General features: G+C 36.4%; 9 protein-coding genes, 1 non-coding gene and 1 pseudogene across 15 annotated transcripts in view; 2 read left to right on the top strand and 9 right to left on the bottom strand.

The window, feature by feature from the left end:
• The first annotated feature begins 10,035 nt into the window (after positions 1–10,035).
• LOC122282728 (calcium-dependent protein kinase 1-like) lies at positions 10,036–14,656 on the top strand. 2 transcript variants are annotated; one of them, XM_043094725.1, is made up of 8 exons: positions 10,038–10,848; positions 10,943–11,086; positions 11,273–11,425; positions 11,639–11,754; positions 12,127–12,294; positions 13,194–13,321; positions 13,412–13,511; positions 14,051–14,656. In XM_043094725.1, exons 1-8 carry the CDS (start codon positions 10,188–10,190, stop codon positions 14,132–14,134), a joined length of 1,554 nt encoding a protein of 517 aa, XP_042950659.1. In that variant the 5' UTR covers positions 10,038–10,187; the 3' UTR covers positions 14,135–14,656. The 2 variants fall into 2 exon arrangements, 1 of the variants encoding a protein (XP_042950659.1); XR_006230452.1 differs by lacking the exons at positions 13,412–13,511; positions 14,051–14,656 and adding an exon at positions 12,392–12,492 and having other exon boundaries at positions 10,036–10,848; positions 13,194–13,324.
• Positions 14,657–54,453: 39,797 nt separating this feature from the next.
• LOC122282435 lies at positions 54,454–61,606 on the bottom strand. Its single transcript, XM_043094388.1, has 6 exons — positions 61,175–61,606; positions 61,048–61,113; positions 57,071–60,860; positions 54,939–55,017; positions 54,625–54,698; positions 54,454–54,530 (listed from the first exon to the last, which is right to left on the bottom strand). Exons 1-6 carry the CDS (start codon positions 61,604–61,606, stop codon positions 54,454–54,456), a joined length of 4,518 nt encoding a protein of 1,505 aa, XP_042950322.1.
• Positions 61,607–63,847: 2,241 nt separating this feature from the next.
• On the bottom strand, positions 63,848–63,919 carry TRNAG-UCC. Its single transcript has one exon. It is a non-coding gene; the product is annotated as a tRNA-Gly (tRNA).
• Positions 63,920–67,643: 3,724 nt separating this feature from the next.
• Positions 67,644–71,834, top strand: LOC122280732 (aluminum-activated malate transporter 9-like). Of its 2 annotated transcripts, none has more exons than XM_043091738.1 (6): positions 67,644–68,270; positions 68,476–68,616; positions 68,733–69,002; positions 69,129–69,268; positions 69,439–69,585; positions 70,915–71,834. In XM_043091738.1, exons 1-6 carry the CDS (start codon positions 67,976–67,978, stop codon positions 71,545–71,547), a joined length of 1,626 nt encoding a protein of 541 aa, XP_042947672.1. In that variant the 5' UTR covers positions 67,644–67,975; the 3' UTR covers positions 71,548–71,834. The 2 variants fall into 2 exon arrangements, with proteins under 2 accessions (XP_042947672.1, XP_042947673.1); XM_043091739.1 differs by having other exon boundaries at positions 67,645–68,131.
• A 2,489-nt stretch (positions 71,835–74,323) lies between these two features.
• Positions 74,324–79,692, bottom strand: LOC122281199. The gene is made up of 3 exons (XM_043092532.1): positions 79,541–79,692; positions 77,778–77,849; positions 74,324–77,100 (listed from the first exon to the last, which is right to left on the bottom strand). The coding sequence occupies exon 3, from the start codon at positions 76,827–76,829 to the stop codon at positions 74,793–74,795; it is 2,037 nt and encodes a 678-aa protein (XP_042948466.1). The 5' UTR covers positions 76,830–77,100; positions 77,778–77,849; positions 79,541–79,692; the 3' UTR covers positions 74,324–74,792.
• Positions 79,693–93,186: 13,494 nt separating this feature from the next.
• On the bottom strand, positions 93,187–99,957 carry LOC122282652 (protein PAM71, chloroplastic). Of its 4 annotated transcripts, XM_043094600.1 has the most exons (13): positions 99,681–99,823; positions 99,418–99,463; positions 98,840–98,910; positions 98,248–98,550; positions 97,955–98,008; positions 97,405–97,466; positions 96,790–96,858; positions 95,911–95,962; positions 95,660–95,734; positions 95,401–95,530; positions 94,555–94,625; positions 94,124–94,171; positions 93,187–93,492 (listed from the first exon to the last, which is right to left on the bottom strand). In XM_043094600.1, exons 2-13 carry the CDS (start codon positions 99,449–99,451, stop codon positions 93,421–93,423), a joined length of 1,041 nt encoding a protein of 346 aa, XP_042950534.1. In that variant the 5' UTR covers positions 99,452–99,463; positions 99,681–99,823; the 3' UTR covers positions 93,187–93,420. The 4 variants fall into 4 exon arrangements, with proteins under 4 accessions (XP_042950534.1, XP_042950530.1, XP_042950531.1 ...); XM_043094596.1 differs by lacking the exon at positions 98,840–98,910 and having other exon boundaries at positions 99,681–99,956; XM_043094597.1 differs by lacking the exons at positions 94,124–94,171; positions 98,840–98,910 and having other exon boundaries at positions 99,681–99,957.
• A 10,649-nt stretch (positions 99,958–110,606) lies between these two features.
• Positions 110,607–111,569, bottom strand: LOC122281829 (dirigent protein-like). The gene has a single exon (XM_043093632.1). It carries the CDS (start codon positions 111,465–111,467, stop codon positions 110,898–110,900), a length of 570 nt encoding a protein of 189 aa, XP_042949566.1. The 5' UTR covers positions 111,468–111,569; the 3' UTR covers positions 110,607–110,897.
• A 2,196-nt stretch (positions 111,570–113,765) lies between these two features.
• Positions 113,766–114,257, bottom strand: LOC122280536 (annotated as a pseudogene).
• Positions 114,258–116,565: 2,308 nt separating this feature from the next.
• Positions 116,566–117,304, bottom strand: LOC122282857 (disease resistance response protein 206-like). The gene has a single exon (XM_043094912.1). It carries the CDS (start codon positions 117,211–117,213, stop codon positions 116,659–116,661), a length of 555 nt encoding a protein of 184 aa, XP_042950846.1. The 5' UTR covers positions 117,214–117,304; the 3' UTR covers positions 116,566–116,658.
• Positions 117,305–124,067: 6,763 nt separating this feature from the next.
• LOC122282086 (cation/H(+) antiporter 18-like) lies at positions 124,068–128,415 on the bottom strand. Its single transcript, XM_043094023.1, has 4 exons — positions 128,220–128,415; positions 127,527–127,775; positions 125,511–126,512; positions 124,068–125,428 (listed from the first exon to the last, which is right to left on the bottom strand). The coding sequence occupies exons 2-4, from the start codon at positions 127,725–127,727 to the stop codon at positions 124,214–124,216; spliced, it is 2,418 nt and encodes an 805-aa protein (XP_042949957.1). The 5' UTR covers positions 127,728–127,775; positions 128,220–128,415; the 3' UTR covers positions 124,068–124,213.
• Positions 128,416–142,216: 13,801 nt separating this feature from the next.
• The window catches only part of LOC122280354 (cation/H(+) antiporter 18-like), a 6,141-nt gene continuing 4,178 nt past the window's right edge, over positions 142,217–144,179 (bottom strand). Inside the window, exons 3-4 of the mRNA XM_043091209.1 lie at positions 143,735–144,179; positions 142,217–143,618 (exon numbers count right to left, since the gene is read on the bottom strand). The exon at positions 143,735–144,179 is cut by the window's right edge and continues 557 nt beyond it. Of these exons, the coding sequence (XP_042947143.1) occupies positions 142,374–143,618; positions 143,735–144,179 (1,690 nt within the window). The 3' untranslated portion in view covers positions 142,217–142,373. The remainder of the gene's footprint in view (positions 143,619–143,734) is intronic.

The raw sequence follows: 144,179 nt of genomic DNA, 5'->3' as shown, positions 1-144,179 counted from the left end.
TAATGATGCATGGATGACAGTAAAAGCATAAATGCATAATCAAATTCATAAGTAATTAAAGAATAACTTAGCGTACAACATAGCATAATTGACATAACTTAAATTGAAACATAAACTGAACTTGACTTAGCATGAACTTGCTCTGAAACTTGAATTAACATGAAAAATACATACTCCACAGTTGTTGTGGCCCCATGTATTCTACGTGTAAATACATGCTCCACAGTTGTTGTGGCCCCATGTATTCTACACAAACTTGACTTAACATTAAAAATACATACTCCACAGTTGTTGTGGCCCCATGTATTCTACACAAACTTGACTGAACATGAAAAATACATACTCCACAGTTGTTGTGGCCCCATGTATTTTACGCATCACAATTGTAGTTAAATACATACTCCACAGTTGTTGTGGCCCCATGTATTCTACACAAACTTGACTTAACATTAAAAATACATACTCCACAGTTGTTGTGGCCCCATGTATTCTACACAAACTTGACTTAATATGAAAAATACATACTCCACAGTTGTTGTGGCCCCATGTATTTTACGCATCACAATTGTAGTTAAATACATACTCCACAGTTGTTGTGGCCCCATGTATTCTACACATCATAATGTACTCAAGATGAAATGTGACTGGAATACGAAATGACTGAAGTCCTGACGTAACATAACGTGACTTGAACATAACTTAGAATACATGACCAACTTGAGATAGAAACATTTCGAAACATGACATAATATATAATAGACAACATATTTAACATGACATACTTGCAACAGTGAATATTACATGACTTGACTTACATGTAATGGATGACATACTTAGCATGACGTACTTGTAATGTACAGTAATATATAACAGAATATATTATGTAACAGATAAAAATTGATGACAGAATAAATTCTGTATAATAGACAATTACATGATAACTTGACATGGCATGACACGTATGATAACATACATACATACACTGTAGTTCTTTTACTTAGCACACATACACAGTAGACTGCTAGTAAGTTAAAAGTTAACTTACCTCGATCTCCGCGTTTCTTATAAAACCTCAAGCGCGATCACGAGGAACTGTAATTAGTGATTCTAAAAGTTAGTACTAAATCACTAATAATTTGAAATATGGAAAAATACTAACTTAAAGAGTAAAATTTCCATTTTACTTTCTACATGTAGGAAAATGACCGTTTTACCCATAACTTAAGGATTTTGCATACTAACTCCAAAAGTCACCAAAATTTACATGCCTCATGTAAATTTTATCCTCAACTCAAATATCAATTTAGAAAAATTTAAAACTAATCACAACTATTAAAACTCCATAGGGCCGAAATTCTCATATGCTATTTCTATTGATTTTTGTTTCCAACTTGTTTTGATCAACCTTTTGATCTATGACTTATAAATATGTGATCTTCAAACCAAACCATCACATGGTTTAAAAAGATGTACTAAAACATATATAAGCTTCTAATTCAAGATCACATGGTTAAAAATTAACCAAAACATAAATTTAGCCAAGAACATCCACACTTTGGCTTATCTGAATATCTCTTTGCATAAAATTTCATATCTTTGAAACTAACATCAAATATCTTCAAAATAATAATATAACATGTATATAAGATGCTTAGGATCTTCCAATAAAATTATCAAAGTCATTAGAATAGGTTTAGACCACCAAAGAGTTAAACTTTCTCAAAATAGAAACTGTTTTTCTTCTTCCAGTTTCTAAGTTTCTAAATCTAAGCAAATATTTCATCAAAACCTTTAATCATGCAAAAATCCTCAACCAATAGTCATATATACATGTTAACAATACTCCATAAAAATTTCGGACCAATATCTATCCATTAGCTTGGTCAAAAACTCCAAACTATAACATATTCTCCAGTTTATCTCCCAGAATGACCTTTTTATAGTTTACACAATATTTGACTGACCAAATGATCTTCAAATGGGGCAAATAAGATATCCATGTAAACTAGACTAAAAAAGGAACAACTTATATGAAGGAGACTTTATGATAAAACACTTACAACAGCTTCGAAATGGGCATGCAAAAGAACTCCTAAAAGCTGTCCGAGAGAGAATGTTTGATATTCTTTTAAAGAAACGTGTAAATGAAGATAAGTTCGTGGGTGATGGCTGGAGATGCTTATGGAAGAGATAAGGGAGATGATAAGGCTGGAGTTGAGAGTTGAGTGTGGTTTTCTCCTACCCAAAATATCTATAAAATATTATCTCAAAATATTCTATCCAATAATATCTATAAAAATCAGCTCAATATATTTTCCAAATGTGGAGTAGACTTGGAAGAGTAAGGTGGCTAAAATCTTTCTATGTGTATTTTAAATCTCTATTCTTAAGATATTTTCCAAATGTGTATTTTGCTTAGGTGTCATGATCTCACACCTTGATTTCCTTCACAATTCCATCTAATGGTTTCTCTTTGTGCCAAGTATCTAATACTATTCATTATGTGTGGTTAAGATCTTGCCAAGTGTCCAAATAAAATATCGCTAACCTAATTTGGACATTTCACACTATGATTTTGAAAACACTGCGCTTAGTACATTTACCGAAGTTACTATTCACTCCAAAAATAAACGTAATAAACTTAGTACTGAAAAATTCTAAATATTCAATTAAGCCTAGTGGTGTAGACTATAATGTATTCTGACACTTTTAACTATCTCAAATAATTAAAATCGCATTTCTGGCACCATAGTGAGTGATGACACTAACTATGTTGACAGGCTAAAATTTATGCGATTAGTCGATTCGTGTAAACTTACAGAGTTTTCACGAGGTTTCTAAAGTCAATAGAAATTCCTTAATTAAATTTCTAGCGGACTGTTACAGTTAAGGAGTTGAGTCCATTCTTCACTGTGATGAGGTTAGGGTAAGTTATCAGGCAGTCGAGAGGCTGGACCCTCTCTCCTTTGTGAGGAAGGTCAAGACACCGAGGGGCCTAGACTCGCCCGTTGACTCTCACGGGGAAGTAAGTTGTCGGACAGCTCTGGACTGAACCCACTCCTACCCATTAATTTCAAAGGAAAGGTAAGTGTGAGGTTAGGTTGGAGCTGGACTCGTTCTTTGCTTTAGTGAAGGTCAGAGTAAGTTTTTAGGCAACCGAGAGGCTAGACCCGCTCTCCTCCATGAGGGAGGTCGGTTTGCCAATGCGGCTGGACTTGCCTGTTGGCTCTTATGGGGAGGTAAGGTGCCGGACAGTTCAAGACTGGAACCGCTCTCGCTTGTTTACGCCTACAGGGAAAGTAAGTGTCAGGTAGCCAAAGGCTGGACCTACTCTCCACTGTAGGAGGGATGAAGTAGCCTTGCGTAACCTACCCCTTTGGATCCTACGGGGAGGTAAGTTGGAGAGGCGCTTATCCATGTGCATATGAATGCCAAGCAGTTTGTTCTGATGTAGACATGTTGAGACATTTGAATGGTGTTCGAGGGAGGTTGTATAGCCTGTATAGACGGTTATAGGTTCCTTGTTCTCCATCAAGTGTACCGTGCATGGCTCATGCATGGTGCACGTTACACATGCATAAACATTGGCTATTAATTCGTTGAGATGTTGCCCGCTGAGTGAGGTGGCGGGCAACACACCCATCATGCATGTGGCTAAGCAGTGGAGTTTATGATGGGTTGGCCAAGACTTTTCTCTCTCTGTTGTGCTTGGTTGAGGGGCTTTACCCGATGTGCTGGTGGGCGAGGAGGAGACCACATGCATTGGTTGATGAATGCAAGGCTGAGGAGTTGGCCAAGTGCGTTGCCCAATGAGATCATATGAATTGTCGAACAATGCAGGGTTGAGGAACTAGTTGAGTGCAAAGGACGAGGAGACCATATACACTACCGAGGAGCCTTACCGACACGCATGGTCAAGGTGTTGGTAGGTGAGGAAATCTGTTAGGGACTTAAATGGTGAGAAGTTCTAGCGAGGACGTGCAAGGCCGAGGAATGGGTTGTGCAACTCGGGCGAGCAACTAAAGGAGGCCAAGGATCTTGGGCGAGGAAGTGGCCATTCAAGGAGTTTGAGACGTGGTTGAAGAGAGTGATGCCAGAAAGGGCACTAGTCGAGCTTCATGTTTGCTCGCACGTGCATGGCTATGACAAAGATGTCTGCCACTAGATGGCTAGGCGACACACGTCATTGTCAAGGGGTATATTGCCAGCGATAAAGATTTTTGACAGTCTTGGTTGTGGCAGGCAGCTGGTTGCCAGCTTGTGGTAAGCATGAGAAGTAGAGCAGCTCCCTTCAGGGTGTATGGGGCAACATGCACCCGTTGCCCATTGTGCATGGTTTCCCCTACTGGGGACAACTACAGATGCGGCAAAAAGTGCTTGTGGCCACCTTTTTCCTCCGCTAGGCCCACAGACAGTGGGCAAGGAGTGTCTCAAGTGCATTACGACATGCACCTGCTTGCCGGCATACGCAAGGTGTCGGCAGTTAGATTTCGGTGCTGCAAGAACAAAAGATAGCAGCAGACCACGTGGTGGCATTTAGTTCCTCTCACTGAGCTCACGACGGTGAAGCCATGGGCCCTACAGGTGCATGGCAACGTGTACCCGTTCTGTGCACTGTGCCTAGCCCCTGTGGGTGGGGGCCACCTAGGCATTGGCAGAAACTGTCGGCGGTCCAACTGGTGGCTGCTGGCAGGTTAACGGTCCTCACGAAGAACATCCGCCAGTCTCCTAGGTGCATGTTTCCATGCACCCATTATGCACTGTGCGTGCCATGCACAATTCATACGTGCATGCATGTCATTGTGCTGCCATGCACAATTCATACATGCATGCATGTCATTGTGCATGCCCATTATATTCTTGTGCATGTACAATATATTTATATGCACAATACTCATACCGTGCACTTAAGTGCATAGTATATTTAAAGTGCACAAATGCTTACAGTCAAGTGACCAATGAACTTGTGTTCTCGGCCTCACACGCCAGGTTCATAAAAGGAAAGTACTTTAAGTGCATAGTGCACTTAATCTTCTAAGCGAGGAGAGGCATACTCATCCAATTTTTTGTGATAACGCCATTCATAAAAAATAATAAGGGAAAAGTTGAGAATACTTATTTGGAGAAGAATTTTATTCGCTCATTTGGAGATAATTTAACAAGTCAGAAAATCATCATTCTCCTGCTTTTGGTGTAAAAAGTAACTTGATTTCACAGACGGCGCCAACTGTTAATGCCTAAAATTTGCATAATAGGTTGGAAGGAAAGAAAGAGTCATTCTCGATCCGCTATGACGATTTTGACCTCGATCAGTGTGGTGTGGAGCCTAGGGTTAGGCTTCAACTTCAACGGACTTGGAAAGCCCAACTTTGACCTTCGACTCCGACCAAAATCGGAGACCAAGTTGGGCTCCGACTCCGACTCAGAATTACAGCAAATTCCGACTCCGATCAGAGTTGTCAGAGTCGGAGTCAGAGGTTGGAGCTCTGATTGGAGTTGAATGAAAGAAGAAAAGCAAAAAAAAAAAAAAAAAAACATAACAAAATAGAAGAAATCCCAACAAAGAACATTCACAAATAGCAGATAATAAATTCACGTAGAATTTTTGCATCCTAATAAATAATAGAAATTATAAAAAAAATAATAGAAATTATAATAAATAACAAAATTTATAAAAGATAGATTTTGTAACAAGTCCACCAATGAGCTCTGTGGAATAGTGGAGGAGAGTAGAGCTGTTGAAGGAATGAATGGTGGGGAAGAAGGTTAGGGATGAAACCCTAACTCACGTGTGGTGCATGTGGTGGAACTTGAATTCACAGAGGATTTTCGCATCCTAGGATTTTGGATTGCAATAGAGGAAGACAAGTGCTGAGAGAAAATAAGGACAGAAAAAAGTTGTCGAGTGGGAGGACACGAGACAAAAGAAAGTTGTCGAGTGGGAGGACACGAGACAAAAGAAAATTGTAAGAAAATGAAGGAGGACGAGGGAAACGATGGCAATAAAGAAAAGAGAGGCTTTCAGTTATGAGAAAATGAAGGAAGATGAGAGAAACTACATAGGGTTTTGATCTTGAAGAGATAAATATATAAGAGGCAGAAACAAAGTTGTCTGAACTTTTGAGGGTTTTTAAAAAAAAAAATTGCAAAATACACCATCTCGTATATGGGGAGGCTCAAATGCGGGTCAGTTAATTGGCAAAACGTGCGTTGCACCATTAGGCCACTCAACAACATGTTATTTATGTTACAATATTAAATATATTAAGTCTAAATGTCGGAATTCGGAGCCGATATGGACTCTTGACTCCGATTAGGGGAATCCATTCTATATTAGATTGTAAAGTTATTTTTATTATAAAATAATCTAACATATTATACGAATTTTCATAATATTTTAAACTCTTTTATGAATTTTAATAGAATGCTAAATATATTAATTTTTATTTTCTTCTAAAAACATAGTATATTTTGAAGAAACCAAGGGTTATCTAATTTAATATTTTTGAGGGACAAGAATAAATTACTTATCAATTTATAACAAAATGAAGTAAATCTTGAATCTTTTAGAGACAAAATATCTATTCTATTATAATAAGTGTCTATAGAATTGCTACAATACTGAACAGTCATTTTTCTTGTTTTAGGGATAGAATTGTATTTTCCACTCCACTCTTATTCCCGATTCCCCACCCTAGACTCTCTATTTTGTTGTTCCTCTTCTTCACGGCAACACCACCTAAGCCTCACGACTAGTCGCACCGTTGCAAGCCACCTCAACTTGTCCTCACCCACAGTACCAATAATTGAGAACCACCGCAACCCTCCTCCAAATAGCCACTACTCAGCCCAGCTCAGCCACCGTGAGGCCAGCCCCTTGTCAACACCACCTCGTCCAGCACCGCTAGACACAACCCCAAACCACCACTACTCCTCTATAGCCGCCTGTGATTTTCCCCTCAACAAAAGCTAGTCCCCCATTGCACTGATCCACTCTCCTTCGTACTCTCTCTCTCTCTACATTTTTGTATTTATGTATTATTTTGTTTATGGATTTGATGATCTGTGATTTTTGTTTGCAGAAGAAGGAGAATATTACTCCGATTGACTCAATGATCGTGGTAATTTCAACCCCTGCCTTGCTTTTTTTATGTATCTGTTTATCATAACCAGTGTTTCGTTTGTTCGCTTAGGAACATTTAAGGGGATTTTTATTACTCTGGTTGATTAAGGTTTAGATTTTTGTGGAATGGTAACAAAGAGGTTGGGCATTTCTATTTTTTATTTCTATTATCTGTGTTCTCGATATTCTCTATTGTAGCTTGCTAATAACAATTATTTTTTGGTTCTTAGGAATTAAATGAACCAAGGGTTGAGCTGATTAATAGAATTCAAACCGGTAAACCTTAAGCAATGCTTTCTTAGTGGGAATAATGGTTGCTAATTTCTTCAAATTGGTTTCATACATTTCAGTTCTAACCGTGAATTGCTTTTTATTTTTATTTTTTTGAGCTACTTAGGGTTTACAAAATTGGAGATCAAAGTTAGACACTCAAGTTAAGATCTATTGCGATGTAAGTGTTTGCTGGGTATTACAAAATGTGGTTGTATATTTATTTTGTTCTATTTTCTATATATGAAAATTCTATGCATGACTCTGGATGCATTTTTATTTTTTGAATTTTTGATATATAGTCATTTGTGCTTGAATAAAGTATATAATTCACATGGGTGCTTGTTCTGTTTTTTGAATTTACAAGTGTTGGAATTGATATTTGGATCTTATGCTGGGTTTGCCCACTCTTCTAGTTGGAGATTGTCATTAGAAACATCACATGTTTGATAAAATGATAGTTTTATGTAAATAAAACAAATTATTTGAGATTAAGTAGACAGCTATGCTTGAAAATCGATATATAAGGATATTAGCAAACAATGTAGATCTAATGTGTTTCCTTTACCAACTAAGCATAACAAGAAAGAGGGGTGAGGACTTCGGAATAAATGATATTGTCAACATATTTTGAATTGATGATGCTTGCATGTGATAAATTGACATTGAGATTTCCAATTTGAATATTGTTTGGGATGAAAGATGGAAGTGGCTTAATAATTCCTCTTCCGCTTGTTATTGCCCATGTGTAAAGAATGATGGTCTATATTCAAATTATGAATTAGTACAAATGTGGTATATGTATTGATCATTAATATATCATATCTAACATAGTTGACATCTATGAATTTATGATATGCATGACTTAATACAGATGGATTGCTTGTAACATCATCCATGGTGATTAGTACAGCCTAATGGATTTTAGTATTAGAAATACATCAACGTGCTGAAGCTGAACACGTAATTGGCATACCCGAGCTCACTGTATCAAATAGGATATATATAGGTTGGTACTGTATTATGTTGAATTGTCTTCGTCGATATCTATATTCAAGTCATGTAACTCACATGGATTTAACTTTTTGTCACCTATAAAGCTATATTCAAGTCATGTAACTCATTTAACTTTCTGTCACCTTGAAAGGGGTGAAATGCATACATGGATAATAATATATAAACTCTTTTTTTGCTTGTGAATGATTCAGGCAATATTTGATTTTGTTCTTTTCTCTTTTAAATATCTGCTTGACTATAATTGATTTTATTAGGTTTGAAGTAATGATAGTCCTCCAACACTCCCAAAGACTTGGTGTTGCTACATCTATTAGTAATCATTTATGGATTTTAAAAAAAATATAATTTATTAAGAAATCAAGGGAAAATAGTTGAAAACTTGAAGAATTTGAAAAAGAAAAGAACTTGCTGCTGGTTGTTACAATTTTTATTGTTGTCTGTTTTAATTTTTTGTGCTGTCCATTTTGGTTTTCATGATCCTTCTCTTAGTATTGAATTTAATTTTAATATTGAAATATGTTCTTCCTCATTAATGATTGGAAAATGAAGAATTGGTGGGGGTCTTAGCGAGGTTGAGGTCGAACTAGGAACATGAAGGAGGAGAGATGATGGAGAGAATTTGCTCCAAGAAGTCGTCATGGGAGGTGGGGTCGAAATGGGAGTTTTGGACTTGGTGGTGAATCTCAGAGCTCTAGATCTATGACTATTGTTATTGGTCTTGATCAAATAGATATATTTCGAATTATGAGTGTAAAATTAGTTGAAGAGGTACGGTATTGTTGGATCGTAATGACCCTTCTGGCATAAGATGATTGTTTTAATTTAAAGTACATAAACTTTTATTGAACTTAAAGTATTGGTTGGATTTTCTTATTAGTTACTCTTTGAGATTGATTTTTTCCTCCTTGAATGGAATTCTGTATCACATGTAGAGAATCATATTGTGTATACTATATGGTGAACACAAATATTTTGTAAAAAAACTGTCTCATCCAATTAGATAAACGTGCCTTACATGTTGCTTCTAATCTAGTGTGTATATATATTTATATATTTTTAGGAAGCATCAACCCTAAACTACACTGCATCATCTCATGTGCGTATTCTCTAATCACGTCACTTACTATGTAGTATAAGATTGCAAGCCTGTCAATTGCATTAAAACAAAGGATAAAATCTTCTTCTCAAATTGAGAATCCTTAGATGTATTCTTAAGATATATAAGTTATGTATATTTATTTTAATTAAAAAATAGTGAAGTTTATTATTAAAATATATATTTTTATTTTATAGATTTTAGATTTATTCATTATTTTTAAATGAATTACACGAAACTTATACACCTTAAAATTGTAAAAATGATTTTTCTTAAAAATCTTAGATGAGAGAAGAAAAATATATAGAGTATATATAATGTTTCTTGTTGTTTGTATGAATTTTTTAATAATATTTAAAAAATATTATATTTATTTATTTTTAAAAAATATTGAAATTCAAACAATAATTTATAAATACATTTTATTTTTATTAAAAAAAACACAAAGCATTTAAGGTGGCCGTTAACCGTATATTGCAAGCAAAACCCTACGAATTAAAACCAAGAAGAAAAGAAACGTAGCGTCTCCTTATTCCTTAATACGAGTCATCAAACGGCCGGTCCATAACTTAACTGTCGTATGAACCGGGCGCGCAAACACAGAGAGATATGCTACAGTGTCTCACAGTGTAGTCAGAGCTCTTCTTTCCCTCTGACTCGCATTGACCACAACACCACCAGATGGGCAACTGCAGCAGTGGCTACACTTCTGCCTCCACCACCCGGTCTGACGGCCCGGCCCATAACGGCGTCAAGATCCTCCCGCCGACGCCCAAACCCTACGACTCCGAGACCCTGTCATCTGGCAGTCAAAGTCAAGCTCAGGCTCCCCAGGGTCGTGTCTTGGGCCGACCAATCGAAGACGTCCGGTCCACCTACACCTTCGGCCGTGAGCTCGGCCAAGGCCAGTTTGGCGTCACCTATCTCGCCACCCACAAGCGGACCGGCGAGAAGTTAGCCTGCAAGTCTATCGCCACCCGCAAGCTCGTCAACCGCGACGATATCGAGGACGTCCGCCGCGAGGTCCAGATCATGCACCACCTAACCGGCCACCGTAACATCGTTGAGCTCAGGGGCGCCTACGAGGACCGCCACTCCGTCAATCTCGTCATGGAGCTCTGTGCCGGCGGCGAGCTCTTCGATCGGATCATCGCCAAGGGCCATTACTCCGAGCGTGCCGCCGCGGTTCTCTGCCGCCAGATCATGACGGTTTTGCACAACTGCCATTCCATGGGGGTGATGCATAGGGACCTGAAGCCGGAGAACTTCTTGTTCTTGAACAAAGATGAAGATTCGCCACTCAAGGCCATCGATTTCGGTCTCTCAGTGTTTTTCAAGCCAGGTATATGGATATGGTTTTGTCGTAACCAGGCATTTGATTGGTGAGAAAATGTGGGTTGGAGCTTTACTGTTTATATACGTTCGTGTCAATGCAGGAGATGTATTTAGAGATTTCGTCGGGAGTGCTTATTATGTCGCTCCTGAGGTGTTGCGCCGCACTTATGGAGCTGAAGCTGATATTTGGAGTGCTGGGGTGATTCTATACATTCTACTGAGCGGGGTCCCACCTTTCTGGGGAGGTATGGCCTTTATTCGAAATAAGTAAAAACTAAAATCACCCAAAACAACCATAGTTTTTATGCTCTCTTGGGGAGTTCAGCATGATGACAGATTTTTAGATTCCTTAACCATCTTGGGATATCAAACATTTGTATAGTAATCGGCTGTGGCTTTCCAGTGTATCCTTACTTCTCTTTCATACGCAGAGAACGAACAAGCTATCTTCGATGCTGTTCTTCGAGGACATATTGATTTCTCATCTGATCCTTGGCCTTCCATATCCAGTAGTGCCAAAGATCTTGTGAAGAAGATGCTACGGGAAGATCCTAAAGAACGGCTGTCAGCAGTTGAAGTCCTTTGTAAGTGTCAGTTATAAATAGATTATCTAGACACAATATATTGTCTTTTCTCACATCTGCCTAGCCAATAAGGAAAAAAAGTGGAGACTAGTGAGAAAAAAATTTGTTTTCTGGCTTCTTATTCTATGTCTGTCTTGCTCAAAGATATGCAATGAGTTTCTTGGCATTCTATAAATGTTTAAATGATGTTCAACAACTCAAACTGCGATGTAGATCATCCGTGGATGAGAGAAGATGGTGATGCATCTGATAAGCCTCTTGATATTGCTGTTTTAAGTAGAATGAAACAATTCAGGGCAATGAACAAGCTCAAAAAAGTTGCTCTAAAGGTGAGAATATCTTTTTTTTTTTTTTTTTTTTCTTTTATATAGGTAATAATTGAGAAATATCTTTATCATGTCTTCATAGACATCAGTAACATGTTTCTATTTCAATTTTTTTTTTTTTTTTTTTTTTTTTTTTTTTTTTTTTTTAAAATAGAAAACTAGCAACTTCTAGAAATTAAGAGGAGTCTACAGAAGAAGGCTTTTTAAAACCACATCCCCAATTCCCCATAGAAAAATCCATTTGTTCTCTCGACCCAGAGAGCCAACAAAATTTATGAAGAAAAATGCCCAAGGGCACAAGCATCTATTTCCAGCCAATCTGAATGGAAGTGTTTTAGTCTTTCGTCACTGGGCAATTTCTCTGTATTCTTTCAGGTAATTGCAGAAAATCTTTCTGAAGAAGAAATCATTGGCTTAAAGGAAATGTTCAAATCCATGGATACAGATAGCAGTGGAACGATAACTTTTGAAGAGTTGAAAGCTGGGCTTCCTAAACTGGGTACCAAGCTATCTGACTCTGAAGTGAAGCAGTTGATGGAAGCGGTAATATCTCCGTTCTTTTTATTTTAAAAAATTATTTACCCTTGTCTGTACAGAAATTTGTGAAAATTTTGATGGCAGATGTTTGTCATTCTCGTAGAGCCTTAGCTAATATGAAGTCGAAACTCTTGATTTTTGACCACTGCTCTGTATAGCATTCTCGGCTCATAGCTGATTAAGAACTGATTTTTCATAACACAGGTAAGAACTGATTTTCATATCATGGATAAGTATATTTTGTTGAATGAATAATTATATCTTCTAAGTTTGTTTCTTGGTGACCATTGATACAAAGTTTGCTTTGTATAAGAATAGAGTGCCTGCGAGAGTAATACTTTTTTGCAATCCAGTGTGCATATATTTTGTTAAATCTGTGGTAATTTTACATCTTGCATATAGGTTCTAGTTGGATCATATCCAATTTCATTTGTCATTGCTCCTATTCTTGCAGCACCTTCGAGTTGAAATAAATCACTTACTTTTCTGGCTTTGGTTTTGCTTTATGACTAAACCCTTGAAGCTTGCTTTATAGTTTTCCATAAGTGCTCCGTCTAGCTTTTCACAAATGAAACATTTTTTCCAGTTGTATCCTTGCCTTTGGATCTCATCCATCCCTACATCCTAATTGTAGTTACATTCATATCAGGGTCATGATTATTGACTCCCCAGTTTATTGGATCACACAACTTTGCTTAAAAGATATGATCACTTCATGTATCCCTCAATTTTGGACAATTTCAGAACCTATAAACAGGAAATGGAAATAGATATTGATGTTTGTTCTATTTTCATAGCTGTTTTGTTCTTTTCTTTATTCTTCATTATTGTAGTAGACACACGTGCTCATTTTGATGAATGGGTTTCTGGTTCTAATAATATAACATACTTTTGTGCTTTTTCAGGCTGATGTTGATGGAAATGGGACTATTGATTACATTGAGTTTATAACAGCTACCATGCACATGAATAGAATGGAAAGAGAGGACCACTTATACAAAGCTTTTGAATATTTTGACAAGGACAAGAGCGGGTAGTCACCCTTTGTTTCTTATCTGTAATTATTAAACTTATTCTCATTTGGTATTTTATCTCGGTTCATGTTTTTTGCTTCCCATTTTAGGTACATTACAATGGAGGAGTTGGAGCATGCCCTTAAGAAGTATAATATGGGAGATGGAAAAACAATTAAAGAGATCATTGCAGAAGTTGACACAGACAATGTATGTTTCTTCCTTCTCCCTTCTTCATCTTTTCCAACTACACATCTGGAGGATTTGTGTGTACACACACACACACACACGTACCAACCAAATAAAAAAAGAAGTACTACTACATGCACATGAGTGAAAATAAAGATGTGACCAAACATTGCCGAAGCAAAGTCATATACCTCAATCTTGATGTATTTATCTTTTATTTAGTAATGTAATTATTTTGCTCATAAAATAAGTGGCATATCTCAATCCCGGCATGTAATCGTGGCTTTTAATTTTAGTCCAGAAAACACATGAATGTTTACTTAATCATTATTCTTTTTTGATAAGTACTGCATGATAGGATATTCACAAACTTTGAAGCACAAGGTTAGTTTTTCTTTTTTCAAAAACAAGATTTCTGACTCTCCAGACCCATTTCATTTCATAACAGCACACAATTTGTCAGCACACTCCATTCTTGACTATGTATTCTGTCCCAAAAAATCATAGAAGTCCATATTTCTTGGTGATTGATTCTTCACGAATCCCACATTGTTTCACAGGATGGAAGGATTAATTATGATGAGTTTGTTACCATGATGAGGAAAGGCAATCCAGATTTGATCACAAACCGACGCCGCAAATGAGATCAGCACAATTAGCATATATTTCAGTTGTTCAACTACTAGCGGCGTTTGTTAATCTCAATATGGGTGGAGTTACATATCCCAATCATGTGTTCAATCTCAATATGGCTACCTCGGATTACGAGACGGTCCTTGCTGTCTGAACATATTTGTGGATTGTTCCGTCTGCTCTTTACTGGAAGAAATGAGTTAGCTTGCGTTTAGTTTGGGAATGATGTTTGCTTGACTGGTCAGCGAATTACAAGAATTCCAGAACCCATGTGCGGTGTGTCCACGAGGAAAAGGAAAAGATGGAAGTGAAGGATGTCAATGCCGTTTCTATTCTTGTTTCTGTAGTCGTCTTGACCATAACTTATGTAAAATCTGAATTGTTTGTTGATGTTAAGTGATCCACCAAATCTGGAACCCAATATAAACTCATAAGGTGATCATTTGTTTTTTGGCATCGTGATTTCCTGAGTGCGATTCCTGGACCTTGTTTTATGCATTTATATAAGAGCATATATATCCTTCAGTTCTTCAGTAGCTCTTGCTAGGAAAATAATGATTATCACCTTCAAATCAGGTGGAGTTTCTTCTTCAAATTAATATATAAGAGAGAAAAATAAAAGTGCTACATACAATCGTAGAGCGTGCAAACGTCGTACAGTTGCTTTGAAAAATAATAGTCTATTATTAAAAAATTATTATTATTATTATTTTTTATGTGGGTCTCATATTTATTAATTAATCTTTTTCATAGAGATTGTACGGTATTTACACACACAACTATTATTTCTTAGCCAAAAGAAAAATAACCAGCAGATCATGATTGGTTACGAAATAACCTTGGTTGAATTATCATTTCTGCATGACATTTGGAAATTCTGTAATTGCACTTAGTAGATATAGTAGAAACAGGGAGGAATGTACTAGAAATTGACTGAAGTATTAATCTGGATTTCTTCACAGAATAGTAGCTACATTTTCTTCGAGGGAATGCACCTCCATAATAACAAAGAACAGTAAAATATTCTAGATGATCCGTAAAGTCTTGTACAGTGACCTTATATACTATAGCATGCAAATTTACTTAAAAGTCCCTAACGTAACTGGGCCACGGGCCCTTACAGTATTAAATCAACTAAAGAAATAACAGTAACATAGTCTGGATCACAAGGAGCCCAACGTCCTGAGTCAGCCCACTTAATACCTTCATTCTTTGGCCCATTACCAAGCCCTTCCCATCGGTAGCCCACGACACAAGACTAGACACTGAGGTTTGATCTTCACTTCACTTCAGATGCCTTCGTCTTCTTCGTGTTCTCCTTTCTCCAGCCACCGTGTCACAAATTCAGCCAATTATTTTACGCTGACGTAGCACAATTTATAGCAGAAAAAATAAGAAGTAACTATCTAGTTAAAATTGCATATTTCAGCAAATGATTTTCTCAGGAGTTCAAGGCTATAGCTGTAAATAAATTATAAGGCCCCGTTTGGATTTAAAATTGATTTAACTCATATCATTTTATTTAATTATTATAACTTTTTAAATTTTTTACACAAAATATAATAAGCAATTCAACGCTTTTAAATTTCACAACAATAATATTAATAATATTAAAAAATAATATTCTAATAATATTTTATTCAACTTTTAATTTTCATATCAATTCACAATCCAAACCTCACCTAAGAGTACTATTTAATAGATCACTAGATATCGACTCAGTGAAAATCGAAATCAACTTGATTTGTTTATTAAATGAATTGTTAAGTAATGCAAAATTATGATTCATTATTAGAATATACAATTTGTATAAGTAGTGGCGGAACCAACAATTTTTTTGAGAAGGGCCAATTTGTTTTGAGCATTGCTATTCATAACCCCATACACCACACACCTCACTTTTTTTTTTTTTTTAAATTTATTTTTTAAATTTTTTTAGATTTATTCTTTTTAAACTAATTCAATTTTTCTATTCATTATTCATATAACAAACATTTTATAAAAGAAAAAAATTAAAAAAAATGGATGGTGTGTGGTGTATGGTTCATGGGCTTATGTTTAGAATTTTTCATTTGTTTTACCGTGTGACACATTTATGTTCAATATAAAAAGATTAAAAAAGTTCATAAAAACATAAATCTATATGAAATTAGATCTCAAAAATTTACTATATGCACAAAGAAAAAAACAGAATTTAATATTTATTTAAGATTTTTGACCAGAATGTTCTATTAAATATAATATTCTTACATTATTATTTTTGTAACGAAATATTTAGAATTTAATTTCTTCATAAAAAATATCAAGTGAGCCATTTCTAGGTAAATTAAAATTTTAAAAAATCTTAGAGTGCATATGAAAATTATAAATTTTGGGAGGCATTTTCTATATATAAATATATATATATATATATATATATATAATTATGAATAAAACCTAGGAAGTGTTTTAAATTTTCAAACAGTTTTGGGGGGACAAGCTGGCCGGCCCCTATAAGCACAACGTGGATTTGTATGTCACTGTGTATAAGATTGGATTGAAATTATATAAACTCGAGTAATTTGTTATTTTTTAATAAATCTTGTTAAAATGAAGTAAGTAGCTAATTATGAGCATTAATTCTGAATTTGCTCAATTAATATTAAACCAGCTATTTGTGAATACGATTATAAGCTCGAATGACCTCGTACTTGAACAAGTTTTAATCATTCACTGCTCACACTCAAACTCGAGGCCATTTACATCCTATATATATAAATTTATAAGTACGCTAATAGCAAACTTAAAACGCGGGTGGGTTCATTCCAACCAATTATATATGTATCCTTAATTCCTTGGTGTCCACCGTCGTCAATTCGGCTCTGTCAATATCATGTTGCTATAGCTAGCTAGCTAAGCTGCGTTTGTGGTATGTACGATCGAATTGTTTAATTGGCTACTTAAGACAAAAAACAACGTTGTTTTCTTGATGTGGGACACGGGTTGACCTGTCAGCTTGGCGCAAGGTCATGTGGTTGCAATTCGGCCGAATTGAAATCGAGGATTTAACAGTATCGAGGTGGGTTTCGTGGATTTTGTTATCGTTGACTGGGTCAACACGAGTTTAGGACCCAAAACTAAATTATGAAGAATTAATTATTAATTAGTTTTTTAGTAGTGTTGAGGAGAAATACTGTACTTCCATCACATTATCATATGTCATGACTATCAATTGGTGAGACTACAATTATCAGTCCAAAAGAAACATAAGTCGAAACTTTAATTAAATGTTCTTTAAATTGATTAATGGTCAGACTTAAAGAAAAAGACACATGAAAATCCCATTTTTTAATGGATCTTTAATACGTACGGATAAAAGAGAAATTAGATGACCAGTAGATCGATCTCGGTTGGAAGAAAATCATCATGTTGACAATAAAAAATTCAGCTCTCATGCACGCAGTAGTACTACTCGTCACAAAATCCAACAAGTACATGACAAGCAAATTAGATCTTCTAATTAATTATAACTACGTACAAAAGACATTGACTATGAAAAGATATTAATACATGCATGTTAGCTAGGTGAATGGTCCTTTGTTACGCTTGCCATAGATTGGAGCCACCAATTAATGTGTAAAGAATGCTAGCTTAATTGCTATATTAAGTACTGTGTAGTGATTAATGGAACAAACACCATCTGATCTATTGCATTTGAAATGATCATCAATGGCACTTATTATATATATATATATATATATATATATTAGTACAAAACATTGATTCATGTTTTGATAGATAATAAATAGACAAACATCTTATGCAGATCAGACATAAACACCAAACTAACTGCATATATGGCAAGCATATATTAATAAACGATGTTTGATCCATGCATATACATAATTGCTAGCCACGGTTATAACAGAGAAGTGCGTGGCATCCGTAGAGTATAACGCCACTGAAGCCTACGAAAAGGATGACGCCTGCATAAGAAAAAACCCGGCGCTTCCACTGTTTGTAAAGGTCTGGCTTTGTTCTGTTATTGATCTGAGCTCTCGTTATACGATCCCGTTTCATCTTCCGAATATCTTCATGGTTTTGGTCCAATTCTTCTTTGTACCTCAAATACTTGTTCAGGGTGCCTACAAGGGAAACCATGTTGAGGAGGGCGGCGATGAGGGAGAGGATAAAGGGTACATACCAGTGATGACATTCGACATGATGTTTGGCGGAGATTGAAGAGAGGATGACTCCTTGAAACACAAAATATAAGTTGGTGAGCTGAAGAGCTTTTGCTTCTAGTTTGTGGATTCGCTCTTCTTGTTTCTGGTTAATACCATCGAGTTCGTCTATGTCCTTTTGGACCTGATCAGAACTGATGTTCCGGTCTGGCCCTGGTGCTTCTGTTGTTGGCCCGTTAAGGAGTCCCTTCTCTTCCCTTCCTTCAACGATTTCATCATTTGGTGTGAACACAGGCGTGCTTTCAGTCATTTGGAACTCATGCTTACGAGGGGGTGCTTGATTACTCATATTTAGTACTCCAAAGCGATCTTGCTAATTCTTTTTGCAGAATATTCACACACAGACACAATGAGAATTTTAGTGTGTACGTAGAACGAGCTGCTTATAGGCCGGCTACTTTTATAGCCAAACTTATGTATATTCGTGTACGTATATTCATTTATTTATTTTTGCTGAATAGTGTATATTTATTCATTCAATTTCAGCTACCGAAAATTCTCGACAAATTCCATACAATTACCCAGTCGATGCATGTGACCCAAACTACGAAATGGTAAGAATTAAGGACCTTCAACCCGCGTTCATGTAGAACAACGGTCGAGACAAAAAAAAAAATGTCGTTTTGTAGATTTATTGATTGGTAGTCAAGAGCAACGCGTATTTGGTGGATCCCTCCACGTGAGATCAGATGCCATGCATTTATATATATGCTACGTTTAATAATGGACGATGCTAGGATCACATAGAAAAGTAAGTGATCTCCGCAATATATTTATACGATGATGCAAATTGCTTTTTTTTTTTTTTTTTTTTAAACTCTTTTAAATATTTAAAAAAACTATAAATTTATTAAAAAATATTTCCTTAATCATTAAATAAAGAAATAAATTTTCCTTAAATAATTTCCAAATTGCAACTCTCTTAATTTCTTCTTCTATATTTTATTTTCACAGATAATCTCAAATCCAATGTTGTCCATAATTCTTAATATTATAAAATATGCATGGGGCAGGAACCATATATAAATTGCAACTCTCTTTCTTTTTCCATATTTTATTTTCACACGATAATCTCAAATCCAACGTTGTCTGTAATTCTTAATATTATAAAATATGCATCGGGCATGAACCATATATTTGTAAAAAAACATTTATATAGAAGTCTTACACCATTCACTTTCACCTAATTATCAACATGTGAGCCAAGAGTCCAATGGCTTGATATCATATGACCCAGTTCTCCAAATGAAAACCTTGAATTCGAAACTCGCACCCTTAAATGAAAAAAATTATCAATATGTGATCATTTGTCATTTTTTTCTTTTTATCTTAATGCTTAAATATGTATATTCAAACAGAATGATAAAAATGCTAAATCACATCTTTATTAAGTAAGGATGTGTGGTGTAAAACTTACTTGTAACATTTATCATATTATATATAATAATGAAGGACTACTACTAGGACATATTTAAGAGATAAACTAATATTTAAGAATTATTTAATGTCATGTCACTAATATATATATAGTGTCACAATAATGCTAGTTAGTTTCATCAATTTGTCCCGACCTCAAAGTTATCATTAGTGTATTTAATTTATTTTTAAATTGTTAAAAGTATTTTTCACTAACTATTACATTTGTGTATTTTTTTCTTTAATATTTTAAAAAATAAAAATAAAAAAAACGCAAAAAATTAATTTAAATTAGATATAATTTTGAAGAGTGATGGGATATATATAGTATCAGCACTCATGATGTAATTCATGGCTCATCCGGACAAAGGATAGGTAGGTGGAATTAAGAAATCATGCATGCTATAAATTGTCTACTATTTGCTTGACTTCTTAACGAGAACTAATGTATACAATTCAGGAAAATTTCTCCGATATTAATAATAATCGCAACACGCCATAATAGACTCGGATCGACGACCTTGAGGTTCTAGATTCCAAGCTGCTGCCTTCGAACTTTCTCGGAAATTAACAGCATTATTTGCAGAGAGTGAGTGAGAGAGAGAGTGCTGACGTGGTACGTAGGGCACCGGCTGACGTGGTACATAGGCGCACCTGCTGACTTCGAAATTAACTTATCTACGAGTAAAAAATTTATTTATTTTTCGCTAGACAGTAATTATGAAAGGGCTTTGTTAGATACAGTCGGTAAATATAGTCGACGTACAGTCGGCTGTACGGAATGAATAAAAAAAAATTATAAAAAAATTATTTTATATTCAGGGAGATTTACATGAATAAAAAAAATTATAAAAATATTTTTTTTTTTATGTAGGTTTCGTATTAATTTATTTTTTTCTCCACAACTACACGCCGACTGCATTTCTCGACTGCAAAAAATATTTCTCGTTATGAAAAGATATTAATGCATGCATGCTAGCTCGGTGAATGGTCATTCGTTTCGCTTGCCAGAGATTGAAGCCACCAATTAATGTGTAAAGAATGCTGGCTTAATTGATACGGAAATGCTCTGACATCGAATTTGGGTTTCGAATTTATGTCTCAAGTACATTTTTTTATGTTTAGTAATTAAAGAAATATTTTTTTAATAATATTATGAATTTTTTTATTTTTAAAAATTATTTAAGAATATAAAAAAAATAAATCAAAAAATCAAAAGAAATAAAATTTTTTTTTGGGCCTTTTTCGATGGGTTCTCGAGCACTGCTCTAATTGATATATATCTTCTAGGAATAAAAGACACTATACAGCTTCTACAGTGATTTTTTTTCAAATTTTATTATCTATTTTGTTCCATTTTTTCTCCTATGAATAAAAGAGCCTGTACAGCTTCTACAATGATTTTCTTCAAATTCTATTTTTCATTTTGTCCCAATTTTTTTTCCAAATTCCGTTTTCTGATTTTATCCCTATTTATTCTTGCTTTGCCCTTTTTGTCTTTATCATTGCTATTCTTCTATTTGCAAATTTACGTTTTTATTCCTCTTCATTTATTCTTTTTCCCCTTTTCTCCTTGTCATTTGTTTTGTTTTATTCACAAAATTACGTTTTTGTCGCTTTGATTTATTGGAAAATTTACGTCTTTGTCCCCGTTTAGACCACACGCACAAATCCTGATTTCCCTCCCCTCTCTCATTTTTCTTTTCCTTCCATTTTCTTTTCTTGTGCCATCCTCCTTCCGTGAGCCCTCTGTAGGCTTCCTTCCAACCCAACCACCATGGATAGTACTAGGGGTGTCAAATCGTGTTAACGGGTCGTGTTCGTGTCGTGTCAAATCGTGTTAACGGGTTATATAGGTTAACCCTAACCCGACTCGTTAAACTTATCGTGTCAAAATCTCAAACCCTAACACGACCCATTAACATAACGGGTCGTGTCGTGTCAACCCGTTTTGACCCATTAATAAGTATTACGAAATATGTTTTTTTTATAAGTAAACAAATAAATTAAGAAAATATTACGAAATAGGTTAATACGATACAATACAACTCATTTTAAACTATTTATATAAATGGGTTAAATAGGCCTGAAATTAACCTTTTTAACTTGATTAAATTTAACATAATTTTATATAAATGTTAAAATTACAATATCTATAAAAATTATAAAACTAATTATAAGTCCAAAACTACAATCCAAATAATAAAAATATCGAAATTGAAATTCTGATAATTTTATTTTTAGATATAAGGGTATAATTGTAACTTTAACTTTCTTAACGTGTCTAACGGGTTAACCCGTTATCAACCCGTTAAGCAATCGTGTCTTAACGAGTCAACCCATTTTGACCCGAACCCATTAAGGCTAAACCATAACCCGCTATTATCGTGTTGTGTTCGTGTTGGGTTAACGGGTCGTGTGACATATTGCCACCCCTAGATAGTACCATCCCCATCGTCATGCCTAACTGGTGAATAGAGTTTTTATTACAAAAGAAACTATAACACAATCGCCGATGAAAGCCATTAAAGAAAGAAGAGGAGCGGCAACAAAGAGTGGCTTACCGAAGGAGAGAGTGAAGAGGCAGAAAGCTTAAGTCAGAAAGTAAAGGGGCAAATTGAATCTGAAGGGAGGAAGCTTCGGTCAACGTACTTGCTGTGTGGTCTGGGTCAGGCTTGGGCCCTGTCACAGGTTACTTAGGGTACAGTAGAGTATATGGTCAAGGGTCTATGTTTGGGCCCGAGTCTAAGTTACTTTTGAATCCATGTCTTTTTATTATCTACATGTCTTTTATTTAGACTTTTCATGTTAAGTCTAGTCCAGTGAGTCGGCCCATGGCCTTTTCTTTCTTTTTTTGGATGTAAGGATGGTGACCTTATATGAGGCGTCGCCAAAGCTATAGTCCATTCTCTGAAAAGTAATATAAAAAAACCCTAGTTTTCTTTGTCTTTATCTCTCTCTATTCTGTAAGAGCTCCCCTCGAAGAGAGCAATTTCCTTGTATATTTCCCATTTACTGTTCAGGGGTGTTACAAAAACATATTAATGTAAAAGAAAAAAAGGGAACAAACCATATATGAGAGGGGAAGCAGGAGCAGACAAAGCCATACAATATGCGAAGCAGGGTATCTTTGTTGCTCTCGTAATCCCTTGTCCACTTTCTCCCACTCCCATCTCTCTCTATCACTCTCGTTCTCAGGTAAGCCAAGCTCTCTACTTTTTGATTTGTTTGTTTGATTTATTTCACTTTGAACTTAAGATCCATTTGGTTGTGGAGAAATTGCTCGGGAAAAAAAGTAAAGCTCTGAACTTCAAATTTGGAATCCATAAGTGGTCGTGTTTGATTTTCTTTCTGTGAGATTCAAAGGTCTTATTTCTTTCTCTTTTTCACGGGATTTCTTTGCGACCATCTTGGGTTTTGACTAGCAAACACTCTCTTTAGTTGTCCAGCTTCTTGCTTATTATTTCTCTCTCATTGTTTAAAGCAGAAGTCTTATTGTTTATGTGGGTATTGCTATATTACTTGAATTTTAGGACATCAGTTCCACGTAAATTCTAGATTAATTTAAGTACTTACTTCCCAAGAATTTGGATTTTTTAAGGCACTTGAACACTGGTTTTAAGTGTGTTTTGCACTTGGCACTATTATTGAACTCCACAAAGTACATTTGTATATATTATTGCTAAGTCAAATAACTATATATATATGTAGTGCATTTTGAAATAGACGAATGTTGGGTGTGATAGTGCACCTAAATTATAATAAATGGTCAAGTAACGTTGTTTGAGTTTTTTTTATAGGCTAGTTCACGATGACAGAACCTTCTAAGGTCGTTCACGTTCGAAATGTGGGGCATGAGATATCTGAAGTATGCTCTCAATCTATTCTTCTGGTTATCTTCCTTGATATTAGAAATAAGTTGAATTTCTCAAGTTAATTTTGAGAAAGTGGTAGGATCTACTTTTGATCTTTGGATTTGAACGGATTTTCAATTTTTGATTTTTGCATGATATGCTTGTGATTCGATGGTTTTTGTGATCTGATGGTTTTTTGTGATCTGGCTTGCAGTTAGTAGAAATTGGAAATTAAATTTAGAAGCTGGGTCAAATATTGCATTAGCAATTAAATTTTCGGCCAAAACTCCCTCCATTGTTGGGGGGATGTGGGAACCCCCACCTTTCGGAAAAAAGAATAGCCACGATGCTTATTTCTGTGTGTACCAGAATTGTGGATTTGTAACAGAATTTTTGCAGACTGGGTGTTTGATGATTTTTTTCCTATGGGATATCTATTTTCCATCCTTTCTTTATCATCCTTATTCACGTGTGCAAATTGTCAAAGAATATGGTGGTTTCATGAAATTTAATCAAGTTTCTTGCTTAGAGGCACCTCCATCGTCTCCATCTAGATTGAATGTTGTCGTTAAGTGATACTGACTAGCTCAGTTTTAGTTTATGTTGCTTTATGTGTGTGGGTTTGTTGGCCTTTAGCAACCCTTATTCAAAATATCTGTGACTGAATTATTGAACATGAAAAGTTTGTACTGAGCATCTTGATGTGTCATGATGTACAATTAACCCTTCTTTTGTGCTATTTGCCAATTAGCCATGATCAACCTTTTTTTGCTGCCTTATATTTTGATGCATAGGCAATCTTTCTGTCTCTGATTGTTTGTGCTTATTATTTGGTCTTAGATGCAGGAGTGGGTTACCATGTCTTTTATATGCTAACTTTCTTAATTACTTGATGAGCATAAATATTTTTTTAGGCTGTTGCAAGAGTTTCATATAATTAAATTCTAGATCTCCTTCATAAAGAGGATGTACGATTGACTTTGGCAGTAATTTTTTAGGCTGTTGAAAGAGTTTTCATAAAGAGGAAATTTCTCCCACTTTGAATTCAACAACAGACTTCGTTTCCAGTTTTGATGGGCTAATCATTTTCACAAAAATAACAAAAGAATAATGATAGCCTTATCACTATTTTACCACTCTTTTATCACTCTTTTTAATTTTTTTTAAATTTTCTTTTACTTACTGATTAAGTAAGTGACTATTACTAAAATTATATATTTTTAAAATTTTTTTTAATGGCTAAGAATGTTAAAAAAATACTTAAAAGAAAATGATAAAAAAATAAATACACTACAAGCGGTAAAATAGTAGTAAGTGTATCATTAGCCTTGAAAAAAATCCAAGCTGGCAAGCAATGTGTGGTATAGCGGCTGATGTATAGCAAAACTCATATAATATATATATATATACACACAAAACTATTGTGTACTGATTAATGGAACATACACCATCTGATCTATTGTATTTGAAATGATCATTAGTGGCATATATATATTTAGTACAAAACATGATTCATGTTTTGGTAGATAATAAATAGACAAACATCTAATGCAGGTCAAACATAAACACCAAATTAATTGCATATATTAATAAACGATGTTTGATCCATGCATATACATAATTGCTACCCAGAGTAACAGAGAAGTGCGTGGCATCCGTAGAGTATAACGCCATTGAAGCCTACAAAAAGGTCGACAATGCCTGCATAAGAAAGAACCCGGCGCTTCCACTGCTGCATATGAACATTAATTTTGATTTTGCTCGAATATTACACGAGCTATTTATACAATAAGCATGAAACCATAAACAACGTTGTTTTCTTGATGTGGGACAGGGGTTGATCCAGTCTTGGCGCAAGGTCACGTCGTTGCAATTCGGCCGAATTGAAATCGAGGATTTAACACGTAAATCGATTCCTGTCGAGGTGGGTTTCGTGTATTTTGTTATCGTTGACTAGGTCAACATTGACTTTAGGACGCAAAACTAAATTATGAAGAATTAATTATTAATTAGTTTTGTAGTAGTGTTGAGGACAGCTACTGTACTTCCATTTCATCACATTATCATGTCATGATGGTGAAACTACAATTTCAGTCGAAAAGAAACATAAGTCGAAACTTTAATTAAATGTTCTTTAAATTGATTAATGGTCAGATTTAAAGAAAAATAGACATGAAAATCCGGTTTTTTAATGGATCTTTAATACGGATAAAAGAGAAATTAGATGACCAGTACGTAGATCGATCTCGGTTGGAAGAAAATCATCATGTTGACAATAAAAAAATTCAGCTCTCATGCACGCAGTAGGACTACTCGTCACAAAATCCGACAACATGACAAGCAAATTAGATCTTCTAATTAATTATAACTACGTACAAAAGACATTGATTATGAAAAGATATTAATGCATGCATGCTAGCTCGGTGAATGGTCCTTTGTTACGCTTGCCATAGATTATTGGAGCCACCAATTAATGTGTAAAGAATGCTAGCTTAATTGCTATATTAAGTACTGTGTAGTGATTATTGGAACAAACACCATCTGATCTATTGCATTTGAAATGATCATCAATGGTATTTATTAATATATATATATATGGTACAAAACACGATTCATGTTTTGGTAGATAATAAATAGACAAACATCTTATGCAGATCAGACATAAACTCCAAACTAAATGCATATATGGCAAGCATATATTAATAAACGATGTTTGATCCATGCATACACATAATTGCTAGCCACGGCTAGGTTCAGTCGTACAGAGAAGTGCGCGGCATCCGTAGAGTATGACGACACTGAAGCCTACGATAAGGACAATACCTGCATAATAAAAAACCCAGCGCATCCACTGTTTGTAAGGGTCTGGCTTTTGTCTCTTATTGACTTGAGCTCTCGTTATACGATCTCGTTTCATCTCTTCAAAATCTTCATGGTTTTGGTCCAATTCTTCTTTGTACCTCAGATACTTCTTCAGGGTGCCTAAAAGGGAAACCACGTTGAAGAGGGCGGCGATGAGGGAGAGGATAAAGGGTACATACCAGTGATGACATTTGACATGTGTGGGGGAGGAGATTGAAGTGAGGATGACTCCTTGAAACACAAAATATAAGTTGGTGAACTGAAGAGCTTTTGTTTCTAGTTTGTGGATTCGCTCTTCTTGTTTCTGGTTAATACTATCGAGTTCGTCTATGTCCTTTTGGACCTGATCAGGACTGATGTTCAGGTCTGGCCCTGGTGCTTCTGTTGTTGGCCGGTTAAGGAGTCGCATCTCTTCCCTTTCTGAAGGCCTTATGATTCCATTCATTTGGACCTGATCACGAAGGGGGGCTTGATTATTCATATTTAGTACTCCAAAGCAATCTTGCTAATTCTTTTTGCAGAATATTCAAACGCAGACACAATGAGAATTTTAGTGTGTACCTAGAACGAGCTGCTTATAGGCCGGTTACTTTTATAGCCAAACCTATGTATATTCGTGTATGTATATTTATTTATTTATTTATTTATTTATGCTGAATAGTGTATATTTATATATATTCAATTTCAGCTACCGAAAATTCTCGACAAATTCCAGACGATTGTCCAGACAGGACGTTCAACCTGCGTTGTAGAATATATAACGGTCGAGACAAAAAAAAAAACGTCGTTTCGTTGATCAGTAGTCAAGAGCAACGCGTGTTGGGTGGATCCCTCCACGTGAGATCAGAAGCCACGCAATATTTATGCTACGTTGAATAATGGACAATGCTAGGAACCACATAGAAAAGTAAGTAATCTCCGCAATATTATACGATGATGCAAATTGCATTTTTTATTTTATTTTTTAAACTCTTTTAAATATTTAAAAAATATTATAAATCTATTTAAAAAAATATTTCATTAATTATTAAATAAAGAAATAGATTTTCCTTTCATAATTTCCAAATTGCAACTCTCTTAATTTCTTCTTCTATATTTTATTTTCACGTGATAATCTCAAATCCAACATGGTCCATATTAATTCTTAATACTATAAAATATGTACCGGGCAGGAACCATATATTTATAAGAGAGATTCCATATTGAAGTCTTATACTATTCACATTAACCTAATTATCAACATGTGAGCCAAGAGTTTAATGACCTTATGGCACATGACCTGATTTTTCAAATAAAAAATTTGAATTCAAAACTCCGACCCTTATATAAATATAAATATATATATCAATATGTGATCATTTGTCTTTTTTTCTTTTTCTATCTTAATGCTTAAATATATATATTTAAATAGAATAAAAAAATAAAAAAATTACATATTGATTAAATGAAGATATGTGGTGTAAAACTTACTCGTAGCATTTTTCATACATATATAATAATGAAGGATTACTACTAGGACATATTTAAGAGATAAACTAATATTTAATAATTATTTAATGTCAGGTCACTAATATATATATATATATATATAGTGTAAGAATAATGCTAGTTAGTCTCGTCAATTTGTCTTGGTCTCAAAGTTATCACTAGTATATTTGATTTTTTTTTTTTTTTAAGTTGTTGAAAGTGTTATCACTAGCTCTTACATTGGTGTATTTTTTTTCTTTTAATATTTAAAGGAAAAATAAAACAAGGGATGTAATTTTGAAGAGTGATGAGATAAATAAGTACGTAGCAGCACTCAAGATGTAATTAATGGCACATTCGGACAAAGGAGCAGGTAGAATTAATCAATCATTCATGCTACCATTTGCTTGACTTCTTAACAAGAACTAATAATTGAGGAAAATTTCTCCGACATTAATCATCGCAACACGCCATAATAGACTTGGAACGTGGACCCTGAGGTTCTACATTCCAAGCTACTACCTTTGAACCTCCTCGGAAATTAAGAGCATTATCTGAGAGAGTGAGAGTGCTGACGTGGTAGTAGGTCACGGGCTGACGTGGTACATAGGCGCACCGGCTGACATCTAAATTAACTGAGTCAAAAGTTTATTTATTTTTTACATCAAGAAAAATAATATTTATAAATATAAAGTTTATAAATATTATATTATTTAAAAATAAATAAATAAATATAAAATATATATAAAAAATTAATTTTTTAATAATAAATTTTACTATTTTTTAAAAAGATTATGCTGTACTTTTTTTAAAAAAAAAAAAATGTATACTTCTCATTTCATTGTAAACAATCGTTACAAAATTTATCTTGTAAAACAAAGGAAAAATGATATATATGAATTATGCTGCATTTATATTATGTGATGACCCGTTTTTACGTGTATTTTCACTGAATGAGTGTTTTTAATTTAATTAATATATTGGTTCTTTTATTTTAAATTGATTTTTATTTTATTTGATGTGGTGTTTAATTTATTTTAGTCGTTTTATGTTTTTAAAATCGTTTTCGGTGGATCAGTTTTTGGTTTCCGGAAGTGAGGATTGGACCTCATTTCTTTTCTTTTCTCTTTTCTCTTTTTTTCTTTTTTCTTTTTCATTTTTCCTTTTCTTCTTTTCTTTTTCTTTCTTTTTCTTTTTTCCTTCTTCTTTTCCTTCTCCCGCACGCGTAAGCTCTCTCCCTCTCCTTCCTATCGCCACCCAGTTGCTAGCCTTGACCCACTGTCGTCCGGTCGCCATGGTCAACACCACCCCCACCAAAAGATTCCCCTCCGGCCGGTGATCACTCCCACCAAAAAATCTCCTCCATCCGAGCCACCGTTAGCATCCTTCAGCCATTTCTTTCTACATGGCTTTTTGCCATTTCGGACGCCGTCGCTCCACCTCCGGCTACCATCTCTTCACAACTTCTTCCTCTACCTCTTGCCGACCTAACCCACCTAATTCAGGCCTCGATCCGTTGCCGGAGCAGCTCCCACGAGCTCAACTCCGATATGCCCCTTTAAGCTCTTCCACCACCATTTCCACCGCAACCCACGACCAAAGCTCACTTCCCTTAGCTTCATAAACATCTCAAGGCCATTCCCTATCAACTTCGTGTCTTAGTTTGTCCCTGTTTAAAAGTGGGTAATTTATTACCCACGGCCATAGTGTAAAATACACTGTTACGTTACTTTTTCTCCGTCGTTTACAATGCCGCGAGCTTTCAAAAAATACCGTATAGTGCTGTAAGTATTTTCCAAACTCTACTTTTAGATTTAAATATATTTTGCTCTTAAAATAAATTATCTGGTTGGTTGGTTGATTCCGAACTGAGTCCGAGGAGTTTGGGGGTCGGATGGATTGAAGACGGAGTTGCTTGGTTTGTTGATTTGTGGTTGGTTGGTTGTTTTGTGCATTGAGGTTGCATTTACATGGTGCATGCACGTGCATTTTTATTTAAATTGAGAAAATCATGTTTTATTGGCATAAATGGATTTACGGGTGTGTGTGTCTCACGACCCCAAGCCGGGATGAGTTATTATCTCGGTGGAACTCTTCTGGTCACTCGGGAGTGGATAATACTGAATGACATCCCCTGAGTTGTCGCTGGGCAACAACCGGATCGCACGATACGGTAACGCTGTCGTGTCGACTTCGTGGTCTATAGAGTGGCGGGGACTAGAGGATGGCCTGTTCCAGGGACGTGCTGGGCGCGAGTACTGGGCATCGCTCGTTTAGGTGTCACATGCGTAGTCGTTACCTGCGGTGTGGCACAGAGCCAGAGTGTGCGGATGATCCCTAGGGGAGATCATGGTGCATGCAATATTTGGATCGGTTTTATGGTTTTCGGATGCGGGCCATTTTCTGGGAAAATGGCGAGGATGTGTTGAAGTTTTGTGATCCATTTTCTAGGAAAATGGTGGTTTATTGATTTGGGCCATTATCTGTGATAATGGCAAGGACTGGTTTTAAAGGTTTTGTTTTTGGGTCAAATGAGTTTTTGGCGTGCGTGGAAAAATATGGTTTTACGGTTCATGTGCATTGGCATTCTTTTACGCATATTGTTTGAGTTTTAATATACTTTCATCTAGTGGTGTTTGGATCTTACTTACCTGCGGCACCATTTTTGGTATCGTAGATTTTGGTGCAGAGTTCGAGGGAGGAGGAGGCTGAGCCCGAGGATGCGGCTCCGCTGGAGTTCTGAGTTGGAGTTATGCTTTGCAGTTGGTTTTGAAACTATATTTATAGTTTGTAATATTTTAATATGTATGTCTTGAATAGTTTTGTATTAAACTAAGAAAAATTCTAGTACTTAGTTTATGACTTTGCTATCCGCTGTGTGTTTCTTTGTGCACATTTGTTGCCTATACACACACTTGATACTTGGCGATAGGGTGGTGACCCGTGATGTCACCATCCGGACATCTCGATTTTCCCATATCCGTACGTAGGAATTTGGGGGCATCACATATTATATACTCCACGACCGTAAAAAAAAAAATGATACCGCCCCCCCCACACACAATATGACGTGCGCGCGCACATATATATATATATATATATATATGAAAGCAATGTGTAGGTGATCCGGAGGATACATCCTTCGCGCCATTGAAAGATTTAATTTTAATAATTTTTTACAAAATTAAATTATGATATGTCAATAATATAGACGATATTGTTGAATTGTTTGACCACATTTAGTTAGCCGTCAAACGCATAGTACTAGTCGTCAAAAGCATAATTTCTTTTGTAACCCTATATATATGGGTAAATTGATGTTATATAATATACAGATCAATAAGAGAATCTCCTCTCTCGCTCTCTCTCAATCTCTTGAAACTCTCTTCTTTTCATTAAGTTTCATAACACGTTATTAGCACGAATTGCTCCATGGCTGCATCTTCCTTTCTCTCAGGCGGCAGATGCATCTGGGAAAACGAGAGCAAAGAGAAGAGATATCTCCGGCTTCTTCGTTGCCGGAACTAGTTGTTGAATTGACTACTGATTCCGGTGAGTCCCAACCAGAACAGCGACGTCGTGCTCTGGGCGATGCGGCTAAGCGCCAACCTAAGCTCGGCTGGCGTGACCTTGCCCTCCGTTGAGCTTGCCCAATACTCGTCTCCCATATTTGCTTTGCCAATCACGTGCGAGTGTGAACCAGATCTGTCTCGTTCATGACTCTGAATCTCTTCGTTTATCTGACACTTGTCCTCATTATCACGGATTAATCTGTTCATTAGATCCAGCTGGGTGGTTCTATGGCTTAACGGTGGACTAGGTTGTTCCAGTTTCGTCGGTCGGAGCAGGAATTGTAATTGGTTCCAGTCGGAGAGGATTTAGAGCTCACAGCAGTTCTGTTGGGAACGGTATCGGAGGCCCAAGGACCTTTTGGAAACCGACTCAAAAATCGGCGACGTCGGTGAAGCCTTGGCAGACCAAGACATGAGCTCCGATTTTCTAGATGATAATACGATTGTGCTTCGGAGCGTTGAACCCACCATCGTTATTAATATTGATGATGGAGTTCGAACTCTTGCGGGAGCAGCGGTGTCGGCTTCCGCTCTGGCCTTGAGGTCTGTCTCGATCAGAAGGAGATCTTCGAGGAAGCTACGGCAGTTCTCTCAAGAGCTGCGAGCCGAGCTGGTGAGGCGACGGAATAAGAAACTGGGTCCACACCGTCCGTTCGATTTGTGTAGTGCTGATCTCCACAGTTCTGACCTCCCATGTTGTTTCACCCACTCCGGGTCTTGGACTAGATCATCAACCACGGCTTAGATCTGTAAACTAAGTGTTGCAGACCATGCAGATCGTGAAACGCCGACACCAGGGATCTTCTCATCTTCGGTGGATGAGACGGTGCAGAGAACGGGCAGTGGACAGCCGGTCTTCCTAGAGAATAAAATTGAGTGCTCCCTAGTGGTCAGCTTTAATGGGCTACAAGTGGGGTGACGGCTAGTTTTGTGGGCCCAACTATGCAAGTTGGAGTAGTAGTCGCGATTGGAAGTCTCAGTGATTATTATGTCCTGACAACAAAGTCTCAGTAATTGACAAAATTCACAACATGACCACATATGTCAAGAAAATACGGGTTGAAACAAAAGTGGGGCAGCAGGTTTTTGACTTCTTTTCAAAATGAAATGGAGACACATTCACGTGACTCTTGGGAAAAACGTTCGGAACTTTTTCCAAATAAAAAAAAAAAACAGGTGGGAGGATTAAAGTCAATAGCTATGCGAGACGAGATTTGAAGACCGAGATCACAGGTATCACGATAAGATTAAATGATCTTCTACTTAAAATTTCTGATGATTTTAAAAGTTAGTACTCTTCAATTTCAATTTAGATACAAGTTTTATTTATACTTGTTATAAATTATTGATGATATGATTTATTTGAGAATGGAAATGGAGCATCCCTGAAGGATCGCCCTAAATCAATAATAGTTTTTGAGTATTTCATAGTTTAAATGATTGATACTTGTACCAAAAACTCATTATGATTTATGCACCTGAAGTTGCATAATTGAAATTGTGGAAAGAATATATATTTGAATGAACGTCTGGAATGTGCTCCTGAAGTAGCAATATCGAGTATGCTCCTGAAGTAGCAATATGAAATACAAATGTTCACAATATATTCTAAATTTATATCTGGTTTTTCAGTGACTGAGCAAAATAATAAGCTTTTGATGAGAATCATTAGTCACGTCTTACTAGATCTACATCATTCTCTGAAATGAATGATAATGAATTTATATCATTCTATTTCCTGAAGTGAAAAGAATGATGCGTTTCATTCAAAGAAACTAAGAGATTGGACGTGATAATGAATATCTTTTCGGGCCAGAAGCTCGTATTGGAAAAACTGTAAGCTTTCTCTTTGAGATGATATTATACAAATTATTGAATCAAATATTATGATGCATCAAAATGTGATATGATTCAAAATATTTGTATCTTTTAATGGTTATCTTGATCATTCAAAATCAATTATGATAAGTCGAATAATTTTCATATGGACGTCCATAAAAGAACCAGAAAATTCTTTTACTATAAAGTCTTACCATCAGAAGTGGAAAGAAAAATTTGCCAGAAGCAAATAAGATGAAATAATTCGACGTTATCTTGATTATCATATGTAAACCAAAAGTTCAGATGATAATTAAATTTTGGATGCAATAAGATAAAAATGTCTCATATTCTAGATGCTAAAATTCCAACGAGGATTGAAGTCCCTGTAGGACAATTAAGAAATTCAGCAGTCTAAAGACATGTCTAAAGGCATGTGAGACGTATTGATACAAAAGATAGAGCATTTCAAAAGAGAAAGGCACAAATAATTTGGTGCTCCTGAAGAGGCCATACCCACAAAATAAGCAATAAAGTCCATCCAAATTCTCTGTATAAAATTCTCCTATATAAACTCTTGAAGAGTGTCTCCTGAAGAGATTTTTCATGAAAATGTCTTTCCTTGAAGAGGGACAGGTACCTGAAAATAACGAGATCTCGATACATTTCATGAATATTGGATAAATTATAGATAGAAATAAAATCGTTGTCGACAACATATTTCCATATGAGATGGCAATTGATATTACCAGAAGTAATGATGAAAGTGAATCAAGAACCGTCGAAGAATACGACGTAAAATATTGGCCAAATTTGAAAGAAACAATTTCTGCAGAATTGATTCACTAGTAAAATATGATGCATTGGGACTTATAATCCAAACACCTAAAGAGGTGATGTTTGTTGAATGTCAGTGGGTATTTATAGAAAGGAAATAAAAATGTGATATATAAATCACGAGTCAATTTCTCAATTCCTGAAGAATTGATATCACTAGTTAAATGTGATAAATATGGACCTGAAGTCCAAACACCTAAAGAGGTGATTTTTGTTAAATATCAGTGGATATTTATATACATGATATAAAAAGTCTGAAACTTTTAATATGAAAATGTGATATAGAAATCACAAATTAGTTTCTTGAAGAAACAATATTGATACGCTTTTAAAGTGGTTGAAATCATATTGAGATTTTTATTAGCTTGAAAGTTACCGAGAGTTTGGATATGCATGATTAACTGCATATTTATATGGATCATTGGATCATGATATATATATATATATGAAAATCCTTGAAGGATAGAAAATGCTTGAAACTTCTAATTTGAATACATCTAGAAATATGTATTCTATCAAGTTTCAAAGATCTTTATATGATCTAAAGCAATCCAAACACAAATGGAAACAAGCTATTATTGCAGTTTATATATGTGATTTAAATGTCATTGAGGCTCCAGAAGAGCTCATGAAAACTGCACGTATTTGAAATATAAATCTGAAACCCTTGTGGCTTCAAGGGGAAGATGGATGATGTTATTAGTCATGAAATACCATCTTTTAATACAATTAGTATTTCAGATTCAAATTATGGGTTTGATATGAAGTGTGCATTATTAAAGAAGAAATAAAAAGAAGCACATAAAACATCTACCAGAAGATAGACACAAATATGAATATTTGTGAAATATTATTTTATTATCTTGAAGCAAGAATTACAGAAATTTGAGGCACTTTGCCTCATTCTTCAAACGCTCTTGTTCTTCAAGAATTTGCATGGCATTCCTATCTAAAAGGGTGGGTAATCGAAAAGAAGATTTAAATAAGGATTTTAAATTCTTATTCTCTTACTTTATTGCTCATATCTTCATGTTGGACTCCAAAAGAAGTCGCTGAAGGATAGCAATATTTTCGTGGAGTTTGTCAACTCCACAAGTTCTAGATTGCAATCGCTGAGAAAATGCGACAATGGATGATGAGTATCGGGTACCGAGACTCACAAGCTCATAAATCGCTTCATTATCTGACTTATGAGTCAGATCATTATATTGCATGATAGCACATGTGGTAGAAGCAGGAACAGCTGATGAACGAGGTACAGAATACCTCATATATTGACCCTAAGAAGATTGCTGAGCCATTGCAGAAAGAGATTGCAGGATAAGAATGCAGAAAGAGATTGCAGAGTAAAAATGCAGTATGATTACAGAAAAGTGAAGAAGATGAGATGCGAATAAAGATGAGCTGAATATCTCCTTTATAGAGAAAATTATGATACAACATCTCTCGTGAAGTAAGAGAAAAGAAACGAAATATAGCTTCATAGCTCTGCGGTGCCTGACAGCATGCCTGACAGCTACGGTGCCTGACAGCACGCCTAACACCTACAAAAGAGTTGAAAATCAGCGGTGCTTGTCTGGTCTAAAAGCTGGCCACCGTTTTTATTGAAAAAGGAGGTTAGCGGTTTAATGTTGATGAATTCTCCACTAACTGTGTTATTTACAAGAACTCCAGAAGAGCACAACTCCAGAAGAGTAGTGATGAGCAGAAAGATTCAGTTGTGATTATTTTATCAACATGGATCAAGTCCACAGTTAATTGGATGTACAGATGCGAGTTATCTTTTAGATCTACACAAGAAAATCATTGCAATTTATGAGAAGAAAAGTGAAATTGAGGTCAAGAAGATACGATCAAGTAATAATCTGGCAGATTTATTCATTAAAGCATTACCAACTGCAATATTTAAGAAAATTGTGCAGAACATTGGAATGCGGAAGTTTGAAGATCTGTTATCATACACTTTTCAGGGGAAGTAATGTCTTAAAGACTTGTACTGATTGTACTCTTTTTCCTTCGCTAAGGTTTTATCCCGCTGGGTTTTCCTTTGCAAAGTTTTAATGAGGCAATCTTAAAGCACTTGGCGGTTCACATGAATACTGTACTCTTTTTCCTTCGCCATTGGTTTTTTCCCACAGGGTTTTTCCTTGGCAACGTTTTAACGAGACATATTCTTTAAATATGGTCATCCAAAGGGGAAGTGTTATAAACTATTTTGAATTGTATGACCACATTTAGTTAGTCGTCAAACGCATAGTACTAGTCGTCAAAAGCATAATCTCTTTTGTAACCCTATATATATGGGTAAATTGATGTTATATAATATACAGATCAATAAGAGAATCTCCTCTCTCGCTCTCTCTCAATCTCTTGAAACTCTCTTCTTTTCATTAAGTTTCATAACAGCCACTTCTTTTTTTTTTTAAAAAACTCAAGCATCAATTATATATAATTAAAACCAAAATACATGAGTCTTGGAGTTCCTTATTTATAGAATACTAAGGTGGAACTTTATCACTATGAAAGTCTAATAAATACTGCAAAATGTAATTAAGCGGAAGATTTCTATAGGCCTGCATTGAAGCTGCCCATTGCGCCAGATTGTGTGCACATCGATTTTTGTTTCGATGTATTTTTACAACTTTTCAATCTTCGAAAAAGGTGGTTGATATCTCTAATGATGTTTGCCATTGTCCAGTTCGTGGATTATTTATTGCTTGAACAATCAAGTTTGAGTCACCTTGAACTATAATTTTCTTGATTTGTAGTCTGACCACTTCCTTTATGATCATTAAAGCTACAGATGCCTCACCTATGTTTGGATTGTTGCTTTAGATGAAATCTGTTTTCACCATAACTACCCTTCCAGAATCTGATCTACAAATTGCAGCAATTGTACTACATTCTTTTCTAACCGCAACATCAAAAGATAAGAGGTACGTGGTAAATTGTTAAAGTTTTCTAGAGCTTTTGTCTTTTCTATCCAAGCTTTTGTATGCTATTGGTATTATTTGAGGGTTTTTGAGACAAACATATGGGGTGAAAGGTTTTCTTGATCATGCACTATCCTGTTTCTAAAATACCATAGATTGTCCATTGCTAGTGTAGAAAAATTTGAAAAATTTGTTATTCTTCCATTGGGATCTTTAAACACTGAAAGGGGTTGATGATGATTGCTATCCAATCTTTTATGGATTGGATTGCAACACATTTGATGTCCAAAGGCCATGGAGAACTTCTCCAAAAGATTCTAGTGTATATGCATTTGAGAAATAAATGTTCCAAACTTTCAACATCTTCCTTACACATAGGACAAAAAACTTGTTCATTATTCAGGTTTATGATTTTTTCCAACTTTTTCATGGTAAGAAGAATATTATGACTAACTCTCCAAAGAAACAGTTTGAGTCTCTCCTAAAGTTTGAGTTTCCACAAATGTTTCCAGTTCACTTCAATTTGTTGTAGATTTTGTTAAACATTGCCACATATGCTGATTTTACTGAAAATTTTACAAATGAGTAGTGAATCCATTTAACTTTGTCCTTAATTGTTTGAAAGTTGTAATTGGAAAGTGGAATTTTTTGAATTTCAGCAGCAGAACTGACATCAAATAGAGCACTTAAGAGTAATTGGTTCCATCTTCTTAGTTGTTCTAAGTTTAGCTCTGAGACAATCATGTGTTGGTCTAGATAATTGCAGTTTTGATTTGATATTGGTTTGTACGAACGTAATGTTGGATCCAAGGATCTTTCCATACTCTTGCTTTTGTGCCATTGCTTATTTGAAAACAAAAATTTGTTTTAAGAAATTGTCTCTACTTTAAAAGACCCTTCCAAATCCAAGAGTTCGAACTCTTTGAATTAATCTAAAAAAAGGAAGTGTTTTTTAGGTATTTTTTTTGTAAGAATATGTTTCCAAAGACTTTTGTTGTCAGTAAGGAAAGACCAAGCAAACTTTGTGATCAGAGCAGAATTGAAGTGTATAAACTTTTTTATGCCCAGACCACCCATTAATTTTAAAATGCAAATTTTATCCCAAGCCTTTGGGATATACTTGTGGGTGTTTTCAGAATTAATACCCCACCACCAAAACTTACGGATTGAGGAGTGAGTTTTTGTGATGGTTGTTGGAATGAATATGGAAACAACCACTTGATACCAGTTGTATTCTGGAACATCCTGGTTTTTTCTTTTTGTCTTCTTTTTCAAGACTTCAAGTCTTCAACCCATAGCTTTCATAATTCACAAGGCCACGTATTTCTTGACTTTTTTTCAAATTTTCTCTCTCTCTCTCTCTCTCTCTCTCTCAATTTCTCTATAATTTATTTCTTGATTTTCAATATTAATACTAATATATTTTATTTTATTATAAAAATTAACAATTTTATATAAAATTAAAGCTCATTTGCTAAATCAAGCTCTATTGTTTTATATTAATATTTATTTATTCTAGAATATTCATAAGCATAGTAAGAATTTATATAGTAGATATTGTTCTTAATCTAGTATAAAATATGTCTAATAGGAAATATGCATCCGGATATGAGAAACTAAAAATAAAAAAATTGATTGAATCCCAAAAATGACCTTTAAATAAATTTGTTACTAACAATAAACAAAATACGGCAAAAAATTTAAGTAAAACATTTGTAGATGATTAAGATATACACCAAAAGGACCAAAAGATAACAAAATAAATCAATTTTACATATCAAAAAGTAAGAAAAATAATTTTAAAATAAAAATATATTTAGATATAATCTAATTAATTTAATAAAAGATAAATGCTCCATTTTAACTTTCTCGTCTTAGGCCCTATAACGTATTGCGCCATCCCTGGTTTTACTTTAAATCAATATATATTTAACAAGATATTCTACCCATTGGAAGAAAATAGAATAGTAAAATAATGTTCACCTTTCTTTAATTTTGTAATTTAATTAAAGCGATTCTACTGAGGAGAAAAGGCTTTGTTACTTGGCGTGTAAACATTCATACCGCACGTAGTGGACTTATTAGTACGGCTATAAAGAAAAATAAAAACAAAAACAAAAAAAAAAAATCAATATTTTTTATTCTAATTGATTTGGCAGGCTTTTGCATCAGTTGTGTTTGATGGGTAAAAAATAACTTGCAAATAAAAATTTTTTTTTAGGAAAAATTACCTTTATTTAATAAAAGAGAAATAACTGTACAAATTTTAAATATAGAAGTCACGCGCAAGCCTTTGTAAAAAGGTAGACCTTACATTAAAAAAATATAGAAAAAAACATTCTTTTTAGTAGGGTCTATTATTTTACAAATATTTATGTAAAGTATGTATATTTGAACTTATACTTAGCATTACTCTTAATAAGTAAAAATTTGAACTTAACAAGACTTGTGGGAGTGTTTGACTCACCTATAAGTTGATACTATTGATGTTTATATATGGCTCGACCTCCCTTGAACCCTAAAACTAAAGCCTTGTAAAATATATATTGATTTAAAATAAAACTAGGGCTGGCTCAATAGATTTTGAGGCCTAAAGTGAGAAGTTAAAATAAAACATTTTTCTTGTATCAAATTAACTAGGTTATATCTAAATATATTTTCATTTATTTATTTATTTTTTATTTTTACTTTTTAAGATGCAAAATTCTGCAAAATTGATTCATTTTGTTATCTTTTGGTCCTTTTTAGAGTATTTTTTGGTCATCTACAAATGTTACCTAAATTTTCTCCTATATTTTGTTTATTGCTAGTAACAAATTAATGTAAAGATTATTTTCGGGATTCAATTAATTTTTCTATTCTTCTATTCTTCCATTTTTCTCTTTTTTTAAGTTTTTCATATTCAGATGCATATTTTCTTTTAGACATATTTTATAGAAGAAAAGAACAATATCTACTTCTACATAAATTCTTAGTATGCTTATGAATATTCTAGAATAAAAGAAATATTAACATAAAACAAAAGAACTTGATTTAGCAAATGAGTTTCCTTTATATATAAAACTGTTAATTTGCACAATAAAATAAATATATGAATATTAATATTCAAAATCAAGAAATAAATTATACATTAGAGAATTTTGAAGAGAAAGAGAAACAAAGTTTGAAACAAAGTCATGGAATACCATGGGCCATGTGAATTGTAAAAGCAATGACCAGTTGAAGTCTTGAAGAAGAAAACAAAACACACACAAAAAAAAAAAAAAAAAAAAAAAGAAAGAAGAAGAAGGGAAAGATGTTCTAGAAGACAAGTCAACTCGCACGAATGTTTTATTGCCACCAAACTTTACTGTATATATAAAATAAAAACTTCATTGTATATACAAGCTACATATTGTTGTAAAATAATATTGTAAAATTGTATGACCACATTTATCTAGTCGTCAAATGCACAGTGCGCATAGTGCCAGCATAGTACTGCATAGTAACTGGCATAGTAAATGGCCGACATAGCACAGTGCGCATAGTGCCAGCATAGTACTGCATAGTAACTGGCATAGTAAATGGCCGACATAGCACAGTGTGCATAGTGTCAGCATAGTACTGCATAGTAATTGGCCGACATAGCACAGTGCGCATAGTGCCAGCATAGTACTGCATAGTAACTGGCATAGTTCCCTTTGTACGCCTATATATATCGTTGAATTCCTTAAGAAATTCATAAGTTTCATAACTTCTCTGAGTTCTATCTCTCTCTCTCTCTCTCTCTCTCTCTCTCTCATTTTAGAAAGTTTTATAATAAATCTATCTCTCTCTTTCCTTTTCGATAGTTCTATAACACGTTATCAGCACGAAAGTTCTGACGATCTTGAAGCTAATAGTCCTCTACTTCAAGTAAGTTTTTCAATATATTTTTATATTCTTGATTTATATATGTAAAAAATGTCAAATCTTACAAAATTGAAATTCGTTGCTCTTGACATTTCTGGAAAAAATTATTTATCTTGGATCCTTGATGCTGAGATCCATCTGGATGCGATGAACCTGAGAGATACAATTAAAGAAGGAAATCAAGGGTCCCTGCAGGACCGTGCTAAGGCAATGATTTTCCTTCGGCACCATCTTCATGAAGAATTAAAAACTGAGTATCTAACGGTGAAAGATCCACTTATTTTGTGGAATGATTTAAGGGAGAGATATGAACACCAGAAAATTGTAATCCTCCCAAAAGCTCGTCATGATTGGATGCACCTGAGGTTGCAAGACTTCAAGAGTGTTAGTGAGTATAACTCTGCACCCTTTAAAATTAGCTCGTTATTGAAATTATGTGGTGAAAAAGTCACTGATGATGACTTGTTAGAAAAGACATATACTACTTTTCATGCCTCGAATGTGCTCCTGCAGCAGCAGTATCGAGAGCGAAAGTTCAATAAATATTCTGAACTTATATCTTGTCTTCTATTAGCTGAGCAAAATAATGAGTTTTTATTAAGAAATCACCAGTCACGTCCTACTGGTTCTATATCATTCCCTGAAATGAATGGTAATAAATTTACATCATTCCCAGAAGCGAATGGTGCATCTTTTCAAAGAAAAAGAGGGCGTGGACGTGGTAAGAAAAACTATAGAAGTGGAGGTCCTAGAAGTGACCACGCTAAAAGGGACAATAATAGATATACACCGTACCACCAGAAGTGGTTCAACTCAGAGAAGGGCAAAAGTCCTCAAAACAAATTTTTAAAGAAAGATGAAGATGGATGCCATAGATGTGGTATGACTGGACATTGGGCTCGTATCTATCGTACAGATAAACACTTGGTTGACTTATACCAATCTTCTATAAAAGAAAAAACAAAGAAATTTGAAACAAATTTTGCTGAACCATCATATGCTTTAGATTCTATAGATGGAGAAGATATTACAAGCCTTGATGTTTCTGATTTCTTTGAGGATTCTAGTGGTAGAGTTGATCATGAAAGTGTTCCTTTTTAATTAATGTATTTCCTTTATCTTATTATAAAATATTTTTATATTCTGCAATGTTTTGTAGTAATGAAAGCTTTATTTATTCTTTTATACTTGTTATAAATTATTGATGATATAATTTATCTGAGAATGGAAATGGAGCATCCCTGAAGGATCGCCCTAAATCAATAATTTTATTGAGTATCTCATATGAGTGATACTTGTACCAAAAACTCATTATGATTTATGCACCTGAAGTTGCATAATTGAAATTGTGGAAAGAATATATATTTGAATGAACGTCTCGAATGTGCTCCTGAAGTAGCAATATCGAGTATGCTCCTGAAGTAGTAATATGAAATGCAAACGTTCACAATATATTCTAAATTTGTGTCAGGTCTTTCAGTGACTGAGCAAAATAATGAGTTTTTGATAAGAATCATTAGTCACGTCTTACTAAATCTACATCATTTCCTGAAGTGAATGATAATAAATTTATATCATTCTATTCCCTGAAGTGAAAAGAATGATGCGTTTCATTCAAAGAAACTAAGAGATTGGAAGTGATAATGAATATCTTTTCGGGCCAGAAGCTCGTATTGGAAAAGCTGTAAGCTTTCTCTTTGAGATGATATTATACAAATTATTGAATCAAATATTATGATGCATCAAAAGGTGATATGATTCAAAATATTTGTATCTTTTAATGGTTATCTTGATCATCCAAAATCAATTATGATAAGTCGAATGATTTTCATATGGACGTCCATAAAAGAACCAGAAGATTCTTTTACTATAAAGTCTTACCACCAGAAGTGGAAAGAAAAATTTGTCAGAAGCAAATAAGATGAAATAATTCGACGTTATCTTGATTATCATATGTGAACCAGAAGTTCATATGATAATTAAATTATGGATGCAATAAGATAAAAATGTCTCATATTCGAGCTGCTAAAATCCCAGCGAGGATTGAAGTCCCTGAAGGACAATTAAGAAATTCAGCAGTCTAAAGACATGTTTAAAGGCATGTGAGACGTATTGATACAAAAGATAGAGCATATCAAAAGAGAAAAGCACAAATAATTTGGTGCTCCTGAAGAGGCCATACCCACGAAACAAGCAATAAAGTCCATCCAGATTTTCTGTATAAAATTCTCCTATATAAACTCTTGAAGAGTACAAATCTCCTGAAGAGTGCCTCCTGAAGAGGTTTATCATGAAAATGTCTTCCCTTGAAGAGGGACAGGTACCTGAAAATAACGAGATCTCGTTACATTTCATGAATAATGGAGAAATTATGAATAGAAATAAAATCGTTATCAACAACGTATTTCCATATGAGATGGCAATTGACATTACCAGAAGTAATGATGAAAGTGAATCAAGAATCGTCGAAGAATACAACGTAAAATATTGGCCAAATTTGAAAGAAACAATTCCTGCAGAATTGATTCACTAGTAAAATATGATGCATCGGGACTTATAGTCCAAACACCTAAAAGAGGTGATGCTTGTTGAATGTCACACGGGTGTTTATAGAAAGGAAATAAAAATGTGATATATAAATCACGAGTCAGTTTCTCAATTCCTGCAGAATTGATATGCAGAATTGATATCACTAAGTAAAATGTGATAAATATTGACTTGAAGTTCAAATACCTAAAGAGGTGATTTTTGTTAAATATCAGTGGATATTTATATACATGATATAAAAAGTCTGAAGCTTTTAATATGAAAATGTGATATAGAGATTACAAGTTAGTTTCTCGAAGAAACAATATTGATATGTTTTTAAAGTGGTTGAAATCATATTGAGATTTTTATTAGCTTGAAAGTTACCGAGAGTTTGGATATGCATGATTAACTGCATATTTATATGGATCATTGGATCATGATATATATATATATATATGAAAATCCCTGAAGGATAGAAAATGTCTGAAACTTCTAATATGAATACATCTGGAAATATGTATTCTATCAAGTTTCAAAGATCCTTATATGATCTAAAGCAATCCAAACGCAAATGAAAACAAGCTATTATTGCAGTTTATATATATGATTTAAATGTCATTGAAACTCCAGAAGAGCTCATAAAAACTGCACATATTTGAAATATAAATCTGAAACCTTTGCGGCTTCAAGGGGAAGATGGATGATGTTATTAGTCATGAAATGCCATCTTTTAATACAATTAGTATTTCAGATTCATATTATGGGTTTGATATGAAATGTGTATTATTAAAGAAGAAATAAAGCACACAGAACATTTACCAAAAGATAGAAACACAAATATGAATATTTGTGAAATATTATTTTATTATCTTGAAACAAGAATTACAGAAATTTAAGGCACTTTGCCTCATTCTTCAAATGCTCTTGTTCTTCAAGAATCTGCATGGCATCCCTATCTAAAGCGGTGGGCAATCGAAAAGAAGATTTAAGCAAGGATTTTAAATTCCTATTCTCTTGCTTTATTGATTCTATCTTCATGTTGGACTCCAGAAGAAGTCGCTGAAGTATAGCAATATTCTCGTGGAGATCGTCAACTCCACAAGTTCTGGATTGTAGTCGCTGAGAAAATGCGACGATGGATGATGAGTATCGGGTACCGAGACTCACAAGCTCATAGATAGCTTCATTATCTGCCCTACGAGTCAGATCATTATATTGCATGATAGCACATGTGGTAGAAGCAGGAACAGCTGATGAACGAGGTGCAGAGTACCTCATATATTGGCCATGAGAAGATCGCTGAGCCATTGCATAGTAAAAATGCAGAAAAAGATTGCAGAGTAAAAATGCAATATGATTACAGAAAAGTGAAGAAGATGAGATGTGAATGAAGATGAGCTGAATATCTCTTTTATAGAGAAAATTATGATACAACATCTCTCGTGAAGCAAGAGAAAAGAGACGAAATATAGCTTCATAGCTCTGCGGTGCCCGACAGCACGTCTGACAGCTGAGGCGCCTAACAGCACGCCTGACAGTTGCAGCACCTAACAGCACGCCTGACACCTACAGAGGAGTTGAAAATCTGCGGTGCTTGTCTGATCTCAAAAGTCTGGCCACTGTTTTTATTAAAAAATGAGGTTAGCGGTTTAATGTTGATGAATTCTCTACTAACTGTGTTATTTACAAGAACTCCAGAAGAGTACAACTCCAGAAGAGTAGTGATGTACAGAAAGATCTAGTTGTGATTATTTTATCAACATGGATCAAGTCCACAGTTAGTTGGATGTACAGATGCGAGTTATCTTTCAGATATACACAAGAAGATCATTGCAATTCATGAGAAGAAAGTTGAAATTGATATCAAGAAGGTACGGTCAAGTAAAAATCTGGCAGATTTATTCACTAAAGCATTACCAACTGCAACATTTAAGAAGATTATGCAGAACATTGGAATGCGGAGACTTGAAGACCTTTTATCATGCACTTTTCAGGGAGAGTAACGTCTTGAAGACTTATGCTGATTGTACTCTTTTTCCTTCGCTAAGGTTTTATCCCACTGGGTTTTCCTTTGCAAGGTTTTAATGAGGCAATCTTAAAGCATTTTACGATACACATGAATATTGTACTCTTTTTCCTTCGCCATTGGTTTTTTCCCACAGGGTTTTTCCTTGGCAAGGTTTTAACGAGTCATATTCATTATATGTGGTCATCCAAAGGGGGAGTGTTGTAAAATAACATTGTAAAATTGTATGACCACATTTATCTAGTCGTCAAATGCACAGTGCGCATAGTGCCAGCATAGTACTGCATAGTAACTGGCATAGTAAATGGCCGACATAGCACAGTGTGCATAGTGTCAGCATAGTACTGCATAGTAACTGGCCGACATAGCACAGTGCGCATAGTGCCAGCATAGTACTGCATAGTAACTGGCATAGTTCCCTTTGTACGCCTATATATATCGTTGAATTCCTTAAGAAATTCATAAGTTTCATAACTTCTCTGAGTTCTATCTCTCTCTCTCTCTCTCTCTCTCTCTCATTTTAGAAAGTTTTATAATAAATCTATCTCTCTCTTTCCTTTTCGATAGTTCTATAACACATATTAGATTTTTCAGCTTTATTTTTACCTTCGTCGGCCACAACACAACAAAACTGCTCAACTTTTGCTAGTGCATGCGATAGGAGAGGTTGACAATGCCTAATACGAGCAAGATGGATGCAAGAGAGAATGAGATTAGAGACTGGATAATGGATTCTAGAGTATAAGAGAGATGAAATAAAATTTATAAATTTCAAGTATAAAATGTGATGACCCGCTTTTGAGTGTATTTTCGCTGAAATAATTGTTTTTATTTTAATTAATATATCAGTTATTTATTTTAATTTATTTGTGTTTTAAAATTGGTTTTTAATTTATTTTAATTTATTGATGTTGTGTTTTATTTCTTTTAGTTGTTTTATGGTTTTAATCTCTTTTTGGCGGTTTAGTTTTGTTTTCCGGATGAGGATTAGATCTCCTCTTTTCCCTACACTTCTTTTCTTTTTTTCCTTTCTTTTTCTTTTTCCTCTTTCTTTTTCCTTCTTCTTTTCTTTTTCCTTTCTTTTTTCTTTTTTTCTTTTTTCTTTTTCTCTCTTCTCTCTCCCCGCGTTCGGACCCCCCCGAGCTCTCTCTCTCCTCCCTCTCCCTCACGCCGGCGTCCCTTCCACAGCCCAGACCGCCGCCGTCCGGCCACCGTTCGGCCCCCCACCGGTCCCATTCTCTTCCCCTCCCTCCGGTGCACCACCCCACCCAAGCTCACCCCCAACCGGCCGGCCATTTGGCCGAAAAAAGCCCAACAAAGTCGCACGGTTTTGGCTCCGATCCGCCGCCGTCGCTCCACCTCCGGCCACCATTTCTTCACCACTTCATCACCGGTCCCTTGCCGTCCTAACCGACCCATTTCCGGCCTCCAACGACCACCGGAACAGCTCCTACGAGCTTAGTTTCCGTTTTGGGTAATCCGGCCATTTCCGGCGATTCCGCCGCCACCCACGGCCAACCACCACTTCCAATAGCTTCACAACCATCCCTAGACCACCCCCTATCAATCTCGTGTCCTAGTTTGTCCCCGTTCAAAAGTGGGTTTTTCAAACCCACGGCCACAGTGAATTTTCACTGTGACGTTGCTTTTCCGGGGCCGTTTGCGACGCCGCTTGTTTTCTAAAATTGCCATATAGCGCTGTAAGTATTTTCCAAACCCTATTTTCAGATTTTAATATATATTGCTCATTCAATTAATTACTGTTGTTGGTTGTTGATTCCGGACTGAGTCCGAGGAGTTTCGGGGGTCGGATGGATGGAGGACGGAGTTGCCTGTTTATTTGATTTATGATTGTTGGATTATTTTATTATGCATTGTTATGGCATTACATGGTGCATGCACGTGTGTTTGTGGATTTGTGTGAAAAGCCTGTGTATTGGCGTGAGTAGTTTTACGGGTGCGTGTGTATCACGAGCCCAAGCCGGGATGGGTTATTATCTCGGTGGAGCTCCTCTGGTCACTCGGGAGCGGAATAAACTGAGTGATGTCCCCTGAGTTGTCGAGAGCGATGACGGGAGCGGGGCTAGGGGATGCTTGGCTACGAACGCGCCGGGCGCGGAACTGGGCATCGCCCTACTCACCGACTCCGTGGCCCTTCGCTGGCGAGGGCTAGAGGATGCTTGGCTACGCACGCGCGGGGCGCGGAACTGGGCATCGCTCGTTAGGTGTCACATGCGTGGTGGTACTCTACGGTGTAACACTGGAGCCAGGGTGTGCGGATGACCCCTAGGGGAGGTCATGGTGCATACGGTTAAAATTGGATAATGGTTTATGAGGCCAAATGGGACTTTTGGCGTGGGCCAGATGGACTTCTGACGAGATATTGGGCCAGATGGACTTCTGGCGAGATATTGGGCCAAATGGACTTTTGGCGGCCAAATGTGACTTTTGGCGTGTTTTTTTGGAAAGGATATGTTTTTGGGCCAAATGGGTTTTTGGCGTGTGTGGAAAACTGGTGTTTTACGGGCTTTGTGCATTGGGCATGTTTCATGCATCTTGTTTGAGTTTTATGTGTTTTTATCTGGTAGTGTTTGGGTTTTACTTACCTGCGGTACCATTCGTGGTTCCGTAGCTTTTGGTGCAGAGTTAGAGGACGAAGAGGAGGAGGCTGAGCCTGAGGATGCGGCTCCGCCGGGTTGCTGATGCTATCCTTTATATTTGTTAAAACTGTATTTGTGTTTTGTAATATTTTATCTATGTACATTTTAAACAGCTTGTATTACGTTAAGAAAAATTCTGGTACTTAGTTATGACTTTCGTTATCCGCTGCGTGTTTCTCTGTACACATCAGTTGCCTTGCACACACTCGGCACCCGTTGATGGGATGGTGACCCGGGTTGTCACCATCCAGACGTCTCAATTTCCCCGTGTTCGGGCGTAGGGATTTGGGGGCGTCACATAAAATGTGAGTTTTTGAGATGTTCTGTTAAAATTTCTTTTTAACTTTGTCAGAGATAGATTGAAATGTCTTTTCTGAGATGTTGTTGTGACTTTTGGCTTTCTTAAGTGAAGTTGTAGAGTCTATAAAATTAAATAAAAATTTACATCTTTTTACACTTTTTAAAGCTTTTTTTTTTTTTTTTTTTGAACGTGGAGTTAAAAATTGATTTTCTTTTAGTGAAATCCCACTCCTTCATGGAGTACTCAACCCTTACCTAGACAAAGAACATCCCAGGTTCTTATAGAATACCACATGGATTCACCAATCCAACAAACATAAGTTCTTTCCTGGAAAGATCTCAATCTAGCACCAGCTACTGAAGTAGCAAAGAAACTACAAAGCATGCATTGGTTGCAAGAATTGTGGTTGCTTGTCCATTGAACAATATTGCAATACATGCAAGCATCTAAGCAGCATGGAACTTCATACAAAAACTCCACATAGAAGATCTAGAAGTAAGAATCTCTTTCTCTTCACATTTTAGTCAGCTCAAGACAAACATAGGGTTCTCAACCAAGATTTATGGAACTTAAAGGGGCATTTGCTCATCCTCAAACCGTGGCTTCCAGGATCTACATGGCATGGGATAAGTTTGAGTTCTTCAGTCTTTTATATGCAAATACACAAACTTACATTGGATCATACGACTGCTGAAAATGCCACAAACATTGGCAAGGCTATGGCCAACCTACAAGAGGTGGAAGAAGACTCAATTTGGAATTGCTTGCAAAACATTCATAAGGATTAAGGTTCAAATAGTCATAGACATTACAAAACCATTGAAGCAAGGATTCCAACTTCCTAGATAAAACAACATAGACACATGTGTTTCTTCTAAATATAAGAGATCGTCTGATTTTTGCTATGCATGTGGGAGGTTAGGCCATTCACAGATTTTTTGCACAATTTAAAAAGAGGGTTGCTAAAGACACAAATGAATTACACAAAGGAATCCCACATACCGATGTGGTACGCTATCAGTGTGCCATGTGTTATTTTTTTTCTTTTTTTTTTCTTCGTGCATTTCCTCTCCCCTTCTCCCCTTTCCCTCTCATTTCTCCGTGCTAGTGGTTCCTGACCACTGTGTCCACTGGACCATCGACCACCCTGTACACCAGATGACGCCTGTCAACCATGCATGTTGCGACTGCCTCTGCCACGCCGCGACCACCTCTTCCTCTCCACTCCACGATTCGTGCTGTGACCACCCCAGCCATGCCACACCACCTTGGCCACTGGACGCCGGCCACACAAGTTGTGACCACCATTGCCACGTAACCACAATCGCACTATAACGAGTCACAGTGCACAAAATGTGCATAGCAAGCCACGACCCCACCCCTACTGTGAGCTCTCATGTCTTAGCCTAGAGGGCCGCTTGGACCGCTGGCGACTTCTGTCCACCCTGAGGTGGTCCCCGACCACCATGGTTAGTGCGAGGAGGGGGAAGAGAGAGGCATGGGGGAGGAGGGGAGTAGAAAGGTACGGGGAAGATAAGGGGGAGAAAGAGGGAGGGAAAAAAAAGGGTACATGTGGCACATTATTAGTGTGCCATATCAGTGTGTAGGGTTTCTTTGTGTCTATAGTGTTTTTCTTTTATAAATTATTTCACCCCAACTACCATTTAGCTCCTAGTTAAGAGTTGAAAATCCCAACTTAGCAACAAATCAACCTCCACAGCAAACCTAAGTCGTTACAGAGACAAACCCACATATCAAAAAACATGCAACAAGGGAAATCACACAAACAAACTCTCAAAATGAAATCTATGTTATGAAAGAGTAGCAAGGACCAAATCAACACCCAATGACCAACTCTCATAGTGCAAAAGGCAAAGGAAAAATAGGGGCAATAACAAATACAAGAGAGGAAAATTATGTAGAGAAAATTATGGCCCTCACCTATGGAAACTTCGACACAAATGCCCTCACATATGCAAGCCTCCCCTTCGAGTTCCCAAGACTAGAGAGACTCAGTGGATCTTCAAGATTGGCGTTGACACCAGCCCTCACATGTGCAAGTCTCCCTTTCGGATTCCCAAGACCGACGAACCTTGGTGGATATCCAACTCAACGAGTTCCCTACACAACAAGCCTCCAATCCAATGAGCTACTGTTTAGTAGCATCCATCCATTTACAATAAATATTAAATCCTCCACACCTATAGCTTCAAGTCTAATCAAAATCAGTTTAATATCTTCAAAGTAAATCCCTTGCCATTAGTCAATCCAAGCTTTCAGACCTCTCAAATGGGGGCTAACAACTCGTACAACACACTGACTAAATCGACACTACTGGGATTTTCATATCCCTATGTACAAACAAAACTGGCTTGCACTCTCAATGGAAGCAGATGCAAACTGCAATGGTAGGCTACAAAGCTCAATATGCAAAGCACTATAAAAAGGACCTCTCGGCTTATACAAATGAGCCCACTATAGTCTACCCAAGTCAGGCCGCTCATGGACTTTTTATTAAAAATCTATTCGAGCTCTACAATTATAACTCAAAAGCTTCCAATAATTTGAGCCCACCAAAAATACAAACCAAAGGGCCCTAGTGACCGATTTACCCATGGGCAGTCCACCGAAATCCACTGAGGCTCCTAAAATAGATCCGATATAGTTAGAGAGCTTTTTTCAAGAGGAGCACCTCTCTTGTGCAAGAAAATAGTCAGCCATTGAAAACAGGATAGCAAAAATTCTTTACACAAAACCTTCCATCTCCCACTCTGAAAATGATCAAAATCCTACCATGGAGGAGTAGAATTTGGTAGTCATGCTTCTCAAAATGCACTCTAGTGTTTCAGGAAAAATTACAAAAGCCAATGAGAAAATTCGGTCTCAACCATATCACAGAACAATACTGCACACAACAATTGGAAAATCCAAAATAGTTGACGAGGTGAGCTCAACTTTGCCTCCTCCCGCTACATGAAAACAATGGTATGGAATTGTAAGGGACTAATTCAACCCAAGGTAATAAGAAATTTAAGGGCTAATATTAGGAAATATAACCCATATATCATATTTTTTTTCAGAGACCATGGTGCTTGCTGAACGCACCTTAACTCTTGTAAATAGTCTAGATTTTCACCATTTTGTATACTTCTCAACCTTGGAAAAAAAAGGAGACATTTTGCTACTGTGGCATCTAGGTTTAGATATTGAACCTATACATATTAATATGAATGCGATATCTATTTTAATTTACTTTGATCTTCCTAATCATCCTTAGCTTTCAACATATGTCTATGCCTAGGCACAATGGCACCACAAAGCAACATTTTGGAATTTATTGGACTCAACATTCAAATGATTCTCGAGTTCATGGGTTTGCATAGGAGATTTCAGCGATCTCTTAAATCAATCAAAACAATTTGGTGGTCAACCTATAACGTCTTCTTCAATTAGTGGACTGAATAATTTGATGGAAACACATGGACAAATATTTGACATTAGCTTCACTAGCCCTACTTTCACATGGACCAACAACAGACAGAGCAATGATTTGATCAAAGAAAGATTATACCGTGGAATAGCAAACCCTCAGTGGAGACTATTATTCCTTGATGCTACAGTGCAACATTTGACCTCTTCGGCATCAAATCACCAACCGCTTCTACTCAATACAACAAAGCATCTCCAACATGTTTTATCGTTCAAATTTGAAGAATTTCGGATCCATGAGCCAAAAAAGTCATATAACAATCTAAGAAACTTGGTACAAGCACTTTATTGGAAACCCAACCTTTATACTTTGCAAAAAAAAAAAAAAATCAAGGCCACTAAATATGCCCTCAAACACTCGAACAAATTTCATAGTGGTAAAATCCAATTTAATATTCAGCGAATAGAAAATGTACTCCTTGATATTCAGAGCAACCCACCAAATCCACATTGTCTGTCAAGAGAGAAACAACTCCAACAAAATCTCTAGGAACAACTAAAGCATGAAGAAACCTTGTGGCATAAAAAGTCCTGAATATCTTAGTTAACTACATAAGATCTTAATACTAAAGTCTATCATCTATTAACTACCATTAGAAGATGAAGTAATGAGATTGACTCCATCAAATTGGGCCAAGGTAGCTAGACTATGGACCAATCTATTATTGAATCAACTTTCATTAATTATTTTCGGCCTATATAAACCTATTCAAATACAGTTGTTCCGAAAGCATTAGAAAATCTCTTTGAAAAAAAATCATAGATCATGCAAATGTTTTCTAAATACAATACCTAATGAGGAAGAAATCTATGATGTGTTAAAGCAAATCCCAAATCACAAAGCTCCGGCTCTCTTCTACATGCACTATTGGACTATCATCAAAAGAGAAGTAATAGCTGCAATACAAAATTTCTTTTAGAATGAAAAGCTTTTGAGACAAATGAACCGTACAAATATAGCACTCATTTCAAAAATCACAAATCCAAGTTCACCACAAAATTTTTGATCAATTAGTCTAACCAACGTCATTTACAAAATCATCACCAAAATCCTGACAAATCGTCTTAAGACCACACTTTCCTACATCATTTCTCCATTACAAACAACTTTTGTCTTAGGCCGCAACATCAAAGAAAATACTCTAATTTCTCATGAGTTGTTTCATCATCTTAAAAAGAAATCGAGGAGAAAGGGCCAAATGACGATTAAACTAGATATGGAAAAGGCCTTCAGCTATTGGGATGTAACTAGTCCGGTTTGGTTTGGTTTTGGACAAAATTTGGGACCAAATCGTATGCATCGGTTTTGCATTTTCGAAAACCGATTAAGTACCAGTTACCCTCATAAACTAATATTTCCTGTTTTATCGGCTTCGGTTTAGTTCGATTTTTCAGTTTTAATAGTATTAGTATATATATTAGTATTAATTATAGTGATTAGAATAATTATATATTAGTATTTATTATAGTGATTTTAATTTATTATAACTATATCATGGATAGTGATAATATTAGTAATACTATTACTAGTAATAGTATTACTGTATCATTATTTCATATATAATTATTTGGTAAAGTGATTTATATAGTAATTTATATATAGACCTAAAATATATTACTAATGGTAATCTAATATTAGACTATTAGTATTGGGCCATAAAATGTAAATTGTAATTAATATACATTATATACTAATGTACTTATCAAAAAGAATATATTGAGAATTTATTAAACCATAAAATATTATTAATATATATATATTATGTTTAAAGCATATGATTAAATAAATTTTCATGTTTAGTATTAAAATTTTATGTTATAAATTATAATAACATTATCTTATATATAATATTTTAAAAAATTAATTTAAAATATATAAAATAATGAACCGGACTAGTACTCGCCGGTTTTGGAATTAAGGGAACCGGTTCGGACAGCTTCCATCGATTCGGGCTGGTCTAGTTCGGTTTTCCTGTTAATTTTTACACCCCTATTAAACAATATAGAATGGGACCTTTTTTTTTTTTTTTTTTTTTGCAGTGATGAAAGTGTTGAGTTATAACAGGAGATTGATCAATCTGATTAAATTAAAGAATGTGTCACAATGGCCTTCTTCTCAATCCTTATAAATGGCTCACCTAGAAGACTTTTTAAAGTACAAAAAGGACTTCAACAAGGTGACCCCATATCACATTTTCTCTTTATTTTACGCACGAAGGTGCTATCAAGATTAATTGCTTGGTCAAAAGTAAGGAAATTTTAAAGATATCTTGTTAAGCCGAAATAGCTCTCCAATATCTCACTCACTGTTTGTAGGCAACTTAATCATCTTTGGGAAAGCCAGTAAAAGAAATGCACAAAAAATCATTAATAGTCTGGAGAAATATCAGGATTGGTCAGGCCAAAGAGTCAACCATGAAAAATCCTCAATTTACATCACAAGAAGTACCAATCACGCTACTAGAGTCGTGATCTCTTTGAAAATGCCATACAAGTCATCAACATCCAAAATGAAGTACTTCAGACTCCCTACATCATTTAGAAGATAAAAAAAAGACAGTTATAATTAAAGAACTGCTGGAGAACATTAATAAGAAACTTGATGGTCAGAAATCAAAATTACCATCACAAGTGAGAAGAACCATGCTAATCAAAACAATGGCAAGCACAATTCCTTCATATGAAATGTCAATGCACCTATTACCCAAATCAATCTGCAAATCTTTGATCAATACAAGTTTCAAAAATTTCTGGCGAGGTACAACCAAGGATCAAAAGCATAATTGACTCTAAAATCTTGGAATTTATCAGCAAAAATATAAGGGGGGCTTGGTTTGAGGCTAATGGAAAACATGAACTTAGCTTTATTAGCTAAAACAAGATGCGAAATGAATCAAGCTAATCCAATTCTGGCATTCTCTTTTGACAGCAAAATACCTAAACACAACATCCTTCTGAAGGGCAACATCAAAACCAACCGACTCATGGATATGGAGAGGTATATTGAAGACAAGAGCTATGGAAAAAGGTACATATTATCAAATTTTTAATGGGCTATCAATTAATGTGTAGTCCAAAACCTTGGATTCCAACAATAGAAATCTCACACCAAAATCTCTACATCAAATGAGTGAAACTTAACCATCCCTAAAAGTCTCTAATCTAATTATTCCTTACACATATTCATGGAACATTAAAAAAATGCTAAAACTTTTTTAGCAAGATAACATTACTAAAATCCAAAAAATTTCACTGCCCTAGAATAATCAAAGAACGGATTCCCTCACTTGGACACAAAGCCACAATGGTAAATTTTTCATAAAAACATCTTACCATATAGCAGTAAAAAATTTCAATAAACCACTGCCAAATTTCCCAATCCCAATCTAGAAAAAACTCTGGAAGCTAAAAATCCATGACTGCCACTGCAAGTTTTTAATCTGGAAAATCATCTAGAGCATTATTACAACCAGAGAAAGACTAAAAAATATCATTCCCAATCTCCCCTCAACTAGCTACCCTCTGTGCAATGAACAAGAAGAAACCATGCTCCACTTTTTCATTGAATGCTCGATCACCAGAATACTAAGGAGTCAAAGCATTTGGCCTCTAAAACTTACATTACTGCCAATCAACTCAATACAGGAATGGATTCTAATTATTATTAATTCAAAGTTTAGACTGGGATTAAATTCTTTTGAAAAACACCCAATCGAGTTGCAGTTTTAATGTTAGATTTTATCTAGAGAACACGGAATGATAAAGTCCACAACCAATCAACAATTTCTTTAAGGAAGGCAAAGGAACAACTGGAAATCTGCTACCAAGCATACCTAGAGGCGTGGAAAGAAAAATCAAAATCTCGGATAATACTAAATTGGCAACCCCACCAAGGAACCAACTTAGTATTTCTTTTGACGCTGCAGTAAAAGATTCATTATCTACATCTTCGACAATAAGTTGCGACTCAGATGGTAAGATTTTGAAAATATAGACATAAAAAATTCAATCCACAAATCCAGTCATTACAAAAGTCTCTTCAGTCCTGCTTGCAACAAAGATGGTGGTACATCTACAAAAGAGTCTTATTATTCATGAAGGAGATGTTCAGCTGTTAATATCAGCCATTAATGGGGAACCTCCAATATGGCTAATAACTTCAATTATTGAAGACATTGGCCAAATATTACACAATCGAAATGATTACAATGTAAAAGAAATTTATTGATCTCAAAATCGATATTCACACTCTATGGCATAGTGGGTAGCAACTAATCTAGTTTTTGGTTGCATATCCTTAGATAATCTACACTTTTTATTAATATTAAGCATGTTTAATTAGGAAAAAAAAAAGAGACATCACCATATTTAACCTTAATTTTTCGTTGTCAGCATTAATTGTAGACACACATGCACGAGATAAAGGAGGGACGAAATTAAAGCCGAGAATATATATATATATATATATATATATATATGGTACGTCTTCCTCTTCCCCTTCCACATAAAACCATTTCAATGTTTTGTCCATTGCTTCCGATCATGATAGTTACATGAGCTAGGTAAATTAATCACACGCACGCATAATATGTCATGTACACATATATAAGACAATGAGTTATGTTTAGATATTGTGATGAGTTGAGTTAAGTTATGAATAGTAATATTTTGTAAATTTTATTGAGATGTAGTTTAACTTTTTTAGATTGAGATGGGTTTAACTTTTTAAGTTGAATTGTATGAAGTAGATTGATATGAGTTTAACTTTTTTATGAAAAGTTGAAAAAATAGTGACTCTTGATTTAAGATAATTGAGTTTAGTTCAACAACCAAACACAACATTAGTGTATGTGGAGGACAAATCCTTCATGCCGTTGAATTTTTTTTTTTTTTTTTTAGAAAACCCAGCAGCTGGGGATATGTATTAAAACCTCAACAAAGGGGAGGAAACCCATGTACACTTTCAAAAGGTGGAAACTACCAAAACGACATTGTCGGCACAAAAGGAGTAAAAAAAAAAAACTATTTTCGTATACATGGTAGTCCTAGCCTATCTATGTTCAGGATACCCTTGAGAAGATGAGGCAGGTCACCCACACGCATCCACTCTGTTAATTGCGGAGGCAAACAGCGAGCAAGAAAATCGGCAGCTGCTTTGCCCTCCCTGAACACATGCCTTACGACCACCTGCATGGTTGTGATTAAGGCTTGTATCTCCTCCCAGAAGTCCTCGAGATACCAGATCCCCACCTTGTTCTTCTCCAGCCATTGCACCACCAAAAGGGAATCCAGCTCTATTTCTATTTTCCTTAGATTTAGTCTTCTGCAGAACCTCAGTCCGTGGAGCAGGGCCATAAGTTCTGCTTGGTTGTTAGTACCGTGTCCCAGGCCTAGAGCAAAAGCTAAGATCATTTTACCTTGGTCATTTCTTAGGACCCCTCCTGCCCCCATCTGTCCTGGGTTTCCTCGGCAGCTTCCATCAACGTTTAGTTTGCACCAGCCCAATGCCGGCTTGCGCCAGGTTACTAATTGCACTCTTCTCCCTTTCGGATTCTTTGAAGGTATAGACAGAGCTTTCAGTATTTTTTCATCACCAGGTTTCGACTTTTTTCCAGCTTTTAGGCGCGTCCCACACCAAGCAATAGCAGCTTTGACCGACTGCCACAGGGACTCAGTTGATGTTTTAATTGCTTCCATTCTTGCTTTGCATCGCCAAAGCCAAAGAGACCATGTTAGTATGGAGGGAATGAGGCCAATTAGAAGTCCTTTCTGGGATGATCTGCTTGCGCGCCTAAACCAAAGGTTTATTTTTTCCTTCCATTTTTTTCCGGGATCAAAAGGCATTCCCACCTGTGTTGAAACTCTACTCCACAAAGCCCTTGCGGTCTTGCCTGTGGCTAGGACATGGTCGAGGTCCTCCAGATTCCCCTCCTCACAGCATTCACATTTTGAGACCATGGGGATGCCAATTTTACTGATCCTGTCATCAACGCTTAAGCATCCTTTCATCGCCTTCCACATGGTGATCGAGTATTTCTTTGGGAGGGCTGCATTCCACATCCACTCTGTCCCATACACCTTTGGAGTTTTGACTCTGATAAGTTCCCATGCACTTTTGGAGGAGACATCTCCGCTCACGCTGGACGTCCATATTAGTCTATCCAATCCTTCTTTGTGTTGCCCAAGACCCCTCACAACCTCTTCTAATTTTTCTACACCTACTAGGGACGTGAGCATTGCTGTATCCCAGTCGTTGTTCAATCTGCATTCTTTCACCTTGAGGTCCGGACTTGTAATAATGGGCACTTCCTCAGCTAAGGGTCCTGGTTCTAGCCAACGGTCATACCAAAAGGATATGTTTCCTTCCTTGATGCTCCATCTCGAGTTAGCAAGAATAATAGGAATACTCATCACAATTCCTTTCCAGAGTCGAGACCCTTTATTTTTCTGAACTAGAGAGATATGTCCAGATTTAATGTACTTAGCTTTGAAGAAATTCGCCCACATCGAATTTTCTGTCAAAATCTTCCAAGCGAGTTTCATGAAAAGAGAGTTTTGGACGTCCTGTAGGTCACGAAGGCCTACTCCTCCCTCCCGAGTTGGTCTGCACATGGATGACCAAGCTACCCACTTTCTCTTGGTTTTTCCTTCTAAGGATCCCCAGAAGAAGTTGCTCATGAGTTGATTTAATTTTTTTGGGAGGGCCTTTGGCGCCTGTACCACTGAGAGTAGATGTATTGGCATGCTGGCTGCCACTTGTCTCAGCAGGATCAGCCGGGCTCCATATGATAAGATCTTGTGTTGCCAACCACCTAGCTTTCCTCTAATGCTGTTCATAATATCATCAAAGTGGCTCACTCTGAGTCTGCCAGAAATTAGAGGGACCCCCAGATATTTCACAGGGAATATTCCTTCCGTGAATCCCATGGTTCTCAGCAATCTCCTACGTCTACCAGCCTGGATATGTTTGGAAAAGAAAATTGCCAATTTTTCCTTGCTGATAGCTTGTCCCGACCAGTCCTCATAAGTCTGGAAAATATCTCTGATTTTTTTAAGTGATGAGGAGCTTCCATTGGAGAAAACCATGACGTCATCTGCATAAAATAAATGGGAAACAAGAGGGGTTCCCCTGGGGTGGGTGAAAGGTTTTATTCTTCCAACCTCAAAATGCTTGTGTAATAGCCTGGATAGTGTTTCCTCTACTAGAATAAAGAGATACGGCGACAGGGGGTCTCCCTGACGAAGACCGCGGCCACACGGAAAAAAACCCTCAATCGTGCCATGCATAGCCACCGAGAACCATGGAGAGGAGATACACTGGTTTATTAAGCCACAGACTTCCTGGGAAAAACCGAATGAGTTCATAACATGTAATAAAAAAATCCAGTCGACGCTGTCGTAGGCTTTAACCATGTCGACCTTGATGAGTACATTCCCACCGTGCACCTGTTTGTTTATTTGGTGGACCATTTCTTGGGCTAGGGAGATGTTCTCGAAAATGCTGCGACCTGGTAGGAAAGCTCCTTGTGCCGAGGAAACTAATCTGCATAGTAAAGGCGATAACCTTCTCACTATTATTTTTGAGCAAACCTTATATATCACGGAACACAGACTGATGGGTCTGAATTTTTCGAAGCCAGTAGGATTTTTATCCTTTGGAAGCGGGACTATGTGAGAAGCTGAGTAGAATCGTGGAAGAGGAGTTCCACTAAAAAAATCTCTGACAGCATCCACTACATCTAAAGCCACCCACTCCCAACACGATCTGTAGAATCCCGAGCCGAAGCCGTCAGGCCCCGGGCTGCTATCTATAGAGATGGAGAACATTGCATCTTTAACTTCTTGGGCTGTTGGGGGATTCATAATACTTAGATTCTCTTGTTCAGTTATTTCAGGTTGTATATACTCCAGGAGGTTTGGAAGGGGGCCTCGTGGCCTGGCTTTTAGGAGGTTTTTGAAGTAGTCCACTGCCCCTAAATGGATCTCCTTTGGGGACTTGAGGGTGGTGCCATCTCTGAGTTTCATTTCCTGCATTGTCAGCCTTGAGTGGTTGTTGAAGGATCTGAAAAATTGAGCCGAGACTTCCCCCTTCTCTACCCAGCTTAGTTTAGCCTGTTGCGCTAGCCTTGTTTCTTCCCTCTGATTCCAAACATTCAGTTCTTCCTTTGTGCATAGTAATTCCGTTTCAAGCTCCTCCGAGAATTGGTTTTGCAGTTGGGATTCCAGGCTCTCAATTTTCCTTTCTAAATTCTCTATGTGTTGTTCCGTCCTGCCAAACACTTTTATATTCCACTCTTTGAGGGCCACTTTTAGTTTTTTTAATTTGCCTGCCAGTCTGTTTAAACCCACTTCCCGCTCTGGTTGCTGCCAGATTTCCTGTACTAACTTCCCAAAACCTTCATGCGATACCCACATGTATTGGAACTTAAAAGGTGATGGGCCGTACCTGGCTGAATCTGTTCTCGGTTCGATAAGCATAGGCGCGTGGTCTGAAGTTGTTCTTGGGAGGTAGTTACACCTTGCATCAGGGAATATAGCCACTTCTTTCGAATTCATCAAGCCTCTGTCAAGTCTCGCCCAGCTTCGTGCCAATCCCCTTTGGCCATTGCACCAGGATAAGGTTCTTCCAGTTGTCTTCATCTCGCTCAGACCACACTGATCAATAAAATCGTTGAAATCTTCCATAGCCACCCTTTGCCGAGGGCTTCCCCCACGTCTTTCGTCGTTCCCTCTAATGATGTTGTAGTCTCCTATGCCTATCCACGGTGAATCATTCGGTATGTCTTGGTGCAAAGAGTTCCAAAGTAGTCTGCGATCTTGGTATCTGCACTTAGCGTAAATGGCGGATAGGAACAGCTGCTGGTTTTCAAAAGGGAGAGAGACCGTGATATGTTGTGCACTTACTTGTTGGATTGAAATATGTAGTTCTGTCCTCCAAAGTAGCTAGATTTTGCCATCTTCAGAATGGTTTGTGAAGCTTGAATCCATGTTTAGTTTGCTCTGTAGAATTTTCAGTTTTTCAATCTTGACGAACGGCTCTGCTAACATTAAGAAGTTTATTTTCTTTTTCCTGACCAGCTTCTAAAGCCTCCTTGTGGACGACCCCAAGCCCCTGATGTTCCAAAAAAAGGCCTTAAGCATTATAAATCCAGTCTTAAGGGCTTGCTAGGAACCCTGCTAGAGCTTCTTAGAGATCTCCTTTTATTTTCTCCTTCCCTTCTAGGCAGCATTTCGCCGTCCGACTGACAATCCTTGGATTTCCCCAGGTGTGATCCCGTCTCCCCTTCCGTGTCTGAGGTAAATTCCCTTTGAGTTCGATGATCATCATCTGTCAGTTCGATATTGGCCACTTCATCAGTGTCCGTTAGCCGGTCTCGCTCCACAGCTTCCAAGACACATGCTTGCTCTGCTGATTCTCCTGTGATTAAAAATCCACTCAGAGCGACTCCCCCCGACTGGCATAAGTCTCTCGCAACTATGGTATTTTCTACTGACCTTGTTTTCGTACAGGTATTTTCGTTCAAGGAGTCTTGTCTCTCAACTTCCAAGTCTGCTATATGTGTGTGGTTCTCTTCCTCTGCTGTTTCTAATACTCGTGAAGGCATTTCTTGCGTTTCCTCCAACTACAATGGCTGTATTTCCGTGGTATCTACCACCCTTGAAGGGGATTCCACAATCCCCTCTAGCTGTGGAGGTTGTGGCTCTAGAATAAGCCCTGTTTCTATGTTACTCTGCCCCTCTCCATTTTTGTCTCTAGCCGGTTCCCCCGCTAATCCCTTCAATTTCCCCTCCTCCATTTTATCCATCTGCTTTGCTTTCTCACTCCCGTTAGTTTTCCTCTCACGCTCCTTTTTTCCTCCCTCTCTCTAAAGGCAGGTTTTTTCATTGTGTCCTTGAGTGTGACAGTTGCGGCAATATGCCGGTAAGGTCTCGTACACAATCTCAACATACAGGCTGGTGGGTTTATGCGGAATGCCAATCCATAGTCCACGGAGGGGAGTTTTGGCCGCATCCATTTCTACACATAACCGGGCCCCATCAGTGCAAGTCGCACACTTAGTCGTGTTATCACGTCTGAGAAATCTGCCAATGGGGGATGTTATGTTTTTCAGAAATGATTCGTGGTAGAAATTTGGGGGAAGACTTGGTAAAACGATCCATACAGGCACAAGGGATGGTTCCCTATCTTCGTCAAAATCAGAATGCCAGTGGAAGGCTCTGTAGGGAATTCCATTAACATCCGTTAGTTCCCGAGAAAGTGCTTTGAGGAAGTCGATTTCGTTGGAGAGCCGAATGAAGACATTTTTGGGTCTACGCATAGCCGAGACCACTGGTTGTGAACTCAAACCCCACCGATTCCTGATGAAAAGCCGGATGTTATCTAGAGAAGGTCGTTGCCTCATGAATTTCAGGACCATAGAGAACTTGAATGGCTCGGCCGATCTTTCTATTTCTTCCCTGGAGAAAATAACGCAGACTTCCCCATCTATTATTTTACTCGGTCTCAGAGGGACGAAAACCTCCGGAAGGGGCTGGGGTGGTTGTGCTACTAGATCAGCTGCCGTGCACGGACGCTCTGCCGTCACCTGGGGGCCCGGTTGGCCCAAGGCGGCGGCGGCCATGAGGTGTCGACGATTGGAAACTATCAGAGCATTTTCTCTCTCCTCACTATCAGAGCGTTTTCTTGATTCACGGCCTTCATGCCATTGAAATTGTGTGATGGTTTGATATATAAAAAGATTTGATTTTAAGTTTTCCTTACAAATCAAATTACGACATATCAACAGTATGGATAATATGCTCTATTCACTAGCTTGTAAATATAATTTTCCTATATATAAGCGTATTCACTTTATTTACGATTTACTATATATATGATACTGCCAGCTTACAGTTTTTCTTATAATTTACAGCTGGCTTCCCAAGCATTTAATGGAGCCACATATGTTTGATAGATAAGACATAGGTCTGCCTTCAATATGAGTAATTTAATGGATGCTTTTTATTGTTCTTGTAACTGATTATTTCTAGCATTGTTTTACTTTAAATCAATATATATTTTGCAAGTCTTTAGTTTTTGGGTTTTTGTAACCGCGCGCTAAAGCTTTTAATATTCGTCTATTTTTAAGGAGAAAAAAAAAAAACCTATATCATACCTTTGACCCACGAAACCCAATGTTTTGATCACAGCTAAATCGAAAGGTGTTAAGATGAGTTGAGTTGAATTATAAATAGTAATATTTTGTTGATTTCATTGTATGAATTTAACTTTTTTAAATTAGAACGAGTTTAACTCTTTAGGTTGAAATATATAAAATATGTTAAGATGAATTTAACTTCTTTTTTTTTTATTAAAAAAAATTAAAAAATTAAAAAATCCTATCAATAGTTAATTTAAAATGAATTGATATGAATTGAGTTGAGTCAAACAAGCTAACACAACCTTGCCTCAATTAAGTTAACAGACGCTCATGTAGATCAGAATAAAAAAGAAAAACATCTCCTCTCGTTTCCCAAAAAACACGTAGCCAAATCCAAAAGGTATTTTTTTTTTTTTTTAAACAAACCATATATAAGATAGCCATCAAAACAAACTCATCCATGCATATATAATATATATGAGAAGATCATTTTAATTTGTCTAAAATGCCTGAAGTTTCATAAATCTATGAAAACGTATAAGAATGAAACTAAAATCGTGGGTAAACCAAAATCAACAGAAAATAAAATATTGCATTTCAACCGTAGATTTAAAAGCTTTTTTTTTTAACCGAAAACTTCATCGCAGCCGTACGTGCTGGTCCTGGACGCCATGCTGCAAGGCTAGTAAGAATCACAATCTAAAATGCGTTTGCCGGGAGTCGAACCCGGGTCTATTGCTTGGAAGGCAATTATCCTAACCGTTGGACTACAAACGCGAGCTGTTAATTAGGAACTTGAAATTATTTGTTGACTGTGTGCAAATGCAGGGAGCATGCTTGGCATGGATTAACCAAGACTTGGAATGGAGCTATGCCCCTTGCTAATTTATAACTAGATATCCATAAATTAATTGATCATAGGTTGCTATTAATAATGGATGAAAATCTTAGGCAGCCGATCAGAATATCAATTAGGGTTGAGATCAACTAGGAGCTAGTCGCGGCCTAGGAAGCAAGCAACTAAGGGATTGTTTTTCTAATTTCATCGTCATCTAGTACTAGATCAATTTGAACTGTATTATTTTCGTATATGATCTTTAGAAACTTTAATTCCATACATTATCCCACTTACATGGTACGTACAAGAGTTAGAATATTCCACACGAAGCATATATACCCGTAATATTTGATTGAAGTGGTACTGTAGTGTCGCTGAAAGTGGATCATGATTAATTTGCATTTATCCACTCTAATTTAGGAATTAGATTAGGTGTCTCTCACCATTCCGAGCCATTCTAATTTTCTTGCTTGCAGCCTTGTAGGTTGTTAAGGATTATCTGTACGCAGGGAATACAAAACACGTCTTCAACAATGATCATGACATATATATAAAGTTTGCTAACGTGCAAATTCAAGAATTTCCATCCTACAAATTATAAAGTGTGAAACAATGGAGAGCACTTTTACAGATAACTATGAAAAAAAGACAAGTTATAGTACTGATCATCAGATGTCTCCAATATTAATTAGATCATTATATGTCGAAATGCCGCCGGTGACTGAAAGCCAAGCCCTAGTAAATATTTTATTATATTCTAGCGTAACAGCAAAGTTTGATTACCGCGATCGAGTGATATTCATGATCAAACAGTACTAGTACTACGTACTGACTTTACGAAAGTAGTGTGTTAATTAACTTAATTATATGTGTACACGTACCGACCAAGCTATAAGCATTAACACTAAAGAAATGAACACTGTGTGATGCATCCATCGTTAGCATGCGTCGTATATATAGTAAATTAAGATTATATATAGTAACAGGAATTAATAGGCATGCATGCCACGTGCATGCAATATATCCCAAAGTGATTGTACTTACAACTCTCTCTCTCTCTCTCTCTCTCTCTCTCTCTCTCTCTCTCTCTGAGAGGCAGTGGCACAGTACCAAATCTTCGAGAATAATTAATTCAGTCCCATTTTGCTTTTTTAGTACTAGTAGCCAAAACCAGAACTATTAATCATCCTTTCTTGTCATAAGAATATCAACCAAGACACAGTACTATATGTGTGTGTGTGTATATATATATATATATATATTTGTGTTTTTCTAAGAATAATTCATATGAACGAGTATGAAATCTGCAATTAATTAGGGTTTAGGACTTTAGGTATGTGGTCAATTAGATCTTTTGGATCAATTGACAACATTTTGATTTATCACTAAGAGAACTAATGATCGAATTTCCCTCCTTCATATATCGAAAAACAAAACAAAAAAGACTTTAAGTACGTGGCTACATTCATGTGTGCAAGACGAGTGAATGTTGATCGTATATATATATATATATATTATATTCATTTTACACAATCTTCAACAGCCAAACTAAATAGTTATTTCATATATACGATAGACATATCAATCGAATGATATAATTAGGAATCATGCATTAATGCATATGTATGAATGAGACGTAAAGAAGTATATGAAGCGCCTAACTAGCATTAATGCATTATTGCTGGCCACTATATATACAGGTTAATTAGCTGTACGTACCTATCCTGAAAGTTGTAAGAATATATTCTGTATATATACGCGGACAGAATAATAATAATATTAATATATATGTCTGCAGACCAAAGCTGGTGATGTCATGAGGTGCCATATTCGGTTCTTATATATGTATTTTCTTTGTTATAAATGTTGCAATTAATAAGAATATGGTTAGATCATTTGGAGAAAATGACTTGGATCATCATGATGATCATGTACGTCTTTAATTAAATTAAAATTCTCTGTTTGGATCAATATATATCTGCATGCATGTTGACGTTGATTATATTATATGCAAAATATACTAACTCATGATCCGTTCAAATTATATACGTATATTCAATTTATAATTACCATATAATTCTGGAAAAGTATCTGTATTAAATTAAAAATAAATAAATAAAAATGATTTCTTTAAAAAATTAAAAGATATTTAAAAAATTAAAAAAAAAAATTACTTTTTGAGTTTTTTAATTTTCATATTGTACTTTCTTAATTACTTTTTTCAAAATGTTTTATTTTTTTGAAAAACAATTATTTGTGTTTTTCATTTATTGTTTCATTTTAAAAATAAATTTTAAATTTTGTTTTTTTCTTTTGTTTTTGTTTTTGTTTTTTTTTTTTTTTTTACACCTTTCTGAATATTTTTAAAAATCTAACTTAAAAGTTTGTTGATGTTTGATATTTTTTTGGTTTTTTATTTTTTATCAAAGGGTATTTATGCTAACCTTCTAATGAAGGGGCGGGGTATGTATATATATATATATATATAATTAATGAGCAATCTAGGTATTTTCTTTTAAGTGGGAACATAATTATGAGCATCTATTCGTCTACAGATAAACACGTAAATTAACCAAAATACTTGTAATTATAATAACGAAATATACTTTAACGCCCGGTAGGAATATAACTGCATATATGAGAATCATGCATGCCGACGTGCAACGGTAAGTAATTAATTAGTAGAATAATGATTTGTATAAATTTAAAAAAAAAAATGATCTCACTTTTTAAAAGGCGTAAAAAAAAAATCTACTCCTTTTTAGTGGGATCTATTTTTTTATAAAGGCCTAAGCAAAACTTATTCACTTTAATATACATAATTTTTATCTAATCTCATATAATCATGATCGAGCGCATTTTATTTCATCTCATATAATCATCTCATGTCATTCATGCTAGCATCACGAGGATCATAAGGCACAAATTAATGACATGAGTAGATATAAACCGGGCGCAATATGCGGATGCCATAGAATTATTCACTTTTTGTCAAGGAAAGAGAGAACATGATGATGATCGTATTCGATCTAGAGGTGATGATCATCAGAATAGAATTAATAGAGCATGCATGCATGCACATAATTCAAAGCGAAAGCAGTAGATGATCACGTACGTTGATAAGCTCTAATGGGGAGTTTTGAACAAATTTAAGGAATATTTCTCCCACTAAAATTGGAATTATTGCAGCGGAATGACAATGTTAGCACTTCAATTCTAAAATTTGTCCTACTCTTAGCAATTAGTGGTTTAACTACTTGTCCTCAGTTGGCTCTATATTATCGAGTTCTCTTTTTACGTACAATATTATTCTTGCCACACCCTAGCTCGCTAGCTATTGTGTTCGAATTTTAGTATTTGATCTTGTATGCGAATTAGCATCATTCCGCGTGTAGATCAGAGTTCTCGATCCATATATATTTTTTCATTAGGATACACACGGTGAATACACTTGAAACAGAAAATGATCATGTACGTGCGGCTGAAAATTGCATGGCCATTAATGCAATTTAGATTCTAATTCTCTTTCCCAGTATTATTGAGTCGACTAAGCATCTTCTATCCCGAGTATTCACCTCCATTTTCTCTTCTATTATTGTCGTATTATTCTTTCTTTATATATCATATTATGACTAGACGCACTTTTCTTGCAACAAGAAGCCAGTGAGTTCGACCCTCGTCGCTTTAAATCACTGTCTCCTAATTCTCACTCCATTTCCAGCACCAAATCAGCCATTATTCTTCAGCTAAACGTGTACTCGTCTAGCTCCGGCCTGCCTCAGCTAAAACCCTCCCTTGCTTTATGTTTACTTATATATTTTGTGTAGAAGTTGCTTAATTTAGTACTCCAACATAAGCGCCTGGCTAGTAAATATATATTAAGAACCTCAGCATTACGGGGACGTAGTAGATCAAGCAAGGGGCCTGCTAGGTTCAGAAGAGTTTGAAAGATCAGTACGTACGTACGTACTCATATTTACTTCATAGATCAGAGAATGAACGGCAAAAAAGGTAGCATCGAGATCAAAATCCCTTCAGCGACCAAAGCCAAACTGCCGGAGGTCTGCAAGAACTCCGGTGGGATAATTGGCTTCTCGTGCAAAGCCTTTTTTTGGAATGTATGGGAATTTTGCAAAGAAGACGTCAACAGGGTATTATTCTCACTTAAAGTGGGCCTATCTGTTCTTCTTGTGTCTTTGCTTATACTGTTCCAAGCACCTTATGAAGCATTTGGTACCAACATCATCTGGTCCATCCTCACCGTTGCTATCATGTTCGAATATACAGTCGGTATGTATATATGCATGCCCATGCATGTAATTAAAAAACATATATGCTAGCAGGGTTAATTATTTATAATTAATAAATAGTTTATCGTGTATTTATATTTCGGATATTAATTATATATTGATACATAATAAACGGTCATTCTAACCAATATTTAATCTTCCATTAATGTTACTTATTAATGTATGGTTGTAAATTGCTTAATAAGGTGCAACATTTAATAGAGGATTCAACCGAGCACTTGGAAGCTTGCTTGCTGGAATCTTGGCCATCGCTGTGGCTCAGTTAGCTCTATGCACTGGCCGGGTTACTGAGCCTTTCATAATTGGAACTAGCATTTTTCTGATTGGTATATATGATCTCTAAATTCTCAAATTAAATCTACTGAACATTAATCAATTGATTTCTTGATAAATATTTTATAAAATAATTTTTTTTTTTTTAAACTTTCGTGCATGTATGCAGGGACTGTCACATCGTTCATGAAATTATGGCCATCACTTGTGCCATATGAATATGGGTTCAGGGTCATACTTTTCACCTTTTGCTTGATCATCGTCTCTGGTTACCGGATGGGAAGCCCTATTAGGACTGCCATGGATCGGCTGTACTCGATAGCCATTGGAGCGTTTGTGGCGGTCCTGGTCAACGTTCTTGTTTGTCCTATTTGGGCTGGAGAGCAGTTACACAAGGAGCTAGTTAAAAGTTTCAATGTAGTGGCTGACTCACTTCAAGGTACGTAAATCTAATTTTAGAACTCTCAAAAAATATAGCTAGGAATTAGCGGTATTGATTTGGTCATTTAGTCAATATTTTGAGTACTCTAATGTAAAAGTTATCCATCTGATCTTATATGTATAGAATGTGTGAAGAAATATTTGGAAGACGAAGGATTAGAGCATCCAGAATTCTCAAAGACTGTCATGGATGAGTTTTCGGACGAGCCTGCTTATAAGAAATGCCGAAGCACCTTGAACTCCTCCGCAAAACTAGAGTCCTTGGTATATATAATATGATCTTGATCTATAATTTCAAATTAATTTCTACGTGCGCACGTAGCTGCATGCTGATCTCGATCTTAAACCCTTTTTCATCAGAATATATATACTATCTAATATTATTATAGTATTGATCTTTAATATTATTATATATTGCATGTTCCGATCACAAGGCTAGTTCCGCCAAATGGGAGCCACCACACGGGAGGTTCCGACACTTCTTCTATCCTTGGTCAGAGTACGTTAAAGTTGGAGCAGTTTTACGTTATTGTGCTTACGAGGTTATGGCACTTCACGGTGTGCTGCACTCTGAAATTCAGGTATTTCCTCTCTCTCTCTCTCTCTATGCACGCAATTAAGCGTGTATTACTATGCTTAATTACATACAAGTGCACGTACAAATTTGATAACAGGATCAAATATTAAATATTGTCTCTTATGTATGTCATATATATATATGCTGATTATAGATCTATATTAATCCATAATAATTAAAATTTTTAAATTAGGGGCTTTACTTCCGTGAGCCACATCATTTAATATTCCTACATCAACTGACCATGTTCATGATGAATTTGATCATTTAATTTTAGAAAAAATTGAGAAGTCATGTCAAAAAAGTTAGTATATATTGGCATCAACTGACCATCTTATATATGAATGTGCAACTAGTAAGAATAATTCTAAAGAATATCAAATAGACCGGCCACATGCATACAACAGAATCAGAACCGCTCCCAGGCCAGTGTCGTGTATACATAAAAGATAGGAACTAATTAGGAATCTGTGCAAAGTATCGATAATATGCAGATAAAACTAGAAAGTATTAATATAAAGTTTTCAGAGCAAGAGAATAGTTGAAAGGGAATTAATTATTAATGGTGATGATGACTCGGAATCAAACAGTTTGGTGTTATACACACGTTGTGTTTGTTCTCGATTCGATCGGTGTCCATCATGCGTGCATTCAAGGGAAGATGGCCGTACGCGTGGTTGGGTAGGTGCATGCTAAAGACATATATATAATCAATTTCTTTATTTATTTTAGGTATATATTCTTTGTTTTCGATTCAAAGCCAAATTTGAATATTTTCATAGCTGGCTAGCTACTGACTTGCATAAATAGGGGGACTCCCACACACACATACACACAGAGATAGGTTTAAAGCAATTAGTTTCTTTCTGATAGAAGAAAAAGAAATTCAGATAGCGGCATGGAGCTCCATTAATATAGTCATATATATATATATATATATATATTGTCCATGGCGCCAATGTGTGCTCCTTTTTAACATATGAATATCTGCATTTTGGCCATTAAATGAATTGGGGGGGAAAAAAACAGCATGGCTGTCTCTGAGGTTCGCATTGACCATTCTTTTGTCGGTGCATTCTAGTGCAGCCAGTCTTAGCTAAAGTTATCAGAGTTTAGGAGGAAAAAGTTCACTAAAATTCGTATATAATATAAGTGAACCTAATGTAATGATGGATTTTTATGGTGAACTCGTGTGGAGAACTGATCACCAGAAAAGTTGAAGAAAGTCTTTATTCAAGCTAAAAACTTTACTGAGCTTTCATGAATTCGATTTATATATCTTGAATAATAAAAAAACGTTTAACAGACTTCCACATTCTGAATGAATTTGCAGGCACCCTACAACCTCCGAATCACATTCCAGTCAGAAATTCAAGAAGCAGCAAACCAGGCTGCAGAACTGTTGAGGGTTTTGGGCAAAGATGTCAATAACATGAAGCGAAGCCTGAAAACCTCTTTACTAAAGAGGGTTCACAGCTCAACTGAGAAACTCCAACGAGCCATAGACATGCACTCTTATCTTCTGACATCCATTAATAGTACTGAGCCCTCAGACAATTATTCCAAGCCATTACCAAGGCTCTCTATTTCCTTGTCATCCAACACCCCCCACGACCTCTCAAGCCAATTGACCGATCCTGAGAGCAACAGCCTCGAAAAAACTGCGAACCCACCACCCTCGGGGACTCTTTCAGTACTGGCACGCACCGAGTCTTATCATGAGACAATGAGGAAGCAATCCAGAAGGATGCATTCTTGGCCACCTAGAGAGGTAGCCGTTTTTGAAGAAGAGGGAGCTCTAGGGTCAGACATTTTGCCTAGGATGAATGCATTGGAGAGCACTGCTGCACTGTCACTGGCCACCTTTACTTCCTTGCTTATTGAGTTTGTGGCTAGACTCGATCACTTGGTTGAAGCAGTTGAAGAACTTTCTAATAAGGCAAAGTTCAAGCAGGAAGGATTCTAGCTAGTTGGAAAGAGGTCTACATATACAGGTTTTGATATCATGTTAATAATGGAAAGACTAAGAACATGGGAAAAGAACAGAAAATCCCCATATAAGAGGGATTTAAAGAGGGGCTCTAGGAAATGTTTTCTTCAGAGGTAAAAAAATTTCTAATTTTAAAAAAGAAATAGTATTCTATTCCTTCGAGAAGATATCATATAAACACGGTATATAATATGAATGTATGAGAAACATGGTTCAATGCATGGAAGAATCGTACCCTAATGATATAGCTTGTTAATATGTTATATGATTCTAAGGATCTATTTTTAAAAGAGTTGGTAGTGATTTCCAACACCTCGGCAAGGGATACCCATTTAGATTTTTGCATGGGTTTGAAGTGAATTAAGAAAATTAAACCTTCCATTATTTGGGACAAATGTACTCTGGTAGCATTATGAAGTGCATTTATTTTTTTCAATTCACAACCTTAGCCAGTAATTGCTACAAATAGATCAAAAGATATTAATCCATCTAATCTAGGCAGCGTCCTGAAGCCTACGTACACAGGACTATCAAGGTTCGAAAATTGAAGTGGGGTCACACACTAGCTAGATCCACCAGAAATGATTGGGTCAGGAAGAAAACGATGATATATAGTGATTACTGATCATATATATCCAAAGACTAGGTTTTTCTGAATTCAAAAGGTAGATGATCTCGTACTATCTGAATTGATCTGTAAATAATAATATTTTGTAAATTTTTTTGAGATATGTTTGAATGTAAATAGATTAATATGTGTTTAGATATATATTCAAAATATGTTGAGATGAGTTTAATTTTTTTATAAAAAATTGAAGAGGTAAAAAATTCGATGAATGATTTATTTGAAATAGATTGAGGTGAGTTGTATTGCAAACATAGCTAAGTGGATGGTCGATAAGCAAACTTGGATTCAGTTTTAGCAACCCAGGGTGGCTGAACATCATCTGTTTTATAAATCCTTCGGAAAGTAGTTAGGTAATGTGATGTGTAGGTGTGGGCTCTGGTCCCTCCCCATCTGGCACCCAAACGATATGGCAAACACAACATCATGGGCCAACCCTTTACTCATATACGCGAGGTCAAGAGAGTAATAGTCTGTGCAAAAGCCGAATTCCAAGAAACAATGTGAACCGTTGAATGTTGTTCTAAAAGAAGTCCTACAGCTGTTGATCAGTACCTGACAGACGGAAGGCTACTCTGCCAAAATGATAGACCTCGCACAGCAATAAAACTAAGGGTGAGGCTACTCTGCCGCCTCACCCTTACCGCTGGGCGTTACCGCCCAGTGTAAATTTTTTTTTTTTTTTTCATTTTTCATTTTATATTTTTTTAATCATTTTCTTAATCATTAAGTAAAAAAAAAAAAATACACCAATACATTTAAAATCACTTTCTTAATCACTAAGCAAAAAAATATATATATATTTTTTTGCCCAGCAGTCAACCCGAGCAGTCAACCCCAGGCGGCAAAATAGTGTTTTCCTAAAACTAAATGATAGACCTCTCACAGCAATAAAACTAAATGGTTCGAGTTGATTATATAAAATTAAAAATTTCATCTCATCTTAATTTATTATTATAATTTTTTTAAATTTTCATACAAAATATAATAAATAATTTAATTTTTTCAGATTTCAATACAAAATTAATATTAAAAAAAATATTATAATAATATTTTATTTATTACTATTTAAAAAATCTTAAATCATCTCATCTTATTTATATAACCAAACCATCTCGATTTATATAACCAAACGGAGCATAGTTTAGAAATCTAAAATTTTTATCTTAAATTTAAAATTTCCATCTCATCATTACACCATTCTCAAATCCTCATACAAAATATAATAAATAATTCAACTTTTTCAAATCTTAATATAACTTTTTTTAATTTTAATATAATAATATTATTAAAAATTCTATTTTAAACTCTCATCTCAAACTCAAAATTCTTATCTCTACACCAAAAAGTGAGAGAACCCGTTCTTCAGATGCCCCTTGGCTACACCTTAGAGCCACCGTCACTTGGCTATCCTAGGGGGCAATAGAAAGAAAAATTATATTTTATCAGCTATTGTTCACATATTATATATAATTTTTTAATTATTTTTTTACTAAATATATAATATAATTCATTTAATTTAAAAATAAAATAAAATAAAAATAAAAATAAGTATAATATGTGGTATATAGATATGATGAATAGCAAAGCTCTAAAAGAAAAAGAAAAGTAAAGTCACGTGATTTTGAGGCAAACAAGAGTTTAAGATCAGCAGTTACCAAAATTTAAAATATCTCATCTCATTTTATCTCAACTCATTATTATAATTTTTTCAAATCTCTTATAAAACATAATAAATAATTTAACTTTTTCAAATCTTAATACAAAATTAATGTTAAAAAAGTATACTATAACAATATTTTATTTATTATTATTTAAAATATCTCATCTCATCTGTATAACCAAACGGGGTTTAATGTTTTCAACATACATGTTCTCTTCCCCACCGGAAAATATCATACTGTTTGAAAGCGACGAAACAGACCGAAAAAGAATCTCTGTGAAATCGTTTGTTGTGATATACAAAATGCAGGAAGATATGAGAAAAAAATATTTCAATGTTCTATGACTGTAATCAGTTGCACAACGTAGAGAGTAAAACTAGAAACCAATCACAGGTCTTGAGGCAAAACTCAATAGCAAGAATGAAAACGAAAGCATTATTCAAATGTATGGACAACAGGGGCATCATTAAAATAGACAGACAACTATAATAATACGAGGATAGCTGGTACCAGCGCCAATTTTCAGACGTCCACAAGTCGTGGTTGGATTAAAGCAGCTCCTGACAACTAATTAGTTCCAACAGGAAATATGACCCCAACAACAGACTTTATTACAACCACAATGTCTGACCAAACTTACAGGTTACTTACTATATACTAGTAACCAGTATTCACAATAACCTGCCGGACAGATGCAAATATTAGTATTTACAAGAAAGACCTGACTCCAAATGCCAACTATCTCCTAACTAACTTCCCCAACCGTTAAAGAAGGGCGTCAATGCATTAAGGGGTTCTCTCCATTTGTACCAATGAGTGAGAACTACTACTGATTATCAAGCCACTGAACAAACTAAGCAAATGGACACAAACATGCTAAGAAATTCTGGGAACTGCAGAGACCATATCAAGAATGATGGAGACAAATAGCCTTACATCCAGCCATGAGGCACAATGTAAGATTCCATTGGCTCGGATGAAGTAACGACCACACCTTTACCACTTCTTGAGCCAAGACCAGAACCGGATGCCAGCAATGCTAATAGACTACCCCCATGCACCCTACCTTCTGGAAGATATACTGGCATTGACGAGAGGTTCCCTTCCCCAACTGAGATTTGAGCAGTTGGGACTCCATATTGGTTCAAATCAGAATTAGTTCTGCCAGCCAAAGTTCCAGTGCCAGTCCCTATCTTCCAAGCATCAACATTCATGTCCCCAGTGATGACCTCTTTCCCTGGCTGGATAAGTTTAGGATCCAGAATCATAGGTCCCAGGGTAACACCTCCATGAACCCTCTTATCCTGGACCAGGCCAGCATGGACAGTACAGAGACCTGTCTTCCCCTTTGCAAAGGAGTTACAAGGACCATTAGATTGGCTGAGATATTCAGATCCAGGATGGCCCCAAGAACACCTCTTTCCTCCACCATGTGCCTTGCAAAAATCAGTGCTTCCTTGTGCACTTTTGCCACACCCATCAAACTTGCATCTCTTTCCCCCACCATGACGAACACAATAATCTGTCCTTCCCCTTGCACTCTTTGTGCACTCTGGCGCAGCACACCTCTTACCACCCCCATGGGCCACACAGAAGTTGGTTCCTCCATGCACGCTCTTTGTACATGATCCACCTTCGAATGCACACCTTTTCCCTCCACCGTGGCCCTTGCAAAAAGATGTGCTCCCTTCAGCACCCTTGGTGCACCCCGGTGCCGTACATCGTTTTCCACCACCATGGGCCTTGCAAAACATTGTGCTCCCTTGTGCGCCTTTTGTGCATCCTAATGCTTGGCATCGTCGGCCTCCTCCATGTGAGATGCAAAGACCAGAGAGGCCTTCAGCGCTCTTTGAGCAATTTTCACTTTGACATCGCTTGCCACCACCATGCCGGATACAAAATCCTGATTTTCCTCTGGCAGCTCGAGCGCAACCGTCTTGACTGCATCTTCGACCACCACCATGTGCAATACAGAAATCTGTGCGCCCTTCTGCACTCTTTGTGCAACCAAGGTATTCGCATCGTCGACCACCCCCGTGGGCCTTGCAGTACACAGTCCTACCCTCAGCTCCCTTGTCGCAGTCAATTCTTTGGCACCTCCGACCGCCACCATGAGAAATACAACGGCCAGAAGCACCTCTGGCTCCCTTTACACACCCTTCAATTTGGCATGTCTTAGAACTACTGCTACGATGTTGTAGCTGTTGCCGCTGCTGTGTTATCCCGGAAGTACAGGTGACTGAGCTTTTCGGTGCTGTTAATACACTTGGTGAGAGGTCTGGAACGATAGGAGTTTGATCAATTTTTTTGAGAACTCGATTGAAATAGATGGGCCGCCCTGTCTTCATTGGAGTCTGCAAAGGAGGAATAATAATCCCCGGTTTCCAACGAGATGATCCCTCATCACCATTTTGGCTCCCACCAACACTTTGTGGCATCTCCATGTCCAATTGAAGTGGAGTTGAACCTGGATAAACACTAGTGATCTCAGATTCAGAAGGTACAGTGGAGAGACTTAACTCCAAGTCAACCTTGGGTGGCATTTCCAGGGTTTTCAAATTTGAACAAGTGGTTTCTTTCGAGCTGGGTATTTTCTCACCACCAAGATGGAGTGAGAAGTCCAATTCAAGATCCATTGAGGACTCCTCATCTGTCTCTTTGGCTGAAGACATTGTAGTACAAGCAGTTGCTGAACTGCCCTTGCTGTCTGAAGAACTCGGTGAACGGCCAAGCCCAAGAGACAGTGAAGAGCTGACCTGCGGCCCCATGGTCCAATTGAAACCCCACTTCCTTTTGATTCCCTTTGAGGTGGGCATGTAAGGGACAGAAGACCCAGGGAAATCAAGCCGTAACTCAGTACCCATGACGAATTCAGCTCCAGCTCCACCAACTTGCACCAAATTTCCCAAAATCTTGAATGTATTAGAATACTTTGCATTAAACCCCAAGTTCCGGGACCTCATATCCATGAAATAAAAGCTATTACGATGCTACCAAACCAAATCTCAATTGCAAAAGAACAGTCTGCCTGACTTCCGGGTGAAGAAACTAGCTTCAAAATTAGGGTTAGAGGTCACTAAAAGTGTCCATCACTCCCCCACTAACAAATCCTGATGTGTCACACCGATCCATTCCTAAAGCAGAAGTTTAACCCAAGCCTCAACTGATCAGTTGGAACAGTTGAAGATGAATTTGCTTTGACTTGATTTCTTCACTACAACATGATGGCAGTCAGTCATCCTGTTTCAGAGATCACGTCATTAGATTAAGAAATTGTAGCGAATAATCACAACAGAATCTGGGTTCCTCAGGCATACACCAAATTAGGACAGCTTCACTCATGCTTAAATACTCAATAGCGTAAAATTTCATGTGTGATTCCCATCTTAGAACTTTAGGTATATATACAATAAACGATGGAAAATCAAATGGCATAGCATAATCCTACGAGGCAATGAAAAGATAAAATACTTAGAACTAAAAAAATTTGCTTTCTTCTCCATTTAGCAGATATCCGGCTCCTAAAGTAGACTGTTACACCCATAGATGACTTAAAGGTGTCAGCATGTCATAGGCAGTGCAACTGAAGTGGTTGGTCTAAGAATGACATACAACATATTTTGTTATCTCGTTGTATTTTTCCTTTGGAAATCAAGACAATAAACAAAAGTACTTTCATAAGTTAAAGTCCAGAAATGAGCTTTGCAAGAAATTTAAGAAAATAGAGAATTTTATTAGTAAGAAAATAGACAATTAAAACATTATTGGCCATGTTTTGTTCACCATTTCTTTTTTTAAAAAAATCAAATTTTTTGCTATCTTTAACAATATAGACTATGTTCAGCACAAAATAGCACCTTAGAATACAATTTCGTGAATGAGAAATTTGATTTCAGAAGAAATAAAGTGGAGCAAACCTCTTTTATTACGCCAGGAAAAAGCAAGAACTGATTATAGCCGGCAGCAGAAGCGCCTATGACGCTGAATACCTAAGAGGGAACAAATCAGATAATCAGAAAGGGAAACCCCAATGATATAGATAATTAAATAATGAAAAGGTGTATGATATTTGCAAAGACATCCAACAGACAAGAAATATGATTACAAACCGAGAAAATGGAAAGATAAAATATTACAAAAGCAAATATTGATTTTGTGTCGGTATGACAACTCAGATATGACAAATGTCATAAATAATAGAAAAATAGGACTACAAATATGCCTCTTCTACCAATGAAAACTTGAGAAAATGGAAAAATGAGCCTGACGAAAAGGTCAAAAATTTCTGTTCCGTAGTGCCTAAACTGCATAACCAAATTTAGAAAAAATATTAGATGAGAGAGGATCAAGTTGACCAATTTGTGTACTGAGGAACTCAAATAACTGAAGGTAAATTGAAGAAGCAAAAAATTCCAAGTCTCCATTTTCCTGACATCGTTTAAGGTTAGCATATATTTTCTATATTTTTGCTATATTCCACTCATTGGCCAATCATTTGACATCACATCAAGGGATTTAGAGAGGATAATGATAAAAATGATAACATATATTTTCTTTAAAACAAGTAACATAAATAAAGGAGAAATTATTATAGCCCTACACTTACTCTCGTATATGACTACCCATAAAACAAATGATTGAACTCAGTTTTTGCACAGAATGATGCCATTACAACGAGTCCAAAAACAAGCCTCGTATAGCGACCATTACTTTTTTTGTAATATACTAGATCTATCTGATCGACAGGACGAACCCCCCCCCCCCCCCCTCTCCCCCTTTCTCTCTCTTGGTAATTACCCAGAAACTAAATCGAGTTGAGACATGCTCCATTTTTCCCATCTCAGTATTCTCAGTGACCAAATAAAAGGTAAATTAAATTAAAACATTTTCTAAACTAACATGATCATAAGTCCAAAAGGCAAAACCCAAAAGGTTGTACTGATATATAAAGCAATAAAAGAGGGAAACATATACAATTTATGTACGAGAGAAATTAAACCCCAAAGCACATACCCAAAAACATCAACAAAGAAATGCAAAACAAATGAAATCACCTAAAAACAAATTACAATCTTTTTTATGTCATGGAACCACACCAAACCAGGGCACTCCCTTTCAGGGCTAGCATGCACCCAGAAGGTGCTTTCTAATGAAAAATAAAATCCAGTCCGAATTTTTTTTTTCACCAAAAAAAAAACAACACTCAAGCCCTTCAAGATTCAAACAAGAAATCAAGCAAACCCATGTACAAAATAATCCCCGAATCGGTTTAGGTAAGATTAAAAGAAAGAAAGAAAAAATTAGTTTTCTTGCGGGTTTATTGAATATAACTCATACGTGTAATAAACTTCTATATTCATAGAATTTCGAAATAAAATAGAAAAGCAAAAAAACCGCCCACTAAGTTCCGACCGGTTTCCGAGTAAACGTAGGAAATAGTGAAATCAGAATTCATGACTGTGTTTAGCTGTTTCAGCTCAACCAAGAAAAAAAAAAAAAAAAAAAAAAGCAAGAACAATTAAGCATAGCGCTTTCTCAGCAAACCAAACAGAACCAGAACGGGAAACTAAATCTGACATCAAAGAACGCCTCAGAGAGAGAGGGAGAGATTGGGAACACAAAATCGGAGAGCGTACGGTCTGAGATTTGGAGAGGGTGTAACGGGCAAAAGCAATATTACCTTCAAATTACGATTCGATCAACGATTGGTGCGTGGCGGCGATAGATAGGAGAGTCCTAGGGCATGAAGCTGCCGGCACCACAGAGAAAGAGAGGTGGGGAGGGAGGGCGGGCGGGGGGCAAGGCGAAGAGAAACAGAGTGTTTGTGGAAACTACGGACTGCGAGTGCAACGATACGCGTGTTATGAAAATGCAAGGACTAAACCGTGGTTTTACGAAAATTATATAGAAACCACTAACCGCGGTCCACCTGCGTCATGTTTAGGCATTTAAAAAGTTAAAGTAAAACAAAAATGTAATGTATAGTTATTTTTATATAATTTTTTATATATTTTAGTGATATGATTAGTTAAATATTAAAAAAAATTAATTCAACTAATCATATCAATGGAGTATATAAAGAATACGTAAAAATGATTGTATATATTATTATTTAAAATTAAAACCACAAAATTTAAAAACAAGAATTTGAAGAAAATAACGACAAAGTTGAAGAAAAATATTTCTTATTTAATTATTACGAATTTTTTAAATTTTTATATAAAATAAAATAAATAATTTAATTTTATTAAATTTTAAAATAAAAATAATATTAAAAAATATTCTAATAATATTTTATTTAACTTTTATATCAATTCAATTCATCTCATCTGATCTCATTTACAAAATAAACTAGACCTAAAAAAGAAAGATGTATAATGATACCCTTACCCTTCTTATATTAATATTTTATCATCCAACTTTTTTTTTTCTTTTTACTATTTAAATTTAGATTAAAATTTTTATAAAATTGAATTCATTTTTTAATTAATTTATATTATTACGTTAATAGATTGAATTTATTTTCTTCTATATTATGCATGAAGGTCATGTGATGAGATTTTTACTTTAGATTCAAAGAATAAAAGTTAAAAAAAATATATTAAGTAGTAAAAATAATAATAAAAGATTAAAGATGTGTAAAAATATCATTATCCAAAAAAGATAATAAAGATTGTATTATTCTATTAGGTCGAGTATTGTTATTTCAAGATGTTTATAAAGTGCACGTTTTATGTATCATAAATTAATTTAAAAAATAAATTTTAAATTTTATAAATCAAATCCTACCGTCTAAATAATATGAATGATATATTTTTATTAATTTAAAAATAAAATAATTCATAATGATATTATTAATATGGTGTGTACGATGAACAGAAGCAAATATTTGTATTTAGTAGAGGGGTGATGTTTTGTCTATTATTGTTACTTTTTTCAATATCAATCAATGGTGCACTTTATATCCCCTCATCTCCTTCGAAAATTGGTTATTGATGTTCCACATTTAATTCTCACGTTCCATTCTTAAAGAGGAATGATTCCATCAATCTCTAAGAGATGCTCTCCAATTATGCATTCTCTTTTTACTTTTTGGACTAGGGAAGATATGTCTGTGGACTTTGGATATTGAAATTTGTTATCAACCATCCCATTTCCTCACCATTCTTTTAGGTTGCATCCAATAATTGAATGAAAAGTAATGAATGATAAATAAATTTTTAACCATATTAAAGAGGGCTCAATATCCTTTAACACCCATTGGGCACCCATTGGGCTAACCAATGGACTTGGGTCACTAGTCGGACCGCTAACTCAGCCCCCGAGGGCTCAGTCCACCTCTAAGGCTCAATCCATTCTACTCATTAAGAAGATAACTACTCAAAAATTCATCGAAAAAAGGAAGTTACTGGTTGAATATAGTTATCATTCGAATATAGTTGTCATTCAAATATAGATAAACCCTCCGTCTCAACATTTGAATTTCGAATGGTAGATAAGTAGAGGTGTAATCAGTTAGGTCTAGTCCGGTTTTCGACAAAATTTAAAACCGAACCGGTATATATAAGTTATGTATTTTTAAAAACCAATTACGTACCGGTTATTCCTCTAAATTGATACATTCAATTTTATTAATTCTAGTCTGATTTTTCTATTTTAATAAAATGTAAATTTGTAAAAGAAAATAGAATATACTATGATATTTACATTAATATAGTATACTTTATATATATATATATTATATTAACATATATAAATATTAGTAATACTGTTGATATTGATACTATTAAGTTACATATACTTAATACCAACATATTATGATAGTTAACTATAATAACACCATCCTTACTATATATTATACTATTATAGTGATATCACTATAGTGTATATATATATATTATAGTGATATATTATAATGATATCATTATACTATCATCTAGTGATACAGCATTAATATAACTACTAATACTATAATGATTTATATCATTGTTTTATGTTTATATATAGACTTAAAGTGGACTATCAAAGAGTTAAAAGCATATGTTGAAAATTTATTATACCATAAAATGTAATTAATATATTTTTTGTTATTAACAACATATGACCAAACAAATTATAAATATTCATATTTAAGGTTAAGATCTTATGTTGTAAATTATAATATAAAATTATTTCATATATAATATATACTTATATATTATATATCAAAAATTCATATATAATTATACATAAAATATTTTATATAATATTCAAAATTATATAAAATTAATTTTTATATATTAATATTTTCACAACCGGTCTGGTTCGGTCCCAAAAAGTGGGAAACTGAAACCGGACTATTTCAGCCGATTTGCACAACATAAGAATTGGCTTCGTAACTGGACCGGTTATAAACCTGTCAAACCAGGCCAGTTCACCAGTTTGCCAGTCCAAAATTACACCCCTACAGATAAGTTTACTATCACATGATAACAAATGTTTCACAGGCTCTTCATAAACAAAGAACTCAGGTATATTAGGATCCATATGATTCATTGGTATTGAAAATGTTTCCTTATTGTGATATCTGACTTAGATATATGAGGCGTTCCCGTAAATTCTCAAGTCACTTTACTCTTTGGTTGCAGATGATCGTATATGAGTGGCAGTGAAACACATCCAAAAGACATATAGGTCTCCATTTCCTGTTTATTTCATGCATGAATTTAGATAGTGCAATACAAACGTTAAATAATAAAAATATATAGATTTTTATCATGACATTTGTTGTGGGGTTACGCAAAATGCATACAAGATTGAACTAAGAGTTATTATATTTTTAAGTAGAAAAAAATATTTCCTTAAATAAAATATTCTGCGTGTCATATGAATCGAAGGATTTTGGTTCTGACTACAAAACATAATAAATGTCAAATATGAGCATAATTTTGTGAACGCTAGTACATATCAAACATCGTGCAAAAATATGTACAAAATGTGGACAAGTTTGGAGGCAAAAACCATGCTACCATTCTGCAATATCTATAAGGCTAAGATTAGTTAATGTTCTCGTGATTTAAGTCCAATTTAAAAGATTACTTTGAAAAACACATAGGTATTAATGATAAAAACAACGAGCCCGCGTCACCTGTCGATAGAGTCATGGTGGTTCAAGAATAATGACAAATTCAATTACTCACCTGTAATACTAGCTATAGTTATAAATTGTACAAATTTACATATTTTTTTAAATAATTATAAAATTTATTATTTAAAAATTAGTCTTTTATTAAATTATATATTTACTCAATCTCTTTCAAATAAATTCGCTAAAGTTACATATTTAATTGCAAATACCATCTCTTTCGAAAATGTTGAATATCTCTTGGTTAAAGCAGCATCTGAACGTGTTAGGTAAGCTGTAGCCTGTCAATGATTTTATTAATGAAAGCTTGTTGTCGTGTAAAAGATGGGAGTCAAATAAGAACATACGATGATACGAATAAACTCCCAAATTTCAAAGACAAATGAACCTGTACCACTTATGGTGCACTATTCAGATACTGGTCACCGCGTGGAGGCCAGGCAAAGAAATGTGAAAGCAAAATGGCATCTCGAGGCAGCTTTGAAAGGTCAAGGGTTGGAATTCGGCGTAGGGTAGCGTGGCGTGGCGATGCGAAATCGGGTGGTTCTCGTACCGCGCGACCAATCCTTCCACGTCAACCCTGGACGTGACGTTTACTGAGTCGGTAGCAGCGCCTCGTCACCGTTGCTCGTGCTTTGCCTTGTCGACCCCACTCGACGAGACTCGACTCCCTTCCTCTGTCGTCGTTCTTACCCTTAAAGAAGAAACGACCACGCCGACCATAGACCCAACTAGAAGGATCTGTAGCTGTTGTTATCTCATCACATCTTTATTCACCACTTTATAGATGGACGACAAGGATAAACTATACATATCTTCTACATTGCGGTGTTTTCCTCCCAATTCAATTTCAGCAACTTTTATCCAATTTGTTTATGAGTTAAGATATATTTAGTTTGTAAAGAAAAAAAAAATGTTACAAATTAATTTGATTTGACATAATATATTGAATTGTAATTTGATTTGGTATAATATATTAAATTATAAAATTATTATTATTATAAAATAAATTTAATGTATGATATTAAGTCACGTCAATTTATAAATTTTATTGATCATATGAGATGCATATGTGTTTTTTTTCTTTTTATTATTATTATTTTTTATCAAGAGACACGTGAGAATTAATGAAAAATTCTCATCATCCTCACACTACAAATTATAAATAATTTTTTTTTTATTTTTTTCTTTTACCAAATGTGTGGTGTATGAATGATGAGTAGAAAAATTCAATTAGTTTAAGAATAATAAAATTAAAAAAATAAATATAAATATAATATATAGTATGTGGAAATGATGACTGAGGAGTAACAAAATTCTTTTTTAATTAGACTTTTAAAAATACATGTATTTATGGTATGCTCAACAAATATCTTTTCATTTTTATAGATGAGTTTGAGAAGATTTTTTGACAAAAACTCCATATTGTTAAAGAACTTTAATGCCGAGGTTAAATGAGTTATATATATATATATATATAAAGTATAAATGTTTTTTTTTTTTTGTTATACAATTGGGTAGATGCTCTTGGCTAAGTATACATGTTTTTAATGCTAAGACAAAAATTTCATTAACTATTTGCTTTTTATGTCAATAAATAGCTTTACAGAATTTTTTCTTTTAAAAGTTTCCTTTGAAGATTAAAGTTTGAAGTAGAAGGAACATGCACCTGAATGGGTCTACAACATTCATAACTATCGAAATAATTTTATCAGATAATATTAAATGATTATTAAATGTTACTGGATTTAAAGTCTTTATCTCTTTATAAAAATGAGAAATTCAAGATTTTAAAAGATTTTAATATTTTGATAAAATAACCTTGTCATATTGATCAATTGTACAATAAATATGCTTGTATCCTTATTCCTCTTATCATTCTCTTTTCTTTTCTGTTTTTGAAAGAAGAAATGCTCTTCATTGATTAAACTTCTTAAATGAGGTAAAAAATACAAGAGGGACAACTTTCTATATCAATAATATCCTTAGATATTCCTAATGCATTTTTAGTAAGTGCATTGCAGCAACATTTAACGCCATTCTAATATGAATAGCTTCCCAATAATCTAACTGTGCAAGAACAGATTTTGTGTACCAGGTAATAGCTCTCGAGTACTGGCTAGAACCCAAACTCTTATTAATGCTTTTAATAACATTTAAGATATCACCTTCAATAATGATCTTTCTTATTCCAACCTCCAAAGCAAATTTAACTGCTTGAAAAACCATAGAATTAAGCCAAGTGAGGATCTTGAACATAACTTCCCTGCATCCTTTTTGTAGCAATGACATGTCTTTCACTATCTCTTACAATAATCCCAATGCCCACCTTGCTAGTATTCCTACTCAAAACTGCATCCCGGTTTACTTTATAGATCCCAACAAAGGGGAGATTCTCAGCTATCAATGATGATATTCGAGACTGCCTCATTCTTACTCTCCTTCTTATTGGCATCTTGAAATTCAATGGTTGCCTGCTTTGTTTGAAGCATGACTTCTATTGGATGAGTAAAAACTCATTTTAAAAAAAGTGTTTATTCTTTGACATATCTTCTGAGATGTTGTTACAATCTCCTCCACTAACTCCTACTCAAACAATTCAATGATAATTGCAAACCACTTCAAAATACTGACTGCAAAAAAACTAGATTTCTAAGCTTTTTTGTTCCCATGCACCATACATCATTTGCAGCAGGACATCCCTATATTGTATGAATACTTGTCTCTTTCTCTAGGTGACATAGGGAACATAAAGCTGATTAATCCACAACCCTTCTCTTAAAAAGATTTGAGTTTGTTGGCAGAGACTCTAGACAAGCTCTCCATATGAAAGTTTTAGTTGCATTAGGAATATTTAGCTTCCAAAGTAGAGCCCATACTTGCTTATATAAGTTTTTGAGCCTTGCCCTCTCCATCTCCCAATCATCTCCTTCTATAAATAATATGCACTTTTTACTGTAAAAAGGCCATTCATGCTACACCTCCACGCTAACTTGTCTGGATAGTTTGAACAACTAACAGACATTTGTTGAATCAACTCCACTTCCCTAGTTGAAAAATATTCTCTGAGCAAAAGGACATTCTAGCTCCTTGTATATGAGTCAATGAGAACATTTACCCTTGCATTAAAGTCCAAGACAACAAGCATACTTTGGATTTTGAAAGAAGGTTGGGGAATCCAACAATCATTCCATATCCTCATTTGATCATCATTCCCAATCCTCCATAGAGATCTCTCTTCCACCAGATTCTTTGTTGCAAATAAACTTCTCCCAATAAAAGATGGATTAGCACCCAACTTAGCTTCTAGAAATGAGATTGTAGGGAAATATTTAAGTTTGAAAACTTTACTAGCCAAGGTCTCTGGGATCTGCAGAAACCTCCAACCTTGTTTCACAAGTAGTGCCAGGTTGAAACTCTCCAAATCCTTAAATCACAACCTCATACTGACTTGGCCTTTCTCATTTGACTCCAAGAAAACCAATGAATCTTCTTTTCGTTATGCTGTTGGCTCTACCAAAATTGCCTTATCACTTGGTTAATTTTATATATAAGGGATTTAGGGAGTTTAAACACACCCATACATAGGATTGTTCATCCGGGTTCCGGACCGGGAATCCAGGTATACCCGGCCCAGAACCAGTGTTCCAAATCCTGTCCAGATTCCAGACCGAATTAGTGTGGATTGTGACCCGGGCCGAAACCCGGATGAATCCGAGTTCCGGACTATACCCGGGTTTTTTTTTTTTTTAATAACGAAATCTTACTTGTTAATTTTTTTTTTCAAGAAAATGATAGTGTTGAAAAGCATAATTTTTTTTTTTAATCTAAAAGCCTATATTCTATACAACTTTTTCAAGAAAAAATATTTAATTTGACGTGTTTTATATATATTCTATATATAAAACAAAAAATATTTCTGGTTAATATTATATGAAGTGTTTCCTTTCAAAAATAAAATAAAATAAAACTAATTACCTTTTTAACTAATTACATTATTTGATATTTATATATTACATTACAAAACACAACTACAATATATGAAAATTACATATCTATGAATAACAAGGCAAGCCAACGCCAACAATGGCTGATTCATCAGTATTCTTTGCCTTCATCCATTCATAGAGATCTGCTGGTGTAATTACACCTGCATCCAAAAGGTCCTTGCCCCTCATTTCACAATACCTCATCATACTCTGCCAAATCTGTTGCAGTTTCACAAAAACACAAATTATTTCTTTCACTTATAATAGAACAAGCTAGAGGGTTGATTAATAAAGATTTTTTTTTAAGTTTTAAAATTATGCAAAATTATGTATTTTGCAAAATACAACTTGTTCAGTTTAGAACTTTATATAATTGGTATTACTATCAAAGAGATCCTTTGTAAGATGATTCTTTTATGTCTAGATAACATGGCAATGTTCAGACAAAAATCTTGAGAAAAAATTTCTATTAATTTCCTAAGAATAGTGTTCCTTTCCTATGACCAGATTTCTAGGCAGTCAAAGTTATATTCTCCAAAAGTGAGGCTTTATAAGAATACGGAAGAGTACCTATTATTGAAAATTTTCTCACCAATTCAATGGTTAACATGGGCTTCATGAAGCTTTAAGAATTGTACATTTCAAGAGAGATTATATTTGTATACCCTGACCATGTTACCTGGACTACAAATTAACAGCTCATCCAAAAAAAAAAAAAAATAGCAATGCAAGACAGAAAAAATTGACATACACTGATATCTCAAAGGTTTCATGGATAGAAAGAATAGACAACAGTTTTTTTTTTTAAAAAAAAAAAAAATTAAAGAATGCACGTTAAAAGCACAAAATTAAACTTTTTAATTTCATTCGCAAAGAAGCTGAAAACTAGCATTGTTTGATATCTAATACTAGACCTAAACAGTTCAATAGTTGGCTCTGAATATAAAACAAATATTAGGGGGAAACCCAGGTCTGCCTCATGATATCTGCACCATTTTTACTTCTTGTATAGCTTCCATGACTAATCTCGAATGAGCTAGGCTTGGCATAAGCATTGCAGGTGCTTCTGCAGAAAGAGAATTTATTTTGCCTCCAGTCATATGGTTTCCTCTAAGAGAAAGTTCAGATGATTGAGCAGCACAACTACTATTTATGACATGTAGGTCATAAATCATAATGGAGTTCATCAATCAGTCACACATCCAAATTGAACATATATCTTAGTGCATCTTGAAACATCAGTACAACCTAATAGCGCTACGGTACCCAATTAATCATAAGACAAATTATTCATAGAACTTAGCTCATAGCTATAAACAGAGAAACAAGAAGTCCTACGAACTTAGCTCATAAGGCAAATATACATGTGCATGCATGCTAAATGTTTTTCAAGCCCAATGTTCACATGTTCCTTCAAAGCCTAATCGGTTGCCATTGTGCTTCTCAAAGCACTAATTAAAACACAACAATAACAAGCAAACACAAGAAATGCTAGTTTGCCATGTTATACACTTCCCAGGCCCCATCATTTAGAATTCTGGAACAACTTGATGGAAACTACAAATTGATTATGTGATCTAAGCCGAACCTGTCAAACCAAGGGTGGTGTGATGCCCAGTGTGCAAGGAGAAACTTATAGAGGCAAGAATATCAATTACCACTAAGGATATCACAAAAAGAAGAAAAAGATGGAAGTTCCCAACCATGAAGAAAGTTAAATTTTTATGGTATCTTCTCATTTTGTTTATTCTATAACGAAATACTAAAGATTGTGCGACATGATTGATAATGAATAGAGAGGTTCAAAGATGAAACTTGTAGGCTAGGCAAAAGTAAAGTGGACTGGTGTTGAGGGAGACATAAGGAGCTTAGATCCGAAGATAATTACCTCTATATGCTTAAAATACTATCTTCTAACTCTTATCATTCTCTTTCCCCTTCCAACCTATCAAAAATGAGCCTGCAAAAAGAGACAACCAACCACAAAAACACCGTTTTGGGGCGCTGTCCACAGCACCAGAACAGTTTCTGAATTTGGCTTCTTTTATAGAGATGTCAACCCTAAATCCTAAGCCGTTTGTTGCATCTTTCCAAACACTAAACCCTAACAATTTTACAGTACCCACCAATGAATTGGTCCTAGCAAGCATGAAAGATTCTATTTACCGCTGCCCTAAGTCAATTATGACACTACAAAAAAGTCCATGGCTCTCACTGATCATGTCATATCTACTCTGCCACCGTCACAAATCCAAATTCCAATCATGTTACAGAGACCATAAACTGGGACTGAAAATGATGCATTTTTCAAGGAAAGCCAATATAAAATTTGGTACCTCTATTTCTAGAAAACCCAAATGAGCAGAGACAAAAAATAAATAATACTACATGTACCAAAGCCATACATCTGGTACCTCTATTTCTAGAAAAGCCAAATAGATGGAAAAAAAAAAGGCAACATATAAGAAGAAAAATCCCTTAATGCTATCGGCAGAGAAGAAAAAAAAAACAGAGAAGAAAATAAACCCTAATGCTATCGGCAGTCTAAGCTAAACAAACACATTACAGAAGCATCTACTTACATATATCGGCACGAGGATGACGATGAGGCACGGGGATGAAGAAACTAGAGTTTCGGAGAGACTCAGAGAGGGATGATGACTATGGTTTCGGAGAGACTGAGAGAGGGTTCGGCGCGAGAGAGGTAGGAGACAGGTTCGGCGCGAGAGAGGAAACTGGGAGAGGGAGAGACCCACTTCGCATCGCACAGAGAGAGAGAGAGAGAGAGAGAGAGAGAGAGAGAGAGAGAGAGAGAGAGAGAGAGAGAGAGAGAGAGAGAGAGAGAGAGAGAGAGAGAGAGAGAGAGAGAGAGAGAGAGAGATCTGAAATGGGGGGGCGGGGTAGAATTAGGGTTTTTTTTTTTTTTTTTTTTTTTTTTTTTTTTTTTTTTTTTTTCCAGTTTATAAACGGGTATCGGATTTTAAACCCGGGTCTCAGATTTAAAATCCGGTACCCAGACCGGATTAATCCGGGTTCCGGCCCAGATTTTACCCAGGCCGAAAACCGGAACTGGAATCTAGTATAACCGGACTCCGGGTCAAATCCGGCCCGCATGAACAGCCCTACCCATACAATAGGTGGGCAATGCTTGAATCACTACCTTCAATAACATCTCCTTGCCTGCTTTAGACAGCAACTTGGTTTTCCAACTATTGACCATGCTTCTAACTCTATCCAAAATTTAAGAAAAAACTTTGAAACAAGATCTACCAATAAGAGCAAGTAATCCCAAGTACTTTTTCATATGAGGATGAAGATCTTACCTTAGCAATACTCAGAATAATCCCCCTGACTTTCCCTATTTGTGTTTCTGTTGAAATGAATTGAAGTCTTATCTTTGTTAAGCCTTTGGCTTGAGGCTTTTTCATAACAATCTAGCAAACCAATCATGTTGCTCTGTTCCAATGAGTTAGCTCTACAAAATAATAAGTTGTCATATGCAAAATACAAATGGTTACGTTTTCGAGTAATAGGAATCCTAGTGATGGCTTTAGACACTTCAATCTGATTAAGTAAAGCACTTAATGCTTCATAACATAACATAAAGAGGTATAGTGATAATGGATCACCCTACTTCAAACCTCTAGAAACTTTGAAATTAATATGAGGAGAGCCATCAAGTAAAATAGAATATGAAACTTAGTGATAGGTATGAACACCTGATTGCTCTACTCACGATGCAAAACCAACCCTCTCTCAATTCACGATATTGAGAATACCAATAGCAAATAAAACAATAAATGATAATAAGATCAAGTCTCGAGAATCAAGCAACGTAATCAACCAACTTAATGTTTGGTTTGCTGGTTCTTGTGCTTTTTCTACGTGATGCCGTGGCCCCTTCAATATTCGTATCACTTAGTTTAAGCATCTTGTGATTAGGCCAATACATTCCTAATTAAACCCCAACTTAGCCATACCAGCTCGAAGAAACTCTCACTACACCTGATCATAAGCATTGTTCATGTCTAACTTCAATACCATATAACTTGTCTTGTCCCTTCATCATTGAATTTATTGAATACATAGTTTTATAAGCCACGTCAAGAATTAACCTTTCTAGAATAAAGCCACTCTAAATAGGGGATATGATTTCGGGCAAAATCTTATTCAACCTGTTCATCCTATGATCCTCTATAGAGAATATTATGTAGCAAAAATATTAGATCAGATTATTAGAAAAGAATGTTAGACTTGGACCAATAAAAATAAATAAAATATCTAAAGGAAAGCTGTTTCGTTTTCGAGATAGAAAAAAATCCGTGTGGAATTTGTGATTTTGTAAAACCAAAATTCGAAAAGAGTGGTGACGGGAGGAGATGAAGCGCGCCCCTCGGATTTCCCAACATTTTGAAAAGTCAAAAAAGAATAGATTCTCCTTTTATCTCTTTTTCTTTCCTCATTTTCCAACAATAAAATATGAACACGTAAGCATCCAATAGTGATTGTCGACCGTGTGGTAGTCACTCGATCTTCTGCTAAAGATCCATCACCAACCTTTTTAGGAAGAAAATTCAAACAAGGTTTCAACTCTTCATTTCCTCTCCTAAAAATACTTCTAATTCCGTTTGTCAATAAGCTCGAACACGAGATTCCCCTGTGCATATCATTTTCACTGTGGCTTGACTTCTTTACTTCTGTAGTGATCAATCTAGATTTTACTGCTGGACGAAATTTTTTTCACCGAGGGGTAAACTTGAGCAATACCATCCAAGTAGAACACTAATATTATACTCTTAAAATATTCTATTATAAAAAGTAATATTAGATACAGTTATACAATATATAAATCTCGCACACTCAATTTTAAAAAATTGTAATTTATTATCAAAAAATAATTTTTTCATTTAAATCTCAAATTTACCTATTTTTTTAAAAAGGTATGCAAAGCTTGTTAACTATAGAATTGTAAACATCATTTATCTTTTTTAAATCTTGAAATTTTATAATATAAACTATTATTTATATATTTTTCATATATTCTAAATGATTTTCCATGGGCTTGCCTTCCACTTCAAAACTCTTCCCTTGGTTTTATCGTCATTTTTGTTTTTAGTTTTTTGCCAAATTGTTGTCCTATTAAATTGTTTAATTATTTTAAATAAATCACTTCCGGACCGGCCGGTGTGTACAGTGTGGAGCAATGCTACATACAGTCGTATAATTGTAAACGCCGCGCAATCGCTTTGAAAAAGAGTAGGATCTACGATTAAAAAGTTAGTTTTTTTTATGTGAGTTCCATATTAATTTATTTTTTTCAAAATGATTGCACGCCGTTTGTATAATTACGACTGCAAATATTCTTTTTTGTGCAGTGTGTTCGTCATACGTAAGACTTATGTAATAAATAAATAAAGGATAATTATGGGCATTGCAATTTTGCACATACGGGCCCTTTCGCCTGACAAACGGCCCATCAAAATTAACGCCATCAACAAGATAATGGCACTATTAATACGATTTACCATAAAAATAATTAAATAATCACACGTCATAGACCTTGCTGACACGATAGATATAGTTTATATGATCAATGTCACAATCCTATGAAGTAATCCCAAGTAAAAAAAATCTATTTATTACTCATTTTTTATTATCTCAATATGTAATATTAGATAATAGATTTATAAATAAAATATAATAAATAATCTCAAATAATCTAATACCATATTATAAGACAATGATAAGAATTAGACTATTATAATTTTTCACCATCAAGCAAATTGTCATTTTCAGATTCTGAAGGCATATTCGAATGCTAATGGAATCATAGTTGTTCCTTAAAACTATGATAAACAACTAATTTAAGGTCGCATTTGAAGCTCACTCTCAATAATGAAGAATTATATATTGCCGTTGGTTATTATAAAAGGGAAGTGAAGCCATTGGACACGTAAGATCTGTACGAAGAAAAGCCCATAGTGGAAAGATCGGCCAATGGAAAAGGTTGGAAGGTAGAGGCATGCAGTAGCGCAGTGTGGGGATTTGCCTTCCTCCACCCACAAATCACAATCATCTTTTTAGGACATATTGATTCTTGGTAAAAGGCTTTACTCATGGTCAAGGGCTTGACACGTCAGCTAAATCCTGCCACCTCCCATTAAGTTCGTATGTCATATCAATAATTTTATTAAAAGGCATTTACACCGCATATCATCTACGTATAATAATTTTATTTAAATGATAAATTTTAAAATTTAAATATTACAAATTAAATTATATTACGTAAATGAGGTGTTGTGTCACTACCCACATCATATGAAGGCTTTGTTTCAACATTACAAGCTGTTAAAATAATCTCACTGGTACAGATATTTCTTCTTGCATGGATGGACATGGAAGGAATTGATGTTCTAGGAGTTTACAGAAACGTACATATTCTAATTCCTAACTCACTATCTCAATCAATGTTACTGCAGCAAAGACAAGGAAAAGACTCCCTCCAATGTATGCAATGGCCTGCACAAGGAACAGAAGATTGGGATTGTTGCCTAACTTTCTTTATTGCATGCAAAGAGAAGCATTTCCTTAGTGTACACTACAAGTAATTCCTGAAAGAAATATTATGTTTCCCTTTTAAGATGAAATAGTCTCAATTAAAGTAAGCAGTGGGGTCCGAAGTGTAGAAAATGCCTCATGTACGTTAGCAGCTGCAAGTAGGGAAGTCTCATGGGAAAGAACTTATCCGCATGCACAAACATGTTGGTGTACCATATGCGCCTCTTTAAGGCACATACATATATACACGATGCTGCTGCTCGTGGCCGCTATATAAAGTTGATAGTTACATTCTTCAACTACACGTCTGTTAACAAAAGAAGCATCCCAATTCCTGAATTCTTTATATGGTGGTAGTTTGGCATATTCTAATAAAGAAGTGATCTGGCTAGATTCTGTAAAATGGTCTTAATGTGTTTCCAACAGAATATATTCTGGATACATATTGCTTTGAATTATCTGAAAATCATTAGGACTTCTTAATGATGTCTTTCCTACGAAGATTAACAGTCTCAAGTTTTGGAGAAATCTCATGGAATATCAGATGGAATTCCTAACAGCTAATAAAAGGTTGAAAGCTTTTAAGACCTACCTTCTCTGACAAAAATGTCCCCAGTATAGAACCTCCCAAAACTGCAAGCTGCATGGAAAAATGTTTTCAAATGTAGTAGGCCAGGCATGTACTAACAGGTGGAAACCAAAGGGGGAAGAGCTTATCTAATTCAGAAAAGAAAGGGGGAAGAGCTTATCTAATTCTGAAAAGGACAGAAATTGGATATGATTAAATTTGTCTATTATCCAGACAAATGATGTGCAAAATCTTCCATTCAGAGCCCATGATCACAAGCTTTTATGTCAAAGGTGATGTTCAGTAATAAGTTACCAAATACAAAGAATTGGGATTGCGTAGTTACAGCTAACCTCTATTTGAAATTAATTTGCCTACAGCTGAGTGCTAAGTCAATATTTTGGCTCCAAAGCAAGGGGCATGCATTCCTTACAAAAAAAAGAGTAACAAATTACCAAAGTTGCCACGCCGTGACCAGCTAGTGCTCCCCCGATGACTCCAAGAGGTGAAGATGCTGCAGCAAGTGCTGCATAAGACAAGAGTTTGGGTTAGTACAGAAGACACTTAACAAAATAAATTAAATAATGCATCGGGAAGAAAAAGTAGAACCTTTGTCTTGTACAGTTAGTACAGTAAATTAAATAGCTATAAAACGAATCTCTAACCCTTGCGGTTCAAGTGGTGAGATTGGTATGTGAGGCAGTCCGTACATGGACAATTTTAATAGGAAAGAAAGGAGAGAAAATGAAAAGAAAATCGAACTGCAAGAGCACATACATTGTACACTGACGGCATTGTATTTTACTACTACATCACGTTTGACAGAGATTACTTTGTTTTTCATCCTATTTTGACCAAGTCCATTACATGTTATGATGATAATTTACACCTTAAATTTCAGATTATAACATGTGACATTCATCCTCTTTATTCTCTGAATTCCAAGATATGGCAATAGACATTTCCTATCTTTTGTGGTAACACAGATCACAAATTTAGTCAAGAGCTAATTTATGTTTTGTAATGATTACAATATAAATGGTAAACTTGCTTATAAATTCATCTGACATTGGGCACAAAGTAAATGTCATACAGGTGCAGAAGTGTCATCGCTATTGTTTCTATCAAAAGAAGAACATCTTTAATTTGCATATTCTAGATCTGGTAATCTATCCGTGCAAAGAAAATTGTCTCATGGGCAGCATGAAAGAAAGGATAATTTCCAGTTCAACACAATTCCATCAAATTGTGTATATTGGCGTACAACTTGATAACTACAGGTGTTTGGCCTTTCCACTAACCTATTGTGGAAAAGAATGATTTATCACCCCATTCAGCAACAAAAACCAAGAAGAAAGTGCTAACAATAGTATTGAGAGAAGATAATATCCCGGCACCATTTCCTGAAAATTTTGAAACTGCTAACTCTGCCTGGTTCAAACGCAAACATGACATTCATTAGAATTTAGTCCTACCACAACATAAATGCCACAAAGCATTGCAACACATTTAAAAAGAATAATATGAAAATATCCAAAATTATTGTTTCTTTAAAATTACCTCCTTCTGTTCATCTTCTGCTTTTAGACCATCACTGGAGGTGGCATCTAGCAAGGTTGAAACCCCAAAATACACCTATATCAATTGCAAGTAGCACACTAGTACAACTTACTTCATCAAAGAATTCGAGAGTTTTAATGGTTGTTTCATTTCCATCATGATATAAAATGCTTAACTATGAACATGAGGTATTATATTCTTTTTTTTTTTCCCCAGCTAAATATTAAAAGATCACAAAAAAGAAAGTTTACCAAAAGGAAAACTGCAGCGATGTCATCAATGGGCAAATCAGTTTCACCAAACCTGGGATCAACAGACAATATTAGCACCACATGTAACAAGTTCAGATTATCATTCAAACAAAAAGTCATACTTTGCAGATCCGATAATACTTATATGGCATGAAGTCTAGAAAATCCTCCAAGATCCAAGAATTTTCTTCCGAAAAATAGGAAAAAATTCATTTTGCACTTCCAAACTATCACACCTTTTTTTTCAATTTGCACCCTAAACCATCAATTTGTGCCCCAAACTACCAAAACCATCAACTTGCAACCACAAACTACCACTTTTTGGCAATTTGCACCCTCATGATCTTATTTTCAAGATTGTTCCACGGTCCTATTTTTCAATGATCTTGATGGTCAGATCTAAACTCAATTTTTTTTAATAACTATGAAAACAATGGTCAGGTCTAAACTGATGGTGCAAATTGCCAAAAAGTGGTAGTTTGGGATTGCAAGTTCACAGCTTTGGTGGTTTGGAGTGGAATTTGAAAAAAAAGGGTTGTAGTCTGGGGTTGCAAAATATACTTTGCCCTGCTTAGAACGTCATAGAAGGACATCACCCCAAAATAAAACGTTCATTGAGATATGATGGGTCATATTGGCCAGGCAATTTCCAGACACAAATCAATGAGTTCTATCAAGCATAAATATATCGTTTCAGATCTTCCAAATTATCAAAAGAGATATTTCTAGTTCAGAATGGTTATTTCAGGATAATTATACATCTTCATGTCTGCTGCATTTAGTAACATGTCATTTATTACACTATCAGCTACCAGTCTCCCCAAATGTAACTTTCTCACCCTAAGTTCCTAAATTGCTTGAAAATTTCAAGGAAAGTACCTGAATGGTAAGATCTCGTCGACATAGTGAAAAGTTCTTCCAAGAATAACAGATACGATGGTCATTGCCCTGCCCATGATAAACAGACATCTCTGTAAATTGAAGAACTGGGAAAATGCACAATAACTATTCTCTGATGGTGAAACGAGTTGATTAGATATTACTAAATCCAAAGATAAAAATTTTCTGATGCTTCTGTTGAAAAGAGAAACCAATGCTTCATTCAATGGATTAGGACAGCTATGCATTACTACAAGTTAGAAGGAAATCATTTAGCCGACATATTCTAAGCTATGCGTTTTTTGCACTCACATATGGGAATTTTCTTACTTTACTAAAAGGTGTTGGTCAGTTCTCCTAAGGTTCTGGTAACTTAAAAAATAACAAGGCATTGGTAGTTAGAAAAATCTTCACGATGACAAAGGTATCTTTTTTAATTGGTAAACTACACATGCACATAGAGGATCCCAAACCTGTTACCTCACCCTCAACCTCATTCTTTTGGAGGGAGAAAGTATCATTTGAGATAGAACTCATTGGCAAAAATAAGAAAAAAGAAATAAAACATCAATGCAAAGGACATCTAAATATCCATGAGTAAACAGAATAACATACGCAAGTGCTCCAAAAGTCCCAACAAAGACAACAGAAGCAGAGTTCCTAGCTGCTAGAAGTGCCTGCACAGAACATTAAACCTTCAATTAGTTGGGGGCATAATGATATGTCTTTGATGTACAACTAGAGAAAAACACAGTAAGGAGAAAGAAAAGACAAATAATTACAAATTTTTGTCTGGTCTTATTATCTCTGATCTCATCTAATCATTACAACTTTTTCAAATTCCCATACAAAATATAATAAACAATTCAAAATTTTCAAATTCCAATACAAAATTAATATTAAAAGATTATATTATAACAATATTTTATTTATTACTATTCAAAACATCTCATCTCATCTCATCTGAACTACGTAACCAAATAGGTAAGTGTATAATGCCTGACTAGTCAACCGGTCAACTAAAACAATGTTTCTAGAGGTATTATCACAACTGATCAGACTGTGCCCAATACGATTTTTGAGTGGTAAGAAGTAAATTAGACACGCATATATGTCATAAAAAGAACTACAAACTATGGACCTAGAACTCATATCCAAAAGTTACCGCAATAAAAAAGGTCTTGTCCCCTAGTTCCGAAAAAAAGATAAGCAAGAATGCCTGCAGAAGAACACATTACTGGTTTAGTAGTTGGAGGTGCACCATTCTCATATAGTAAATAAACATTGGTAACATCTAATAATGCCCGAAAGTTTGTCATAGCAGAAAAACATAAAAATTCTAAGTGAAGTTACACAGATAGACTTGTAAATTCCTTTTGGCAAAAAAAAAAAAAAACCCTACAATTTCATTTATGATGAGAAACTTATTTGTATAAGTTACAGGGAGGTTTTCCTAACTGAAGCAAAACCTGTGCTAATATCACCAACGTCCCCTAAATAGGGGATTGATTGCAACCCACTAGCAACATCTGAAACAGCAACTGCTGGTTGAGAGCCTTGAAGGGTGAGAAACCCAAGCATCAGAAGAAACTTCATAACATCACCAAGTGAATGATCAGAAGCATGGATATATGTAGCTATATCAAATTCCCCTCTTGAATTATCCTTTGCTGGAGATTTGGATGAAGCACTGCAACCATCCATCACAGGTGTTGATTTTGTACTCATTTTGTAGGTCTTGTAATCAAGATGCCTTAAATCCTGCGTCAGAAATTAGAATTCCTCATCAACATACATCACAAGAAACCAAGCCTCATAATTCTCATCCATGCATGCAAACCTGACAAAACAAGGCCGGAACATGTAAACAGAATTGTGTACGTGCAAATGAGCATACAAATGGGAGTTTGAATGGTTAAAATTGGTTACATCCCACAAAAATGGTAATAACAAAATGAGTAGTTAATATAATTTTAACAGGCATGAACCCATTGGCTTAAGCTTTTGCATTAAAATCCCAATATGATATATCAAAGAGACAAGGACTCACTCGGAGTCTCCAGTATTTATCTCCTCCCCAACAGAAGCCATTTAAAAGAAACAAAGTCAGCCTCCAATGCTCTAGGGGAACCAAAAAAGAAGGAAACTTAAGAGAAACTTCACAAAGATAAGCAAGTGCAATCCCACACAGTGACAAGATCATTTCATTTTGTGCTTGTTAGGCAATTTCTAGGCCGAGCAAGTCTATTACATAATGTTGAATAATATCAAATCAAGCATATATCCCTATTTATAGGAACATTACCTTGAGTTTGAGGGGGTTGTTGAAGTTAATATCAAATCAATAATTTGGTTTGATATTATCTTCATTTGATTTTCATAATTATCAAATCACTTTGATTTGATATTATCTTCAACACATAACACCAATTAGCCAGTCTAAACGGTAATGAAGACTAAAAAGTAAATATACTTTTCTCATTATACGATTTAGCGAATAAATTTGTTTGCACATTGCATTATACCCAAAAAAGAAGAACAAAATAGGAATCTCTCGAAACTTTCTAAAGTGAAAAGCAACGTATGGTGAATTTAAAAAAGAAGAACTCGGGAATGAGAAAATATTACGACGCCATCTGAACTTCTGGTAGTTGCAGACCATCGGCTTGAGTACCTGCAAGATAAAGTTAACCGTTTCTTTCAGAAGATAAAATGCTATCTCTGTTTCCCATTTTGTTTGGTTTATTTTTTTATTTTTATTTTTAAACGTTCTGCTCTTCAGGTCTTGAGGAATTCTAATTTCTCGGAAGATCACAATACAATGCTCTAAAGCTTTTTCCTTGACGTAGACAGTAGAAGAATTGGCATGGAGGTTCAGATAGGATAGTTACCTGGACAAAACGAGACTTGGGTTTGGACGAGAAAGCTTGGAATTCTGCTTCTTAGAGCGTGAACTCGAAGAAAACAAGCAACAACAGGTGACAGGTCTGCTATGCCTTGTACATGAAGGCAGTGACTTTGCCCCCAACATACAATCTGAGAGGATTATGCTTCGCATTCTCTCTCCCTCTCGTCTCGGGCGTTTGTGTGTCTAATCGATACGGGCCTCTGGTTGCTATCCTCGGAAACGATAGCTTTGGAAGATAAGCCATCTGGGTAAAGCGCCAATACCACATCTCGTTGGGAAATTATCAGGCCTCGTTATAACTTTTTAAAACTATATTCGTATTTTTTTAAAAAAAGTCTAGTTGTAAGTATATTTGTGTACTAATTTGTATATCAATTTATTATGATTGGTTAAAAAGTAGATTTTATTAAAAACAGTGCTAATTTAACTTTTAAGTATGAAAGAATCAGTATTGACACGCAAATTAGTACGCAACTTTACTTATATGTAACAAAACTCTTTTTTTTTTTTCCTTCTTCTTCTTCTAAATAATAATGGCTTTCTAATTATTTGAATCATCACTTTAAACATAAATTTTAATCAATCTCACCTTAAAATTAAATAAAATAAAATTAGATGAGATTTGGATAGTGAATTGAAATGAGATGAATTGAGATAAAAGTTAAAAATTGAATAAAATATTGTTAGAATATTATTTTTTAATATTATTATTATTTTGAGATTTAAAAAAATTGAGTTGTTTATTAATATATTTTGTGTGAAAATTTAAGAAAGTTGCAATGATTAGATAAAATGAGTTGGGATTATCTTTATATCTAAACTTAGCCTGAATTAATCTCATTTTTTTTAGATCAGCGCTCACATCACACATTTTTTTATCGTCATAAGGTTAGTTTTTAATAATGAGATAAATTATAAATTATTTTTAAACTAAAATTAATTAAAGAAAAATCTTTTTCTTACAAGTAACTAAGATATGATTTGTTTTCACAAACTATCTCATCTCACCTCATCTAATCATTACAATTTTTTCAAACTCTCAAATAAAATACAAAAAATAATTCAATTTTTTCAAATTTTAAAACAAAAATAATATTACAAAATTATAGTCTAATAAGATTTTATTGAACTTTCAATTTTCACCTCATCTCATCCGTGTAATCAAACGAGTCATTAAGGGTGTATGATACACTTTCTTAACTAAAAAAGTTTAAAGGTAAATTTATTTGATCATATCTATATCATTTGGAGAAATATTATCCATGTCATTTGGAGAAATATTATCTATGTCATTTGGAGAAATCAATATTGAGTGCAATGAGTTGGCTGTCTAATGCTAGGGAGATCCATATCATATTTGGGTTTAATTCAAAAGAATTAATTAATGATATAATTTAAATTTTATTATAATTATTATATAGAGTAAGAACTTTTCATTTTCAAATAATGTGAAGCCTATTAATCGTAGGTAGCATGACTCAAATCCCACATATTTTGTTAAGATAAGCTCTAATACAATTTCTAATGCGTTAAAGGAGGCTTAAGCTATATCTAAATCTATACTTTAAAATGATTAGTTAATGAAATAATTATAACCCAATTAGAAAAATTTTAAAGAGTAAAAACTTTTCAAGTAATATAAAGTTTCATATACCACCTATCTTTAGTATCATAGACACTGCTCGGTGTCCTTCGATCATGTGGTTAATGGAGCTTTTATTTTGTTAATAGAATCGAAAACAAAGACAAAACAAAGATGGAATTCTTGGCCCAAGCAAGTGCCTTTGTGATTGCTGAATTGGCATATTCTTGACATTCTTGACATTATAAATATTGCATGCCATGGAAATAGAACACCATGCAGAATTCTGCATTGACGGTAAGCTTGGATTATTTTTTTTGGGTATGGCATTAATGGAGCTAGCCAGAGATCGATGAGGATGAGAATGAGAAGAAGGGTAGCAAAAGATCACCTTCAATGAATTTTGGTTTTCCAAATTTATGAATTTGGTTTGGTAATAAATGGATGTATTGAATTCGGAGGAGGTTGAAAGAACCCATGAGCATAAATATGATCATGATCAGTACTGTCGTTGATCAGGATTATGAAGCTTGGTCGGGTTAAGTTGTAAACAAGGCAAAATCCTCGGTAATTTTCTCCAATAAAATTACTGTGGCTAGACGACGTATGCTTCTGCATCAGATTGGTTTTACTGAAGGTAAATTACCTTTTATTTATTTGGGGGTTCATATTATTTCTGGGCACTTTTTGATGCGTCACTTTGATGATTTAGTTAATAAAATTTGAAACAAATTAGAGGGTTGGAAAGCTAAATTACTCTCCACCGGTGCTCGTCTTCTCTTACTAAAGCATGTTTTGCAAAGTATTCCGATTCATTGCTTATCAATTTTGTCTACGCCACTCACGGTGTTGGAAAAGATTAAGAGGCTTATGAGTACCTTTATTTTGGGAGTTCGGGAAGGAAAACCAAAAAGGAAATGGTGTTCATGGGATGCAATGTGTAAACCTATTTTGGAAGGGGCATGGGTCTTCAAAATCTTAATGAAGTTCAAAGTTCTCTTCATATGAAACTTGCTTGGAATCTTCTCCAAGGTAAATCTCTCTGGTCTTAATTTTTCTTAGCCAAGTATGTGGGCTTGGACCATAGCTCGCTAGTTGACTCTTGAAGTGGAACTCAATTTTGGCTTATGATTATGAAGAGCTTTCCTCTTGTGCAAAAAAACTCCTTGTGGCCTTGTGGAGGGTAAAAAATGGAAATTTATCTTTTTGGAGGGGTTGGTGAGGGTCCTTTGTTTGATCAACAACAGATTATAGATCTCCCTTCTCTCACGTTGGCGGAGTGTAAATCTAGGGAAGGATGACATATTGATCATTTTCAAAGATTGGTTAGCTTGGAAATACGGATAGCTTGATTGAAAAATTGGGAAACTTAAAAAATGGTGAGGATGTTCTTATTTGGGTTCCTAAAATGAAGGTTTTCCACTAAAAGTGCCTAGGAGTGTATTCGTGCTCAATCACCTAGGCTTCCGTGGATGGATTGGGTTTGGCACCATTTTCTTCCCAAAAAAATGTCGATTTTGATGTGAAAAGCTTTGAATGTTTGCCTTCTTGTGAATGATAGATTGAGAAGAGTGGGTATTATTTTGGTTTCAAAGTGTGATTGTTGTGCTTTGGGAACCTATGAGGATCAAGATCATGTTCTTGCTTTGGGTGAATTTGCATCACATATTTATTTGGTGTCGGGCCTGTATCCTTTTAGGCATGCCAAATTTGATTGGAAGAAATTGGAAAGAGCGGATGGTGTGTTGGTTTTGTTGGGCCAAACACTCCTCTTGTTGTGGTAAGATTCTTGGTCTCCTTCCTATTATTATCACTTGGCGTTTGTGATGGCAAAGATGTAAAGCTTGGATGGAGGGCTCCTTTGAATCTATTGATACGGTTTGGATATCTATTAAATATTGGTTGTCCTGGGTGGCCTTAAACCTAGCCTTAAAATTTAAGGACCAAACTAATATCAATCAACGAGATGAGGAACTGCTTCAATCTTTAAACCTTCCTATCCTGAATGCTTATATAAGGGGAGATAAGATTGTGCGATGGGAGAAACCAAAGTGTGGCTGGTATAAACTTAATGCTAATGGATGCTCATTGGGTAACCTGGGTGCTTCAAGAGTAGGGGTAATTCGTGATCATGATGGTGAGTTGCATTTGGGCTTTTCTATTCCTATTGGTTGCTACTTTAATAACCATCCTGAGGTTCTGGGTTTGCTTTATGGTTTGAGGCATGCTAGGAGTATGGGTTGTGATGCTATTGAGATTGAGATGGATTCAAAATTGATTATTGACTGAATTGATAATGAAAAGTGTGGTTTGTGGTATCTAGAAGATTACTGGGAGAAAATCATGAGCTTTCTTGGTCAAATGCGTTTCACTAGTAGACACATCTATTGAGACTACAATACGGTGGCCGACGTCTTGGCAAAATTTGGAGCTAAGGAAAGTAATTCTACTTACTCTTCTGCTACTGGTCTTTCTCGGTTGGCAAGAGGTTTCTTAAGACTTGACAAGGGTGGTTTGCCATATTTGAGACGAAAGTAATTGCAGATTTTTTTACATGGGTTTTTTTAGAATTCTTTCGTTTGTTCTTAGTGGTTTTTTTTTGCATACTTGGGTTTGGAATTCTTGTAACCCCCAAGTATTTGATTGTTATCACGGTTTTCCTCCAATATAAGTGAGGGCTTTTTAATAAAATTGAGAGAGAATCACTCATGGACATGTGATCTTCGTCTCTTTGATGATAAAAAAAAAAAAAAAAAAGAGTTATTTCAATTCCCTTTCTCAAACTGAAGTAGAATCTCAATGGAATGAGCTTTCATGAGTTTCTTGTATTGCTGAACTAGCATGCTAAAGCGACACTCTTGTACATGTCCCGTATATTTAGGCTTTTGCCTATTTTCTTATATATGATCAATAAAATTTGGTTTACCGATTAAAAAAAACATATATATATATATTACAAGCACAAGAAATTAGTAAGAAAGATTAAGGAAAATCAAGATACTATTATAGAAACGTTCTATAATTTTATTCAAGCACGCACGATGGGTCAAAGTTTTTTGACGTGTTTGATTATTATATATAGAAACTAGGATTAACAGAAATGGAATGAATAGGTTTCTGAGGACCGGATCATACTGGCTCATGTGATGATCATATATGGTCTAAATTAACACATTATAAAGGGAATTTAACAGATAACGGAATGGATACGTATGTAACCTTAGTTCAGACGCCAATTGTTTGGAGGACGGACCACCCTAAAAGACGTAACTTCTTTCTCTGTGTAAAAGCTGGTTAATTGCTTTAGCTCATGCACTTTACGTACGCAACTCAATTCAATCATTTAAGGGGCTGTACGTGGCCGGGACTCTAGTTTTGGGTACCTTACAATTTACGTCTTGATAAACCACAAAAGATTTCGATATATATTGATCATCGAGCTATATTTATATATATATATATATATATATACATATATACACAAACTGATCTTATGTTATATACAGGAATTAATAATTAGGACCAAGCTAATTATAGCTAGCTTCGACCTAGCAAGGAGAAATCCAGATTATCACCGGCCACAGATAATAGGTGAATATGAATATTTCTTGTTTAATTAATTGAAAACAGCAAATTACTAAATCATCTGGAGTTCTAGCTAGCTATCCTACGTGGTTTGTGTTGTGCCTCCGGCCTGTCTAAAAATCACACAAGACAATTTTAAAGTGGTTCAGCAAATTGTTTACGTCCACTGGAGCCTCTTTTATAGAATTTGTACGAGATTTACAAAATACTCTACAAAATTCTATTTCTCTCTCTCACGTCCCTTTTTCTCTCTTCACCCACTGCCTTATTTTGCATCTGAGCTCTCTCCTATTTATAAGAAAGAGCAGCCCACCATTTGTAACTTCTTCTGACTTGGGAGAGAGTGGGTGGCCTAACAATGGTGGGTGGTGGTGGGTGAACAAGAGTTGGTGGCTACAAACCCAAACCCATTTCACACTTGGGTTGATTTCAACAATCACCCCCTTCACCCAAGTGTGCCATACCAGGATGCTTACAAACTGATTCATTTTTCAAATGAATGCACCCCATTCTTTGACATGAGAGACTTCCGTTGTTGAATGCGCTCCAATGCACCCGAGGGTGCTTAGCAGTGTTCAATACTGATCAAGTTCAAACAGTGTTGGAACTTGATTCCTGTGACGACCTTTGTCAACATATCTGTCGGATTATCTTCAGTGCCAATCTTTTGAAGTTTGATGTCATCTTCTTCTAATATTTCACGTATAAAGTGAAATCGGACATCTATATGTTTTGTTCGAGAGTGATATACTTGATTCTTGATCAAATGAATTGCACTCTGACTGTCATAGTAAATGGTAACCTCTTGCTGTTTAAAGCCCAAATCTGTTACCAATCCCTGTAACCAAATAGCTTCTTTCACGGCTTCTATTATAGCCATGTATTCAGCCTCAGTTGATGATAGTGCAATTGTTGACTACAAAGTTGATCGCCAACTAACTGGTCCTCCAGCCATAATGAACACATAACCAGTTGTCGATCGGCATTTGTCAAGATCACCTGTATAGTCTGAGTCAACATATCCAGTTACTAGACTATCTTCACTCTTCTCGAACCTCAAACCAACATCTACGGTCCCAGCAATATACCATAGAATCCACCTAGCCGCATGCCAATGAACCTTTTCAGGATTATGCATATAGCGACTGACTAAGCTAACGGCTTGGGAGATATCAGGTCGTGTACACACCATGGCATACATTAAGCTTCCAACAACACTTGCATATGGGACATTCCTTATGTAGTCCCGCTCTTCATCGATTTTAGGAGACTGCAATGCACTGAGCTTGAAATATGGGGCCATAGGAGTACTCACCGGCTTCGTCTTCGAGTCGATGTTGAATCGTTGCAGTATTCTCTTCAGATACTGCTTCTGAGTAAGGTAAACTATACCTTTCACCCTATCTTTTCTGATCTCCATCCCCAGGATTTTTCGTGTTTCTCCCAGATCTTTCATTTCAAACTCATTACTTAACTGAGTTTTTAAGCGATCTATCTCTCCCTTGCTTTTACATGCAATTAACATATCATCTACATATAAAAGCAAATAAATGAAAGATCCATTTGCAAGTTTTCTGAAATATACACAATGATCGTATTGGCAATGAGTGTATTTCAGATCCAACATAAAGCGGTCGAAACGCTTGTACCATTGCCGAGGTGACTGCTTCAAGCCATAGAGAGACTTCTTCAGACTGCATACCCAATTTTCTTTGCCAGCTTCTTTGAATCCTTCTGGTTGGGACAGATAAATCTCCTCTTTCAGATCACCATGTAAGAAAGTTGTCTTTACATCAAGCTGTGCTAACTCAAGATCATATTGTGCAACCAAAGTTAGCAATATCCGAATGGATGAATGCTTCACAACAGGAGAGAATACTTCACTGTAGTCAATTCGCTCTGTCTGAGCGTAGCCCTTGGCTACCAACCTAGCTTTGTATTGCACTCCATTTTTAGCAGCTTGATCATCTTTCTGATTGAAGATCCATTTACAACCAATTGTCTTCTTTCCTTTTGGAAGCGGCACAAGCTCCTAAGTCTGGTTCTGGTGAAGAGACTGCATCTCTTCATTCATCGCCTTTGTCCATTCAACTTGTTCACTGGACTGTATGGCTTCTCTGTAAGTGATTGGGATCTCACCCCCTTCAGCTGGTAATGCATATGTCACATAGTCTGCATAACGTGTCGGTACACGTTTCTCTCATCTCGGTTTGTTGGTTGCTATTGACTCGGGTTGACATGGAGGTACTGGATTATCAACCTCATCTTGTCCATGCTTTCCCAACTTCTTTGAAGTAATAAACTCCACACTTTGCGAATCATTTGATGTTTCGTCATCACAGCTGCCTTCACTGGAATCTTTATGCTTATATGACTTAAGCATCTCAGATTCGTTGAATGTAACATCTCTACTGATGATTACCTTTTTGGACTCTACACAACAAAGTCTATACCCTTTTACACCAGTACTAAAGCCCAAGAATTTTGCTTTCTTGGCTCTAGGATCAAGCTTACTTTCTTTAGCATGATAGTAAGCAGGACATCCGAAAATGTGTAAAAAGTCATAATCAGTAGCATGTTTACCTCTCCACATTTCAATGGGTGTCTTTCCGCCATTGCCAGCTGCGGGTAGTCGGTTGATGAGGTGGCAGACATATGTCACAGCTTTAGCCCAAAATTGTTTACTGAATCCAATATTCAGCAACATACATTGCAGTTTCTTTAATAAGGTACGATTCATTCGTTCTGCCACACTGTTCTGCTGTGGTTTACCTCGTACCGTGAAGTGTCTGACAATTCCCTCTCACCAGTATACTTCCATGAAGGAGTCTGAAGTGTACTCACCTCCATTATCAGATCTGAGCCGCTTGATCTTCCTGCCGGTCTGAGTCTCAACCATTTTCTTCCAATCAAGGAAGATTTTCAGCATTTCATTTTTATTCTTCATCGTATACACCCACACACGACGAGAATAATCATCAACAAAAGTTACAAACCAATGTTTACCTCCCAAAAATGCATTTTGGGTAGGTCCCCAAACATCAGAATGCACATAGTCAAGTATTCCCTGTGTATTGTGTACTGCGGTTCCAAACTTGATCTGCCTCTACTTTCCCAATACACAGTACTCACAGAAAGACAGTTTACCTGTCTTGGCACCTTTGAGTAAGCTTTGTTTCACCAGTGTTTGCAAAACTTTTTCTCCTGCGTGTCCCATACACATATGCCAAAGACTAGTGGTGTCGTCATCAGTCTCATCTAGCTTCTCACAGCCTGTGGAAGCTCTTCCACTAACAGTACTTCCTTGCAAGAAGTACAAGTTTCCTTCCCTCAAGCCCTTCATTGCCACCTGAACTCCCATTAGTACTTTGAGAGTTCCGTCTTCAATGGCGATTCTGAACCCCTTTGAATCCAGAGATCCCAGTGAGATGAGATTCTTCTGCAAGTCCGGAACGTACCGAACTTCTGTCAGAGTCTTGACGCTGCCATCGTGCAGTTTTAACCGAATGTTACCTATTCTTTGAGTCTTACAGGCACTATCATTGCCCATAAGTACTGCTCCACCATCAATTTTTGTGAAGTCAGTAAACCAGTTCCGATTGGGATACATATGATAGGTACATCCGGAATCCATAATCCATTTATCGGAATGACAAATGGATGATGAACCTGCCAAGGCAAAATCTGACTAGTCATCTCTGTCCATGACATTGGCTGTGGAGGGTTGATTCTGCTGTCGTCCCTTCTGGTTTGGACAATCCTTCCTCCAGTGTCCTTTGTTGTGATAAAAGGAACACTCGTCTCTGGCGAGTTTTCTGCCGACTGATGAACCACGTGATATGGCTCGGGTTTTCGAATGAAAACCTTTCCTCCTTCTGGGATACCTTGACTGTTGTCTCCCCCTTGCTGTTAGCGCTTCACTTGATGTATCTTGTTGTACCTGTTTATCTTTTATCCGGTACTCATTGCTAATTAAAGAGATAGATACATCTTCAAAACTAATCTTTTCCTTCTCATACAATAGAGTAGTAATTAAATGCTTATATGTATCAGGCAAGGAATTCAACAGTAGTAAAACCTTATCTTCATCTTCGATTTTAACATCCAAGTTTAACAAATCAGCAAGAATTTGGTTATAATTATTTAGATGTTCAGACATTGAAATACTTTCACGAAATTGGAATCTGAAGAGCTTCTTCTTCAAGTGCAAACGACTCTCAATGCTCTTCTTCATGAACTTATCCTCCAATTTCTGCCAAAGCACCCTAACATCTGTCTCTCTCATGACAAAATACTTTTGTTCTTTGGTAAGGCATAATCCTACAAGCTTGAGTATTTAGTTTCTTCCAACCCTGATCAATCATATCATCTGGCTTTCCTCCCAACGCAATATCCAACTCTTGTTGGATTAAAACGTCCATTACTTCACACTGCTACATGTCAAAATTGCTTGTTCCATCGAACTTCTCAACTTCAAACTTGGCATTTGACATAGTGGACCGACGTCCTGAGCTACTGGCATGTTCAGAGCTCTTGTCTCTTCCAGAATGTTCCATTTGAATTTAGAAAAATTTAGACAAAACATTTTGAAATTCTAATCGTACGGATGAGTCCAGAATGATCCAAATAGTTAGAAACCACTATCTGATCGTTGAAATCGGACTCCGAATGGCTTAGATCTAGCCCAAAATTGATCTGTAACTTTTAGACGGTTCAGATCAGCCTTATGCTACAGTAGCGCGTGGGAGCGCGTGCCTGAGCGTGGGAGAGTGTATTCCACACGTCTTCTTCCTCCAGACGCGAGTGGGGGCGCGTGGGCGCGTGTTTCCCACTCATCTTCTTCCTCTGACGCGATTTTGGCGTGTCTGTGCACTCTCCAACTTCTAGGGGTGGGTACGAGCTCCTCCGACATCTGTTTTTGATGCCGTTTGCGGCAACAGATTCGTCTTGATGCGAGAAACATTACTGTGTGGTCAAAAGTTGATTTTGATCAACTTGATTTTTCTAGACAGTACAAAACCAAAGCTCTGATACCAATTGTTGCGCCTCCGGCCTGTTCAAAAATCACACAAGACAATTTTAAAGTGGTTCAACAAATTGCTTACATCCAATGGAGCCTCTTTTATAGAATTTATACGAGATTTACAAAATATTCTACAAAATTCTATTTCTCTCTCTCACGTCCCTCTTTCTCTCTTCACCCACTGCCTTATTTTGCATCTGAGCTCTCTCCTATTTATAGGAAAGAGCAACCCACCATTTGCAGCTTCTTCTAACTTGGGAGAGAGTGGGTGGCCTAACAATGGTGGGTGGTGGTGGGTGAACAAGAGTTGGTGGCTGCAAACCCAAACCCATTTCACACTTGGGTTGATTTCAACAGTTTGAGAGAACTGTTATATACTAATTTGTTTTGATAATTTGATGATGCAAGGTGTATTTTACATGAAAAAAAAAATTAATTATATTATTAATGAGTAACAATTTTCCTTGGTCTTTTAACTTTGCATGTATCGCATTCTAATTTGGTCAATCTTGAAGTTTTAAAAATACATTAATATTGTAAGTAGCTAGTGCTGTTCAGACATTATGGCACAACCGCATATATATATACATATTAGTCTACACGTTAACATGAAGATGCACATGAAATATAAAACATTGAACATTTAAGGGGCATGTGGTCGTGCGTGTGTGTGTATATATATACATATATATATAGGTTCTAATAAAAATATTCACATGTGATCAATAAAATTCCATTATATTCAAACGCGGGTCGTTCTGAAACTTCAAGGAATTATAACATATATAGCACTGGCCGTACTCATAAAAAGAGAGCGAAAAGACAGGAAACATGAAGGAGCTTGAATTGGATACAATTATTCCTTCCTGAATACCAATGATGAAGCTGCTATTCTCCATTGAGTTCTCAAGGAATATTCCGGATTTAATAATAAAAAGAAAAGAACGACCATTAGATCGAATGATTCAGAATCATTCAACAAAGTACTCCAAAATCCGTCATCAACAAAATCACCAACACTCGTACAGTTTAGTGTCAACACGAAGACGGAAATAAACTTCTCCCTCAAAGGCATCAGTCATCAAAGTGGCTATTCCTCTAGCCATGAAGAAGTCACCGGTGCCACCAACCACAGATATATCCCTAGTCTTGTTCATCAGAGGATCAGCCCCAGCAAAGTTTATGCTCCCCTTATGCTGCGTAGAGTTGAAAACAAAGGAGAAGCCAAGCCAGGCAGTGAAAATGTCCTTTTGGTCATAAAGATAAAACCCTTGGGCACGACCAACTGGGGTTGAGTGCAGATTGTTGTCTAAGGTAATTGGGTCGTCAAACACAACCAAGTCACCAAAATGGCTTTGTCCTGCCATTATGGTTCTGTTCCCCCAGGCTGGCGCACCTACAATGGCAGAAGTTGCATTCTTCGAATTCTTGCCATTATAAAGAATGTCATGGAAATAGAAAATCAACCTTTTACAAGGGCGGCGAACCTTGATTTTCCCAGCGGATGCAGCGGTAGTACTGGATATTCCAACGAGTAGGAAGAGGAGGAAGAAAGATAAAATCAGATTTTTAAGCTCCATTGTACTCAATTAATTTCAATGGAAAATGGGTTCGAGAGATACTGCAAGAAGTAGATGCTTTGAGGGGATGAGGGACAGGTATTTTATTATATAGAAGTACCGAGCTACCATTAGTATGTTTTTATATAGGATGAAGTAGTGCTAAGTTAAGCGTTGCTTAAAAGAGATTTTGACACAGTTGTTTTATCTGATCATGAGCCGTTCTTTAAGTTTGCTTCATCTCTACGACTAACGTAATCAATGCAGGCAGAACAAATTTTGGGACCAAAAAAGGCAAAAAAAAAAAAAAAGGTTGCAGTAGATGTCCTGTCTGCCCTACCTTTGGAGAGCTAACTCATTTATTTTAATTCCATCAAATTAATTAGAGTACTGTTAAATACAGTCGTAAAGCAACAAGAAGTAAAGTTTAATATTATTAAAAAATTAATTCTTATTTTTTTCAAAAAATATAAATTCCTTAGTTACTCATTTTTTTTAAAAAAAATTGTGTGGCGTTCTCTGCGATTATAAAAAGCATTTTTCATTAGTGATCTAATGCGCCTCTTTTAGGACATAGGCTTTTGATCAAGTCGCGGCCTTGTGCCTGCAACAATGTTTTCATGACGAGCCTTACTCGTTGGACTGCCCTTAAAAACCAGTAGGAAAATGATATACTTACTATTCCATTACAATTTATTTACTATTTTTTTTATATTTATTTTTTTTTAATTTTAATTTTTACTTAATGATTAAGGAAGTTAGTATTAATAAATTTATATATTTTTTTAATTTTTTCTTAATGACTAAGAATATTAAAAAAATACTTAAAAGAAAATGAAATTAAAAAAAAAAAAACTTATAATACACTTGAGTTGTAGATAGGTAGTAATAGGGTTGTAAGCCTATCACTACTCAAACCAGTAACCCTTGAGGATTTATCTGATCTTAGTATGGTTCAATTTATCGAAATTGACTCGATTGTAGTCCTTTCCCTTTTGGACTCTCAATCATCAGATATTAATTAATTTGATTAAATTTATAATCTTCAGCATCATAACATCAATTTTGATAAACCGCCATGTCAGTATTTAATTCACATTATAATTCTTATTTTTAATAAATTTTGGTTGATTTGCAGTTGGCACTGTGTTTTAGTAATTATATCAGAGGTACTGATTTGTAGGAGTTTATCCAGTACCCATCCTTTTATTCTCTTGGCCAGATAACATACCCATGCAGTAAAATTATTTTGTCAAGAAAGGGCAAAAAATGATTGCTTCTCGAAGTTCTATATATATGTTACAGGCCGTACGTGATCATACAATACAAAAAGGTTGGATCCATATATAATTGCAGGCTATATAATAAACAGAAAACGGCGATGATCTTAATTAATCCCAAATTTTCCATACAATATATATAATTCCTTTATGTTGAATCCTTCAAACGCTTTTTCCATATATAATTAACTACTTTCCATTCTTTCCCTTACGCTCACTTAACGAACAGGAAGACCCACTTATATCCGGGCAACAACTAAATTAACCTAACCTCGCTCAAAAGGGCCACGGCTTAAAGCACAATAATAATAAAAAAAATGGATCAGTGATTGTTGGGTGTGGAGACTGCTTTATTCTAGCTTGTAGTGATCTGATTTGATGACCCGACCAACAAAAATTTATTAGGTTCTTTTAGTGGATTTTCAATGAGGTCGGGGTCATGACGTATACAAATTGTCGAATCACGTAAATTTTGTATTATATATGCAATTGTTTTTCTCTATTTTTCTTTACTATTTTCGCATTGTCGTTTCCCAACAGTGATTCGATGTTTTAGAGGCTAAAAATTAAACACGTACAACTCCAGGCAATCACAAATTATCATGCATTTTTTTCCTTTCCAATAACTTAATTTGTTTAAAGCTTTTGAGAGGACATATATAAGATACTAGATATACTTGATTCTTTGTTGCCCATTTGAAAGGACCAAGCCATCAGGAATGCTGATCACTTCTGTATATGTAGGGAATACTGATCTTTCCATCTACATTAATCAAGCTGGTAGAGATATGGGTGTGACATGTTCTAGATCTTGAGATTTGTAAAGCTAAGGTTCAATCTTGATTAAAATACATTATATCAATATGCGCGCATCATGATAGTACTCTAGCAAGAGTTGGAGGTTGTGAAAAAGCAACCCATGGACAGACTCACAGGACACAAAAGCAAAAACGCTTTCTAATGCACAAAAAAATTAATATTGAAAATTTGAGACCCTAACCATAACGAAAATCATATCTATGACATGATCGATCTCAGTTCACCAACATTCATAGAACTTAAAGTCGACCCGGAGCCTGAAATATACTTTTCCGTCATATGCATCAGTCATTATATATACTTGTCCGTCAAATAGTAGCAAAACCACGATGCATGAAGAAATCTCCTGTCCCACCCACGACAGAAGTATCCCTAGCCTTCGCCCGCATCTCCAATGATGAAGTTTATAGTGCGCGCCTAAAGTGGCCTGTGCTATTAATTAAGAACAAACGTGAAGCCTAGCCAAGCTGTGAAAGTGTTCATAATTGTGTCGTGTAAGTAAAGGCCCTGTGCCCTGCCTACAGGCTCTGTGTGGAGATTGTTGTCAGGGGTAATGGGGTCGTCGAAAACGACGATGTTCCCGAAATGAAAATTGGCTTGCTAAGACGGTTAAGTTTGCTCCTTCAGGAGCTGCAACAATGGCGGATGCAGTGGCATTACCAGCATCTTTGCCATTGTAAATGACGTTATGGAAGTATAACGTTAAGTGTTTGCATGGTTAATTTATGCTGTTTCTTGCCCTGGGTTGAATACAAAGCCAGTATAAAATTAGGAATGACAAATAATGAAGTATCTAGTCAGATACAAGTCTTAAATAGTTAAATTTTTTATTATTTTTTTTATCAAAAAATAAGTCACACTAATAAAAAAATAAGTTTTTTCTTTCAATTTTTTTAATTAATTTTTTTTTTGTTTTACAAAAAGTTATATAAAATTTATTTATTTAAAATTTGTACGAATAATTTATCAAAAAAGTGAGTCACACTAATATATAGGTGCTAGCTTTATATATAGGCCAAAAATGGCATACGTGGAAGAGTGATGAAATTAGAATTTTCCAAAGTATATAGATTAAAAATATATGTCTGGTTATAGAGTAGGGCCCTAGCTAGATACTCATGATCATGAGATTCTCTAAAGTAAACAAAACAGCTTAATTGATCAATTAATGAGTTGCAATATAAGCCAAAAGGGTGATGATCTCTCGCCCTCATGAGCCAAAAGGCCAGACGACTCCGATCCGGTTCAATATCCCCGAATAATGTGCCGAACCTTTCGACATCGAGTACCATTCAATTTTCAAATCGTCTTATTGTACGAGTTAATTTGTGGTATCCAGCCTAATATATATTCATGACATAGACAACTAGATTTTTTTTTTTCAATTCCCCATTGCTTATGGTTGGAGGATTAATGGTAGTAGGTAGGTATTAATATAATATATATTTATATATATAGACACGCACACATTGGTTGTCGTTTATGGGTAGGTACACCAAGATCACCACCCCTATAAATTATACTTAATTGGGGGAATATTTGGGGTTATGAAGTAGCTAGAGCTAGGAAGACTCAAGATCATGCATGCATTGTAGGATTGAGTTATCGGCCTTTTGGCTCGGTGCATGCCAAACCCTAGCCTTTCCAGTGTTGATATAGGTGAGGATGACTTATATGCTCTTGCCTTTCCAACTCAGCAGCTTTCTTACCCTTCAAAATCCGTGGTTGAAATTTTAATTTTTCTTTTTCCTAAACAAATAAATAAATAAAGCTTAAAATTATTAATTCAATTAGGATAAGACATCATGAGCTGAGCTTCAGGTACAAAATAAGTTTCTTCGAGTACTTGATCAACTAATTAGGACGGCTGCTATTTCATTTCAATTCTTAAAAAGAATTTTCTATTGCTTTGTCATGTTAATCATGATGGAGAGCCAAAAGCTAGATTATATAAACGGTTCATGCATGGGTCCGGCTACTATGCCGCCCCCAAATGTGCCGCCAGCGTTAATTTTTTTTTTTTTTCATTTTCCATTTCACATTTTTTTAATCACTTTCTTAATCATTAAGTAAAAAAAAAATACATCAATATATTTAAAATCACTTTTTTAATTATTAAATAAAAAAAAAAATCTTTTTACCCAGTGGTCAACCCCAAGCGTCAAAGAGGCTTTATCCTTCATGCATTAATGTTTCGTGGCAGTTGAAGGTCTCTAAAAGCCGATTGTTATGAGAAACATGACCAGCCAAAACAGTCCAACAGAGATTAAAACTAGTTTAATTATATATATATATATATATATATGTATTACAGTATAATTTTGCCCTATTTTTGATAAAAGAGTCATGTAGTACCCATACGATCATTCTTGATCTTATTGCTTGATCCGATGATCACTTAATTTCCTGTTAAAAAATCACCCATTAATAACATTGTATCGACCCCGGCCCTGCATACTCTTCTTATTTAATGGCCTTTCAGGAATGGCCTCTCAGTCTCTCTGACCCGAGCTGTGAACTATTTCCAGATCAGTGAGATCTTATGCATGTCTTTAGAGAAGGTAATGCAGAGGCAGATTTTTTAGGTCGCTTGGCTTATAAAAAAAAATCTGGAACTTGGACAAATTTAAATGATGTTTCTCACCACCTAAAAGGGATATTAAAAGTTGATAAAATGGGACTGTATGCTCTCAGAAGGTAAGATCCGATTTTTGTTTTTGGCTGATTTCTCTCATTGGTTTTTGGTTCTTTGTTGTTGGTTTTGGCTTTAGATTTTAAAATATCATTTTTACACTTGGGTTTTGGGTGTTTCTTGTAGCCCCCCAAGCATCTGTTTTGTTCCACGGTTTTTCTCTGCCATACGTGAGGATTTTTATGAATAAATTTGGAGAATGATCACTCTTGGACATGTGGCCCAACCTCTTTTTTTTATTAATATATATATATATATATATTCCCAAACGACATAAATACCATGAGAAGTACTCATGTCTGTTGAAGGATTCACAAGATTATGGAAGTAAATTAATACATCTCTAGAGATCGTGATAATTAGAGTAATAACGAAACCCTAGCCATAACGAAAATGATCATTTCTATAACATGATCTCAATTCACCAACATTCATAGAACTTAATGTCGACCCGGAGCCTGAAATAGACGTCTCCTTCAAATGCATCAGTCATTATAGTCGCAATACCACGATGCATGAAGAAATCTCCTGTCCCACCCACGACAGAGATGTCCCTAGCCTTCACCATTATTGGGTCAGCTCCAATGAAGTTTATAGTGCCTAGGTGGTCTGTGCTATTAAGAACAAACGTGAAGCCTAGCCAAGCTGTGAAAGTGTTCTTTGTGTCGTACAAGTAAAGGCCCTGAGCCCTGCCAACAGGCTCTGAGTGAAGATTGTTGTCGAGGGTAATGGGGTCGTTGAAAACTGCGATGTTCCCGAAATGAAATCGGCCTGCCAAGATGGTTAAGTTTGCTCCTTCTGGAGCTGCAACAATGGCGGATGTGGCATTACCAGCATTTTTGCCGTTGTATATGATGTCATGGAAGTATAAGGTTAAGTGCTTGCATGGAATATGCTGTTTCTTGCCATGGAAGGCTGAGGACAAAGCAAGTAAAATGAGGAACTGAAAAACAATGAAGTATCTGATCACCCCCATTATTCTTGGCTTTCCTAGCTAGCTAATGGAAACGATCGAGGAGGAAAAAGAGAACTTATTCTGAGGGGATGTATGAACGATCGAGGAGAACAGCAGCTTGGAACTTGAGTTTTACTCTCTCCCTTTTGTACCTCTATATATCTTTAGTTCAAGGAAAATGATAGGTAGACGACAAAGTGTACTTTATTATTAATTAATTTGAACCAATTAGAATCTTTGTTTTTGGGAATCGTATTTACTTATTTTTTAGTATTATGTTTTTTATTTTTTTGTATTTAAAAAAATACATAAAAATATTTTAAAGAAAGAAACAAAATAATTTACAATTTCTTGATTGGTTTTTTCTGTAGCCCTAGCATATTTGGGAAACGCCAATTGAACGAGTTACAATATAAGCCAAATGGGTCTATGGACCTTTCGACATCGAGTGCTCCAAAGCATCTTATAGTGGGAGTATTATATATGATTACTATAAAAATTAGAGTAATATTATATATAATTATATTTGTATATTTTTTATATATTTTATTAATATAATTGATTGTATTAATTATTTTTTAATATACAATCAATTATATCATTAGAATATATATAAAATAGTTCGTAAAAATGAGTACCGTATATCTAATTTTTATAAAAATTACTTTTTAACTATCAATAGATTATTATGTAGACCAAGATAGGGATAGAGAAAATATATGATCTGTTAATTTATTCAAGACATGCTCGATAATCCCCAACTCAGAGAGGGTATATTAGATTTATTAAATTATTAAAACCACCATGCATGCATCTTAATTTGATGTTGGAAAATTTTAGAAAGAGAGATCTCCCCGTAATGGAATAGTGTTACATGTATAAGAAGAGAAATATCGATGAATCATCTTTTACTTAACTACGAGGTGGCAAGATTAATGTTATGTGCTGAAATCTTTTATAGAACGGACATTGCTTAATTGGGTACGTAATATTGCCCAAGATGATGGTTGATTAATTATTTGCATGTTGGGAAAGATGCATGACCAATTTACATATTGAGGATGTATGGACGGATGCTTATGGATTGAAATGAATGGTCAGAATTTTAAAAACAATGAGCATTCTACAGATGCGTTAAGAAGTTTCTTCTCCCATACTTTATTTCTTTGGGGATCCTCTTGTGTACTAATGGAGCTTGCTTCAATGAATTTCTCGTATCCATTTATATATATCTCCTTTTTATGTAACTAGGTCATGTATGTAATTCATGTTTGTCTATCTCCTGTATATTTAGGCTATGGCTATTTACTTCTATTAATAAAATATTATTGTCTTACTTATAAAAAAAAAAGGTTATAATGAAAATTAAGAAATTAACATACTTTGTTGCAATATCCAGCCTATTCATTTATTTTATTTTATTTTTTATTTTTGGAGAAAATCCAGCCTATTCATGAAATAGGCAACTCATTCTTTATTTTAAATTCTCCATTTCCTATGGTTGGAGGATTAATGGTAGTAGGTATTCACTTGAATCGTCCAAACGAAAAGCAACATATATTGTTTGTCGTTTATGGTAGGTCCACCAAAGTCCAACATGAAGTCAATTCCAAAAGCCTTTTGTTTATAATTTCCCCATCCTCCTCGACGAATTAGATCGATCGATATGGCACCAACCCAGCACGATAACTCGTAAAAATATTCCGAAGTACTACAATATTTCATCATTTCTTTTGTTTTTTAACGGATTAGTCTGTTATTTTTCTTACAAGATCATTAAGATCTTCCAATTAGTTTTCTTATTAATATTTAATTTTATATTTTTATATTTTTAAACATATATATTTACAAATTAATATTTGTATGTTTAAATAAAAAAAATAAAAATAACAAATTATATGTTTATCATTTATGTGTGACCGATATATATAGAAGATGATAAATAAAATTTTTCTAACTAGAAACTAATACATACTAGGCTAATTAAGGGTATATTTAGAGAGTGAGATGATGATAATTTTATAAATAGTAGTAAGATAATTTGTGAGTAGTAGTGAGATAGTTTGAATTGAGTAATTTCTAAGTTTTGAGAAATAATTAAGAAAGAAAAAGTTAAATAAAAAAATATTATAAAATTAACATTTTGTAACAATATAGTTTTACAATATAGTTTTTGTTTAGAGATTTGAGAAAGTTAGAATTATTTTTTATTTGAAAGTTTGAAAAAGTTTTAATAATTAATTTAAAAATCTTGTATTTAAATTATATTTAAAAATAAGATGAGTTGAGATCAAATAAGATAAAATAAAGTTTTTTAGAAAAATTTAGTTACAAGCATAATTGTGTATTAATATATACACTAATTAAATGTGATTGGTCAAAAAGTATATTTTATTGAAAATAATACTAATTTAAATTTTAAATATAAAAAAATTAATATTAATATTATAAATTAGAACATAATTTTATTTATATATAATAAAACTCAATTTTTTTTTTTTTTTGGTCTCATTCCACACCTGCCAGATCATCAAGCTGGGGAACTTATTATAGCATAACCGTACAAATCTTGGGTGGGTGTGATAGATTTAAAAATTAATTTTTAGAGAATCCAACAAATGTAGATGGACATGTTTATAATTAATATTGTTGACACGAAATAATTCGAACAATGTTATAAGGGTTGGTTTGGTTATCTAAACTTAAAATATTTCATATCTTTTTATTTAATATAATTATTATAATTTTTTTAAATTTTTTAATAAAATATAATAAATAATTTAATTTTTTTTCAACTTTTAAAATAAAACTAATATTAAAAAAATTATATTCTAATAATATTTTATTTAAAATATCTCATTTTATTTCATCTAAATTATATAAAATGACTTAAATTTATGTACGCACTATGAATGTTATTTTAAAAAGTCACCTAGAATTCTAGAAAAACGTGAGATTCCTATCAGGTAATTAAGCAAATAAAAAAAACGAAGTTGCTTAAGGTTAATCCCCCAATTAACTGATCATCGCCTAAATAAATATAAAAGAATATGAAGTACCCGTTCATCATTTTATGGCATGTTCTCCTATCCGTTGAAGTCCTTCATTTTATTTTATTTTTTTCTAAACAAATAATTAAGCTTAAAATTATTTCAGTAAGAAGACAAACAAAATTATACCAAGCTGGGACAAGACTTGATCAGAAACAAAATAATAAGCTTAAAGTGGGTACTATTTTATTAATGTCTATTGCTTTGTGTTCATGGTGGAGACAAGAGATTGAACGGTTCATGCATTGTTTGGCGCATTGGTCGTCTCTAAAAGCCGATTGTTATGAGAAACACCAAAAGAGTCCATCCAAGATTAAATTTAGTTTTTTCTTTTTGTTTTAAATCGTACGTATTTGTCAAGTTTTGTTAGTAATTTGGTAATGTAATTTATTAATTTGTACTAAATTTTGGGTATAAAACGTAAAAGCTGGTCTCTTAATTGAAAGGTGAAAAATCGTGTATTTCCCCATATGTGAAGAGCTGAAGTTACAACACATTTATATCTCTTTAGGTCATGATATTCTTATATGGAGAGTGGAGCAAAGTGGCAATTTTACAATCTCGTCAGTTTGGCAATACAATCATAATCCTAAAGAAAAAGTGTGATGGGCTAAATGGATCTGGCATAAATTAATTCTGAGTAAAATCTCTATATTTATGTGGAAATGTGGGCTCGGGCGATTTTGCAAATCAACATTATGATTAGCATTCTCCCTTTATTAATAAGCTAGTCCTTGTGGTTTTATAGATGTAAAGCTAGAATGGAGTGGGCTAGTAAAACTAGAGAGCAAGTGTGCTACAAGATCAAGAAAATTTTAGCTTAACTAATGAATACTAAAATGAATAAGCCCTTCACTAAATGCTCAGATGGAGTGACTTTACAGTAACTTGGTCTAAAGAATATGCCAGTCCAAACAAAGTCTATGCAGATATTGAAATGGATGCGCTCAACTCAAGAATTTGCTAAACTTAACATTGATGGCAGTAGCCTTGGTAATCTTGGTCGAAGTGGAGGTAAATGGATCCTTCGATATGAGAATGGTCATATGATTTTCGCCTTTATCCGATTCTATGGTATTAATTCTAACAATTTTGCATAGATAAGAGCCCTAGTTGATAGTCTTAGTTTACATGTGAAAATGAATATTAAACACGTAGAAGTTGAAACAGATTCTAAGCTAGTGGTTAATTGGTGGGAGAAAGGTGGGCAAGTTCCTTGGCATAGTCAGAAATACTAGAAAGAGGCTAGAGAGACAGCTCGTTCAATAGTGTACATCTTTATCATTCCTTTAGGAAAACGAATCACGTTGCAGACAGATTAACTAAATTGGGTACTAGAGGTACAAAGCTGTTATTCAATATTAGAGACAACATTTCAAAAGCCATTAGGGGATCAAGCAGGTTTATAAGTTATACGACATCGATAACATGGTGTCAATGTTAAACATGTTGAGAAAGGTGGGAAAGTTCATTGGCATAGTCGGAGATACTGGAAAGAGGCCAGAGAGATAGCTCGTTCAATGGTGATACATATTTATCATTTCTTTAGGAAAACGAACCACGTTACAGACAAATGAGCTAAATTGGATACTAGAGGTACAAAGCTATTATTCAATAATAGAGACAACATTCCAAAAGCATTAAGTGAGCTATTCGTATGGATCAAGCAGGTTTACAAGTTATATGACATCGATAACACACTATCAATGTTAAGCATGTTTTGTTATTTCTTTGTTTTGATTGCAGGTTTTTTGTTAAGCATGCACTTTTGTGTTTTTGTTTTGATATGTGTTCTGTTTATTACGGTTAGTGTTTTCTTTTAATTGTTATTGCATTCTATTTTGATACCTAGTTTTGGATTTTAGAATTATCTGTAACCCTAGGTATCTACCTGTAATCACAGTTTTCCTCTACTATAAGTGAGAGCATTTAATAAAATTGGAGTTCCATCCTATTTATAAAAAAAATAAATTTAAAAAAAGAACTATCTTATTGGGTAAAAATGGTTGTGTAAGAGAGAGATCTAATTGCAATCTACATAAGGATTGCAAAACGGAGAAGATGCCTCCCTCCCAAGAATCATCGGGGATCTTGTAAATATCATTGTTCTTTTTTATCTGTTGTGATCAATGATTAATATGGAATCAATAGGTTTTAAAAAATAGTACATAAGCTACAAACAGCGTAACAAAACAAAACAAGAACTTGTGAAGAAATTCATTGGAGGTTGGTGTTCCAATGAGGTAAGTGGGTCTCAAGGAGTTGGGCTTTGGAAACATATTAGAAGAGATTGGGACACATGCAGCTCATACTTGTTTCAAAGCTGGAAATGGAGTGAAGGTAAAATTTTGACATGATTTATGGTGTGGTGATCGGGCAATCAAGGAAGTTTTTCCTCATGTCTATGACTTAGCAAGAAGGAAAGAAGCATCAATAGCGGATTTAGTTATCATCTCCAATGACTTTCCCCTATGGAACATTACTTTCCTTAGAGATGTACAAGACTGGGAAATGGATGAATTTTCGGTGTTCTTTGACTAGGTGTACTCCATTCATGTGTCGGGAGAAGGCGAAGACAAGATTTATTGGTACCTTTCTAAGAAGGGAGTTTTCACGGCCTGTTGTAATTGATTTCCACGGCATGTCTTTTCATGAATTTCTTGTATCTCTAAACCAGCACACCTAGGCATTACTCTTGTCATGCCCAAGAATTTGTCTATAGGTAATGTGAGATTTATTTCTCAACAACTTAAATGCAAGTTTTATAAGGGTTCCATCCGAATATGCTTGAAGTTGATCACCACATATATGGATACATTTGTTTGTGATTAGTCATAGCATGACAAGTGAATTTTCATTAAGGAGTCAGCAAAATTTGGATATATAAAAAGATCATTTCAATATATGAGTATGAGAAATGACTTGTATAGTCTCAAATGTGCAATCTCCATGCATTATATTTGAAAAAAAAAAATGATCAAATATAAGACTCACACAAAAAAACTACTATTTTTTTTTTTTAAATGCACAAGACTTACACATCGTTGGACCACTTGTATATAGTATTATTCTATAAGTATTAACTATCAACCCATATGATCATTCTTGATTGGTAAAAGACTGTAGCACCCATATGATCTCCGATCACGTTCCGGTTAAAAATGATTAAGTAATCACTTTTTATCGACCCCTTGCATACTCTCCTTATTGAATGGCCCTTCAGATTCAATCATTCTCTCACGTGTTCAGGCCTTAAAACAATGATGGAATCTGCATAGATCCCTCCCTACATGTATGACAGATTACAAATTATATACAAAAGTACAAGTAAATTGGATAAATCTATAACCTTTATATATAGTTTCCGAAGTAAAACTTCTATTTAGCTATGTCATCCCATGCAATAATAATTAATAATTTTCATATGTATCAAGAGCACTAATTATAATTATTCTTTAAGAGAAATGATACTCTTCGTCTTAGATTTTATCAACCACAGTCACATTTATTGTGGCACATTTTCAATGATTTATTCTATCATCTACTTAAAATGTGTCACATCACTAAGAGTGAGTGGGGTCAATAAGATTTACTGCATTTTGATGTGAACATGTTTTGAAGTTGAAATGATCACAAATGATGAGTTGATTGTAAATAGTAATATTTTGTATGTCTTATTAAAATGCATTTGAATGTAAATAGATTGATATATATATATATATATATATGTGTGTGTGTGTGTTAATGTATGAAATAGGTAAAGATGAATTTAAATTTTTTTATAAGTTAAAAAAATAATAAGTTCAATCAATAATTCGTTTGAAATGAATAAAGAAAGATATTACTCTTTGAATATATAACAAGGCACATGATGGGTTAGTAATGTTTATAGAAGAAATGGTTTATCTAAAATCTGGGATTATAACCTAAGAAAATAACAAACTAATCAACTACATGATTATGAAACTCAACTAACTAGATTCCGAGTCTTTGTCAGGTGAATCTTCCTCCATCTGCAGGGCAAAATTTGGAGATGCCCCACTGTTGTATTGTTGGACAACCAGAATCGATGCTGTTGTTGAGAAGTCAGGCGAAGTCAACAAACTTCCTACAGGCCCCAGTTCTGGGCACTCGCTCCTCCTCCTGCTTAAATCTAAGGCTACATTACCTTCAGGCGTTCGACCTACCAAAAAGAGATTGCAGCGGTTTAGCTCGCGAAGCACAGCAATTGTATCTGCAGCATTTCTGACTAGTTTCTCTTCATATATGATGGTGTTATCCTTGACAATTTTCTGCTTGAATTCAGCAAGGAACTCCTCATCTGCTGACCCCAATTTATTGCTAGAATCGTCATCAATATTTACAGTGACAATCTCCCCTAGGCTTTCAGGTTCCACTATGAAACGAATGACCATTAGTTTTATACCAGGGTGCTCAGCCATTCTAGCCCCATAAGCAAGGGCTTCACGGTCATCACAGCCCCCAAAATAGAGGACCGTGATGAAACAAGAAACATAACTTGCCGCTACATGGGTGGCTCCACCAAGCCCACGATCAACTAAAATACCTACTGAGCATTGTGCATGCTCAAGAACCTTACGGTTAACCCAGCGGAAGTCATTTCGGGTAGTTTCTAGCGAGCCATCTACACGGTGGTGCTTATGGAATGGAAGAATTATAATTGCAGCTCCCTTCCTCTCGGCAGTCGTACATATGTCCTCGTGCATGTTACCCATTGATGAGATCGCCCTCATTGGCCTGATGGACACGTGACTCAGTTGCCTGTAAGCCTCAAATGCCACAACAACATGGTCTGAACTTGATTTCTGGGCATTATTCCAGAAGGGCAACCCATTTTTTCTAGCCTTGTTTACCATTAATATAGCCGAGGACCTCTCAGAGAGCTCCATGAGGTGCATTGCATACACACAAAGCCCATTGCGCTTTTCAGAACCTCTTGAGGCCTCAAGAAGGTTTAGCATTGATGGAATGTTTCTTGCACTGTGGTAACAGGCCAACGTCCTTAGTTCCGTATTTGGATGCTTCCTTTCAATTGTTCTATTCTTGTAATCAGCTTTTCTTGCCCTTTTTGCTGGCTCGTACACTGCAATGACAAGAGGGGTGGTGATGAAGGTGGTAAACAAGGCCATTAGAACCATAATGGCAAAAGTCTGGTCATTCAATACCTGCACAAGGCAAATAGTAGAACCATTATTATATAGTTAAGACTTCGATCTTCAAGATTAACAGAAAGGATGCTAAGATTACCTTTCTATCTTTACCAATATTCAGAACAATAAGTTCAACCAAGCCTTTGCTGTTCATCAGGAACCCCAATGCGAGAGCCTCACGGAGGGGCACTTTGCAAAGAAGGGACACCATGACAGTGCCAAATATCTTCCCAAAACATGCAGTAAATATAACTAAAGCTAGAAGACCCCATGATTGGAGCCCCTGAATTGTGGCTATATTAGTCTTCAATCCGCTAGAAACAAAGTACAATGGCAGGAAGAGACCAGATACAAGATCCTCAAGTTTTTCAACAAGAGCGCCTGCAAATGGCCCATCTTTCGGAACAAGAACTCCAACCACAAAAGCACCAAACATGGCATGAATTCCAATAGCGTCAGTAATAAATCCAGCAGCCAGAACAGCAGCTAATGTAGCACAAATATATATCTCTTCTACTGGCTCACCTTCATGGCATCTCCGGGCCATCCATTTGAAGATTGGAGGGGCAATGAGAATAGCACAAACAACAAAACCACAGCCACATAAGAAGACCCAAACTGAGACAAGGGGAGATTTGTCAGTGCCCGAGAGGGCAATGGCAAGAGCTAGTAGAATCCAGGCAGCCACATCATTAACTGCCGCTGCTGACATAGCCATTCTGCCAACATCAGTGGTTAAAAGTTTCAGCTCAGCCAGAATACGAGCTAAGACAGGGAAGGCAGTTATGGAGAGTGCCACACCCATGAAGACAAGAAATGAAGTTCCATTTACACCTTTAGATATTGTTTCTTGAAGGACAAATGAGGAACCAATTCCTAGTGCAAAAGGAAGGCTGATTCCTGCAATAGCAATGCCAAGTGCTTTATTTCCAGTCCTACGAAGAGATTTAGGATCTAGCTCAAGGCCCGCTAGGAATAGAAAGAATATAAGACCAAGGTTTGCTAGAGTATCTAACACCGTGAGACTCTTGGGTGGAAATATTGCATGCATGTAGCTTTTGTTTCGTCCTAGGGCTGACGGCCCAAGTATTATTCCTCCCTGCCAAATAAAAACATAAGGAAAACTCATCAGTGTTATTAAAAAAGGGGACCAATGGTATCTATTTCTATTTGGATTAGTGATTTTGCTAGTGTGAAAAATGGAACTTTGGTGAAACTCAAGAATCTCAGAGCTCCATAAAAATTTATACCATCTGGTGATTGTGCCAAAGTGGAAATCTTAAATTCTCTTTCATATTTTATTAGTCACTTTTTTGACATTTTCAAATGTAACCAGCATTCCCATGCCTGCAAAGTAAACCTCAAGATCACAAAGGACTTGATGTAACGACCAATAAAAAATGCTGACAGCCCCAAAAAAGACTGGTCAAATTGAAGCTTCCCTACAATCATTTATAAAGTTTCACCTGGCAAGTAGCCAATGTAGGAATTAGCACCCATGACTATTTTTATAACTTACCCAATCTATATAAGTTATTCACATTGCCATGTGAGATTGGGGTGTTACATTTGAACTAAAAATCAAAGTGTTAAACAAAGAAAATAGTGGATGTGCTCATACTTTTTCTTCCTAAGTGGATATACATTTACTTACATACGTATCCATATATATAAGTTTGTATATATACACACATGCAGATGTCCTGAACCAATTGATTCTTTAAATCGAAAATAAAAAATACATCTTTCACTTTTCATTAAGTGTTCCAATATTAGCTTCCAATTTCATAACCAAGAAATTTGCAGCATATTGTAAGAGAACTACAAGTTTTACACCAGAAAATTGGAAAATTTTAGACCTTAGATGTTCCCGGAGGGTGGAGATGGGGATATGGTAGAGTGATGCGTTATGCATAGACACTATCATGGTAGGCAAAAGAAAGTGAAATTTAAACTATCGTCAAACAAGCTGTTCCTAGGAATGATAATGGTTCTCAGGTAGGCAATCAATTAATCCCCATCGATATGTATGCATAGCATTATCATACTAGGCAAAATAAAGTGAAATTTAATTAAATTTTCAACCTAGCATAGAAATAAGAAGTGAACTTACAACAATCTCAGCAATTACTCGTGGCTGTCTTAGCGGCCTCAGCAGGAACGCGAGACCCCTTGTAACTACTAGCACCAGACATATTTGTAGTATGGCAAGAGGCAGTGCAAAATTAAGAGGATCATCTCCCTGAAATATGCCATTTGATGTAGGTTTCATAAAAGGTGGGCAGGTCTGTATCACTGTATCTTTGGAAGCCATTCCAACATGAGCGAAGTCCAAAAATAGTGAGAATTTTCAATTCAGAGCCTGTATGGAGAGAGATATAATCAGACGTCAAGTCCAAAACCTGATTTATGTTAGACGAGACTAGAGAGTTTTGCGTGATCTTCAATAATTAGCACAAAAAAGGAAAAAAAAAAAAAACCCTTGCCACATTTTGGATCACACGAAACAAAAAATCAAATCCAGTAAAATAAGTCTAACAATATACTGATTCTATATCGCTTTTATAATTAAATTTATTCATTGCCAAATTGACCCATCCATGTATAATTTTCCCACCATTTAAACACCAAATCTTTGAAGGATGGTTCGTATTAGATATGTTTTAGAAGCATGGCCTAACTCATATTATTCTGTACTCTTCAGCAGGTCAAAACAAATAAACAAAAACAGTCCCAAGAAACAAATAAATGGATTCTGCACTGACATAAACGCAGTCCATCAAAGTAATAGATTTCATGGCATTACCAGGTTATGGCTATGATTTCAGGTGACACATTCGGATCCAAACCGGGTCTGAGATGAACGTACGGAAGCCAATAGAAGAGCGGAAGCGTTTGAGTGCGCTGCGAGGTGTGACTTTCCTTGCAGGTCCGTATGTGGTGCAAAGTGCGAATTGCGAGTTTCCTTGCGGCAGTTTCTAAAAGCCGTGGGCTGTGCAAAGAATATATGTAGTTTTCAAGTAGTAAAAGTGTCAAATGACTCGGAATTCTAATCGGATTCGAATCCCACAATTTTGAAAATCCAGCCGTTCATTGCATCTAACGGTAAAAGCTTTGTTTAGTTTTCCTAGTTTTTGTGAAACTGCATATAAAACTCAAAATAATTCTTACAAAAATCTAAAAAAAATTCTCATAAAAGTTTTTTATAAAGAATTTTTCAAAATTTTTTTTACAAACTCAATATAAACTATATAATCTATATATAAATCGCATCTCAGAAATGATATTTACAATTTTAAGATTTGCAAGTTTCATGTAATTATTTTGAAAAAAGTGAAAAACTGACATGAAAAAATGAAATTATATTTACAATTCTAGAATGTGTAAGTCTCGTACATTCTCTTTAATAAAAATGAATAAATTTAAAATTCACATGAAAAAAATTATTTTTTAATAGTGAACCTCACTTTTTTTTAAAGGAAGTGTGCATGGCTTGCACACCTTAAGGTTGATTTATTTATTTTTTATTATATCTCATTTTTTTGAAAAAAAGTACGTGAGACTTACATGCTTGAAACTGTAGCAAACTTACTCTTTGTTGACGTCGTGTTTCATACGCTTTTGAGTCGAGCCCTTGGCAACTTAGGCCTTCAATCTCAAGCCTGCAAACACAAAAGTAACTCCGAAGTTCGGCAACTTGGTGGAGCCTCCGATGCCTAACTCAGTAGAGTTCGAATGAGAGAATTCAATGATAATAGTAGTAAGCAGAGTTTAGAAAGTCCAACCCCTGTTTCGATGTCTGGAGGTTGCTTTTATACCTACGTTCGGGGTCAGAGGCCCATAACCTGTGACTGGGTGGAGGAGTGTCCTGCTGAGGTCTCCCCCACCAAGTCTCATTCAATGCGGCGTAACCTTATGATGAAGTAATTAATGCAACGTGATTCTCTGGTAGGTGCATTTAATGCTGCATGACTCTCTAGTGAACTCCCATCGAGGTGATGTGTTTCCCCTTTTCCTCATCTAAGCAAACTCCCGTGTTTCTAGAGCCACAACTCGTCCTTGACCCGACACCCGTACTCAACTTGTTCGGGTCGAGAGCCCTCAGTTGGGCCACCGAGATGCTTAGTGGGTTCAGGCCCTTGAGTACTGGGCTTGGCTTCTCAAGACTTTAGGGGCTTAGGAAAAATCATCCTGACACTTGGTCTGAGTCCGTAGTCTTGGGCCCAAGGTCTTAGCGCCCCCCCCCCCCCCCCCCCCCCCCCCCAACACAACACCCTTATTTTATATCCAAAGAAATTTTCATTTATCTCAATATTTTGGTTCAGTTTCATAGTGTTCTAAACAACCCTAAATTTAGTAAATTTATATCATAGAGGTCTCATTTAACTCCTGGCTAGATTTCTTGCCCTTAAGGTTGAATCTATTGCCCTATCCCTTACTAATCCAACCCTTCATAGTTATAGTTTTTTGGGTCCATCTTAGGCTACTGAATGTTAATGAGATGGAAAAATGGCAATGTGTATGAGGCCTTTGTGGAGTCTCTCTTTTTCTTGTTGATTGTCAACCCATCTAGCCTCATGCTTGCTTTCTTCATGTCAACCTTAGGTTGCTTGCTATATGTCACTACTAGAGTTTGCAGAAGAGTTATCCTGCTCTTAAATATTGCTATATGTTACTGTGAGGGGAACGGGCCCTCAGGCCCAGCCCAGGGCCTTCAAGTAAGCCAGAATCAAGTTGATTGACGAGCAAGCCTACGCCCATCCCAACGGTCCCCTCTACCCCATGAAAGGGACCCCCAGGTTATAGGCCTTGGTTGGCCAGAAGGCCCATCACAAGCTCAACCCTCCTTGAGGCAACTACAAGGCTTGGGGCCCCGATGGTGTCACTCCAAGCAGGAAAATGGGCAAAACACCGAAAGTCAGACCTGCCCAAGCATGGGCAGCTAGAAGTACGTCACATTTATAACCTGCACAATCGTGGGTGGCCAAAGTCACATCACATTTATGACTTGCCCAGTCGTGGGTGGCCAGGGACACGTCGCATTTATTTCATGGAAGAATATATCTGCACGCGACTACTGTATGGTAGAATATTACTGGATCAGAGATGAGACAGGTCTGACCCAAACACACCTTGGAGTCCCATGCTTTCCTTTGAATATGAGATCCAAGTCAGGTATAAATACCCCAAACCCTTCCACGAAAAAAGGATTGGATACTTTTTATTTACACATACGTGAATTCTCAGCTGACTTTGGCATTGGAGGACTTATGGGCTCAACCCGTGTCCACTCTTTATTTGTCTTGCAGATTCTATGAAGTGGGTCTGTGGCATTGCTTAGGCCACGAAACAAGCATTAACAATGACGTCGTTTGTGGGATTTTTTTCTTTTCCCTAACAGCATGTACTTCGCATGCCAATAGTGACACGGTCCCAAACTGCACGAGAAGAGGAGTATAGGAGTGGCATGATGGAGGCGAGACTGGTAGAGATGGAAGAGATGATAAGGAAGCTTACCAAGAAAACGGGACTACTGCGCAGAGAAAACACTGCACTACGGTAAACCAATGAAGAGCTGGTGGGGGGAGATGAGCCTAGCTTCAACGAGCACGTCGAGTCACGGCATGATCAAGAGAGTGCGACGACGGATGAAGAAAGACAACGGATGCACTTAGAACTACGAGAACTGGGAGATAAGTATTCTGAGACAACCAAGCAGCTTGGAACACCCTCAATGGTTGATCAGCTACTAGGCAGCACAAACTTGCCCTATAGTGCTGGGGTCATGGTGGTTCCCCTCCTACCAAAGTTTAAAGTTCCCCAGATGGAGCTGTACGACAGAACTAAGGACCACCTAGAGCACTTGGATACGTTTAAGGCCCACATGACACTACACGGCTTCCCAGGGGAGGTAGCCTATCGAGCCTTCTCGTTGATGCTGAAGGGCGAGGCCCAAACATGGTTCAGATCTCTACCATCAGGGACACTAGAGAGTTTCGACGAACTGGCAAGGCTGTTCATGACTCAGTTCTTAGTGAGTCGAAAAAGAAGGCGAATGGAAGTATACCTTCTGAAAGTCAAGCAACATGACAATGAAAGCCTGAAGTCTTACCTCGCTCGCTTCAATCGAGAGCGAATTACCATTGACGATCAAAATGAGAAGATTACACTAGCGGCTCTCTTGGGTGGAATTTGCCCCAAAAACCCCTTCATGGTGAAGATAGCTTGACAAACTCAACCACCTTGAGGGATTTTATAGACCGAGCAGATTGGTTCATTAATGCAAAGGATACATTGGAGGCTCTGACGGCCCTGCCACGGCTTGAAATGGAGCAGGCAGACCTCAGGGCGGTAAAGCAGAAGGATAGTTATGGGCGTGATAGGGGAAAGAAATGAGCTACAGAGTTGAGAAAGAAGGGAAAAATCTTCGGCCGGCCACGGAGTGTCCCTCAAGCGCACTTCAATCTGGCGGTGGAAGGAGAGAATGAGGTAAGCCTACAAAGGGCTTAGGGGGAGAAGCAAGAGGATAACCATACTGCAGTTACCATATGACCGACCAACACAATACCAAAGATTGTTACACCTTGAAGAGAAGACAGAAGGTGGAAATGCAGAACCAAGGGCATCGTTCTGAGGACCGACGAGAACAATATAGGGATGACAGGTGGAGGATGCCAGCGAGAGACTTGGTGACTCGCTAGGCACGGTACAAAGAGATTTTCACAATGGGTCGAATCACGCGCAGGGCCCAACCGTCAGCCAAAGGAATCACCATAAGCTTCAGCGAGAAGGACGAAGAGGGGATCCTCCACTCACATGACAATGTGCTGGTGGTAACCAAGCAAGTAGCGAACTTCACCCTTCGGCAGATCCTGGTGGATAACCAAAACTCGACAGATATCTTGTTCTAAGAAGCCTTCATCAGGACGAGAATCAGCCCAGATAGGTTATGCCCGACTCCAGTACCCCTAAAAGGCTTCACAGGTGATGTAGTCCAACCGATAGGGGTTATTACTTTGTTAGTCCTAGTTATGAAGGCCACGAGGACGGCGATAACCATGGCAGACTTCTTAGTGGTCAAAGCTCCATCATCGTACAACACGATAGTCGAATGCCCCATGCTGAACAACCTCAAGGTCGTGACCTCCACCTATCACCTCAAAATGAAATTCCCCACCGGCCTGGGGATGGGGGAAATCCAGGGCAAATAGGTCCTAGCACTGGAATGCTACGCTTGTGAGCTTAGGGACTAGGTGAAGATAGTTGCAAGTGCCGACAAGGCAAGGAAGGAAGTCAAGTGCCCTTCCCCCCCCCCCCCTCCCCTCCCAGGGGACCTGACTGAATGGGATGAGGAGGTCCAGGACGAAGAGGCCCTACGCCAAGTCGAGCCGAATGAACCTTTAGAACTTGTCTCGGTTGAAAACCAAAGGCCAGAGCGGACCTTTTGGATAGGAACCAGACTGAGCCTAGAGTTAAGGAAACCACTAAAGTGCCTCCTCTTCGAGCACCAAGACTTCTTCGCTTGGTGTCACGAAGACATGCCAGGAATAGACAATTCGATCATTGAGCACCGGCTGTACATCGACCCGGAAGCTCAAAAATTTAAGTAGAAATGACAAAGCTTCTGTGTCGAGAAGTATGCAGCCATTGTAGACGAGTGGATCGACTCCTTGCAGCAGGATTCATCCACGATGTGCATTATCTGGAATGGCTTTCTAATAAACAAAGATAACAAGAAGTGGCAGATATGTGTCGATTTCACTGACCTGATCAAAGCATGCCAGCAGGACAGCTTCCCTCTGCCCCATATTGATTTAATTATAGATTCAACAGCAGGACACCCTCTCCTCAGCTTCATGGATGCTTACTCCAAGTACAACCAAATCAAGATGAGCCCAGACAATGAAAAGAAGATAGTGTTCATCATGGATCAGGTGTTGTACTGCTACAAAGCTATGTCGTTTGGTTGTAAGAACGCCGGGGCCACCTATCAACGACTAGTCAATCGAATGTTCAAACAGCAGATCGGTCAAAATATGGAAGTATACGTGGACGACTTGCTGGTAAAAAGCAAGAAATTGGAGTAACACTTGGCACTTGGCAGACCTCCGCGATGCCTTCTCAGTCTTTCAGCGGTACCAAATGAAGCTCAATCAGGCGAAATGTGTGTTTGGGGTAGAGTCCGAGAAGTTCTTGGGATTCATGGTGTCAGAGAGAGGCATTAAGGCTAACCCCAAAAAGGTTGAGGCTATAATAGGATGCAATCTCCTCGCAACCTCCATGAAGTCCAAATGCTAGTCGGCAGAGTGGCAACCCTTAATCGCTTTATTGCTTGGTCAACCGATAAGTGCCTACCTTTCTTGAAAGTTTTGAGAAAAGCTCAAGAGTGGGATACAGGATGCAAATAGGCCATCTCCAACCTGAATCAATACCTAACTCACCCCCTTCTTCTCAGCTAGATAAGACTAGGAAAAGATCTAATCATATACCTGGCCGTGTCCCCGCATGCAGTCTCAGCGGTGCTAACCCGCGACATGGAAAAAGGACAGAGGCTCATCTACTACACGAGTTGGGCTCTCCGAGGAGCCGAGGCCCGGTACCCATGAATGGAAATGTTGGTATTTGCACTGGTGGTTGCAGCAAGAAGGTTGAAACCATACTTCCAAGCCCACCCAATGAAGGTTTTGATAGACCTACCCCTCAAAAAGATCCTTTAGAAATCAGATGCCTCCGGACAGCTCGCTAGGTGGGCAATTGGCAAACTTCGCCCCCTACCACTGTTAAAGCCCAGGTATTAGCAAACTTCATCGTAGAGTTCACCAATTTCCTGAATGAGACTTGGACAACATGCCCTTTACATAAAAAGGAGAGAGAAACAAGGAGACTGTCTAAAAGAGAAATAAGAGGGATCGAGCTTGTCAAGGAGGGGGCAGAGTTGAGCTACTGGAGGGAAGAGGAGGATACTTTGGCCTTCAAATGTTCTTGTTGTAAGCCCAAGTCTTGAGATTTGGAACAAGCGATTGCAAGTCCAGCTTGTGTAGGTCTTTGTCAAGGTGCTCCAACAGATGCTTCCTTAATTGCTCAAGGCCTTCCCGATAGCCGAACGACCAAGCTATGTCCCGAATGGCGTTTTAGTTCTTAATACGAGCTCTTATCTCTAAAACATTGCAGCCCACGCTCTCCAGGTTGGACTTCAGCCTTGTGATGGAGAGGAGGTCCTGTGCCAGAAGGGTCTCGTTCTTTTCAAACCACTCCTGCTTCAGTCTCCAGACCTCCCCTTCAACTTGCTCGAACCTCTCCCTCAAGACCTGAACCTCTCCTAGGCTCTTGAAACTCAAGGACAGCAGTCACGAATGCTGCCTCTGAGCCTTGGCATGATCTTGGCAAAGCTGCCTCAATGTTGCTTGGTTAGCACAAGCCCTTTCAAGCTCCTACTCTGGGCTCTGGCTCACCCCAGTCTCGACTCTAGGGGGAGAGCTGGCCCTGCTTTCCCATTGATTGAGATAAATTATTGCATCTTTTATATCTAGAACCAATGTAATATAATTACTTCATTGACATTTTTATTGATTTTAGATGGAAAAACGGTTAAGAAACATAAATCTGAGTTGTGATTTAAATTGGTTAATATCATGATTTATGTTTAATTTTATAACCTGTGATTTAATTAGGCAATATTTTCTCAAATGCACAATACATTTTTTATATTCTAATTTTCTCATTTTTATTTTTATCTTTATTTTAGGTTTTAAATTTTATGTGTGTGTTATTTCTTTTATTTGTTTTACTTTTAAATAAAGATCTTTCCAGTGAATTCCTACTCTTTCACACTGATAATTTACATATCTAATTTCAGGACATTGCTGATTGAGAAAAAGTTGATATCGCATTTGGACACAAGCAATTGCACATGCACATGAATGGCAAGGAATAAAGAGCCAAAGCCAAATTTTCAGTACTCAAGATGAAAGAAAATATGAACCATGAAAAATGGGAAGATAAAGTATTGCACCAGTTTATTTCTTGGTTTCTTGCTTTTGCGGACAACAATTATCCACCTTCCACATCCCTTCAAAACAAGGCAATTTGCAAAGATACAATCAATTATGTGGGACCCATGGAAAGAACAAAGAATTCAAATCAAGCACATGGGTGGAAGGAACCACACGGATTTTGGCCTACCTTTGACTTTTCAATGGGACCATACAAAGCATATTAACTACTTTTTGACCTTTGACTCTTTATTTGACTTTTTCTTCATAAATTAACTCATGCTCCTACGCCACATAGAAATGGAAAGCATGCCCAAACCAATTTCAATCCACTAAAGCCAATCCAGCCACATCTTGCACCAGAACATTTCATGGAAAGCTACATCTCACACGGATCTTTGCACCAGATGGATACCAGTTCACTTGAGACATTGCTGCAGTAGAGCTTCTTTCCCTTTTTGGACATACAGCTACTGTTAATAGAAAAGTGCCTCGGTTACACAAGGTCACGCCTACAGTGCATCCATTTTTGATGTTTTGGTCTGAGTGTATGGAAATGCAACTCTTTTGTTACCTCTAAGATGAGAGAAAATGTAAGGGAGGGGGAGAAAAATACTTGGTTTTTTCTAGAGAGTTCAGCTAACTCCCAAGACCCATTTCTCCTCCATTATTTTTAGTTTTTACATTGAGTTTTACTACGTACAAGCAAAGTCACGTACTAATCTGCTTACTAATATTGATTCCTTCATATTCAAAATTTAAATTAACACGGTTTTTAATAAAATCTACTTTTTGACCAATCACATTAGATGGGTGCACATATTAGTGCGCAGTTATGCTTGTAATTAGATTCTTCCTTTTAACATTTTCTTTATTTTGTGATTGGATTCAAACTTTTATTTATATTCACTTACATTTAATTTGTTTTCATGCAAGTTTATTTTCATTTCCATTAGTATTTCTAGTGGAGACTTGTGTTGGATTTATTTTCATGCTTTGCTAGATTGGTTGGTTAACGTTGGATTGTTTTGGGTTGTTTGGATTTGTGTTTTGGACTATATTCATTGGAGTTGAATGATTTTAAATGGTGTAATTTTTTTTATTTTTTGTTAGATAGAACTCTTGGGAATGGAAAATATTGGGTTTCAAAATTACACACATAGTGTTTGATAGAATGCCCCTTAGAATGTCAGTTTCGCAATCTTCTGTTTATTTCTTAGAAACGTTGGATTGGATGACGTTGATGAATGTGGTTTAGTTTCTTAAGTGAGGATAATTATAATTTATTTAATGCACATTCACGATTTCACTAAATGAACGGGAGTGATCGAAGTAGCGTCGTGAGGTGTAAACCGACGCGTCGGCATCGGTTTAGGCACCAAACCTAAACCCCACCAACGTGGGAGAACGTCCCTTACAACCAGCCGAAACCAATCGACTGGAGGAGAGAGAATCGATTCCATCGGTCTCGACTAGCGTCGGCGCGATCTTCGGTTTGCCGTTGGCATTGTCTGGGACGGAGGAGCCGCGTCTGCAACTCTGCCATGGGTGTGTGACGAAGGTCTAAAACAGAAGAAACAGGAGCTTGAAGAAGAAGACAGAGAAGAAGGAAGGGGGACGAGGTCGTATAATGCAATTTTGGAATGGCGCCGTTTAAGCCAAACGGCGTCATTCCACTAAAATTTTTCTCATTCAAGGGTCTTAAACGACACCGTTTCACTCATTAAAGTGAAATGGCGTCGTTTCTTTATAGGTAAAAAAAAAAAAAAAAAAAAGGTTATAACAAATGTCGGCCAGTTCAGCGGTTTTTCCTAAGTCGAACCGCGAACTGAACCGGCCGACGTCGATTCCAATACATTTAACTCGACCGTCGACCGGTTCTTCGCCAGTTTCGGCTGGTCTCTGTCGGTGTAGGTCAGTCGTTCGGTTTAATGCACAGCCCTAGTAGCGTCAATGTGCATTGGAGCAAAAAATTTTATATGCGAGCTAAATATTACCTTATTCCCACTTGTTTTTGACACCCCACTTTCTTTATTTTTCTTGCACATTCTTTAGCACTCATTCACCATCTCATACAAGAGGAAACAAAGATATTTTTAGTAATGCCTAGAAAGAATCAATTTTCATTATGAATACCATTGTAGATAACGTTAATTAATAATTTTCTTTTAATTTTGATAGTGAATGAATTTAAATTTTAAACTAATCATTCCTTAAGAAAATTACTTGGGGCTTCCCTATTACTACTTGACAACTCTTATACTCGGGAGTGACTCTTAAAACACTTTTTAAAGCGAGCCACTCATCACCAGTAGCTCTTTCAGGACTGCTCAAGTGGCTCGGTCATGAAGCCCGAGAGGATGGCCCACCAGGGGAATCACGGCGGGCTTCCGGCTCAGGTTCCCTAGGATGGTCGTTGTTGCTCAACATGATGACTGGAGGAGATGAGTACTGGAGCTCTTCATCTCGATTGGATCTAGATGTAGAAAAGGAGCTAGGGGGGCTCCCCGACGCACCCTCCTCCCTTCCTTCAAAAGACTGTTCCATTTTGTCATCCACCTCCCTGTATTCCCCCCTTTCTTCTTCTCCCTCTCTTTCTTCTTCTTCTTCTCCTTCTTCTTCTTCTTCTTCTTCTCCTTCTTCTTCTTCTTCCTCTTCCTCTTCTTCTTCTTCTTCCTCTTCTTCGCTTTCTTCTTCTTCTTCTTCTTCTTCATCTTCCCGTCCCGTCACTCAGGCTGCCCCCTTCCAGAACCGAACCACCCTCGTGCAGCCCCAAGGACGAGCTGGCTCTTCCCTCAAGGTGTCCTCGAAAGACTCAAACTTCCTCATCTCACCCAGAACATGCAAAGGGAAGTGCACAAAATATTCAAGGAAGGCAACCTCGAAGATTGAATCACCCTCTTCTTCAAGAATGGGAAGCAGCAACTCGACAGGGGCCGGATGAGGGCCTGCGAGAAAGGAGGGGCCAGCAATCGGCTAGGGGGTGTTGAGGAAGATGCACTGACGGTGTCACTCGATCTGGTAGGAAATGATGTCATCCTCCCCCAGGTTGGGGGGAGGAGGAACCCTAACATAAGACGGTTCGACCCATTCTCCACCATCATGAGAATGTTCCCAAGAACCAGCCCCACTCGAAGGCTCAGGAAAGGAGTCATGGCAAGCTTTTGACCGGCTAGCCTCATGCTGGAAAGGTTCGGTCGCCCTCTTTTGCCCCCGAGAGCATAATCCCTGAATGGTGTGAGGGTGAACTACTCGGCGATCTGTAGTACTCCAGTACATAGGGGTCACAGAGGGCAATGTCGGTGTTCGACTCGTACTCGTGCTTTTGAGCCCATTTGATCACTTTCTTGGCACGAGCCTCCTCCTTAGGAGTCAGACGAATCTCCATGCTTTGTGCAGAAGGGAGGAGCCCTCAGTTGACCTAGATGGGAAACTCCCCCTGAGCTTGTTCTTTTTCGAGGAACTCCCAACCCGAACCAAAAACAAAGAAGAACCTCTTCCTGTGGTCCTTGACACTCAAGTAGTGGGATTCCAACGTTGCGATCCTCTAGCCTGAGACCCTCGCCTGGAACCCACACAGACTGTCAGTTGATTCGGTCTATTGACAGAAACTCCCGAGTGGTTAGATTGGGATACACTTCCCCCACTCAAGAAATGGCCTTTTCTGGTGATGATGCATCTGGACATCAACAATCTCCAACCGTTGGGGATGAGCTAGGCAGAAGCCAACCCTAGGTAGTGGAGGACCTCCCAAACAGGGTGGCAGAACGGGAGGCAAACTCTACAAGTGAACATCCCGGGGTAGAGGGCCACCTGAGACACTATTCCCAAAGAGGACACGGCATGTTCCAGCGGCCGAGGAACCTCCAAAATGACTAATCGAGGAATGCTGAACTGCATCAAGTAGGCATGAAGATCCCCGCTAGTTACCACGAAAATCCAACTTCGACCATCATAGGAAGGGCCGGGGATATCAGTGGAGGATTTCGAGGCCATGGAAACAGAGGAAGGGAGAAGGGCTAGATTCGAAAGGGCAAGAAAAAATACTTCATGAGACTGATGGAAGAAAGTATTCTAAGAGAGGAAGTTGCAAAAATGTTGAGGAGGGAGGCAAACCAGGGGTTTAAATAGCCAGGGACAATAGAGGAGGGTGCGGGAAATGAAGCAGCACCGACATGGCTGGTGTCGATGAAGAGACATGCTAGTCTCCAAACAACATGGGTAACAAGAGAAGCTTCAGGCGCATGGGAAACAAGGCCCAATGAAGTCTCGAGAAGGCCAGCGAACAGGCAGCCTAGTAGTCCTATCACCTGCTGTTTAGCATGGGACGGGTAAGAAATGAGGAGACGCACGCCCATCGGAGGACAGGTGCCATGGAAGCCAAATTGATGGAGGGGCCTTGAGAGAGAGAGAGAGAGAGAGAGAGAGAGAGAGAGAGAGAGAGAGAGAGAGAGAGAGTGTGTGTGTGTGTGTGTGTGTGTGTGTGTGTGTGTGTAAGTGAGTGAGTGAGTGAAAGTTGAGGTGAAGGGACGGAAGTGTGGCACCACGGGCTTGTCAATACTATCACTACCAGAGGAAGGAAAATCGAACGGTTAACTAATGATTGAAAGAATCGAAAGCCCATAGGGGACGTCCCCTGGACTAACCAAAACGTTGGGAAATCAGGAGAGGACATCTCGCTTGGAAATCCCACATCTTAGCTGTGGTGAGATTTCGAAGGGTAATGTGAGGGGAACGGGCCCCTAGGTCCAACGGCCCAGCCCAGGGCCTCCAAGTAACCTAGAACCAAGTTGATCGACGAGCAAGCCCAAGCCCATCCCAATGGTCCCCTCTGCCCCATGAAAGGGAGCCCCCCAGGTTATAGACTTTGGTCGGCCAGAAGTCCCATCACAAGCCCAACCATTCTCGAGGCCGCTACAAGGCTTGGGGCCCCTATGGTGTCACTCCAAGCAGGAAAATGAGTGGAACACCAGAAGCCAGACCTGCCCAAGCATGGGTAGCTAGAAGCACATCGCATTTATGACCTGCACAGTCATGGGCAGCCAGAGACACGTAGCATTTATGACCTGCCCAGTTACGGGTGAACAGGAACACGTCGCATTTATTACATGGCAGAATATACCTGCACGCGACCACGGTATGGCAGAATATTACCAGATCAGGGATGAGATAGGTCTGATCCAGACACACCTTGGAGTCCCACGCTTCCCCTCGAAAATGGGGTCCAAGTCAGATATAAATACTCCAACCCCTTCCATGAAAAAGAATTGGATACTTTTTATTTACACATACAGGAATTCTCAGCTGACTTTGGCATCAGAGGACTTACGAGCTCAACTCGAGTCCACTCTTTATTTATCTTGTAGGTTCTATGAAGCAGGCCCTTGGCACTGCTTAGGCCATGAAACATAACATCAACAGTTATAATCATTTATCGCCTTCCTTCACGTAGACTTCTCTCACGCATATATACTGCCTTGATCGTCTCATGACAATTCCTCACCCCTATCGCATGCTTTTATCCAACATGACATATTTTAAGTATTTTAGTAGGTCAACTACTCAAATAAAAAGTCTCTTCACAATATGACATATCGACTATTATGATTGAAGATGACAATATTCAAAATAACGACATTTTTATTTATAAAAATAGCCCTTTTAACACTTCTATCTTCTACCTTCAAAAGCATAATTGTGGACTCTCTCATCTGGCCTTTGATCTTTTCTATAATGAAGAAACTCGCAGCTGACAATGTTTGTAAGCTCATTTCCGTATGATATATGTACCCATAATTAAATGTTCATGAGTCCGATATTGGAAAGATTATATTCTCAATTATTGTTGTTAATATTTGGTACAATTGGTTATACGGCCAATATAGAAGCATGCCAATTTAAGGACTATTGGTGGAAGCCTTGCACGCCAAAGCTATTGAAAAGAGTAATGTTAGATACACTAAAATGTATAAATTTTATGCACTCTTTCTTAAAAAAGCATAGTTCAATCTAAAAAAGTTTATTTTTTATATATAGGTCTCATTTAAAAAAAATAAAAATAAATGAAATTTACACACTTTAAGGCTGCATAAATCATACTCCTGTTGAAAAACTAATTTTAAGACTATCTTGCAGCCTTCTTTCTCTTAAAAGAGAAGAGAAATAACAAGTCCCACCCGATCCCCATTCACTATATATATCTTTTTATTTGATCCAACCATCCAAGTACTTCAACGGTTCACTGCCTCTCTTCTCATTAATTTATTTGTTTTTTTCTCACCTACTGGTTTCGAATTAATCTGATGTTTCTAAACGTTTGATTAATTGTTATGTACACAAAAAGATTATATAAAATAAATCTACAAATTAATATAATTTCATAAGATTCGTTAGATTTAATTTACAATAAAAATAATTTTATACCACATCAAATTATATCGATTTGTGAATTTATTTTCGTATAATCCCTTTAGATATAAAGTATTTCCCTTATTTCCCTTATTTTATTAGTCACGTTGTGGAAGGTCATGATACATGCAAAAGAAAATAATGATCACGATTGAAGATGGTGGCATTGGAAGTTTGGAACCAACTTTCTTGTCTTTACTTACTGGCCACTGATTAGGTCAAATCCTCACTATGGGTCTCCAACTTCAACTTTGCAAGTCTTTGGAGTTGGCCGATTAATACAAGCACTTCGGTTGCTTTAATTTGGAACCAGTAGATGTAGTTTTTCTGATCATAGATGCTTGAAAAAAGAAACCCATTTCAGTAGCCCAATAAAGGGGGAAAAATGAAGACGAAAACAAACTTACTTAAAGCTCAAATGTTCATGAGTCGCTAAGATAATATTGCATGAGGTAAAATAAAACTTCAGGTGACACAGACATTGAATTATTTCTTGTCACTGCTGATTTGTTTGCTGCTGCATGTACATATAATTTCATTATTAGGCCCCCATGATCCAATCATTTAGATTCCAAATCTTCCTCGCCCATCACAGAAGAACCATACTCTGGCGACACTACCCTCCTTGAAGACACTGAATTTGGCACTCTCGCTGATCTATTATTATGATATTGTTGCACCACCAAGACTGATGCTGAAATTGAGAAATCTGGAGATGTCAACAAGCAGCCAACCGGCCCAAGCTCCGGGCAGTCATGTTTCACTTTCAATGTTGCCGCTACTTGGCCCTCCGGCATTCGGCCGACCAAGAACAGATTGCATCGACTAAACTCCCGAACCACGTCAATCGTTTCTGCAGCATTTCTCATCACCCTCTCTTCAAACTTGATGGAGCTGTCATTCGAAGCCTTCCGCTTGAATTCAGCAAGAAATTTTTCATCTCCTGATCCTTGTGAACTGTTGGAGTCGTCCCTGATATTGACGATAGCTGTCTCCCCTGCAAGCTCAGGGCTTGTTCTGAAGTGAATGACTGTCAATGAAATACCGGGGTGCTCAGCCATTCGAGCACCATAAGCGACGGCTTCCCGATCGTCAATTCCTCCGAAGAACAAGACTGTCAAGGTTGAAGAAACATTACTTGCAGAAACATGGGTGCTTCCACCAAGCCCACGGTCCACCAAGATCCCCACAGAGCATGGTGAATGCTCAAGAACCCTCCGGTTGACTGAACGGAATTCATTTCGAGTTGTCTCGAGTGCTCCATCAAACCTCTGGTGCTTGTGAAAGGGGAGAATTATCATAGCCGCCCTTTTACTCTCAGCACTCGTGCATATGTCCTCGTGCATGTTAGTCATGGGAGAAATTGAAGTCATAGGGCGAATGGACACATGGCTTAGCCGCTGGAAGGCCTCGAAAGCAACGACGACTCGATCACTATCCGAATAGCGCCCCTTATTCCAGAAGGGTAGCCCATTCTTTCTTGCCTTGTGGACCATCAGAATTGCAGAGGGCCTTTCAGTTAGCTCCATGAGGTGCAATGCATAGACGCAGAGTCCTCCCTTCTTCTCAGTCCCACGTGAAGCCTCAATGAGATTGATCATCGTGGGGATGTTTTTTGTACTGTGGAAACAAGTCAAAATCCGAAGTTGAGAATTGGGGTCCTTCCTCTCAATTGTTCTATGCTTGTAATTAGCTTTGCTCATTCTTTTAGCTGGCTTATATACTGATATAACTAAAGGTGTGGTAATAAAGGTCGTGAAGATGGCCATCAGAACCATGATGGCAAATGTTTGGTCGTTCAGTACCTGCAATAAAAATAAGCTAAATTCATTAGGATCATGAAGCAGATCAAGTCCAATTACACATGAAAGATTATGAATTTTGACCTCTCTGTTATTAGAAGCCAAAAAATTCATTTTACCTTTCTGTCTTTGCCAATGTTGAGGACGATGAGTTCCACCAAACCTTTAGTATTCATTAAGAACCCCAGAGCCAAAGCCTCCTGGACAGGCACTCTGCAGAGGAGGGAGACTGCCACTGTACCAACAATCTTCCCAATGCAGGCTGTACAAATGACTAGAACAAGGAGACCCCATGACTGGAGCCCTTGAATTGTGCCTATATTGGTTTTCAATCCACTTGAGACGAAGTACAATGGAAGGAAAAGACCAGTGACAATATCCTCAACTTTTTCCACAAGAGCCCCTGCAAATGGCCCTTCCTGTGGGACAAGAACTCCGAGCACAAATGCACCAAAGAGGGCATGAATTCCAATGGCATCAGTGGCAAACCCGGCTGCCAAAACTGCAGCTAAAGTAGCACACACATACAACTCTTCCACAGGCTCACCCTCGGGGCAACGTTGC

This window comes from Carya illinoinensis, chromosome 11 (genome assembly GCF_018687715.1).
Source record: "Carya illinoinensis cultivar Pawnee chromosome 11, C.illinoinensisPawnee_v1, whole genome shotgun sequence".
Lineage (NCBI taxonomy): Eukaryota > Viridiplantae > Streptophyta > Magnoliopsida > Fagales > Juglandaceae > Carya > Carya illinoinensis.
The sequence above is the reverse complement of the archived record's forward strand: the minus strand, read 5'-3'. Positions and strand labels throughout refer to the sequence as shown.

Excerpts from the sequence above, each read along its gene's own strand:
- LOC122282728 (XM_043094725.1), top strand. The coding sequence starts at position 10,188 with ATGGGCAACTGCAGCAGTGGCTACACTTCTGCCTCCACCACCCGGTCT. Across the intron at positions 11,087-11,272 it reads GGTCCCACCTTTCTGGGGAG|AGAACGAACAAGCTATCTTC; the intron begins GTATGGCCTTTA and ends TTTCATACGCAG. Across the intron at positions 11,426-11,638 it reads GTCAGCAGTTGAAGTCCTTT|ATCATCCGTGGATGAGAGAA; the intron begins GTAAGTGTCAGT and ends ACTGCGATGTAG.
- LOC122282435 (XM_043094388.1), bottom strand. The coding sequence starts at position 61,606 with ATGCCTTCACGAGTATTAGAAACAGCAGAGGAAGAGAACCACACACAT. Across the intron at positions 60,861-61,047 it reads AAGAAAATAAACTTCTTAAT|CAGCTGTTCCTATCCGCCAT; the intron begins GTTAGCAGAGCC and ends TTTGAAAACCAG. Across the intron at positions 54,699-54,938 it reads CAGAAGGATGTTGTGTTTAG|GTGCATTGACATTTCATATG; the intron begins GTATTTTGCTGT and ends TTTGGGTAATAG.
- LOC122280732 (XM_043091738.1), top strand. The coding sequence starts at position 67,976 with ATGAACGGCAAAAAAGGTAGCATCGAGATCAAAATCCCTTCAGCGACC. Across the intron at positions 68,617-68,732 it reads AACTAGCATTTTTCTGATTG|GGACTGTCACATCGTTCATG; the intron begins GTATATATGATC and ends GCATGTATGCAG. Across the intron at positions 69,586-70,914 it reads TGCTGCACTCTGAAATTCAG|GCACCCTACAACCTCCGAAT; the intron begins GTATTTCCTCTC and ends ATGAATTTGCAG.
- LOC122281199 (XM_043092532.1), bottom strand. The coding sequence starts at position 76,829 with ATGGATATGAGGTCCCGGAACTTGGGGTTTAATGCAAAGTATTCTAAT.
- LOC122282652 (XM_043094596.1), bottom strand. The coding sequence starts at position 99,847 with ATGCGAAGCATAATCCTCTCAGATTGTATGTTGGGGGCAAAGTCACTG. Across the intron at positions 95,531-95,659 it reads CAGAAGATGAACAGAAGGAG|GCAGAGTTAGCAGTTTCAAA; the intron begins GTAATTTTAAAG and ends CGTTTGAACCAG. Across the intron at positions 93,493-94,123 it reads GGACATTTTTGTCAGAGAAG|GCCATTGCATACATTGGAGG; the intron begins GTAGGTCTTAAA and ends TTCCTTGTGCAG.
- LOC122281829 (XM_043093632.1), bottom strand. The coding sequence starts at position 111,467 with ATGGAGCTTAAAAATCTGATTTTATCTTTCTTCCTCCTCTTCCTACTC.
- LOC122282857 (XM_043094912.1), bottom strand. The coding sequence starts at position 117,213 with ATGGGGGTGATCAGATACTTCATTGTTTTTCAGTTCCTCATTTTACTT.
- LOC122282086 (XM_043094023.1), bottom strand. The coding sequence starts at position 127,727 with ATGGCTTCCAAAGATACAGTGATACAGACCTGCCCACCTTTTATGAAA. Across the intron at positions 126,513-127,526 it reads GAGTAATTGCTGAGATTGTT|GGAGGAATAATACTTGGGCC; the intron begins GTAAGTTCACTT and ends TTTATTTGGCAG. Across the intron at positions 125,429-125,510 it reads ATATTGGTAAAGATAGAAAG|GTATTGAATGACCAGACTTT; the intron begins GTAATCTTAGCA and ends TGCCTTGTGCAG.